The sequence below is a fragment of the Mauremys mutica genome, chromosome 1 (assembly GCF_020497125.1).
Source record: "Mauremys mutica isolate MM-2020 ecotype Southern chromosome 1, ASM2049712v1, whole genome shotgun sequence".
NCBI classification, from domain to species: Eukaryota; Metazoa; Chordata; order Testudines; family Geoemydidae; genus Mauremys; species Mauremys mutica.
Window position 1 is genome coordinate 151255004 of NC_059072.1, and position 115977 is coordinate 151370980.

The 115977-nt window shown below is 49.6% G+C and overlaps 4 protein-coding genes across 9 annotated transcripts; 2 read left to right on the forward strand and 2 right to left on the reverse strand.

Annotated features, from left to right (window-relative positions):
• Positions 1–36186: 36186 nt before the first annotated feature.
• PEX5 (peroxisomal biogenesis factor 5) lies at positions 36187–58451 on the reverse strand. 4 transcript variants are annotated; one of them, XM_045000151.1, is made up of 16 exons: positions 58183–58451; positions 57327–57509; positions 56794–56829; positions 56480–56612; positions 56140–56274; positions 54615–54720; positions 50073–50163; positions 49647–49769; positions 49144–49236; positions 47909–48028; positions 47007–47150; positions 39356–39426; positions 38751–38954; positions 38424–38589; positions 38004–38161; positions 36187–37426 (listed from the first exon to the last, which is right to left on the reverse strand). In XM_045000151.1, the coding sequence occupies exons 2-16, from the start codon at positions 57474–57476 to the stop codon at positions 37348–37350; spliced, it is 1809 nt and encodes a 602-aa protein (XP_044856086.1). In that variant the 5' UTR covers positions 57477–57509; positions 58183–58451; the 3' UTR covers positions 36187–37347. The 4 variants fall into 4 exon arrangements, with proteins under 4 accessions (XP_044856086.1, XP_044856073.1, XP_044856074.1 ...); XM_045000138.1 differs by having other exon boundaries at positions 36187–37431; positions 58183–58446; XM_045000139.1 differs by lacking the exon at positions 58183–58451 and adding an exon at positions 57989–58107 and having other exon boundaries at positions 36187–37431.
• A 5374-nt stretch (positions 58452–63825) lies between these two features.
• Positions 63826–84752, forward strand: LOC123357013 (solute carrier family 25 member 33-like). The gene is made up of 7 exons (XM_045000273.1): positions 63826–63942; positions 77926–78102; positions 80561–80638; positions 80979–81079; positions 82692–82758; positions 83008–83291; positions 83388–84752. Exons 1-7 carry the CDS (start codon positions 63902–63904, stop codon positions 83582–83584), a joined length of 945 nt encoding a protein of 314 aa, XP_044856208.1. The 5' UTR covers positions 63826–63901; the 3' UTR covers positions 83585–84752.
• A 142-nt stretch (positions 84753–84894) lies between these two features.
• Positions 84895–108118, reverse strand: CLSTN3 (calsyntenin 3). 2 transcript variants are annotated; one of them, XM_045000260.1, is made up of 18 exons: positions 107819–108117; positions 105097–105219; positions 103806–104001; positions 101633–101841; positions 101007–101156; positions 95755–95940; positions 94944–95213; positions 94413–94525; positions 94171–94333; positions 92582–92638; positions 91710–91867; positions 91396–91544; positions 90587–90813; positions 89133–89303; positions 88327–88472; positions 88110–88245; positions 86458–86675; positions 84897–85781 (listed from the first exon to the last, which is right to left on the reverse strand). In XM_045000260.1, exons 1-18 carry the CDS (start codon positions 107889–107891, stop codon positions 85608–85610), a joined length of 2919 nt encoding a protein of 972 aa, XP_044856195.1. In that variant the 5' UTR covers positions 107892–108117; the 3' UTR covers positions 84897–85607. The 2 variants fall into 2 exon arrangements, with proteins under 2 accessions (XP_044856200.1, XP_044856195.1); XM_045000265.1 differs by lacking the exons at positions 94171–94333; positions 94413–94525 and having other exon boundaries at positions 84895–85781; positions 107819–108118.
• Positions 108119–110125: 2007 nt separating this feature from the next.
• Positions 110126–114439, forward strand: RBP5 (retinol binding protein 5). Of its 2 annotated transcripts, none has more exons than XM_044979339.1 (4): positions 110126–110468; positions 111931–112068; positions 112668–112769; positions 114248–114439. In XM_044979339.1, exons 2-4 carry the CDS (start codon positions 111964–111966, stop codon positions 114299–114301), a joined length of 261 nt encoding a protein of 86 aa, XP_044835274.1. In that variant the 5' UTR covers positions 110126–110468; positions 111931–111963; the 3' UTR covers positions 114302–114439. The 2 variants fall into 2 exon arrangements, with proteins under 2 accessions (XP_044835274.1, XP_044835265.1); XM_044979330.1 differs by having other exon boundaries at positions 110226–110468; positions 111890–112068.
• The last annotated feature ends 1538 nt before the right edge of the window (positions 114440–115977 follow it).

A 115977-nucleotide genomic window follows, 5' to 3' on the forward strand; every position in this document is an offset into this window, starting at 1 on the left:
AATGATTATAAAAAGAGGGAGAGAACTGAAAGGTAGCCCAGGTGGGGTTTGGGAGGAGGATAGGAGGGAAGGAAAAGGCTACTAAAAAAGTTCAAAATAATGACAGCCTTTTGGTTGGGCTGTCCACTGGGGTGGAATGGGCGCGTGCATGGAGCCTCCCCCCACACGTTCTTACACGTCTGGGTGAGGAGGCTATGGAACTTGGGGAGGGGGGAGGGCAGTTATACAGGGGCTGCAGTGGCACTCTGTGATTCCCGACTGACCAGTAGCTGTCTGGCGTTGCAAGCTTCCAGAGGGCTATCACCACTCTGTGATCCTGCTGCCATTCCTGAAGCTCCACCAGACACCAGAGCATGTCAGTTTGATCACGCAGCGTTGCATCATGCCTCCTCTGATCTTCCTGCCGCCACCTCTCATCTCAAGCGTCTCTCCTCTCCTCACGTTCATCCCTCCTCTCCTCACAGTCACTGGCATCTTTCCTGTACTTTGATACCACATCCTTCCACTCATTCAGATGAGCTCTTTCATTGCGGGTCACTTCCATGATTTCCGAGAACATTTCGTCTCGTGTCTTTTTTTTCCGCTGCCTTATCTGAGATAGCCTTCGGGACGAAGTAGGGAGGCTTGAAAAATTTGCAGCTGCAGGAGGGAGGGAAAAAAGGGAGAGAAGTATTTAAAGAGATACATTTTACAGAACTCTTTCACGGTGAACAACACTATTCACATTACATTGCACATGTGATTTCAGTACAAGGTCGCATTTTGCCTCTTAATATTGAGTGCCTGTGGCTTTAGTGTTAAAGATCACAGACTCAGGTCCGGGCAACAGAATTCGGTTTGCATGCGGCTGTTGGGGACTCTGGTACCCCAAACAGCAAAGTTCGTTGTTTGACCGCGAGAGACAGGCAACACCAGCAAAGTTCAAACATAATGCTCTTTATTGAAGAGTGCACACGACAATAGAGAGCGAGCTCGTCTCCAAAGAGAACCAGCTAACTTTTTTGCAAAATTACCTAGGTTTATATAGACAGCTCCGTCGCATCATTATAATTGCAATTAACTAGTTAAGTAGCCACCCCCCTTCTTTTGAAACTAGAAACTGTTACCATACATTTTTTTTATGTTCTACAAGATTAAATGTTTTACATGATTTATGATACCTTAACAATTACTAATCAATCTAAAATGTAATTGTTAGGAATAGACATAGAACAGAAACAGGGAGTACTGCACAGGGAGTCTGGAAGTTTGGAATTTTGGCTTCTTATGAGTTCTTTAAACGAATTGTTTTTACCTCAGTACGTTTGGTACCATGCTAGGAATACAGTCCCTTTCTTATCTCATGGTTGCTTAACTTTGTGAGAGACAGACCTGCAACTTCCTGGGACTTTCCACTTATGAATTACCCATAAACCTCTGTTAGGTTGTTAGCTTGACTTTGTTCAGGTTGACACAACTGGCTTTGGGTTACATTTTATTTAGGCCTAACACGGCCATGGTAAGCCATTGTCTTTCGGTTTCTGCAGCCTTCATATATCCAGTGCCCTCCTTTCCCAAATACCAAGCAAAGCCCATTGAGTGCTGCGCCTTTCCTGTTAACGTGTAGCAGCAGAAACCAAACTCCCCTCCCCATCCAATTCTCTGGGATGATCGCTTTACCCCTTCCCCCACCGCGTGGCTGGTATCAGGGAAGATCCCTGCTAGCCAAATGCGAAAACGCTCAGCGCCAATCACCCCACCTCTCCTCTCCCTGCTTGGCTAACTGCAGGGAAGTATTTTTTTTCAGCCACAGGCAAACAGCCCAGTAGGAATGGCCACCTCTGTCCCCTTAATTAAATTCCCATATTTCAACCAGGTTACCATGAACGATATCACTCTCCTGAGGATAACACAGCGAGATAAAGAACGGATGTTGCTTGAATGCCAGCAAACTCCGGGACCATACGCTGCTAGGCTTTGTCATGCAATGATACCAGATTACTTGCTACTAGCATGGTGTGGTCAAGTGTCCTACCTTAGAGGATGGAATAAGGCTCTGCTGCCCAGAAACCTTCTGCAAAGGCTTTTGGAGTACCTCCAGGAGAGCTTCATGGAGATGTCCCTGGAGGATTTCTGCTTCATCCCCAGGCATGTTAACAGACTTTTCCAATAACTGTACTGGCCGCGAATGCATCCCAAGTCCTCAGGGCAAATTAATCATTAAAAAACCCTTGCCATGTTTTATATCTACACTTACCAGAGGTTCCTTCCATGGCTTCATTGTCTGGGATTGTGGCTTGGGAGGGCTGGGAGGGTAATTCCGTCAGGCTGAGAAAAAGGTCCTGGCTGTTGGGGAGAACAGTGTGCTGTGTGCTCTCTGCAAGCTCGTCCTCCTCTTCCTCCTCCTCATCTTCCCCGTCCGCAGAATCCACAGGCAAGGCTAATGGTGCACTGTGGGATAGCGCCCGGAGGCCAATACCGTTGATTTGCGGCCACACTAACCCTAATCCGACATGGCAATACTGATTTCAGCGCTAGTCCCCTTGTCAGGGAGGATTACAGATACCAGTATAAAGGGCTTCGTTGTGTGGACGGGTGCAGGGTTAATTCGGTTTAACGCTGCTAAATTCAGTATAAACGTGTAGTGTAGACCAGGCCATAGAAACTGATGATTTAGACAGTGTAGTAAAGGTGGGAGTGATGGACAGCTGACATGCTTATTGGAAATGATTTTTTCCATGTAGCCCAGGCTACACTGTTGAGGAGTTTGCCCACAGCAAGAAGGAGTATTATGCTGGGACCCCAGAAGGAAATGGTAAAATCCCAGTAACATGCTTCCAGGTGTGTTCGTGTGTGAATGTGTGTGGAGGGGCGTGGGTGAGTTTAGAACCGGCTTCTGCACTGCAGTTGAAGGCAGCACCTCCTCAGAAATGGAGGGAGGTGGAGTGCCTGTCACTGAGAAAACTGTCCAGGTTGTTAGCTGCTATCATGTTGAAACTGAACAGGGGATAGATCCCATTTTAAAGAGCATCTAGAGATGTGTCATAGAGGCTTGCCCAGGGAAGGAAGCTGAGGAAAGAATAGTGGGAGTACATGAATGTCTCCTCAATGGTCACTTGGGAGAGGATGCCCAGGACCGAGTGGCTGATTCACAATAGATGCCTGGGTCTATCAACTGGGTCTGCTCAAAATCATCATCAAGAGATGCCGTCTCAGCCACAGTTTTCAGTTTTGTCCCATAGGCACTATTTCACATCTTTACATGTATGTTACATGAAATGCTCCTGAAGCATCTAAAGCATCCTGAATTAGCATTTAATTTAATATATTCAGTGCTTTAAAAGTAAACTTTGCAACCAGGTTGTGTATTTTCTTGTTCTCAGGAATCTCATGAATTACAGAGAGCCTCTCAAAAGTAGTAAAATATTCTGTAACATAATATCTCTTTGTCTACAGGACATGGCTGTTCCCGTTTGTGGATTTTTGAAGAGGTAGAAATCAGTGATGTCAGAAGGTTCTGATTCTATTTTTCTAGCAAATCCAGTTGGTGCAACTGCTCTTTTTCTTTTTCCTCAGCCTCCTTGGCTTCAACTCCAGGGCCCACTGATGCTCTAACTCCTGACCTTGCTTCTGGGCCTCATTTTCCAGTTCCTTTAGTTCCAAGAGTTGCTGATGTTGTTACTCTCTTTCTGCCACCTGCAGTCTGAACAGCTTTAGCTTTGCAACTGTTTCGCTCTCCTTCATCTTTCTGCCTTTTCTGTTCCTACTTCCCTTTCCTGAAATAAGCGAACAGAAAATAGCAAAATTGTAACCTTCTCTGTGACTGGTCTCAGTCACCACACTTACAAATCCACCACACCTCATTTAAAATCGCTTCAAGAGTGTATGAAGTACAAATCTCACTCAGAACAATAACCTGTGCATTTCACCCTGCTTATTGTGCCACTGTGATGGAATCCCTGGGGTACAACCTGGCCCTATGGGACTGCTCTGCCGCCTTAATTCTACAGCCTGGCTACTTGCTCACAAAGCTATGCCAGTGACAAGCAAAAAACCCCTCCAGGTGCTGTGATCACTCATCCATCAGCATGTGGAGCCGCTCACCAAGCTAAATTGCATGAATGCTCTCAATGCCACTCATGAATCACACAAAGAGAGGCCCCAGCTAATCACCCCAGCCCTCATCCTTGCATCCCAAAAATATACCATCTCAAGGCTCCCTTGGCCAGTGCAAGCTTATTAATTAGTTCACCACTTCTTCAAAGGAAAGTGGATGTGGGAGTCAGGCAGTCCCCATTGCTTAGGCAGTTCCCATTGTGAACATGCTCTCGCTAAAAAGCCTCTGGGAGAGTGGATTGTTCTTGATAGGCCATCAACCCCTGTCTGGCCATTGATAGCTGCTCCTTTGTCCCCACTGAGAGGCCAACTGCGGGCATTTCCCAGCCTCACAACATCTTTCAGTGACACACATAGCAATAAGAACAGGAGTACTTGTGGCACCTTAAAGACTAACAAATTTATTTTAGCATGAGCTTTCGTGAGCTGCAGCTCACTTCTTCGGATGGCTGCAGCTCACGAAAGCTCATGCTAAAATAAATTTGTTAGTCTTTAAGGTGCCACAAGTACTCCTGTTCTTTTTGCGGATACAGACTAACACGGCTGCTACTCTGAAACACATAGCAATATTTCACAAGATCATAGAATCATAGAATCATAGAATTCAAGATCAGAAGGGACCATTATGATCATCTAGTCTGACCTCCTGCAAGATGCAGGCCACATAAGCCAATCCACCCACTCCTGAACTAATTCTCTCCCTTGACTCTGCTGTTGAATGCTCCAAATCATGATTTAAAGACTTCAAGTAGCAGATAATCCACCAGCAAGCGACTCCTGCCCCATGCTTCGGAGGAAGGCGAAAAACCTCCAGGGCCACTGCCAATCTACCCTGGAGGAAAATTCCTTCCCGACCCCAAATATGGCGATCAGCTGAACCCCGAGCATGTGGGCAAGACTCTCCAGCCAGACCCTCTGGAAAAGGCTAACAGTATCCCAACATTGACCCTTTGTACTAATTACCAGTGTGGCACGTTATTGACCTATTGACTAAACCCGTTATCCTATCATACCATCCCTTCCATAAACTTATCCAGCTTAATCTTAAAGTCATGGAGGTCCTTCGCCCCCACTGTTTCCCTCGGTAGGCTGTTCCAGAATTGCACTCCTCTGATGGTTAGAAACCTTCGTCTAATTTCAAGCCTAAATTTCCTGACTGACAATTTATATCCGTTTGTCCTTGTGTCCACATTAGCACTGAGCTGAAATAATTCCTCTCCTTCCCTGGTATTTATCCCTCTGATATATTTAAAGAGTGCAATCATATCTCCTCTTATCCTTCTTTTGGTTAAGGAAAACAAACCGAGCTCCTCAAGTCTCCTTTCATACGACAGGCTTTCCATTCCTTGGATCATTCTAGTGGCCCTTCGTTGTACCCGTTCCAGTTTGAAATCATCCTTCTTAAACATGGGAGACCAAAACTGCACACAATACTCCAAATGAGGTCTCACCAACGCCTTATGTAACGGGACTAGCACCTCCTTATCTCTACTAGAAATACCTCGCCTAATGCATCCCAAGACCGCATTAGCTTTTTTAACGGCCACATCACATATAGTGATAGTACATACGTTCAACAGGATATTAAGGTTCCTCAGCTCAAGATTTTTAAAATTGTACCTCACAGGGTGTACTGTGTACAAAACATATCATACTAATATCACATTGGTCAAGGGGGATTCCAGGCTGCTCCACTAATTCCTGCCTCCTGGAAAGAGGAGCAAACGCCATCTAGCATTTCAGACTGGCCTCAAATGGATAGCAGCCCTGTCTACCTCAGAGATCTTCCATAGAAGGTCTTCTCAGAAACACCTGACAGTTCTCGTATGCCTTGTACTTTTCTTCTGCTTTCTTGTTTGTGTTTAGTTGAGGAAAGTGATTTGACAAAAACTAACAGATCCATGAATAAGATGAGAATTTTATTGTCAACCACCTTATCATTTCCGTCATGTACACAAAGGCGTAAGAGAACAAAGCTGGTTGCGTAAATTACAACAAAGCATGAGGTTTGTATCATGGTGGGGTTATTAAGAAGTTAATCTTAAAACCGTGAGAACCTCAGATTGTACATTAACCATGGGATGAGTAAATTAACATCTAAATAACCCATACATCATGACAGGCCGCCAGTCGAGATTCAGGGCATCTACAGACCTGTGAGTGGGGAGCCCAGGCTTGGAACCAGGAGGGGCTAAAGTAGCTCAAACTGAGCAACACAGAACAAGGAATAATGTAATCAGCCTCACAGATCCTGATCACAGAGGAATCCTTTCCCCTAGGGAATGGGTGGGACAAAGAAAAAAATCTCAGAGAACAAATTATAGAGAACAATCCTACATTGGCCGCAAAATGAGAGTGGGAGATGGTGGGATGTGAGAATAAGTAAGTCGGGATTTATATTTATTTTTCACCCCTTATTGTTTGGCGCCTACAAGAATCAGCCCAGGGCTGGATGTACTGTCAGCGATGTGTGGTCTGAACTTGTGCTATGTGGGTGCTATAAACTACTCACATATAGAGCTGCTGCTTCTGAGAAACAGGGCAAAGTGGTAACCAGACACAGGTGACAGTTTTACACATTGTAGTGGGGGTGCTTCAAACGCCCAGCCAATAGATAAACAGCATCTTCAAACATTCAACAAGAAACTTTCTTTATGGTACTTTCCGGCCAGGATGGAGGGTGTCAGCAGAGATGGGGAAATGGGGCCCAGGTCAGAACAGTAGGGACATGATGCAGGGTAGAATTGAGTAGTACTGGCAGAGCTGTGTTGAGAGCTCTGGACTTGAATAGCAGGGGGCTGCAGGGCAGTATTGAGGAGCAGGGGGATTGTGGGTGAAAGATTCCCTACCTCCCCCGGGGCATTGTGAAGGTAAAATCTATTAACAGTTGTGAGGTGCTCAAATACCATTATGATTAGGCCCCTGTATCACTCTAAATAGACAGAAATGCATGAAACCAAGCTAAAGAAAATATTACCACCTATAGTTAGAAACAATTAAAACTGTTGCACAATACAGCCCATCTGCCCAAACCTGAAAAACAGGAAAATAAGAAGTTAAGGGGAAAGATGTGCATTCCTTGCCACCTTCCTGTTTCCTACGGCACTTTCAATAACACACTCCAACCATCCCTCAGATTTTCACTTCCGATACCCAAAAGCAGTAGTTACCCTAACAACTTTTATTGAACACAAAACTTGAATGATGCTTTCGTATGCTTTTATTGCAAAATATTACAGGGATTCTCGGGAAAAAAATTCCCTTATTGCGGACAGAGATGTCCCTTGGGACTCCGTACAGCACAGGGCCGGTAGCCCAGAGCTGCTGGATTTCCAAGAGCTAAGCAGATCAAAGCAAGCATATCTATCACACTGAGGAGATTTAAACTTCAAGACTCCTTATAAGAAATGGAAAGGGAGGTGGATATTTTTTGCTGTTTTTAAAATTAAATAGGCAGCTAGTATTGTTTTTAAAATTATTATGAAGAACAAGTTTAAGCTTTCTCGTAACATCCGTTGTTTGCCTGGACTGCTCAAGACCTGAATGCTTCTGTACGAGGAACTCTTTGAGATGGCTTCTTAAATACCTTCATGCTGTTTCACAGCTGATACTCCTTGATGAAACACTGGAGCCTTGTGTTATAACAGGCTTATTCAAAGTAATACAAGCTACGAAAGTCAGACCTTGGAAGAATGTTACCGTTTTAATAATGTAATACAAATACTATAATGTTAAATAATAAATCGTGTAATAAGCATGTCATAAAAACAAATTTTATATTTCCAAGATCGATGCTTTTATAATTTATGCTCAGGTAAAGGCTAAAAATCCCTGAAAATATTCATTTTTAGCAGCGGGTTCGCAAGACTTGACATTTTAGTGAAAGGGGTTCACAGGTTGTTAATGTTTGTTAGTGTCTGTCACACCTACCATGCATTTGGGAAGTTGGTCTGCCTTAACAAGGCAGAGGTAAGGTTTTGCATTCTGCATTTTCACTTGGAAAGGCTGCGTGGTGCAATCGCTACAACTGGTATTTGTCCTGTTAAAGACCTGGGTTCTGTGCAATTCCGTATGCAATTTTTTTTTTTTAATGGCAAGGGAAGCATTCAACAGCTCTTCCCCAGCTGCTTTCTAGGTTGGGTGTCATGGCTGTAGACAATAATAAGAGTATTGAATTTTATGGAAATGTAAACAGTACTTAGAGGAGGTAAGAGTCAAACTCCTAACCCCTCCCCCATATTCCTAGCTCAGGGAATCTACCCATAGATGAGAGAGGAATTTCTCTCTCCATACACATACAAAACATGAAGAAAAATTAACATCTGGACAGCATACTCTGAGTATAAGGGATATTTGATCAGCACGTAAGAAGCAACAACGTTTTCAAAGGCCATATCCCAGCGTTCTTTAGAGTTCATGCAAAAGGGAAAATCATTGTCCAAAAGGGGTGATTTTTAAAAATTCTTATTATTCTCTGAATCAATTCATTTTTTCATTAAAGCACCATGAATTTAGTATTGCGTTTGTAGTCTGTGGTTTGTCTTTTGCCCGTTCAATTTTTTTTTACAAACAAAGATTTAAAACCCCTGTTAAACTGAACTTTGTAATACAGCCTTAACTACAGTGCAGCCACCGCTACCCCCTTTGGCTTTAATGGTAAGAATTCAGTCTGGTCGCTAAGGGATTGGCTGAGATATTTAAATCTAGGGCTGGAGAAAACCCTGGAGAAATGAGAGTATGCCTTCTGTGGGCCCCAGGGCGTTGGGGGATGGCGTAAAGAAGTAAGGGGGCTTTTCCATTTCTCACCTTTAAAGGCTAAATTCTGCCAAGATTTACACCTTATTGCAGTCCGTAGGATTTCACAAGCCTTAAAATTTTATGACGACACCAAGATTGGCTCCAGTGTGGTCCACAAGGTGGGAATGGGATAGCGTTAGGCAGAATATTCTCCTTCTGTCAAACAGCTGAGACTAAGATTCCCCTGTTCTGAGTGTGCTGGAAAAGCAAACACACACAAACTGGCACTGAGCTCTAACAATCCTCATGACACGTTCCCCACAACAGCTTTCATAACCTCCCATGATGGGTGAAGAACAGATGTGAAAAGTCACTGTAGCCTCAGCCTTTGTTACATGGAAGCACTTGGTTTATTCTGTCTCTACTTTTTAACTTAGGCAGAATCAGAGACTCTCATGAGTCTGAGCTCAACAGACTTATTAATCCAGCTAGTCCATTTGCTCCGAGGCAGGCTTATTTCCCAGGCTTCTGTTTTTATATGTCCCAAGTGATGGGGCTTCCAAGCCTTCCTTTGGGGGCACAATCCCATAGCCTCTTATGTCTCAGTGTCAGTTTTTTGTTTGCTTGTTTTTCCTTTAATCACACATCCTATACACATATGCTCTACAACTCATTGTGTCATACTTTTGGGAGTCCTGCACCTTAACTGTATCAATCTCTAGAGTGGTCGGAACCCTTTGCAATATACCTTTTTAAAATTCATCCTATTTCTCCCAGGTCCATCTCATTAAGCACGTGCAGTGCGCTACCTGAGATTTTGGCAAGACCGGGGGGGACCCTCTTCTCTTCTGGAATTTTATGCAGGCTGTAAATTATTTCAGGTATGCTTAAGTAGGCCTCAATCCAATCCATCTCCATCTGCAGGGCACAATTTGTCCTAGTTATGTGGCATTTGGTTGGGAAGTTATCTGAGGTCTCCTTTTTTTGTTCCCAAATTGTGCTCTCATGAAGACCATTGCTCTAGTTCAGTGGTTCCCAAACTTTACAGCCTGTGAATACCTTTCACTAAAATGTCAAGTCTCGCAAACCCCCTCCTAAAAATGAATATTTCCAGGGATTTTTCTCCTTTACCGGAGCATAAATTATAAAAAAATCAATCTTGGAAATATAAAATTTGTTTTTATGACATGCTATTTATTATTAATTATTATTTAGCATTACAGTATTTTTATTACATTATGAAAATGGCAACACTCTTCCAAGATCTCAGTTTCATAGCTTGTATCTCCTTGAATAAGCCTGTTATAACACAAGGCTCCTATGTTTCATCCAGGAGTATCAGATGTGACACAGCATGAAGGTATTTAAGAAGCCAACTCAAAGAGTTCCTCTTACAAAATCCTTCAGGTCTCAAGCAGTCCAGGCAAACAACGCACAAGCTTAAGCTTGTTCTTCATAATAATTTTAAAAACAATACTAGCTGCCTCTTTAATTTTAGAAACAGCAAAAAATATCCACCTCCCTTTCCATTTCTTATAAGAAGTCTTGATGTTTAAATCTCCTCAGTGTGATAGATATGCTTTCTTTGATCTGCTTAGCTCTTGCAAGTCCAGGGGCTCCGGGCTGCTAGCCCCATGCTGCCTAGGGTCCCTAGGGACAGCTCTGTCCACCATTAGGGAATTTTTTCCCCCGAGAACCTCCTGTAACATTTCACGAACTCCCAGTGGTTCATGAAGCCCAGTTTGGGAACCACTGCTCTCGTTTGAGCCAAACAAAGGGTTTCCAGCTGCAGTTATTCTCTCTCCAGCTGTAACCACTCTAGGTTCAGTTGTAGGCTTGAATATCTGTTTCCTCCCAGCTCTGCAGCCTCTGAGTCCTCAAGCACATGCCAGGAACTTGGCTGCCCTGCCTAGTGCCTGTCATACTCCATGAGAATGGTTTTAAACTCTCCATCTTTTTTCCTGCAGCAAACAGGCAGCGATCTGCACATAGCTCTTCTAACTGCCTTCAGGTGTGCTTAGCATGTGTTTCTTTCTTCATCCTGCCTTTCCTGCTGTTCTATTTATCTTATATTTTCCTTTGTTCTGTTTCCTTTACCCAATATAAACAAACAGCCCATAAAAACTGTAAACTTTCTTTATCTGTTCCCAACTTTCTCCCTTGTGAATCTCGCAGAATCTAATTTACGAGTGTTTGAAGTGTGATTATTAGCCAGCCAGCAACGTTTGTATAGCTCCTGCACGGGATCCAGGGCTCTGAGTCAACATGTTCCCTCCCCGCCCCCCACTACCTCAGGAAGAGAGAGACTTGCTGGTGCTAAATTGTGTGTCAGATCCCTAACACTCCCAGTCCGCCAGCCACTCCACCCACATTTTGACTTGCAGATTAACAACTGGTGTACCTGAACTCCTCAGAAGCATCCCCTTGCAGAGTCTGTCACTAGTAAAACATCATAATTCCCAGGGTCAGTACTCTCAAGGGAACAGTACACACACCCACTTGCATGCTCCAATGTAACAACACAGCACCATAATCTATTTACAATTAAAACAAATATATGTATATTTACAAAAGTTGCCTTGTAAGAGAGAGTCAGTAAGGATAAGAAGAGTGGATTACCCAAAGAAATGAAACGTAAAATGCAATCCTAGGGGTACATTTATTAATCATTACTTTCCTATGGGTAAGCAGGGTCTGAATGAACTCTCCCCTCATAGCTAGCTGGGAAGGGGAGAGACTTCAGGTGCAAACTGTATTTACATGAACACACCTATTCTGCTTAGATATCCAGCAGATACAGTGGTGTCACTCAAAATGATCAACTTTGGCTGGTGCTGGGTTACAAATCACTTTAGTACTGAATGCAGGGGTAGTGAAATGCTGTTACCAATGTTATCACTGCGTGAATAAAGGGGCGCAGAACTGTGCTTAACTTGTCCCAAATGAGGGTCACCCTCAGCTCAAAGGGCCTCGTTAAGCCCTGTGAAAGTGGGAGGGAGAGGTGTCCTTGGATGCCTGAAATGGTCCCTAGTGTGATTTAAGTTGTTCCTTTCCACTATTCACTGGTAGAACTAAATGGGCTTTATTACTAAGCCTTTTTGTTATGCTAAGTCAGGGGTCAGCAACCTATAGCATGCATGCCAAAGATGGCACATGAGCCGATTTTTAATGGCACACTGCGGCCTGCCAGGACTCCAGTGTGCCATTAAAAATCCTGCCGCGCAGCAAGCTGCAGGGTCTGCGCTCCCAGGCCGGAGCGTCCAGCCGAGCGCAGCAAGCTGCCGGCCCCTCCCCTGCCTTCCCCCCCTTCCCCTGGAGCCCTGCTGCTGCGCGTGCAGCACTCTGGGGGCCAGGGCTGCGCACTCCCGTGGGGCAGTGTTTGGCTCCGTGGGCAGGGAAAGACACTCACCGCTCATCCAGAGCCATGCCACCATGTGCGCAGCGCTCTGAGGGGTGGGGCTGTCTGCTCCCGCGGGGCAGCGTATCTGGATCTGCTTGGAGCCTCATGGTAAGGGGGCCGGGGCCGGGGGGGTTGGATAAGGGGTGGGGGCAGTCAGGGGACAGGGAGAAAGGAGGGTCCTGGGGCGGCAGTTAGGGTGGGGGAGTCTCTGGAGGGGGTGGTCAGAGGACAAGGAGCAGGGGGGGTTGGATGAGTCGGGAGTTCGGGGGGGGCTGTCACGAGGCAGGAGTGTGGAGAAGCAGGGCCGGCTCTAGGTTTTTTGCTGCCCCAAGCAAAAAAAATGTTGGCTGCCCCCCGTCCCAGCCCTGGGCTCTCCCCCACCCACACCCCCTGCGCTGGGCTTCCCCCTTTCCCCCCCACCAGTGCCCTCCCCGCACCCTGCTGCCACCCCAGCCCTGGGCTCCCCCCTTCCCCCCCACCAGTCCCCCCCACACACACCTCCTGCTGCCCCAGCCCTGGGCTCTCCCTGCCCCCACCTGCACCCTCCTTCTGCCGCAGCCCTGGGTCACTGGTAACTCACTCCCAGGGTGGGTCATTCAGCAGGAATTTTGGATGTGCACAGAACACAGACAGGATTGGTTCCCATATGGTTACAGACCTGCAGTAAAGTGGAACAATTTTCAGCTTGTGTGATTGGAGGATCATAGAATCATAGAATCTCAGGGTTGGAAGGGACCTCAGGAGGTCATCTAGTCCAACCCCCTGCTCAAAGCAGGACCAAACCCAACTAAATCATCCCAGCCAGGGCTTTGTCAAGCCTGACCTTAAAAACCTCTAAGGAAGGAGATTCCACTACCTCCCTAGGTAACCCATTCCAGTTCTACACCACCCTACTAGTGAAAAAGTTTTTCCTAATGTCCAACCTAAACCTCCTCCTCTGCAACTTGAGACCATTACTCCTTGTTCTGTCATCTTCTACCACTGAGAACAGTCTAGATCCATCCTATTTGGAACCCCCTTTCAGGTAGTTGAAAGCAGCTATCAAATCCCCCCTCATTCTTCTCTTCTGCAGACTAAACAATCCCAGTTCCCTCAGCCTCTCCTCATAAGTCATGTGCTCCAGCCCCCTAATCATTTTTGTTGCCCTCCGCTGGACTCTCTCCAATTTATCCACATCCTTCTTGTAGTGTGGGGCCCAAAACTGGACACAGTACTCCAAATGAGGCCTCAGCAGTGCTGAGTAGAGGGGAATGATCACATCCCTCGATCTGCTGGAAATGCCCCTACTTATACAACCCAAAATGCCATTAGACTTCTTGGCAACAAGGGCACACTGTTGACTCATATTCAGCTTTTCGTCCACCGTAACCCCTAGGTCCTTTTCTGCAGAACTGCTGCCCAGCCATTCGGTCCCTAGTCTGTAGCAGTGCATGGGATTCTTCCATCCGATTCTTGTTGAACCTCATCATATTTCTTTTGGCCCAATCCTCTAATTTGTCTAGGTCCCTCTGTATCCTATCCCTACCCTCCAGCGTATCAACCACTCCTCCCAGTTTAGTGTCATCTGCAAACTTGCTAAGGGTGCAGTCCACACCATCCTCCAGATCGTTAATGAAGATATTGAACAAAACCGGCCCCAGCACCGACTCTTGGGGCACTCCACTTGATACCGGCTGCCAACTAGACATGGAACCATTGATCACTACCCGTTGAGCCCGACCATCTAGCCAATTTTCTATCCACCTTACCATCCATTCATCCAGCCCATACTTCTTTAACTTGCTGGCAAGAATACTGTGGGAGACTGTATCAAAAGCTTTGCTAAAGTCCAGAAATAGCACATCCACTGCTTTCCCCTCATCCACAGAGCCGGTTATCTCATCATAGAAGGCAATTAGGTTAGTCAACTTGCCCTTGGTGAATCCATGCTGACTGTTCCTGATCACTTTCCCCTCCTTTAAGTGGTTCAGGATTGATTCCTTGAGGACCTGTTCCATGATTTTTCCAGGGACTGAGGTGAGACTGACTGGCCTGTAGTTCCCTGGATCTTCCTTCTTCCCTTTTTTAAAGATGGGCACTACATTAGCTTTTTTCCAGTCATCCGGGACCTCCCCCGATCGCCATGATTTTTCAAAGATAATGGCCAATGGCTCTGCAATCTCATTGGCCAACTCCTTTAGCACCCGTGGATGCAGCGCATCCGGCCCCATGGACTTGTGCTCGTCCAGCTTTCCTAAATAGTCCCGAACTACTTCTTTCTCCACAGAGAGCTGGTCACCTCCTCCCCATACCGTGCTGCAGACTGCAGCTGTCTGGGAGCTGACCTTGTCTGTGAAGACAGAGGCAAAAAAAGCATTTAGTACACTAGCTTTCTCCACATCCTCTGTTACTAGGTTCCCTCCCTCATTCAGCAAGGGGCCCACACTTTCCTAGACTTTCTTCCTGTTGCTAACATACCTAAAGAAACCCTTCTTGTTACTCCTAACATCTCCGGCTAGCTGCAACTCCAAGTGTGATTTGGCCTTCCTAATTTCACACCTGCATGCTTGAGCAATACTTTATACTCCTCCCTGGTTATTTGTCCAATCTTCCACTTCTTGTAAGCTGTTTTTTTGTGTTTAAGACGAGCAAGGATTTCACTGTTAAGCCAAGCTGGTCGCCTGCCATATTTACTTTTCTTCCTACACATCGGGATGGTTTGTTCCTGCAACCTCAGTAAGGTTTCTTTAAAATACAGCCAGCTTTCCTCGACTCCTTTCCCCGTCATGTTATTCTCCCAGGGGACCTTGCCCATCAGTTCCCTGAGGGAGTCAAAGTCTGCTTTTCTGAAGTCCAGGATCTCTGTTCTACTGCTTTCCTTTTTTCCTTGTGTCAGGATCCTGAACTCAACCATCTCATGGTCACTGCCTCCCAGGTTCCCATCCACTATTGCTTCCTCTACTATTTCTTCCCTGTTTGTGAGCAGCAGGTCAAGAAGAGCTTTTCCCCTAGTTGGTTCCTCCAGCACTTGCACCAGGAAATTGTCCCCTACACTTTCCAGAAACTTCCTGGATATCTGGATGCATATAAGACTGTCCTCCATAAATGAGGAAAAGTTGAGGTGCCTTTATTATTCTTTTGTTCCACTCTTTGTTTCTATGGGGAATTTGCCAATGCAATATCACTGTCTTCCTTTTAAACAAACAAACAAACAAAAAAGGCAATGGCTGTTGAAAATAGCAATTCCAGTCCTAATAACCACTGGGAAGCATTTCTTGCTCAATTTTATCCTACTTTTTCTACAGCAAGTTACAGTGGATCAGTATATTTGATTTGGGAGAAAAGAAGTAACAGCTGCCCAAACTGAGCTTGAGCACTCCTGAATTTTGAGGTATTCAAATCTGGAAGGCAGGTGCTGGGTGGGGTGCGGGGGGTGTTGTACAGACAGACTCATACAGGATCCTTTTAGGGGTCAAGACAAAGATGCCACATTTATTATTGATCTGTAACTATTAGCAAATACCTCAATGCTTATACACATACACACCAAAATGTTCTGCAGCTGCTGGATAGTTACCGGTCCTGATTGTAGCAGCTTGGGATCCTAGCTCGTGGCAGCTAACTGGCCAGGAAAGCTGAGCACGAGGAGGAGCCGGGTCTCTGTCGGGCGCGCACCGATGCTCCTTGATGTTGATAGCAGAACGTTACCCAAAGTCTCTCATCTCACCCTTCCTTTTTTATAGGTTTTTAGTTCGGATTCAAAGTCTCTAGGTCTCGCTGTGTCACGCCGCCTCTGGGTTTGGTGCTTGATCACCTGTCAATTGCAGGCGTGACTGTCAGCCTGGGACCTGGCTTTGATCTTCCTTCTGTTGTTTTTTTTCTTTTTAGGAACAGCAAAGAGTCCTGTGGCACCTTATAGACTAACAGACGTTTTGCAGCATGAGCTTTCGTGGGTGAATACCCACTTCTTCGGATGCAAGTGGTGGAAATTTTCAGGGGCAGGTTAATATATGCAAGCAAGAAGCAAGCTAGAGATAACGAGGTTAGTTCAATCAGGGAGGATGAGGCCCTGTTCTAGCAGTTGAGTGAAAACCAAGAGAGGAGAAACTGGTTCTGTAGTTGGCAAGCCATTCACAGTCTTTGTTTAATCCTGAGCTGATGGTGTCAAATTTGCAGATGAACTGGAGCTCAGCAGTTTCTCTTTGAAGTCTGGTCCTGAAGTTTTTTGGCTGCAGGATGGCCACCTTAAGATCTGCTATTGTGTGGCCAGGGAGGTTGAAGTGTTCTCCTACAGGTTTTTGTATATTGCCATTCCTAATATCTGACCCTCATCAATAACCAAACTTCCATACAAACGGACTTCACTGAAATAAGACAAGAGATCTACATTACTCACTTCACCTCTCTACAAAGGAAAAAGGACTGTAAGCTGTCTAAACTCCTGCCTGCTACATGGGGCCACAACCGTGGTACCCCTAACCCACCCAGCAATATCGTCAATCTATCCAACCACACACTTAGCCCAGAAGAACAGTCTGTCCTATCTCGGGGACTCTCTTTCTGCCCTGCCACCCCCACCAACATGATACAGTTCTGCGGCGATCTGGAAGCCTACTTTCGCCGTCTCCGACTCAAAGAATACTTTCAGGACAACACTGAACAGTACACTGATACACAGTTACCCTCCCACCAACAGCACAAAAAGAAGAACTCCACATGGACTCCTCCTGAGGGTCGAAATGACAGTCTGGACCTATACATTGAATGCTTCCGCCGACGTGCACAGGCAGAAATTGTGGAAAAACAACATCGCTTGCCTCATAACCTAAGTCGTGCAGAACGCAATGCCATCCACAGCCTCAGAAACCATCCTGACATTATAATCAAAGAGGCTGATAAAGGAGGTGCTGTTGTCATCATGAACAGGTCTGACTACCAAAAGGAGGCCGCCAGACAACTCTCCAACACCAAATTCTACAGGCCACTTCCCTCAGATCCCACTGAGGAATACACTAAGAAACTGCACCATCTACTCAGGACACTCCCTACACTTACACTGGAACAAATAAACATACCCTTAGAGCCCCGACCAGGACTATTCTATCTACTGCCCAAAATCCACAAACCTGGAAATCCTGGACGCCCAATCATCTCGGGCATTGGAACTCTCACTGAAGGACTGTCTGGATATGTGGACTCTCTACTCAGACCCTATGCCACCAGCACTCCCAGCTATCTCCGTGACACCACTGATTTCCTGAGGAAACTACAATGCATTGGTGACCTTCCAGAAAACACCATCCTGGCCACCATGGATGTAGAGGCTCTCTACACCAACATCCCACACGCTGATGGAATACAAGCTGTCAGGAACAGTATCCCTGATGATGCTACAGCACAACTGGTTGCTGAGCTCTGTGCCTTTATCCTCAGACACAACTATTTCAAATGTGATGACAACATATATCTCCAGATCAGTGGCACCGCTATGGGCACCCGCATGGCCCCACAATATGCCAATATTTTTATGGCTGACCTGGAACAACGCTTCCTCAGCTCCCGTCCACTCACGACCCTTCTCTACCTACGCTACATTGATGACATCTTCATCATCTGGACCCATGGGAAGGAGACTCTAGAAAAATTCCACCACGATTTCAACAGCTTCCACCCCACCATCAACCTCAGCCTGGACCAATCTACACGGGAGGTCCACTTCCTAGACACTACGGTGCAAATAATTGATGGTCACATTAACACCACCCTATACCGAAAACCTACCGACCGCTATGCCTACCTTCATGCCTCCAGCTTCCATCCCGGGCACACCACAAGATCCATTGTCTACAGCCAAGCACTGAGGTACAACCGCATCTGCTCTAACCCCACAGACAGAGACCAACACTTACAAAATCTCCACCAAGCATTCTCAAAACTACAGTACCCGCACGAGGAAATAAGGAGACAAATCAACAGAGCCAGACGTGTACCCAGAAGCCTCCTACTGCAAGACAAACCCAAGAAAAAAAACCAACAGGACTCCACTGGCCATCACATACAGTCCCCAGCTAAAACCCCTCCAGCGCATCATCAGGGATCTACAACCCATCCTGGAGAATGATCCCACACTTTCACAGGCCTTGGGTGGCAGGCCAGTCCTCGCCCACAGACAACCTGCCAACCTGAAGCATATTCTCACCAGTAACTGCACACCGCACCATAGTAACTCTAGCTCAGGAACCAATCAATGCAACAAACCTCAATGCCAACTCTGCCCACATATCTACACCAGTGACACCATCACAGGACCTAACCAGATCAGCCACACCATCACCGGTTCATTCACCTGCACGTCCACCAATGTAATATATGCCATCATATGTCAGCAATGCCCCTCTGCTATGTACATCGGCCAAACTGGACAGTCTCTCAGGAAAAGGATAAATGGACACAAATCAGATATTAGGAATGGCAATATACAAAAACCTGTAGGAGAACACTTCAACCTCCCTGGCCACACAATATCAGATCTTAAGGTGGCCATCCTGCAGCCAAAAAACTTCAGGACCAGACTTCAAAGAGAAACTGCTGAGCTCCAGTTCATCTGCAAATTTGACACCATCAGCTCAGGATTAAACAAAGACTGTGAATGGCTTGCCAACTACAGAACCAGTTTCTCCTCTCTTGGTTTTCACTCAACTGCTAGAACAGGGCCTCATCCTCCCTGATTGAACTAACCTCGTTATCTCTAGCTTGCTTCTTGCTTGCATATATTAACCTGCCCCTGAAAATTTCCACCACTTGCATCCGAAGAAGTGGGTATTCACCCACGAAAGCTCATGCTGCAAAACGTCTGTTAGTCTATAAGGTGCCACAGGACTCTTTGCTGCTTCTACAGAACCAGACTAACACGGCTACCCCTCTGATACTTTCTTTTTAGGGTGGATGCTTCTTGCTTGAGTTAGGGCTGTTGTCTAGTTCTTCAGCCATTGGTATTTGAACTTTATCTCATCAGGACGGGCTGGTGCTGGAGGTTGATTCTGTCACCCATACATACCTCATTCACACATCTCAACTAGACTAATAAAATTACAGTATGGCTTGCAAAAATGGAGGCTGCAGCACAAGCCTTCTACAAAATGGAGTAAGCATTTTAAAATGGGTTTTGAATTACAATATTGCACAGAAGTTACAATGTAGGCAAAATGGCAAGTGTAATGAAATGGTGAACAGAAGTTGTATTGTAAGTAAAATGGCAAGTGTAATGAAATGGTGAACAGGAGTTACAATGATACAGTGAATAACTAAAAACAATTTCATTCACATCGTTTCTACAGGGGGCTGTGGGCTCTGTGAGGGAGCACGGCAGCATGTGAGCAGCAGTGTGTCTGGCGCTGCGCGCAGCCAGACACGCTGGTCTGAGTGGCACGGTAAGGGGGCTGGGGGGATTAGAGAAGGGGTAGGAGGTTCGGGGGGGGGCAGTCAAGGGACAGGGAGCAGGTGGGGTTGGATGGGGTGAAGGTTCGAGGGGGCAGTCAGGGGCAGGGAGAAGGGGGTTAGATGGGTCAGGGGTTCGGGGGGCAGTCAGGGGACAGGCAGTAGTTGGATAGGCATGGGAGACCCAGGGGTTTGTCATGGGACAGGTAGGGGGTGGGGTCCTGGGGGAAGTTGGGGGGGGTCTCAGGAGGGGGCAGTTGGGGACAAGGAGAAGGGAGGCTTAGATAGGGGGTGGGGTCCTGGGGGCAGTTAAGGGCAGGGGTCCCGGGAGGGGGTGATCAGGGAATGGGGGGGTTGGATGGGTTGGGGTTTCTGTGGGGGGCAGTCGGAGGGAGTGGATGGTGGCGGGGGGGGGCTTCCCTCCCCCTGGAGTGTCCTGGTTTTTTAATGTTAAAATATGGTCTCCCTACCATTCACAGTGCAACTCTCTACTCACAGCATGCTGCCGCATGAGGTCCCCCTCTTTCCCTTCCAGTTGGTAGTGGCCAAGGGAATGCTGGGAAATGTGGTTCTTTCCCTGCTCCAGGGCTGGCTCTATAGGCAGGAAGCTAACCAAGGAACTACAGCTCCCAGAGCCCCCTGTTGGTTCTCAGCTCCCATGCCGCCCCTGCAAATGGTCTGCCCCAAGCAGGTGCTTGCTTTGCTGGTGCCTAGAGCCGCCCCTGTGGAGAAGGGTTGGGGCAGGCAGGGAGAAGGGGGGGGTTGTATGGGTCTGGAGTTATGGGGGTCCTGTCAGGGGGCAGGGAGCGGTTGGATGGGGCGTGGGAGTCCAGGGGGTCTGTGGGTGTGGATAAGGGTTGGGACAGGTAGGGGGTACGGTCCTAGGGGGGCAGTCAGGGGACAAGGAGCAGGGAGACTATGATAGGGGATAGGGTCCTGGGGGGCAGTTAGGGGCATAGAGAGGAAGAGAATGGGCCAGAACCAGGGAGAAGGTAGGTACCCACTGTATGTGGGCAGGGCCAGGACTCCAGACCGGCAGTGGGGTGAGTGGGTCCGGCAAGAGCTGGCGGATGGAACCCCTGAGCAGCAGTGGGCTGAGCCACTCAGCCCACTGCTGGTCTGGGGTCCCGGCTGCAGGCCCCGCACAGCCCGCTGCCAGCCTAGGTGAACAGAACCCCAGACCAGCAGTGGGCTGACCGGGCCAGCGTCATAAGATCAACATTTTAATTTAATTTTAAATGAAGCTTCTTAAACATTTTGAAAACCTTGTTTATTTTACAATACAACATTAGTTTAGTTATATAATACTTGTAGAGAGAGACCTTCTAAAAAACATTAAAATGTATTATCGGCACACGAAACCTTAAATTAGAGTGAATAAATGAAGACTCAGCACACCACTTCTAAAAGGTTGCTGACCCCTGTGTTAAGTGTTTAAAAGGGCTGAAAATCACTTGCTCTTTTAGGGTCTTTTGCTAAAGGATCCTCCCTCAGCCTTTGGGGAGGATCCACAAGGTCCAGGAACTCAAAAAATTATGGGGAACAACCAAAAATGTAACAGAAGCAGGTGTGAAGGTCAAAGGGACAATTGCTTGTGGTGAGACAGCATCTCTGCCCAGCCTCAGAGCTGAAAAGCACTAAGAACTGGGTGGAAACTTAATGGACTGACCTGTAGAGATCACAGCAGAGAACCAGGTGGCAGAAGGTGACCAGCAAGTAGAATGGTGGCTTCTGAGACATTGAGCAGCACATTGGCTGTTGGAAAAGAACACGGATGGCAGGGTGACTGGCAGTGAGGGTGGGGCAGAGCAAGCAAGGTGTCTTCTTCCGCAGGTGGGAGGTGAACTCACACAGATGTACCGCTGAATCCTGGGTCTTCACTGACCAAGGACAACCACTGTCAGTGGGGGGTGTGGTGAGAGAGCAGAGAGGGGAACAGAAAAGGAAATGGTTGTAGACCACAAGAACATGAGGCAGAAGGTACTGCCCCACACACTCTGCAGAGTGGGTGTCCTACTCACAGTTTTATGATTATGAATCCTGCTTGTGGCATTTTTCCCTAATGTCAGGCAATTCCCACCTTTCATTAAAAGTTTCTTTTCTACATGCTGTGCTTGCGAGTGGGGAAGTATTGCCTCTCAGAGGTGCCCGAGGTAGTGTGTAATTTTCCCAGGTCACTGAGTGAGGGTGTGAGCCGGTTCTGTGTTGTACTGTTGAAGAGGAACCCCCAGATATAGTACCCGGCCCTGGTTGCTGCTGACTCCACCTGGCAGAAGGGTTATATTTTCAATAGAGTAGATTTTCTCCCAAGGATTCAGTCTTTGGAAAAGGTGCTGATTTTTAATCAGAACCAGTATCCAAGTTTTCATGAACACCCCATGCCCTTCAAGGAGTTTCCTGCCTAAATGGATGACAAAATGTCTTTTTGTTGCTCCTCATTTTTCCTAAACTCATTGATCCTCAAAGACAGGATCCTTGTGACTTCCTTCCTTCAGTGCTGGCTCCACAGTGTCTTCTCATTCTCCTGTTTCTTTCACATCCCCAATGACCTGTTTTTCCTCTTGACTTTCATATGAAAATAGGGCTTCCATTGTACTGGCTGTACAATTCTTAATTTACATATGAACCGAGGCGGAAAAGAAACATCCTACATCTGACAGAGAAATGGTTTGTCATCTCTGCCTTGAAAACATATTTTATGAACAGCTCTTTCAGCACACATACATACGTCCTTAAACATCACCTGAACATAGATCACACAGTAATGATGACACGAGCTTCCATTAGACACCTCAGACACAACCCTTGTTTGGATAAATACTATGAAAGCAGCATTTTAGGTGTAGTGAGTGTATCAGGCCTGATACAGAACAGTGAACCGTCTACCAGTTGGTATTGAGGCGTTTGTAAGGTCACAACTCTGTTTGTACTACAGCTTCCCCCAGTGAAGCGCCACCTCTTGAGAATATTGGGTAAGGAAACCTTGAGTATAGTTATAGCTCTGGGTGTCTAAAGCAGTCCTCTGCCCTCTTGTGGTTAGTAGCCTTCAGATTTTAAGGCCCGAAGAGCTCATTACAATCCTCTAGTTTGATTTCTTGCAAAACACAGGCCATAAGAATTCATCTGGTGATCCCTAGTGGAAGGAATTATTCTTCCCTATGAAAAGTTCTTTGGCAACAGGATCATGCCTATAAAGGGCTCAGTCCACTGCTGGGACTATTATCAGTAATAAGATAATAAATCATGTCCCATTGTAGGTGCTGTTTGGCTAAGTTATAACTCAAATAAGAGCACAGGACTGGGACTCAGGACCCCTGGACTCTTTTCCTAGTTCTGAAGGGGGAGTCTAATCTAAAAGAACAAAGGAGGCTTTTGAATATGAGTCAACAATGTGATGCCGTTGCAAAAAAAGCTAATATAATTTTGGGCTGAATTAACAGGCATATCATATGTAAGACACAGGAGGTTATTGTCCTGCTCTATTTGGCACTGGTGAGGCCTCAGCTGGAGTACTGTGTCCAATTCTAGGTGCCACACTTTAGGAAAGATGTGGACAAATTACAGAGCATCCAGAGAAGAGTAACAGAAATATAAAAGGTTTAGAAAACATGGCCTATCAGGGCCGGCTTTAGGCCTATTCCACCAACTTCAGTTTCAGGGCTTGGCTACACTGGAGAGTTGCAGCGCTGGTGGTGGCTTTACAGCGCTGCAACTCACTCACCGTCCACACTTGCAAGGCACATACAGCGCTGTATCTCCCTGGCTACAGCGCTGGTTGTACTCCACCTCGACCTGGGGAATAACGACTATAGCGCTGGTGATGCAGCGCTGCTCCTCCAGTGTGGCCACCAAAAGCGCTGTTATTGGCCTCCAGAGGTATTCGGAGGTATCCCAGAATGCCTGTTCAGCCACTTTGCTCATCAGTTTGAACTCTACTGCCCTGGCCTCAGGTGACCAAGCATCAGACCCGCCCTTTAAATGCCCCAGGAATTTTAAAAATCCCCTTCCTGTTTGCTCAGCCAGGTGTGGAGTGCAATCAGTGAATCTTTCCAGGTGACCATGGCTCCACGTGGCAAACGAGCCCCAGCATGGGAATTGCTGGACCTCATCAGTGTTTGGGGGGAGGAAGCTGTGCAGTCCCAGCTGCGCTCCAGCCATAGGAATTACGATACCTTTGGGCAGATATCAAGGGCCATGCTGGAAAGGGGCCATGACCATGACACGCTGCAGTGCAGCGTTAAAGTGAAGGAGCTGCGGAGTGCCTACTGCAAAGCCCGCGAGGGAAACCGCCGCTCCAGCGCTGCCCCCACGACCTGCCGTTTTTACAAAGAGCTGGACGCGATACTTAGGCGTGACCCCACCGCCAATCCGAGGACCACGATGGACACTTCAGAGTGGGGGGGGGAGGAGGAAGAGGAAAGCGAGAGTGAGGATACTGGGGTGGGAGGAGACACCCCAGAGTCCCAGGAGGCATGCAGCCAGGAGCTCTTCTCAAGCCAGGAGGAAGGTAGCCAGTCGCAGCAGCCGGTACTTGGTGGAGGACAAACAGAGGAGCGGGTTCCCGGTAAGTGGCTTTTATTTTCAGGACTGAAATTTTTCGGGAGAGGAGGGAGGGTTAGGGCTGCATGCAGGCATGCCTAGATGCAGAACAGCGCATTGATGTGGTCTATCACGTCGCGGTAATCGGCCTCTGTAATCTCTGCAAAAGTTTCAGCCAGAGCGTGGGCAATGCGCTTGCGCAGGTTTCTTGGGAGAGCCACTGTGGTCCTTGTCCCAGTCAGGCTAACGCGTCCGCGCCACTGTGCCGCGAGGGGTAGGGAGACTATTGCAAGACACAGGCAAGCTGCATAGGGGCCAGGGCGGAATCCGCATTGCAGTAGAAGACCCTCCCGTGCTTCCCAGGTGACCCGCAGCAGTGAGATATCTTCCAGGATAAACTCTTGTGGAAAATGTTGGGATAGTGTTCAGTGTAGGTGCCCCCTGCAGCTGTTTGCTTTCTCCAACGCACAGAAACCCGAGAACAGTACAGCCCTGAAATAATCAGTCCCCCTTACTCACCATTTCGGGGCTCCTGTGGGTTATGTGCGCTCTCTTTGGGATGGGAAAATTATGCTGTTGTGAAGACTGTTACCCTCCTTAACTGCGGGGGAATAACTGTCTGGTATAAACAATGCTGCCTCTGTTAAGTGTTGCATTTTTGCCTTTACAGATGCAAGCTTGAGATCTCGGCTGCCCGTGTTATCAACGGCTGAGAGACTACAAAACCTCCGGAAGAAGTCGCGAAAAAGCAAACAAGACATGCTGCAAGCAGTTATGCAGCACTCTGTCACAGAGAATCAAAAAGTGCAGGACTGGAGGGAAAGGGAAAGCAGGATCCGCCAGAGAAATGCAGCGGACAGGAAGAAAAGCACAAAGCAGTTGATAAGCATCCTGGAGCGCCAAGCAAACTCTATGCAGGCGCTCGTAGCCATGCAGGCGGAGCACTACTGCACCCCCCCCCCCCCCGCCGCCACCCTTGTCCCAAAGCTCTTTCCCTTGTGTCCCCATGTCAGCTCAAAACCCCCTTCCCCAGCATCCAGGTTCTTACCACCACCACCAGCTGCCTCCAACACCTGTATGTTCACCAACCAGCCCTGAGAACTACGACCCTTACCCTCTGCACTCAACCCCCATCACCATGCAGTATAGCCATCCTGAAGTGCAACAGTCATTGCACAGCACTCCAGACAGGACATATTCAAACCTGTGACTCTACAGTTCCCCACCCCACTCCCCTGCCCTTTTAGGTTCCCAAAAACATGTGTGTCTATCAATAAAGTTATTTTCTTTTCAATAAATGAATTCTTGGCTTTGAAAAGAGTCTTTATTATTGCAGAAAGTCAAAGATACCTTAGCCCAGGAAAGAAACAGGCACTGCAAATCAGCTTAGCAAACACAGATTCCTGCTAACATTGTAACCACTGCACTTCACTCCCGTGCAAGGCACCAAACATTACTGTTGGTTTTCAGCCTCAAATTCCTCCCTCAAGGCATCCCTAATCCTTGCAGCCCTATGCTGGGCCTCTCTAGTAGCCCTGCTCTCTGGCTGTGCAAATTCAGCATCCAGGCATTGAACCTCGGAGGTCCATGCCTGACTGAATCGTTCACCCTTCCCTTCACAAATATTATGGAAGGTACAGCATGCGATATAACCACAGGGATGCTGCTTTCCCCCAAGTCCAGCTTCCCATACAGAGATCGCCAGCGCCCCTTTAAACGGCCAAAAGCACACTCCACAGTCATTCAGCACCGGCTCAGCCTGTAGTTGAACCGTTCCTTGCTGCTGTCAAGGCTCCCTGTATACGGTTTCATGAGCCATGGCATTAATGGGTAAGCAGGGTCACCAAGGATCACAATTGACATTTCGACGTCCCCTACTGTGATCTTCCGGGCTGGGAAAAAAGTCCCGGCCTGCATCTTCCTGAACAGGCCAGTGTTCCGAAAGATGCGTGCATCATGCACCTTTCCGGGCCCTCCTGTGTTAATGTCAATGAAACGCCCACGGTGAGCCACAAGCGCCTGGAGAACCATGGAGAAATACCCCTTCCGATTAACGTACTCGGATGCTAGGTGGGGTGGTGCCAGAATAGGAATATGCATCCCATCTATCGCCCCTCCACAGTTAGGGAAACCCATTTGGGCAAAGCCAGCCACAATGTAGTGGACATTCTCGAGAGTCGCTGTTCTTCTTAGCAGGATGCGATTAATGGCCCTGCAAACTTGCATCAACACAATTCCAACGGTCGACTTTCCCACTCCAAACTGGTTCCCGACCGATTGGTAGCTGTCTGGAGTTGGCAGCTTCTCGATTGCAATAGCCACCCGCTTCTCCACCGGCAGGGCAGCTCTCAATCTTGTGTCCTTATGCCGCAGGGTTGGGGCGAGCTCAGCACACAGTCCCATGAAAGTGGCTTTTCTCATCCGAAAGTTCTGCAGCCACTGCTCATCATCTCAGACTTCCATGACGATGTGATCCCACCACTCAGTGCTTGTTTCCCAAGCCCAAAAGTGGCGTTCCACGGTGCTGAGCATGTCTGTGAATGCCACAAGCAATTTCATGTCGTACGCATTATGCGACTCGTTATCATCGTCGGACTCCTCACTGTCACTTTGGATCTTAAGGAATAGCTCAACTGCCAAACGTGATGTGCTGGCGAGACTCGTCAACATACTCCTCAGCAGTTCGGGCTCCATTTCCCACAGAAATCGCGCTGCACAGAAACCGTTGAAAGAGGCAAGATGGCGCCAAACGTGGACGGAAAAACAGGGATTGCTGGTATGTGAAGCGATGCATCACGGGGCGTTGGGACAGGAAGCAGAATGACCCGCACCCTCCGCCCCCTTCCCACAACCCACGGCGCCAGCATGGGAAGAGTTGCTCTGTGGGATAGCTGCCCATAATGCACCACTCCCAACATTGCTGCAAATGCTGCAAATGTGGCCACACTGTAGCGCTGGTAGCTGTCAGTGTGGCCACACTGCAGTGCTTTCCCTACACAGCTGTACGAAGACAGCTTTAACTCCCAGCGCTGCACACCTGCAACTGTAGCCAAACCCTCAGTTACAGCTACTGTGGCAGTTAGAACTGAGTGCCTGACCTTGTTCCCTTGATTGCCTTTGACTGGCCTTCCCCAGTGTGACTCACGAGGGGGTGGGACTGACCTAGGCAAGCAGGCTTTAAAAGCCAGAGGCAGAGCAAACAGGGGAGCAGAGCGGACAGGGAGCTGCAGACAGGGGAGTTTGAGAGGGAGTTGGACAGAGGGAGGCTTACGATGGTTAGGAAGACCCACAACACCTGTGCCAGCACTGCTTCTGTCTCCTCCACCTGCGCCTGTAGCCAGACAGAGCACCTGAGCATGGATGCTTCTACCCAGATCCTGGTGTGGTTTTGCAGGGACTGTAACTTGCAATTTCCACTTACTGATAACCAGGCTGGGGGGACCATCCAATGTGAAAGGTGCCTGCTGGTGGAATCTCTCAGGCAGCAGGTGGGGGAGCTACAGGAGGAGGTGGCTAGGTTGAGGAGCATCCGAATCCACGAGCAATTCCTGGACAGTGTCCATGTGGAGACAGCTGAGGTAGCTGTCCCAGTACACAGGACTGCTGACACACCACTGGTGGAGGAGGAGATGGCTCAGGGTGGACACTGGCAGCTGGTTACTTCTGGCAGCGGGCAGTGCTCCACCCCTGCTCCGAACCCTCCCGCCATGGTAATAGGTAACCATTATGCTCTTCTTGATACAGGAGAGAAGGAATCACCCACTACAGTAAAAGAGGAGAAGCCTCATACCCCTGAGGCTGGGAGGTCTGCTGCCACCACTGCAAATAGGAAACATAGGGTAGTGGTGGTCAGAGACTCTCTGCTGAGGGGGACGGAGGCGCCCATCTGTCGCCCTGATATTTCATCTCGGGGGGTATGCTGCCTGCCGGGGGCCCGTATCCGAAATGTTACAGAGGCATTGTCGAGGATTATCCAGCCCTCTGACTACTACCCCATGCTACTCATCCCTGTGGGCACAAATGATACTGCGAGGTGTGACACTGAGCGGATCAAGAGTGACTACAGGGATCTGGGAGTACGGGTGAAGGAGTCTGGAGCGCAGGTGGTATTCTCTTCGATTCTTCCTGTCAAAGGTAGGGGCCCGGGCAGAGACAGATGCATCATGGAGGTGAATGCCTGGCTGCGAAGATGGTGTTGCCAGGAGGGCTTTGGCTTCCTCGACCACGGGATGCTATTTGAGGAAGGACTGCTAGGCAGAGATGGCGTTCACCTTTCAAGGAGGGGAAAGACCCTATTTGCACACAGACTGGCTAACCTAGTGAGGAGGGCTTTAAACTAGGTTCGACAGGGACAGGTGAGCAAAGCCCACAGGTAAGTGGGGAACATGGAGACCTGGGAGATGGGTCAGAATAGGAGGGAGTGTGGGCTATAATGGCAGAGAGAAAGGAGAGTCAGGGCAAAACTGGGAGGCAAGATCAAACCAGAATCTTAGATGCCTATATACAATGCGAGAAGTATGGGTAATAAGCAGGAAGAACTGGAAGTGCTAATAAATAAATACAACTATGACATTGTTGGCATCACTGAAACTTGGTGGGATAATACACATCATTGGAATGTGGGTGTGGATGGGTACAACTTGCTCAGGAAGGATAGACAGGGGAATAAGGGAGGAGGTGTTGCCTTATATATTAAAAATGTACACACTTGGACTGAGATGGACATAGGAGACGAAAGTGCTGAGTCTCTGGGTTAGGCTAAAAGGGGTAAAAAAAACAAGGGTGATGTCATGCTAGGAGTCTACTACAGGCCACCTAACCAGGTGGAAGAGGTGGATGAGACTTTTTTTAAACAACTAACAAAATCATCCAAAGCCCAAGATTTGGTGGTGATGGGGGACTTCAACTATCCAGATATATGTTGGGAAAATAACACCGCGGGGCACAGACTATCCAATAAATTTTGGACTGCATTGCAGACAACTTTTTATTTCAGAAGGTTGAAAAAGCTACTGGGGGGAAGCTGTTCTAGACTTGATTTTAACAAATAGGGAGGAACGCATTGAGAATTTGAAAGTAGAAGGCAGCTTGGGTGAATGTGATCATGAAATCATAGAGTTTGCAATTCTAAGGAAGGGTAGAAGGGAGTACAGCAAAATAGAGACAATGGATTTCAGGAAGGCGGATTTTGGTAAACTCAGAGAGCTGATAGGTAAGGTCCCATGGGAATCAAGACTGAGGAGAAAAACAACTGAGGAGAGTTGGCAGTTTTTCAAAGGGACACTATTAAGGGCCCAAAAGCAAGCTATTCCACTGGGTAGGAAAGATAGAAAATGTGGCAAAAGACCACCTTGGCTTAACCACGAGATCTTTCATGATCTAAAAAATAAAAAGGAGTCATATAAAAATGGAAACTAGGACAGATTACAAAGGATGAATATAGTCAAACAACACAGGAATGCAGGGGCAAGATTAGACAGGCAAAGGCACAAAATGAGCTCAAACTAGCTATGGGAATAAAGGGAAACAAGAAGACTTTTTATCAATACATTAGAAGCAAGAGGAAGACCAAGGACAGGGTAGGCCCACTGCTCAGTGAGGAGGGAGAAACAGTAACAGGAAACTTGGACATGGCAGAGATGCTTAATGACTTTGTTTTGGTCTTCACCGAGAAGTCTGAAGGAATGCCTAACATAGTGAATGCTAATGGGAAGGGGGTAGGTTTAGAAGAGAATATAAAAAAAGAACAAGTTAAAAAACTCTTAGAAAAGTTAGATGCCTGCAAGTCACCAGGGCCTGATGAAATGCATCCTAGAATACTCAAGGAGCTAATAGAGGAGGTATTTGAACCTCTAGCTATTATCTTTGGAAAATCATGGGAGACGGGAGAGATTCCAGAAGACTGGAAAAGGGCAAATATAGTGCCCATCTATAAAAAGGGAAATAAAAACAACCCAGGAAACTACAGACCAGTTAGTTTAACTTCTGTGCCAGGGAAGATAATGGAGCAAGTAATTAAGGCCCGTGGAAACTGTTCGAATTGGGCCCCACACTTCCTAAAGCCGGCCCTGGCTGCAGGGAATACATCACATCTCTCTATGTGAGACAGATGCATGTATATCTATCATTCTCTATAGAGATAGACAGACAGTCATGTACCTTTATTTGCTATTTTTCTCACTCTCTCTGATACTATGGGATAGTATTAAAATGGAAAAAAGTAAATGATGGTTATGAAGATTAGAGAGATACAATGGCAGATAGTAAACAGCCAGTATGAAAGTTTTAGAGTTCACTTAAATAGCTGAAAGCTAAGAAATAAAAATGCTGACACAAGATGACAAAGCGCCAGGTTTAATTTTTAAAGCAATTTTTACTTAACATTTTCTACTGATGCCCAGGCAAATTTCCGTCTATGCAGAGCCCTTCCCTTCTATGGTGACACTGAATACGCACTGTCAAGTAACACAGAGACTGAAACAATGTTAATGTCAGCTTTTGGCCTTTGGCCCCACTCCCCCGGCCAGAGCCCTGCGGCCCCGCAGCAGCGCACTCCCAGCCGGATCCCCGCAACCCCATGGCCCTGCTCCCCAGGCCAGAGCCCCGCAACCCCGCGGTCCCGTTCCCCGTGTTTCACATAGAGAGATGTGATGTATTCCCTGCAGCGGGAGAGGGAGAAAGCTGATAGCTGAAGCTCTGTCAGGAGCACAGCTCCCAGCTCATCTGCTCCAGCTGGTGAACTCTCAGCTGTTCACTGGCTGAGTGTCCAGGGCTGGTTTGGTGGAGCTAGGTTCAAGTCTAAAGAAGGTGAAAGAGGCAGGAACGTCTTTTACTCTCTCTCCTGTCCTGTAACCTTGTGGAAAGGAAGCTCAGAGCAGAGCCTAAGGACTGATATAAACTGAGTTTGAATCAAATGCAGCATTAAGGGAGTTTTCAAATCTCCTAATATGGCTGCAGAATTAACACTGTTAACTGTTTAGCAACACATTCAAATGCTGTTAAAATGAGGGAAAGTGGCTGTACATGGACTGGTTTGATAGAAATCGTGTCCAACCCTTTTCAATATTACTTAATGGAGAGCACTGACAAACTCTGGAATGTGAGAGTTAAGATATCTGCCAGCTCCACAACCTGTGTCACAGTTCATCCCCATTCTAATCTCTCCCCTTTTTGGCTTCTTCTTGATTCCAGGCTGAAGCAGCACATCTCACAGTCTGTATTTTCCTTAAGCCCTTTTCTCCTGGAGCCACCTGACAGTGGGAGAATCTTGGCTTTCATTTTTAAAAAAAGTCACTAGCCCTCCTAGTGGCAGCCTGAAATGGGAACAGAATGTCCACCAAATGCTCAGAGACCAGCAGGCAAAGAAAAAGAACTCATGGTGCATTTTTTTAATCTCATGATTTTGGGGGTCTGATTTTTGAAGGCAAGGCATTGATCATCATAGATTATTAGGGACCTCAAGAGATCATCTAGTCCAACCCCCTGCTCAAAGCAAGACCAAACCCCAAATGGCCCCCTCAAGGATTGAACTCACAACCCTGGGTTTAGCAGGCCCATACTCAAACCACTGAGCTATCCCTCCCTCTTAATACTGTAAACTGCATAATGCCATCACCATAACTTGTCTGACAGGCTAAGACTGCATATGTAGCTTTACCCCAGCATGATGGAAGACAGCTAGTAGGAGGATGCCAGGCCATGACAAATAGGTATCATGCAAGACAAGGGAAGCGAGCACACCTGTTCATGACTGAGCTGTCCATCCTGCCTACAGCACACGAGTGGACATCAGCATCAGTGAGAGAGAAGTTTCCCTTTCTCCCCTTTATGTGCATAGGTCACATTTGTCTAAAGAGCAGGAATAGCCTTAACAACTGCTGAGCCAGAATCCAACACTAGATTGACTTTTCCCAAAGACAGTAATCTGATAGTGTCAAGCCAGCTCCACGACCTGTGTCACAGTTCATCCCCATTCTAATCTCTCCCCTTTTTGGCTTCTTCTTGATTCCAGGGGAGTCCGGCCCTGCACCCCTCTTCCTGGGACTCTCAGTGACTCTCAGCCAGCCAGTAAAACAGGTTTATTGGACAACAGGAATGCAGGCTAGAGCAGAGCTTGTAGGCACAACCAGGACCCCTCAATCAAGTCCTTCTGGGGGTTCAGGGAGCTTCGTTCCCAGTTTGGGATTCCCTGCACTGCACCCCCCCAGCCCAAAACCGAAACTGACCCAACCCTCTCCAGCCGGCTCTCTGCCTTTGTCTAGCTTCCCGGGCAAAAGTGTTGACCTCCCCTCCCGCTGCCTAGCTCAGGTTACAGGCCCAGGTACTGTCCATCACCTAAAGTTATCCCCTGCCCTCCCATTCACTGTGCAGACAGTTCCTACTCCATCACAGATAGCAACAAGCCACTTTTGTCTCATCTTATAGTTAGATTGTAAGCACTTTGGGGCAGGGCTGTCTTTCTGTCCTATGTACACCCAGTACACTGGAGTCCTGCTCCATAACTGGGGCTATACTATAACAACAAATAATTGTAACCATCATCTCCCCTCTGCAGGCCTTTACTGAGCATAAATACACAAAAGGGCACACACACCCCCATGAATGACCATTGCATCTTGGAATTCCAGGAATGCACCTGTTTCGTTTATCTAAGGGCATGCAGAATAAGTGTTTGAAATGGTTCCAGTGGGGTAGTTGCTAAGGTGAGAGCTGACTGCAGTCAGTATGCACAACAGCCCAGATCACAATTAACTCATTAATGCTGTGACAGTGAAATGAGGGCTCTAGTACTATCTTAGCACTTTGCCACCCAATCCCTGATCATCACAACACATGAATTGGTGAACTAGAACTGGAACAGGAAAGGGATCCAACAGGTGCAGTAGGAAGATGGTAAAGTGGACTGCAACCCAAGCCCAGTGTGTATCCTCACACTGAACAAAAGCAACCGTCAGACCGGATTTCAGAAAACATTTGCTCATGTCAAAAAGGTCTAGCAGCTGCTGGAGGCATCTCTTGCTGGAAGCCCCATCCCTTGGGCCATTTTAAAGAAGGCTGTAGAGAACAATCCATGCCTTGCCCACAGCGGATGGACGAGAGAGTCTTAGAGTTCTCTGCCCTCGCCCGCTGACTCTTTGCTAATCAGCCCAAGATAGGGCCTGCTATCACCAATTCCAGTGTGACCACAGGATAGGGTTAGGAGTCTCAGGTCAAATCACTTGAGTGTAATAAACAGCTGGAAAACTTCTCATTCCCAGCCACTTTTCTTTCCTAGTAATTGGGCCTGAGCCCTAGCACCGATAGTACAAACAGGTCTCCAACCTCAGCTTGCTGTGAGGGAAAGGGAAGGTGGCAAGTCTCAGGGCTACTTCAGTGCACAGCAAGTGGTTGTGGAAGCTTCTGCTTCACAGCTCATAGTATTGCAGTCAGAAAATATACCCAGTGCTCACACAGTACTGTTATGCCACCATGCTGACCAATCAGCAGAGCTATGTGGGGAGCCCAGGACTGGAATAGCAGGGGGCTGGAAGGCAGGACTGAGGGGCATTGGCAGAGCTGTGTGGGGAGCCCAGGGCTGGAATAGCAGGAGGACATTTGCAAATTCAAACTTGGACACTGAAGACTCTAGCCCCATTTGGCCTCAGCTACAAGTGCCAATAAAAATTCATCTTTAGGAATTTGGCTCAACGACAGCTTTGCTGCCATTGGAGACGGAATGAAATCCCTCTGGCTGGAGCTAGGGCCCTGAGTGTCACACGAAAAGGATGCAGCCATGACTCAAAGACAAGCAGGCCAGGCTCGTGGGCTCTTTTCACATGCTGCGAACTTTGAGAAAAGCAAGAAAACATGGAGTTAAAGGGTACACAGCTCTGGATTCAGCACTAGGTGTCACAGCAGCCAGGGCCGGCTTTAGGATTTTTGCCACCCCAAGCAAAAAAAAATTTTGTCCGCCCCCCTTTTTTTTCATGCCCCCCGTCCCCTCACTAACTCCACCCCTTCTGAACCCCTTCCCCAAATCCCCAGCCCCACCTCCTCCCCCCGGCATGCAGCATTTCCCTCCCCATTGCTTCCTGGGGCCCCCACGACCTCCCACCCTAGCTCACCTTTGCTCCGACTGCTCCCCTGGAGTGCCACCGCTCCGCTTCTCCCCACTCCCTCTCAGGCAAGGGAGGGCGGAGAAGCGGAGCAGCGGTGCATTCAGGGGAGCAGGCGGAGCAGAGGTGAGCTAGGGTGGGAGGGGCACAGGAAGTAACGGGGGATAGAGGAACCACTCCCCGCTCCAGCTCACCTCCGCTCCACCACTGGTGGCTCAGCTTCTCCTCCCTCCCTCCCAGCCTTGCTGCATGAAACAGCTGTTTCGCAGGCAGCAAGCCTGGGAGGGAGGGAGAAGAGAAGTGGCAGCTGGGCACTCAGGGGAGCCGGCGGAGGTGAGCTGGGGCAGCGAGTTGGGGCCACGGGGGCACTTTTTCCCCATCCCCCAGAGTTGGCACCTATGATGGCTGGCGCCAGAATGCCGCCCCTAGAAATGTGCCGCCCCAAGCACTTGCTTGTTTTGCTGGTGCCTGGAGCCGCCTTAGAACTGAATATGTAGGCCTTAGAGCTGAGCCAGGGTCTTTCCACAGGGAGACGTTACGCAGGCAGTCCTTTAGTGCAGCAGGGTAAGGAGGCTCGAGCCTGGTGCCAAAAGGGCTTGGGAAGCCCATGGGCCAGTGCTGCTCCCAGCAGAGAGCGCCAATTGCTGCATTTCCCATTGAGAGGGACCACGTATGAGAGTGGCGAGAGGCTATGCTGTGCTGGATGAATATTGCTGGCCCCAGACCCATATGTTACCTGGCGAGCCCAGAAGAGCTGCAGCTCAGTGCACCTGGCATTTTAAAGAGATTAACCCCTTCCTTCAGATGATCTGATCTGGGATTAGGGGGAGACCCTTGCTGCAGAAGCAGCTGTCAGACTTATTAGAAAATGAAGTGTGTGGGCCCCCCCCACGAAATATCAGAGCAAAGCCCCCTTGTAGGGGCAAAGGGGCACAGCTATGAGGGCTGTGTCCTGTGCAGGGATGCAGGTTGATAGCATATTTAAGATTTTCCCCATCACACCCCTCCCTTCCTCCCACAACAGCAAGAGCATGAAGACATGGCACCGAGATGCAGGAGGAGGGAAGAGACCTATGTGAGACAGGTCTGTGCACATGGCCGCTCTCCTGATCCAGCTCTGAGAAAGCTTCCCAGTCCAATTCTCCCTCATTCCACCCCCCACCAAAATGGGGAAGGGGCCCAGGGCAGCAAGAGTACATTTGGGTCCCAGGCAGGGACAGATTAGGTCATAGGTATAGGTCTGTGATGCCCAGGGTCCCAACTTCCACAGTTGTGACCACCACAAACGCTCAGCTTTCACCATTAAAAAAAGCCTTCATGGTTAGCAAGAAAAGCTGGAAAACACGGCCTGAGGATAACTGATGCAGGGACATCTGTGGAGCACCTCAATCAACAGCTCTGAGAGGTAGAAACTGCCCCATTCAGCTGAACATGGTGTTAATACCAAGACCACCGCTCTGATGAGCTCCACCAAGCCCACCCCAACAGTGGCTCTGCATGTAGCAGGAGAAGAGTGCAGCAGACCCAGCCAAAGAACCCATCCATCCACTCACCTGCCCCACGATAAAGTACTCAAGGGGGGTGCTGGGCTACCTCCCCTGACTCTCTGCGGGAGCCCAGCTAAGGCCACCTTTGCCACTGACTATTGTGCAGATTGGGGGCCTTTGTCTGGCACCAGAACTCCAAGTGGTGGAGGCCTAGACTGCCTTAATGTCCCACGAAGGTGCAGGGTAGGGGGAGACGCACAGACAGCAGCAGCAACCCTCTACAGTTACGCCCTACCCCAACATCCTTTCCTGGGGGTGTCGAAGCATCCCAGAGCAAGGGTAGCCTCCTCTCAAATTCCACAGGCGCTTCCGCACGCAAAGGCTTGTACACCCCTCCAATACACAGCCAGACACTACAATATTTTGACAAGTTTAATTTTTTCCCTTCTATTATACAAAATATTTTACAATTAAAAAAATTTTCCCTCCAAAATCATATACAGATATTTATAATTCACAAGATTCAATTACAGGTGGGGGGCGGGGGGAAGAGACCATCTGCACAGAGAAAATAATTCCCAGTTTATTGTACAATGATGGACAATCAAGTGAAAATTAAGACCTTACCCCCATCCCTGCTTTTGGCCAAGGTGCTTTTATAGTTAGCCAGCTTCCCCCCAGTTTCTGGGTGACCCCCCAAACTCAGCCCCAGGGCCTCTTCTCACTGCAGTCTCAGAGCCTCCTCACAAATCCCAAGTGAGAGCGAGCCCAGTGAGAGACACTCAGAACCAGGACACTGTTACTAGCACATGGAAGAGGGGAAAGAAAAACCAACAAGCCTCACAAAGTGACCCACCCACTGCACACACGTGGTGGGGGTAGGGCTGTATGCTCAGCTGGGAAAGACCCAGGGTTAGTAGCCCCAGCACTCACAGACCCCACAGCAAGCCGGGACGGGCAGCCCCAGCACTAGAAAGCACTCCTACACCTAGCCAGCACGCCCAGAGCCAGTCGTTTGAGTGGGCAGTCTCAGCTGCACAGCATAGTTATGGCAGGGTCTGACATGAGGGTATCACAAATGCAAACTTGTTATTTTATCTTCTAAGAAGTGATCTTGATATGTTCCTATGTCCCCATCCCTTCCACCCACCACTGATTTGCTTCCCCGTGCCAGCAGCACTTCCCCGTGGAGGGTCACAGTCCCTTGGGGAGATGGCGCCACATGAGCCGCTCACAGATGCTCAGGCCACAAGAGGCAGGTGAGAAGTTACACGCTACCGTGGGAGGTCCTACAGAAATGGCAGCCAATGACTTGCCCCCAGCAGCTGAAGGGCAGATTTGAAAAGATGATGTGTGTGAACCCCAGTAAACCTTTGTTTTTTCCCCTCCCTAGAAGGAGCTTGTGGGACATAACTACTGGCCTGGGCCCACCCTGCATTCACAGGGGAGCCCGTCCTCAAGTCACTGCTGCAAGCCAAAGGCCTGGAGCAGGGTGGGAAGGTCACGGGCATCGGCTGCCCCATACAGATCACTCTGGCCCAGCATGGAAAGGGCCATGCGGAGGGTGCTCCAGATGTTGTCAGACATGGCACCTTGCTGGCCCCGTGGGCCCCGGCTCTTCTGCTGCATGTGCAGGGCCTCCAGGAAGTGCTCCACTGCTTCACTGACCAGGGGAGGGAGGGAGACAGAGTTAACTGGGGAGGTTTGTACATCCTATGGGTGAGAAGGACCCACTAGATCCCCTCTTTGGATGGCTCAATAATCACCCTTCCACACTTCCTCCAGCCATTCTTCTTACCCCTGCTCCTCACACACCTCATCATTGGCCCACGGGACCAATGAAGCCAATGTCCAAGCTGCAATGGACGTGGCTTGACAGCCCCACCTCCAGGCACAAGCTTGAAGGCAACCACAACAGATCCTTTCTGTAGCTCCGAGATGCTCCCTCCCTTTGATACTGGGAATCAAGGGAGTGGGAAGCATGTGGGTTGGTACTTTGCTCCTGGGGCAGACAGACCTGCTCTGCTCCCTCCTTGCCAAGGTTAAGGAGCGCATCCTATGCCCAGAGGGACCAAGTGGAACTTCCCCACCAATAGCCCCTCACACGTAGCCACTAGCTTCCCTTCCCTTGACCCCCCTTCCCAACTAACTGATTGGCCCCCACTGATACTTCGTCATAGCAGACTTGGCCACCCCCAGTACCCAACCCCCATCTGGCCCCTCATTCCCACTCACCGATGGGCCCCCAGGTTGATGCAGCTGATGCCCAGGTTGTAGCGGGAGCGGATGTAGCCTGGCTGCAGCTCCAGTGCCCGGCGATAGGCGGCCACAGCCTCCTCACTGCGATTCCCGTTGGCCAGAGTGGCACCCAGCTTGTTCCACAGGAGGTGATCCTGGAGTCGGGGGGGGGGGAAGCAAGTGGAACTAAGTGACAGGGGCACCAGGCATCCCACCGAGCCTGTCCTTCACAACCCTCCCCACTTCCCCATCTCTTCCCCACTCCATCCAGTATTCAAACCTACCCACCCCCTCAGGTCAGCCTGCTGCTCACCCCACTGGCCTTTCCCCGCAGGGCAGAGCCCAGCCCCACCTCCCCATACACACCCACAATCCTTCATCAGCCCTGCCCCCCTAAACCCCACTCTGCCCCCTTACGTTGGGGCGCACGCTCAATGCGGCACTGAAGCAGTCCACGGCCTTCTCATACTCGCCGCTCAGGTTGAAGAGGACGCCCAGGCCGCACTGCACATCGGGGTCCACGGCCGAGGGGTCACTGCGCACGGCTGCCAGGAACAGGTCCTTCACCTCCATGAACAGGGAGCTGAGGAGGGAGAGAATGAGGGAACCCACCCATTGATGGGCGCAAGCTCCCCCCCCAACCCTTTCTGGGGTCACCCCCACCCCAATGGACCCAGCTACAAGACCACAAGCAGGTCTAGGATATTCTGCACCTCCCTCAGTTTCCCCATCCTCCAGACTCACTCAGACAGTAGGGAGCCCAAGATGCGCTTGGAGGACCCCAAGCTGCTTCCTTCTGGCTCCTTCCCCACCAGGTGGGCATAGGCTGGCTTGTGGCGCAACCAGTCACGCAGGGTTTCGCATGCCTGCTTCTGCAGAGACTCATTGGTGAAGCTGACGGCCAAAGCCATGAGCGCAGTTACATTCTCTGGCTGCAGCTCCAGGCACCTGCAGGGCAGAGGGGGAGAGAGTGCACAGCATTCACATTTTTGGAGATGTGGATAAGAAGCTTCAGTGGCCTTTTAAGAACACTTCTCCAGCCACCTTGGTGGGCTATGAACACGTTGAACAGCAAGCGCCAGTGTCCAGGCAAATTAAGGAGGGATCCATTACAGGGCAGGAGACCTTGATTGGGTCAGAACCCAACTCTCCACAGCAATCCACAGGGAACTTATCCTTCCAAGTTTGCATTTGGTGCAGGGAAAAAAAGCACTGGAACTTTGTTTAGCCTTTAAGCAGGACAACCAAGATAAAGGTGTGTCATTAGTGGCCAGCAAGCCAGTCCCTCTGGGAGCCACGAGCAGAACCCAGGAGTCCTGCTTTAGATCCCCTCTTCACTAGCTACTCACTGCCTGAGGGCACTGATTGCAGACAGCTCTTGTTCATTCTCTGCTTGGGTGGTTCCCAGGTACTGCCAGGCCTGATGCAGAAACAGAGACAAGCTTATTTATACTTCTTCAGATTGCAAATACAATTAAAGGCACCATCATGTGCCCTGGGCACCTTTTTTGGAGATTAAAAATAGCTGTACCCAAGTCAGCAGCCTCAGCCCACTTCTGTTAACCAACCCCTCACCTCTCCCACACTCCCCAGGAAAATAGGTGGGCTCTGCAATGCATCCTGGAAGTCAGCAGGTTTGGGCTATTTGGAAAGGTGGAGGGGGAGTGAGTTCCTCCCCGCCCCCCCCGTGCTGCCCCCTAGCCCCCCCACACACAACATGCTGCCAGCAGTCCCCCCGCTGCTAAACGCTGGGGGCTCCAGCTTTAGCACCTCCACCCATCACAACTGGGACTAGACTGCAGGGTAAGGAAGAAAGAGGCAGGTCTCAGGCCACTGAGGGCCTCAGAGAGGTGGCACAGCCCAGAAGACAGGATATTGGAGTGGGAATGCTAAGAGATAAGAGACTCAGTCAGCAGCAGCTTGCTGTGGTCCACAGGCTAATCATTATGTCATGATCGACAGTACTGAGGCAGCTGAGAGATCTAAATATAGCAGCATTGACACCTGACTTGATCTTCATCCATCACCAGATCACCTACGCATGTAGCCAGCACAGCCTCCTTGCTGCACCCACAACCATCCCGACTGACTAACGTTAAAGAGGTTTAAATCAGCTAGATATTATGAGTTGTCTCGCCCCCACACCCTAAGCGTGCTCATCGTCTCACCCAGAAACGGAAGGTTTGATCCAGGCTGACAGTTGGCTGAGCTGACATCATGAAGTAACAAGCATAAGCCATACAAAAGTCCCCTTAAGCAGGGAAGCCGGTACCCTGTTCTCTTTAAGAGAAGTGTTACTAGCCACCAGCAATGGACCCAGCCACTTGTCAATGGCCTTCATGAGCCAACACAGGTGATGACTATGTGCCCCCACCCTTCCAGAGCCTCAGTGTGAAACTACCTGAGACTCCAGCAGAGCTGACTGAACATGCGTGCCCTCGGAACACTGCCCTGTCCCCTGGAAAACAGAGTTTAGTCCGAATCTCAATTTTATCCTCACAGCAAGGACTCAGACTAGCCGCCTGATCAGGGCTCTGTGAATACTAGGACGACAGCAAAGCATCCCTTCTTTGTCTCCTGCACAGCCATAGCACACCATATAGAATGGGCCCAAGACTTCCACGATGGCCATTCCAACAATATTCCCTCTCACTCTGTCACTGGCCCTCTAGAGTCTAAACCATGGTGACTCATAAGGACAAAGCCAAGGAAGTAGGTGCCTAAGAGGCCACATGATCAATGGCAAAGACAAGAGCCCATAGTCCTATCAAAACACTGGGATAATGGTAGGATGACAAATGGGAATGAGGATATGGAGGTAGATATTACCACATCCGAGGTAGAAGCCAAACTCGAACAGCTTAATGGGACAAAATTGGGGGGCCCAAATAATCTTCATCCAAGAATATTAAAGGAACTGCCACATTAAATTGCAAGCCCATTAGCAAGAATTTTTAATGAATCAGTAAACTCAGGGGTTGTACCATACAACTGGAAAATTGCTAACATAGTTCCTATTTTTAAGAAAGGTGAAAAAAAAGTGATCCGAGTAACTATAGGCCTGTTAGTTTGACATCTGTAGTATGTAGGATCTTGGAAAAAATTTTGAAGGAGAAAGTAGTTAAGGACACTGAGGTCAATGGTAATTGGGACAAAATACAACATGGTTTTACAAAAGGTGGATCGTGCCAAACCAGCCTGATCTCCTTCTTTGAGAAGGTAACAGATTTTTTAGACAAAGGAAACACAGTGAATCTAATTTACCTCGTTTTTAGTAAGGCATTTGATACGGTTCCACATGGGGAATTATTAGTTAAATTGGAAAAGATGGGGATCAATATGAAAATTGAAAGGTGGATAAGGAACTGGTTAAAGGGGAGACTACAACAGGTCGTACTGAAAGGTGAACTGTCAGGCTGGAAGGAGGTTACTAGTAGAGTTCCTCAGGGATCGGTTTTGGGACCAATCGTATTTAATCTTTTTATTACTGATCTTGGCACAAAAAGTGGGAATGTGCTAATAAAGTTTGCAGATGACACAAAGCTGGGAGGTATTGCTAATACAGAGAAGGGATATCATACAGGAAGATCTGGATGACCTTGTAAACTGGAGTAATAGTAATAGGATGAAATTTAATAGTGAAAAGTGCAAGGTCATGCATTTAGGGATTAATAACAAGAATTTTGGTTATAAATTGGGGACACATCAGTTGGAAGTAACAGAGGAGGAGAAGGACCTCGGAGTATTGGTTGATCACAGGATGACTATGAGCCACCAATGTGATATGGCCGTTAAAAAAAAAACTTATGCGGTTTTAGGATGCATCAGGCGAGGTATTTCCAGTAAAGATAAGGAGGTGTTAGTACTGTTATACAAGGCACTGGTGAGACCTCATCTGGAATACTGTGTGCAGTTCTGGTCTCCCATGTTTAAGAAGGATGAATTCAAACCGGAACAGGTACAGAGAAGGGCTACTAGGATGATCCAAGGAATGGAAAGCCTGTCTTATGAAAGGAGACTGAAAGAGCTTGGCTTGTTTAGCCTAACCAAAAGAAGGCTGAGGGGAAATATGATTGCTCTTTATAAATATATCAGAGGGATAAATATCAAGGAGGGAGAGGAATTATTTAAGCTTAGTACCAATGTGGACACAAGAACAATAAGCGAATTAAGCGAATCCACAGGTTCCATAGAGTCTCTATGGATAGAAATTTCATGCTCTAGTAAAAATATAACAGTAGGGATCTATTATCGACCACCTGACCAGGACAGTAATAGTGATGATGAAATGCTAAGGGAAATTAGAGAGGCTATCAAAATTAAGAACCCAATAATAGTGGGGGATTTCAATTATCCCCATATTGACTGGGAACATTTCACTTCAGGACGAAATGCCGAGATAAAATTTCTCGATACTTTAAATGACTGCTTCATGGAGCAGCTGGTACGGGAACCCACATGGGGAGAGGCGACTCTAGATTTAATCTTGAGTGGAGCACAGGAGCTGGTCCAAGAGGTAAATATAGCAGGACCGCTTGGAAATAGTGACCATAATACAATAGCATTCAACATCCCTGTGAGGGGAAGAACATCTCAACTGCCCAACACTGTGGCCTTTAATTTCAAAAGGGGGAACTATACAAAAATGAGGGGGTTAGTTAGACAAAAGTTAAAAGGTACAGTGACTAAAGTGAAATCCCTGCAAGTTGCGTGGGCCCTTTTTAAAGACACCATAATAGAGGCCCAACTTCAATGTATACCCCAAATTAAGAAAAACAGTAAGAGAACTAAAAAAGAGCCACCGTGGCTTAACAACCATGTAAAAGAAGCAATGAGAGATAAAAAGACTTCCTTTAAAAAGTGGAAGTCAAATCCTAGTGAGGCAAATAGAAAGGAGCACAAACACTGCCAACTTAAGTGCAAGAGTGTAATAAGAAAAGCCAAAGAGGAGTTTGAAGAACGGCTAGCCAAAAACTCCAAAGGTAATAACAAAATGTTTTTTAAGTACATCAGAAGCAGGAAGCCTGCTAAACAACCAGTGGGGCCCCTTGATGATCAAAATTCAAAAGGAGCGCTTAAAGATGATAAAGTCATTGCGGAGAAACTAAATGGATTCTTTGCTTCAGTCTTCACGGCTGAGGATGTTAGGGAGATTCCCAAACCTGAGCTGGCTTTTGTAGGTGACAAATCTGAGGAACTGTCACAGATTGAAGTGTCACTAGAGGAGGTTTTGGAATTAATTGATAAACTCAACATTAACAAGTCACCGGGACCAGATGGCATTCACCCAAGAGTTCTGAAAGAACTCAAATGTGAAGTTGCGGAACTATTAACTAAGGTTTGTAACCTGTCCTTTAAATCGGCTTCGGTACCCAATGACTGGAAGTTAGCTAATGTAACGCCAATATTTAAAAAGGGCTCTAGGGGTGATCCCGGCAATTACAGACCGGTAAGTCTAACGTCGGTACCGGGCAAATTAGTTGAAACAATAGTAAAGAATAAAATTGTCAGACACATAGAAAAACATAAACTCTTGAGCAATAGTCAACATGGTTTCTGTAAAGGGAAATCGTGTCTTACTAATCTATTAGAGTTCTTTGAAGGGGTCAACAAACATGTGGACAAGGGGGATCCGGTGGACATAGTGTACTTAGATTTCCAGAAAGCCTTTGACAAGGTCCCTCACCAAAGGCTCTTACGTAAATTAAGCTGTCATGGGATAAAAGGAAAGGTCCTTTCATGGATTGAGAACTGGTTAATGGACAGGGAACAAAGGGTAGGAATTAATGGTAAATTCTCAGAATGGAGAGGGGTAACTAGTGGTGTTCCCCAAGGGTCAGTCCTAGGACCAATCCTATTCAATTTATTCATAAATGATCTGGAGAAAGGGGTAAACAGTGAGGTGGCAAAGTTTGCAGATGATACTAAACTACTCAAGATAGTTAAGACCAAAGCAGATTGTGAAGAACTTCAAAAAGATCTCACAAAACTAAGTGATTGGGCAACAAAATGGCAAATGAAATTTAATGTGGATAAATGTAAAGTAATGCACATTGGAAAAAATAACCCCAACTATACATACAACATGATGGGGGCTAATTTAGCTACAACGAGTCAGGAAAAAGATCTTGGAGTTATCGTGGATAGTTCTCTGAAGATGTCCACGCAGTGTGCAGAGGCGGTCAAAAAAGCAAACAGGATGTTAGGAATCATTAAAAAGGGGATAGAGAATAAGACTGAGAATATATTATTGCCCTTATATAAATCCATGGTACGCCCACATCTCGAATACTGTGTACAGATGTGGTCTCCTCACCTCAAAAAAGATATTCTAGCACTAGAAAAGGTTCAGAAAAGAGCAACTAAAATGATTAGGGGTTTAGAGAGGGTCCCATATGAGGAAAGATTAAAGAGGCTAGGACTCTTCAGTTTGGAAAAGAGAAGACTAAGGGGGGACATGATACAGGTATATAAAATCATGAGTGATGTTGAGAAAATGGATAAGGAAAAGTTATTTACTTATTCCCATAATACAAGAACTAGGGGTCACCAAATGAAATTAATAGGCAGCAGGTTTAAAACAAATAAAAGGAAGTTCTTCTTCACGCAGCGCACAGTCAACTTGTGGAACTCCTTACCTGAGGAGGTTGTGAAGGCTAGGACTATAACAATGTTTAAAAGGGAACTGGATAAATTCATGGTGGCTAAGTCCATAAATGGCTATTAGCCAGGATGGGTAAGAATGGTGTCCCTAGCCTCTGTTCGTCAGAGGATGGAGATGGATGGCAGGAGAGAGATCACTTGATCATTGCCTGTTAGGTTCACTCCCTCAGGGGCACCTGGCATTGGCCACTGTCGGTAGACAGATACTGGGCTAGATGGACCTTTGGTCTGACCCGGTACGGCCTTTCTTATGTTCTTATGTTCTTATGTTATGTAACAAATGGATATAAACTGGACACTAGGAAGTTTAGATTTGAAATTAGATGAAGGTTTCTAACCGTTAGAGGAGTGAAGTTCTGGAACAGCCTTCCAAGGGGAGTAGTGGGGGCAAAAGACATATCTGGCTTCAAGACTAAGCTTGATAAGTTTATGGAGGGGATGGTATGATGGGATAGCCTCATTTTGGCAATTAATTGATCTTTGATTATTAGCAGGTAAATATGCCCAATGGTCTGTGATGGGATGGATCTGAGTTACTACAGAGAATTCTTTCCTGGGTGCTGGCTGGTGAGTCTTGCCCACATGCTCAGGGTTTAACTGATCTCCATATCTGGGGCTGGGAAGGAATTTTCCTCCAGGGCAGATTGGCAGAGGCCCTGGAGGTTTTTCGCCTTCCTCTGCAGCATGGAGCACGGGTCACTTGCTGGAGGATTCCCTGCACCTTGAGGTCTTTAAACCTCGATTTGAAGACTTCAATAACTCGGACATAAGTTAGGGGTTTGTTACAGGAGTGGGTGGGTGAAATTCTGTGGCCTGCATTGTGCAGGAGATCAGACTAGATGACCATAATGGTCCCTTCTGACCTTAAGTCTATGAATCTATGTTCATCTCCCTCAAGTGTTTCAGTCCCATCACTGACAGCAGATTGTCAGAACTGGCCCTTCACCCAAATGGAGCAGCGTGCCCTGACCTCAAACAACAGGAGATAGTGATCTGGCCAGGGCAAGGGTAAGCTCTCCAGTTGTCCAACCTCCAATCCTAATCAGGACACCAAATCAGAAGTGAGACCAGCTGTCTGAGTTGAGCCAGACTCCTAGGATCAACCCACCCTAGCTGTCAAGTCCTCAGCTGACTCAAAAGACTCAGCATTTGCATGGCTGTTGAAGCCACTGAGCATCACCCACCTTGTGACTCCAATGCCACCATGGTAAGGACTTCAGCATCTCATGCAGGGAGTCTGGTGCTTCAGGAAGACAGATACCCTAGAACCTGACCCATCTCAGTTATAGCCCCAAGATTCTAACCAGCTTTAGTCTGGGAGACCTTCTGCACCATAGGTCAGGTGCACACAGCTTGACCATCTTCTCAGTGAGCCCCCTGGGGTTCACATACAAGTACACGGCCAGAGTTATACACCTGAGAACAGGAGTCACCCACACCACCCCCTGCAGCACAGATCCCCCAGGCCTGGAGTGGTGGGCCATATTGCAACCCCAGGCTGTATCTCTGGGGATCCTTGTATTACATTCATAAAAGTTCTCTGTATGATCATGTTCTACTCCATGGGGGCAGGTTACCTCAGCTCCTCCAGGAGCTAAAAACAGTGGGGGTGATTACCCTGGGGATTGTAAACATCCCCAGAGAAGCACCATACCCGAGGGAGGTTTGCATATACTGGTACGAGCTGGGTCTTCCAGAGACCAAGTGACAAAGAAAGGGCTTCTGGTATAAAAGGCTGAGTTTAAAGATATTCAGGATCTTATTTTGATTCAGCAAATGGGCAGGACCTTCTGTCCAAGGGGAGTCCCAAGCCTTGTGGAAGGATTGGAAGGGCGCTGGCTTACCAGATTCTGCATGTGGAAGGTGAGTGATTGCTGGCGTACTTAGCAAGCGGGTAAGAATTTTTATTGTTTTTAATATGGTTTTTCTGTGATGCTTTTGCCCTAGAATAAATGTACTTTGCTTTGGAAGAGCTGTATGGTGACAGGTAAAACACTGTTGTCTGTGGAGAGAAAGCAACACAGAGGCTCTGGCCATTAGGCAGACTTGCTTGCTGGTGATAGTGTATGGTAGGGAGCTGTACAGCTGTAAAACTCCCAGCCAGAAAGGAGTGGGACATGGGCCCCCTGCCCAGAGACATGAGGGCTAGAAACCTGAGACAAGGCTGAGCACCCCCGGAGTGGGCCACGAAGGTGAGGATACAAGTGCAGTTGCTTTGAAACTCTGACAAGTGGATCTCCCATCCCTAGACTAACCCAGTCTGACCTTGCTTAGGGAGCTGAGCCAGGCTCCAAATGGCAAGATACCTGGAGCAGACCTGCTCTCCTTGCTCCTCACCTCCACGTGGTCAGGTTTCTGCTGCACCGCAGCCTCAAAGAGCAGGACAGCATTGGGGAGGTCACCCTTCTCCAGGCACTTCAGACCCTCGTCAAATGGCTGTGGATGATCCCTCATGGGATTGTCCTTCTCAAAGAGATAACCCTACCAGAGACAGCAAGCAAGGGGTCAACACTATGGGCAGGAGACAGGTGCGTCAAGGGCATGACTCAGAAACAGCTGATGTGCACCCACATGCCAGATCAACACTCCCACCCATTTCAGCTCCAACAGCCAGAGACACTGCAATGGGTGATGAACGGGTGGTCCCTCAGCGCATGGAGCGGCTGGTATGTCCCTCCTGAGAGGGCTGGAGTGTGCCAGCTCGCAGCAGACGTGGGCAAAGCAGCTCCTGCCCCCTCTGCTTCCCACTCAGTCTGGGGTGAAAGGTCCCACGCCCCAGCCTGGGGAGAGATGTATCGGTTGTGCAGGGTTGTGTGTGTAAAGTTTACCAAATTTAGGGAGTCTCCATCAATACAGGGGACACAGAAAGAAATGGCTTGTGTTGTGGGGAGCACCAGAATTAACTGCTGGTGTGTTACAACTGATTTGCATCTTCAGCAGTGGGCAGGGCTTTGGCAAGAACCACCATGTATTTTTTCCAGTCTGACCCCGGTCAAAGGTATTGACAGAGACTCTGGCAGCAGCAAACTTCCTCACAGCAGTGCCCACCCATGCCCACAAGAGACCGGCTGTCAGGAACAGGGTCTGGCCTTTGACATTAAGAGGGGATCCCAGCAGCATGAGCTGCCTTGCAGCAGCACTCTCAGTAACCATTACTCTCAGCCTGGGAGAAGAGATTTTGGGAGCTCTCAGAACTGCCCAGCACAGCACCAGGACCCGCATTCGCTGCCCCCCATTACCTTGTCATAGGAGGAGGTACTGAGGTCCTCATAATCTGAGAGCCAGGGGTGAGCCTCTGCATCTCGCTTGGCCATCTCCTCCCACTCTGCCTGAAGCTTGTCCCAGAAATCCACATCTGACTGAAGAGAGGAGGAGGAGGTTAAAGGATAGCACCCTGCTGAGCTCCCCCTACATGTTCCCTGGAGATTCCTCTCTCTAGGCCTCTGAGCCCCACTCCTCATCTCTCCCCTCGCAAGAAAGGGGACTCAGACAGTTCTGGGGCCCTGAAGCACCCTTCATACCCCAACCTCTCTGTGACGCTCTGTACCTCATGGGAAAACCCTACACCCCCCATGTTCATCCTTATAAAAGGATTGTCTGGTATCCAATACACAGTTTGCCATGTTGGGTGTCTTCAGAAGACTCATGATGCACTGAGCATTGCTGTTACAGTGAAGTTATAGTAATTGTTTTTACAGTAATGTTATAGATTATAATTTCATGAGGTTATGAGGCTGAAAATGTGTCCTCATGGCTTAAAACAAGCCCAGGCAAAAACTCCAAGAGCAGAGGGGCAGTTCACACCCCCTCAGGGCATGTATGGGACAAATCCAGCCCAGCCTCACAGGAATAAGGGACACTGGCCTAGGCAACAACAAAGGATCTGTTGGACTCTCGAGTGAGTCACCCTCCTTCCTTTGGTCATTTTAGGTCTACGATGAGGTAACGTTCACCTGACTCTGAAGTTTGTAAGGGTATTGAAAGTGTTAAGACCAGCTTAGAATGCGTTTTGCTTTTATTTCATTTGACCAAATCTGACTTGTTGTGCTTTGACTTATAATCATTTATATCTTTATAGTTAATAAATCTGTTTGTTTATTTAACCTGAAGCAGTGTGTTTGGTTTGAAGCGTGTCAGAGACTCCCCTTGGGATAACAAGCCTGGTACATATCAATTTCTTTGTTAAACTGACAAACTCATCTGCCCACTGGATGCTGTAAGCGTATAACTGGACACTGCAAGATGGAGGTTCCTAGGGTCGTGTCTGGGACCAGAGATATTGGCTAGTGTCATTCGATTGCACAATCTGAGCAGCTCACATGCCAGAGGCTGTGCGTGAACAGTCCAGGAGTGGGGGTTCTCACAGCAGAGCAGGGTAAGGCTGGCTCCCAGTGTCAAGGATTGGAGTGACCTAGCACATCACTGGTCCAGATAACACCAGAGGGGAATGTCACACTCTCCCCTCCAGTTTTACCTCCACTGCAGTCTTGGCTTGCTGAAATTCTGTATCCAGAGTTGACACATTCCCAGTTCGGGAGAACTGATCCACCCAGGCATCTGATACCCCCTAGAGGGAAAGAAATAAGATGGAGCTCCTTGAGATTGCAAGATTAAAAAGCAATGCAATGCATCTCCCCCTCCAGCAAGGGGTGCTGGAAGGACCCCCCCCCCCTCCACCCACACAAGTGAACACTAATTGCACAGGGATACTGCAATGGAGCAACCACATTCTGGATTCTCCCACCTGCCAAGGCATCGCTGTGAAGAAGTTCACACTGCCAGAGCCCATCCCTGCTCCTGGGTAGGCACTGCTTTGGAGAAGCTCATGCTCTGGAAGCCCCACGCCACTGTTGGCTGAACGTTAACGGGACCCTGCTGAGAGAAAGTTCACCCTGCCATTGTCCCTCCCCTCCCCCAGGCTGGGCAGGGCTGCAAGGAAGTTTGCACACCTGTGAGCAGCTGGGGCTGGGGTCCTACCTGCTGCTGTATAAACTCAGCTGTCCACTGCTCTGCCTGATCCTGGTCTCTGGGGGTCAGGGTCACCTGATTAGCCTCAATCGACACCCTCCCGTCTCCAATCTGGCGGACAAACTTTAGGAACTGTGGCAAAGAAATGAAATGTGGGAAGAAACCTTCACCAACAACCCTCACCAAACTCTCCATATTTGCTAGGCAGATCTGGGCCCCCAGAATCAATAGAACCAGAAGGAAAAGGGGATAAAATGTGCCAGTTTCACCAGAGTTGTATGGTGGAAGGCATGATCCTGGGGGTTGTAGAGCTCAACCCCCAGAACTAGAGGGAGAAAGGAGGGGAGACACAGAATGGCAGGAGGTCTCACCCCCCCGCCCACCACCACACACACACACACACATACCTTCGTGGGGCTCCATGGCATTTCTCACCTCAGAATTGTTGAGTTTGGGGTCATCCACTTTAGAAAGGAAATCATTGGCAGTTTTCTTAAGCTCATCCTCAGGTTGATATTCCTCATACCTGTAATCAGAGAGAGAGAGAGACAGAAAGAGTCTGATCTGACACTAAGGGCTTGGCTACACTTGCAACTGTAGAGCAATTTAAGTTAAACTAGCCTTTGGAGAGCACAGTAGGGAAAGCGCTCCTGTCTGTCCAGACAGAGCTGAAAGTGCACTGGCATGGCCACATTTGCAGCACTTGCAGCTGCATTGGGAGAGGTGCATTATGAGCAGCTATCCCGGCTTCAAGTGGTTGCAATGTGCTTTTCAAATGGGGGGAGGGGTGGAGCATGACAGGGAGTGTGGCGGGAGAGAGAGTGGGTTTTTGGGGTGTTGAGAGTGTGTCAGCACGCTGTCTTGTAAGTTCAGACCCCTCTCCTTCCCCCACCTCTCTCTCTCTCTCTCAGCAAACATTAGCTGTTCGTGTTTTTCTCAGACCAGATAAGCAGCCCGCACTCCAAAACTGAGCTTTGAAAGGGCACTTCCCTGTCCCGAGTTCACAAAGACAAGAGAGGCCACTTCAGTTAAGGGGATTATGGGACGTTTGTAATGTTACTTCTTGTTTACACCGGCACTGAAGCCTGTCACCCAATACGCAACAGCTGTTAATCCTCTCGGGGAGGTGGAGTACCAGCAGGGCCAGCTCCAGGGTTTTTGCCGCCCCAAGCGTCGGGGGGGGGGGGGAAGCCGCGACTGCGATTGGCGGCAGCTCCACTGCGCCACTTTCTTCTTTGGCGGCATGCCTTTCCCTCTGAGAGGGACCCACCGCCAAAGAGCCGAACGTGCCACCCCTTCCCCTTGGCCGCCCCAAGCACCTACTTGTTGCGCTGGAGCTGGCCCTGAGTACCAGGAGTGCTCCAGCCAGGGAGTCAGAGCGCTCTATGTGTCTTGCCAATGTGGATGGGGAGTAAAGTAGAGCGCTCTGAGAGGCTTTATTGCAGTATAACGTCCAAGTGTAGCCAAGGCCTTAGCAATAGGGGGCTCCATGTTTGTTCAGTCTACCCCTCTCTCTGCATCAGGCCACACAACAGTCCCTGAGGCTGGAGAGCCCACGTGATCTGTTCTTCGCCCAACACTATTCAGAATCTTTATTAACAACCTGGGAGCTGGGAGAGCTCAGTGGTTTGAGCATTGGCCTGCTAAATCCAGGGTTGAGAGTTCAATCCTTGAGGGGGCCATTTAGGGATCTGGGGCAAAATCAGTACTTGGTCCTGCTAGTGAAGGCAGGGGACTGGACTCAATGACCTTTCAAGGTGCCTTCCAGTTCTATGAGAGAGGTGTATCTCCATATATTACTGCTGAGATAACTGTGCCAGATGACACACCGATTGGTAGAGTGAAATAATAAGGATAAACCAATTATATAAAGCAATTTGGATCTCTTGCTAAGCATTTTAATACTGCCAAAACCAAGGTCAGATATCTAGGAATAAAGAACACAGGTCACACATACAGCATGGGGGCTGTATCCTGGAGAACAGTGACTCTGGAAAGGGTGTAAGGCAGGAGTTCTCAAACTGGAGGTCGGGACACCTCAGGGGCTCGTGAGGTTATTACATGGGAGGGTCACGAGCTGTCAGCCTCCACCCCAAACCCTGCTTTGCCTCCAGCATTTATATTTGTTAAATATACAAAAAAGTGTTTTTAATTTATAAGCGGGGGGGCGGGGTCGCACTCAGAGGCTTGCTGTGTGAAAGGGGTCACCAGTACAAAAGTCTGAGAAGCCCTGGTGTAGGGTCAGGGTGGATAATCAACTGAACAGGCTTTCCTAGTGCGAAGCTTGGCTAAGAGGGCAAATGCAATCCTTGGACATATAAACATGGGAATAGCAAACAGGTGTAGGAGGCATGGCTTTACTTCTGTAAACACATTGGTGAAGCCATTCCTGGAAGTGTCTAGTTCTGGTGTCTATATTTGAAAGAGGATATTGAAAATTGGGAAAGGGTTCAGTAAAGAGCAACAAGAAAGATTCAAGGTCTGGAAAACCAGCCTTCCAGTGACTTAAGAGTATTTAGCTTATTAAAGAGAAGATGAAGTCACAGTCTATAAATAGCTACAAAGGAAGAAGATATCTGATGGGAGAGAGCTCTTTAATCTAGCCAACGAAGACAAAAGAAGATCCAATGGCTGGAAAATTAAGCTAGATACATTTAGACTGAAGATGAAGTGCAACTTTTTTAAACAGCAAGGATAATTAGCCATTAGAATAAATTCCTAGGAATGCTGTGGATTCTCCATCACTTGAAATCTTTAAAGCAAGGCTCAATATCTTTCTAATGGATATGCTCTAGCTCAGGGGTAGGCAACCTATAGCATGGGTGCCGAAGGCGGCACGTGAGCTGATTTTCAATGGCACTCACACTGCCCAGGTCCTGGCCACCAGTCCGGGGGCTCTGCATTTTAATTTAATGTTTAAGAAGCTACATTTAAAATTTTAAAAACCTTATTTACTTTACATACAATAGTTTAGTTATATATTATAGACATATAGAAAGAGACCTAAAAACATTAAAATGTATTACCAGCACGCGAAACCTTAAATTAGAGTGAATAAATGAAGACTCGGCACAGCACTTCTGAAAGGTTGCCGACCCCTGCTCTAGCTCAAACAGAAGTTACTGGTCTTTGTGATGACATCTCTGGGCTAGATTCACAAAGGAATTTAGGCGGTGTGATGCAGAGCACTGCAATGCCTAACTTTTGGGCACCCAGAAAAAAAAAACAAACAGGAACAACACGCTGATCCATAAAGCCTGAGTTAGGTGCCCAAACTCCCTGTACAATGACTGAAGAGAGATGGGCACCTTAGAATGCGATTCACAAAAGCCAGTAGACTAGGTGAGCATCCACCTAAGCAGGGCACAGAGATAGGCACCTGCATCTGCTAGTGATCCACAGCCAGGAGCCCCTCTCCTGAAATCAGACTCTTCAGCTTAGGCACAAAAGGCGTTTCTTGTGAAAACAAGTTAGGCAGGTGTCTAACTCCACATAAAACAGCCAGAGGAGAAGGACGATGACGACGTGGTGGTGGTACCCAACTTTATATATATATAGCCCAGTAGTTTGAGCACTCACCTGGGATGTGGAAGACCAGATTCAATTCCCCCTCTCTGCCTGAGTGGGAGAAAGGTGGGAGACCCCTGTTCAAATCTTCTCAGGGATATTCTGATGTGGGCCTCCAGCAGACTCTCCTGTTGAAGCTGTTCCACTGTGGATAAATACTTTTTAAAAAGAGTAATTGGCCAGAGGGAGAGAGAACAACTCTGTAGCCTGGTGGTTAGAGCACTCACCTGGGAGGTGGGAGACCCTGAGTCCAGTTCCCTGGCTCCCATGAATTTTTAAAATTATGTATCCACAATAGAACAGCTTCAGCAGGAGAGACTGAGGGAGTCCCACACCAGAATATCCCATAGCCCAGTGGTTAGAGCACACACCTGAGAGGTGGAAGACTCTTATGCAAATCTGTTCTCCTGCTATGGTAGAGGAGGGAATTAAACTTACCTCTCCCACATCCCAGACAAGTGCTCTAACCACTGGGCTAAAAGTTATAAGGTGGCTGCTGCCACCATCCCCATCTCCAGATGGATTTTGAATGGGACCTGATGCAGTAGGCAGCCTCTGAGCACATCTACTGGATTGAGCACCCACAGGACTTAGGCAGGTGAACATCTATCTTCCCCGAGTCTGTGAATCGTTCTGGGGCTTAGGTGCCCAGACACCTACTGTGAGGCAACTATGCACATGCCCAGAGACTTAGGAACCTGGGGAACTTTTACCTTGCAAGTGTAGACACTGCGTAACTTTAGGCACCTACAGAGATTTGGCAGGAGTGTAAGTTGCAATGGAGCCTAAAACTAGAACTTGGGCACCTAAATCTGGAGTTTAGGCACTTAAGTACCTTTGTGAATCTAACTTTCTGATCTTGTGTTCTGCAGGAGGTCAGACTAAATGATCATAATGTCCCTTAGGGCCTTAAACTCTATGGCCTTGTTTACATTAAAGGGAAAAGTCGATCTAAGCTACGAAATTTGAATTACTTGAATAGTGTAATTCAAATCGACATAGCTTAGATCTACTTACCGCAGGGTCCACACTACACGACGTTGATGGGAGACACTCTCCTGTCAACTCCCCTTACTCTTCTCGATCAGGTGGAGTACAGGAGTCCACGAAAGAGCAATCAGTGGTCAATTTAGCGGGTTTTCACTAGACCCACTAAATCGACCACCGATGCATCGATTGCTGCAGCATAGACAAGCCCTATGGAACCAGAATCCCCATGTTTAGTTATGTTGTTGTTGAAACTGCCGTGTTGGGTGGACAAGGCTCTGCCTCTTCCGCTTTCTTGAAGCGAGGATCTGAGATCTTGGTTGAGACCCAAAGCTCTGAGATGAGAGTGGATTTCTGTCATCTCCCACACCTCACCCACCCTGGACATTAGTGGGTGCAGGAGCGAAGAACAGAGAAACTCACCACTTATCTGCCAGTGACTGGTCTTCTGTTTCCCCCAGCCACAGCTTCTCCTCTGACTGCTCCAGGTATTCTTCTGCCCACTTGGCAGGAGATACAGACAAAGGGTCTGTACAGGGTGGTGGGAGAAAAGTGAGGAACAAGAAGATAAAACAGAACACTGCTCAGAGAAACTTCAAATTTGGATCGCTCCAATTTACATTTAGATTTGTAGTCCGGATTGTTACATTAACAGAGGGTTCTTGCCATTCATTTCCTTAGTTTTGTTTGTTTACTTGAAAATAAAACAAGCCTCAGATTCAACTAGTCTATGCAGGCAGATTTCATTTAGGCAAAGTGCCAATTTTCTTACTTTTTTTATTAAAAAAACAAACAAAAAATTTTTGGCATCCCACATGGACAGCAACAAAGTGGGCTGCTGTATGCATCAGGAAAATGAATAACGCACTGCAAATTTCCAGCTTTTCATCAGAGCCTCTCAAAGACCATCATAAATATGAATTATGACGCCTGTCTCCAACGGGTGTACGAAAGGAATAAATATGGATAGTTTCACTGATCAATGAAAAGAAGCCACCTCTGGGGTGGGGCATAGCAGCTGTTTAACTGCTGCCCAACAGTTCAAGATAGCGATTCAGTTGGTTAGAGCGGAGGAGACTAGAGTCCATCTCAAATCTTCTACATGCTGTGAGACCTTGGGCAAGTCACTTCCCCAGCTAGTGCAAGAAGCAGATTATTCCCCTCCCAGCAGGAAACATTAATTGCATGTGTTTTCAGGCACAGAAAGGACCCCAACATTTATTTTGAAGTGGGAAACAGATTCCCTCTCCTCCCCCTCACGATCGCAGAAACTGATTAACAGATTTGGCTGAAACATTCAACAAAATATTCCCCTCTGGGCCAGGACCCAAGTTTCATCCCAACAGGGAGCATCAGAGATCTACATATGGCCAGGGAGAGACCAGCTTTAGCCTTGTCTATGTGGAAAAGCTGCATTAGTTTAAATTAAAGTTTTTTAAACCAAATTAGTTAAACTGATGCAAACCTCTCTCTGGGCACTTATTTCAGTGTAAGAGCATCTTAGTTTAGCTTAAACCTGTTCTCAAAAGATTTTCGCTAAACCAAAATAAGACATTCCTACACCACAATAGGAAGGCCTACATGGGTTGCTTGCATGGTTTAACTAATACACACAATACTCTAGTCTCCTGGGGGCTACTTTAAACCCAACAACTGAATTGAGACCAGACTGTGGGTGCAGGAGGTCAGACTAGATGATCTGCTGGTCCCTTCTGGCCCTAAACTCTATGATTCTAAATCAGGTTAATTTCACCCCTCATGTTGTACCAGTGTGACATTCCCATGGAGGCAAGCTGCTAGGGCGAACTGCCCTATTCTGAATACTATCTGCTGCGTCTACCAGATGCACTCTAATCTCATGCACAACAGACAACCCCTGCATGGGAAAACAGAGGGGGGCATGCTACCAGGCAACACCCCACCCAAACTTCACAATGGGAGCCTTCACCTGTCACCTCCGCAATGAACTCCTGCGACCAGTCAGCCTCATTGTAATCTGGGGAGACGTCAGTTGTAGTATCTGCAGCCCCCAGAAATTCCTGGGCCCAGTTCTCAGATAGAGCCAGAGCTGCCACACCTGGAGCTGGGAGAGGGCAAGAGATGGGGATGGTTCAGTGACAAGCCCCAAGTGCCCCACCCCCAAGAGGATTAGAGAAAGCCTAGCCTCTTAATCTTCAGACACCCCCTGCCCTAGCTAAACAGGCCTTCTCTTTCAGTTCCCCTTAAGACATACCACCAGGGCTGGCAGAAACCCCAATGCCCCTAGCCCTTTCTCCCCCATCCTTCACCTCGCTGTGGGGCTTGGCGGAAGCTTGACTGCTCAATCTCCTGCATCTCAGCCAGCAGATCATCCATTTTAAAGGTCTGTGGGGCACGGGAGAGCAGAGGGGCATTCTGCTCTTGTAGGAATTCTGCAGCCAGCTGCCAGGGAGAGAAAGAGAGAGTTTTCGATGAGAAATACCCAGCAGGCGCTCTGGAACCAAAAAACATGAGAGAAAGAAGGTAGGGCAAAAAGGGAATGAGAGACAGGAAGAGTGAAGACGGATCAGAGAGAATGTGGCAGTAAGAAGGATGATAAGGGGAGTGATACAATTGTTCTTACCTCATCTTCAGAGGCCACTCCCAAAGGTTTGGACACCTGTGGGAAAAGATGCCAAACAATCACCCCAGTGATGGGACCTGGCCTCCAGCATCACCTCCCCACTACCATGGGACTAACTTGTACCATACCACCACCTGTGACAGATCCACACCACACACACAGCGGGACCAACATCCCACCCAGTCAGATCTCCTGCAATGGGTGAGACAGGCACCACATCTCTCCTTTCTGGATAGACCCCTGCTGTGACTGGGAGACACCCCCACACCACCACCAATCTAGTGATCCTACAACCAGCCCCTACAGTGGGGTAGGCCCCATGATCCCTCACAGCCCTTCTCCCACTAACAAGACAGCCCCCTCACAACCTCCACACTCCCACCTGCCCTGACAGCCTCCCGTGTGCTCAGACAGACCCCCCCCACTCCCAAGCCCCAGTGCATCCCTGCCCCTCACTCACAACAGAACAGACATACCAACTCTCCTCCCATCAGCAGTCAGATGGACTCCCCAACCCATTCCCCAGTACTCACTGCCTCTGCTCCAAGACCTGCAGGGGGCCAGGCCGAGGGACCTCGGAGCCCCTCCTGCCGCAGGGCCTTGTCCTGGGTAAAGTGGCCAGCCAGCTTCATAAGGGGGTTAGAGCCCCCGCACTCAGGCTCCACCAGCTCCCTCATGGCCATGGTGAGGGCAGGGGGCACTGCACCTCACCCTGTCTGAGGGGGGAAAAAACCAGAAAGCACGAGTGACGGTAGAGCTCTAGGACCCCTGGCAGACAGCCCACCACGGGGGATGCAGAGCCTTGCCCAGCACTCATCTGCTCCATAAACAAGCTGGTGGGGTCTCATCTGAGCGGCATGATGGGTACACATGTTACAGACTCCACCCCCCACCCCCCGAGCCGCCTGAGCAAAGGCCAAGGGCCGAATGACCACGGGGGCCGAACGCGCCTTCCCCCCAGAAGGACCCGCCCAGGTCGTGGTGTGGCCACCCCTAGAATGGCTGGACGGGGGTGCAGAAGGAAAGCGCTGCGGACGCCATGACAAAGAGGGGGCCTTAACCCCCCGCCCCTTCCTCCCTGCATCTGCCCTTGGGAGGGATCCTCGCCCCCCCCCCCCAGCCCCTCCTCGCTGCCTCACTCTCAGCCACTCCACCTCGCCCCCGTCCCTCACCCCAGACACACACACACACACACCCTGAACACTGGGTGCTGCCCGTGCTGGGCCTCCCTTCCCCGGGGGCCTCAATCATTGTCCGTCCCCCTGCGCTTGGGCAGATGCAACCCACTCCGCAGGGCTGCAAGGCCTCGGCCAGCCAGGCACCACCCGGGCCCGGAGCTAAGGCGAGGGCAGGGAGGGGACCAGGGGCTCCCCGCTTTCCATACGCTACCTTGGCGCTGACTCTGCCGCAGCTTTTGCAACACTCACCAGGCAGCAGGGGGCGGGGCTAGCTCTTAAAGGGACAAGCGCCCCGCGAGGGCCGCGGCGGGAAGGGGAAGTGTTAAAGAGCCGGCGGCGGGCACCCTCTGCGAGGCAGCGCTCTCTGGCAGCGCCATTCGCACAGGGGCCCAGACCCCGTCTAAACTCAGGAGTGGCACTAAATAAACAGGATTTAATTCAGCTACTGTTTTAACTTGATTTGAGTTAAACCGGTGCAATTTCGGTGTGTAGACAAGTCCCAGGAGCGAGGAGAAGTTTCCAGGACTAGGCACCAAGAAGGAACAGCTATGGGAGTTCTTAAAGGGCCACGCACCCTGAGAAGCGCCCCCACGCCCTCTGCACCCTAACAGAGCAGCGCCACCAGAATGCTCTTAAAGGACCAGGCTGCCTAAAAGAGCAGCCTCCCCCCCCCCCCCCCGGGGGAGCTCTTAGAAGGCCAGCGACTATGGCAGAGCAGCACAAGGAGCTTTTCACTCTCCCCGAGAGAGAAACCCGGCCAGGACTTAGCACGTCAGGCAATGCAACAGCGCAGTGAAGGAAGCTCTTAAAGGGCTAGGCACCAGCACAGGGAACCTAGGAGCTCTTAAGGGGCCAAGCCCACTTAGGCCATGTCTCCACTAGGAAGAAAGGTGTGCTTGAGGCATATATCAGCCAAATTGTGTCAATGTATGTATGCTGACACCCTAATGTAGCCAAGGCTGTTGTCGTTCTAACACGTTAGCTGATCAAGGTAAGCGGGATGGAGGAGTCGTTCTTTCCTAGTGAAGACAAGGCTTAAGACAGCAGCACCAGAAGGGGGCTAGGGGCCAAATCAGAGCAGCACCAGGAAGTTAGTGAAGGTCTAGGTCTAGGTGTCCTGAGAGGCCACACCACAAGCTCTTAAAGGGCCAGCTACCATGTGTAATGATCAGTGTTGACAGCCCCTCCATGATCTTACCTTACTGCTAAATTCTTGTCTTGTTTTCATATTATGTTATTGTCTCTAATCTGCTCCTGGGTCTAGGAGGAAATCAAGTCTAGCTTGTGTGTGCTGGAGTTGTTACTTTCAGTGTCCTGATAACTCCTCTGATTTCTATGAGCCCGTATTACACATGTTAAAGTAACACAAGCTTTCCACTGATCAAAGGGCCAGAGCAGGCAGTACAGGGAGCTTTTAAAGTGACAGGTGATTTGAGAGGGCAAGACCAGAGAACTCTAAAGAGCAAAGAAGGCACCATATGAGAACAGCACCCTGAGAGAGCACTATGTGATACCCTTAATTCAGTGCACAGAATGCGCAGTGCACAAGGAATGAATCAGGGTTGTGCAGTGAATGATGCTGTTTGTAGGATCCCTGCCTCATTTTTGCAGAAGTTGGAAGGCATGTAAAGATTATGAGGAAGGAAGGGCGGCAAGAAGAGAAAAGATGGTCTTGTGGCTTAGGCAAGTTAATATTGTAGAAGAGAACTCAGTCCAATCCCTGCTTCTGCCACAAGTTTCCAATGTGATGTTGGACAAGTTACTTAAATCAGAATATTAGCAGATGGCCACTAACTGCGTTCCTTATTTTCTGAATGCCCAACTTGAGACAGACCGGCTTAGGACCTGATTCACAGAAGTGCTGAGTGCTCACAACTGCAACAGAGGTAAATGGGAGCTGTGGGTGCTCAGCACCTCTGGCAGTAATACTGTGTGGTCTGGAAGCATGTGCACAGACTGGGTAATTAAGAAATTTCTGAGTTCTAAGTCTTGTTTTGTGATTGATTCACTGTGTGGCCTCAGGCAAGTCTCAGTTTCCCCATCTATAAAATGGGAATAATAGTGCTCTCTTATTTCATAGTAGAGATGTGGAAAGCCTTTTATTAATATTTGGGAGGCTCAGATACTATGCTGATGAGCACCAAAAAAATCCCATGAAGAAATAAATAATAATAAATAATGCAGGACATGGGTGCTATGTAGTAAATAAGGCAAAGGGCCACACAGTAAAAGATGAGAGGAAAAAAGAAATATTGAACAGCTGCCTCATTCCCATTATTGCTAATCCCGAGTGTTCAAAAATCATGAGTCAGGTCCCAAAATCATGACATTTTAAAAATAATAAATGCTAGGTTCTTTTTGTTTGCTTTCTGGGTTTTGAGCCTTTTGAGATATTGCTGTCAATATTGTCTCCACAACCATGAGGGCTAGAAAAACACCAAATATCATGAAATATCATGAAACTTGTGATGTAATCACATTAGTTGGCAACACTTCATTCCTTGAGCACCCTCCATCCTGTCCACTGACACAGCAATCCTGCTGTAAAAACATGTCTTTAAAGATTGTAACATAAATCATATGCACAAGGGTGCTAGATTAAGGTTGCACAGAGAACCTTAATGATGGTATTCCTAACTTTTGAATGCTTGGTATTGTGACCTAAATAATGTTCTTTTAGCATAGTTTATTTGCATGTAATCTATGTAGACGTGTATATGTAGACAGTTAATTTAAACAGTGCCCTCGAAGTCTATAGATTCCATAAAGTTCTTGTTATGCACTATAATTTTTTTTAATCATGGCAATATGACAGACCAGCCCTCAAAAGGGCAGGGACCCAGAGCTCTAGTCTGGAGGGTAATCCCAGGAGTTTTTAAAGACACAGGTCACCTGAGAGGATAGGACTAAAGAGCTCTTAAAGGGTCAGACACCCTGAAAGACCACCAATGGGAGTTCCTAAAGGTGTGACAGGTTCCCCCTGGGGTGCCACCTGGAACTGGGGTACAACTGAGCCCTGTGATCCACCAGCCTGGGCTCCCTCTCACACCGTGCTGCTGTGACACGCTGCAAAGCCCTCCAAGCTTGCACTTTCACCAGCATTAACATAGGTAGGGACACACCCAGCTGCAGTTATAGGCAGGCTCTCTAACCACCAGTCTAGGACCACAGAGTAGTACCGTCCTGCCCTGGTCAAATCTGACAAGTATATGGGTTTAACATCCGGTCTGCCCCTCCCCCTCAATGTGAAGAGGACCATGCACACTTGTGGTAACCGAGCTCAAATGCACACTGGTTTGGATTAAAACATAAAATAAGTTTATTCACCACAAAAGATAAGATTTTACGTGATTATAAGTTATAGCAAACAGATCGAAGCAGATTACCTAGTAAATAAACAAAAACACAAACTGGGCTTAAATACTAGATAGGTAGGATATTAATTATAAATAAATTTTTATTTATTTATTTTATTAAATTAGCAAATTCTCATCTTGAGTGATAAACAGATTGGCAGATTCTTAAGGCACAAGCTGCATTTGCTTTGCAGCTTGGGTTTCCCAGGCTAGAAATCCCTTTAGTCAGGGCTCATCACTTCCCCCAGTTGTCTTTGTTCCCTAGGTGTTTCCAGGTGAGTTGTAGGGAGAGTGAGGTACCATCATGATTTAATTTCCTCCTTTTATATCTTCTTCCCACTTGCTGGAAAGCTCTTTTGATGTGATCCGGGTCAAACAGTTCCCATTGTGTAGTGCTAGCTCTGAGAGATTTCTATTGTACACAGTTCCTGGGGTAATCCTTTTGCCTGTGTGCATTTCCTCAATAAGACTTTGACATTGTTTGGCCTTTTTATTGTTGTACCTGAAAGGCTGCTTGTGGGTGTTTTCAACCTCAAATGTTTCAGTAACACATACATAGCCAAACTTCATAACTTCACATACAATCCAACAAGATATTAATGTGTAGAAGACCAAGAATTTTAGAAAGATGCCTCACAAGGCATACTTTGTGCAAAACATATCCTAATTATATGACAGTGGTGAATAGAGACACGCAGGACTGAATTACCATCTCTCCTGTACAGGTGTCCCCCAGAGCTCTGTGCATATGTCTACACTGCAATCCAAAGTGTGACTGCAGCACTGGTAGACATACATATATTAGCTTTACCAGCAATAGCACGGCTAAAAATAGTGTAGACATGGTGCCACAGGCTTCAGCACAGCCTAGCAATGCGAATATATACCCAGCATTTCCAAGATGCTTGTACACCTCACACTGAAGCCTGAGCCACTGTATGACTGCTATTCTTAGACGTTCTAGGGCAGGTATGTCTACTCATGCTGCGATTACATCTCGTATTGCTGCGTAGACACCCTTGAGGCACATTACTGAGGGATGGGGAGCTATACTTACTGTACAGAAGATTCAGCCTCCAAACGCTGCTAAGCTGGCACCTGCACCAGCCACTATTAAAATACAATGAAGAGAAACATGACATTAGAATAACTAAGAGTATCCCGAAATCCCACAGGTGACCTGAAACCTGCAGTATAAGAAGGCAGTGTTGTGGTGAATATGATTTGTGTGCAGATTCTGAATCAATTCAAACCCATAAAACAAAGAGGAGTCTGTGGAAGCACACAATTTCTTGGGCTAAAGAGCTCTCATCTCCTATGTACACTAATGTTCAAACTGCAGTTATCAGGTCTAGGCAACCTTTTACATACAAAGCCAGAGACTTAATTCTTTCAGGAAACTTTTCTGCCTTTAGTGTGTATTAGCCTTATTTCATATAAAATTATATATTAGCAGAGAGAGACTGTGGCTTTGGTTGATTGAGCATGGGGAATAGAACATAGGACATCTGGGTTCTGTTCCCTGGCTCTATCACTTCCCTGCTATACAATCTTGGACAAGGCACTTTAACCTTTATGTGCCTCAGTTTCCCCATCTTGACGTTAAGGATAATGAGATTTTTTTTGTTGACACTGAGTTGCTTTTTGCAAAGACTTCTGAGTTCCTGGGATGGAAGGTGCTACAGAGAGAGTGAGAATTTTATTATCAATCGTTGCTGGTACCCAGCTATACAGGGAAAGCAAGGGAGAGTCCCGAAGCTTGCAGTTAATCTATCTTTCCGCAGGAGCTATGGCTAGATTGAAACACAGTCTGTGTGTTCCATTCTATGCATCCGAAGAAGTGAGCTTTAGCTCACGAAAGCTCATGCTAAAATAAATTTGTTAGTCTTTAAGGTGCCACAAGTACTCCTGTTTTTTTTGCGGATACAGACTAACACGGCTGCTACTCAGAAACAGGCACGTTTCACTCGGAGGCAGAGTTTAGAAAATGGAAAGGAAGCTGGGTAACCATACAGGGGCATTTCAGACACGTTGGCTCCTTAACCGTTAAAATATGAGCTCCGCAGGCAACCCACCTGTTTTACTGCCCTTCCTAATCCCCCCCCCCCGCCTGCGCCCCTCTCTCCACCTGCTGGAGACCCTCCCCCCCAGCTTCTACTCGTCTCGGCCCCTGCGCCCCACGCCACCCCCAAGAATCCGCTGCAGCAGCGGCGCCCCCCCGTTCCCGACCTGTACTGCCCGTGCGAGGGCTGGAAACACCCGCCCGGCCCGGCCGCCCGCGAGGTGCGCCCCGCGCGCGCCCCCTCCGCCTCCCGCGCGGGAGAGCCGCGCTCGGGGCCGGCAGGGCCGCGCGGCTGCCAGCGGAACAGTCACCTGGCCCGGCACGGGACACCCTGTTCCCGCCGGGCGGGGCGCGGCGCGGCGCGGCGCGTTGCGTCACGGCGGAGCGGGAGCGGGGCCTGGCGGGGACCAATGGGAGGCGGGGGCTGCGCCGCGGGGCGGGAGCGAGGAGCGCAGCGCTGCGCCGCGCCCGCCGCTCGGAGACAGACGCCGCAGAGGCCCCGCGCGCCGGCGATGCACTATCGGAGCACGGCGCTGCACCTGCTCGCGGGAGGGTGAGCGAGCGCGCGCGCGCGGCTTGCGGGCCGGTCCCCCTTGCAGTGCGGGGAGCCCCCCCGTTCCTGGCCCGCAGGCCCCGCTGCGGCGCGGCACGAGGGAGGGGAACGCAGGAGTTTTGTTTCCGCGCACGTGGCCCTGGCTCCTGGCCTGAGCAGACCGGCCCGGAGGAAGCCCAGGCGGGACGCAGAGGGGACTGGAGAGCCCAACACCAGTGACAGGGGAGGTAGCAGGGCCCCTCCTGGGGACGGGGCTAGCGGGCGGGATGGGGCTCAAGAGCTCTTTGCCCCGAGCCCTTAGTCACAGTTCTCGCCCCTCCCCTAATCAGCAGAACCTACTGGGGCAGCTGCAGGCAGGCACAGGCTGCAGACATCGTTGTGCTTTGGGTGCCTGATTCTGCACAGAGTTGGGGATACCCCTTCTCTGGGTTGTGTCATGGTCCCATCAACTGGAGTTGAGGGGGTACCCATTGCTATATCTGTCACCCCATTACCTGGATCCTCTTCTTTTCTCAGCTGGGCAGGTTCAACTGTGTATCTCTTATTGTGCCTTCTCCTGAGTGTCCCCCATATGTGCTTTCCCATCTCTAAGGCAGAAACCTTGTATCTGTGCTGGCCCCCACATGCCTCACCCGAACCCTGCTTCTGGGGGTACACACTTGCCTCACCTATTCCTCTCCCAAATGCCTTGTCATCTGTTTCTGGGGTACATTCTTGTGTATTTCTCTGCTGCCCCTCCTGAGTGCCAGATTCCTCCCATGCCCTGGGCTGCAAAACCTTGTTATCCCTGCAAATCCCTGATTTGCCCATTCTCAAGACCAGATGGGGACATGAGTTTCCAGTCTCCCCAACTTTCACATTACACCCTCATCCTGTGTTTTTCCCCTTCAGTGATTGCTTCTGTATACCTCATCTCTCTCTATCCTCTCCTGAGGGGAGCACAGGGTGGGATTAGGGACACATCAGCCCCAGATTATCTGCATGAATCTCCCTCACTCTCATGGTGGCTGGAACATGAGAAAAGAGATGGCGCTGCCTCCTCTACAGATTCCAGTTCCATACATTTTGGCTCCCAAGAGCAGCTGCTAAAGCAGGAGTTCTCAGACTTTTGCGCTGGTGAGCCCTTTCACACAGCAAGCCTCTGAGTGCAACCCTCCCCACCTAATACATTAAAAACTTTTTTATATATTTAACACCATTATAAATGCTGGAGGCAAAACGACATTTGGGGTGGAGGCTGACAGCTCGCAACCCCCCATATAATAACCCCATCACCCCCTGAGGGGTCCCAACCCCCAGTTTGAGAACCCCTATGCTGAAGGGTTCAGTGCAGAGAATCCTATTCTTCCCCACACCCTGGTTAGTAGCAATGCCCTTCAGGCCTGACCCACACTCTCCTATTCCAGTCTCAAGTGCAGGCTTAACCTTGTGCAAGTTGCTAGGACTGTACTTGTGTAGAACAGAACCTTAGAGAGTGAGGTTGCTTGGTTGCTAGGCCAGTTTTTCCACCTAGATTGCCCACCTGAATTCAGCAGGAAATGTTGAGGGGAGTCGGGGATTGAGAACTGGATCATCTCATCTCAGCATAGTCAGTCCAGGGAAATCTTGGCTGCTCCCCAAGAATAAACCCTCTGATTAGCAAAATAAAGGACAAATTCCTGCATAGCTTCTGCTTTACATTTTGTTGCAGCTTTTGCACTTGGCTAATATTAGAAGAGAATGAGGTCTGGTCACTGGTGGCTAGAGGAGGCCTGGGAGTCAAGAATCAAGGTTTTGTTCCCAGCTGTGGAAATAGGTGGATTGGGGTGGGGGGAGGGTGATCTAATCCCAGTTCTGTCAATGACCTTAAACAATGTGTGACCTTAAACAAGTCCCTTCCCACCTCTTTGTCTCATTTTCCCTTTTTATACAAGAGGGGAAAATAGTAGCTATTTGTCTGATGTGGTGAGGGTGAGACCTAAATTATTAATGTTTTAAAGTGTTTTGTAATGCTCCAATTACAGGTGCCAGCAAAGAGCAAAATATTATTATATATTCAGCTATCCTGTTGCTGTTTGCCCTTATATTTCACTGAGCTCAGCAACTATATCTCATGGGAACTGCCAGATTGAGTCCAACCAATGGTTTGTTTAGTCCAGTGACCTGTGTCTGATAGTGGCTAGTACCAGCAGTTTTAGAGGAAGGGGCAGGAAACCCGGCAGGGGGCAGTGATGGAATAACCTATCTTCCCCTCCTCTCCCCCCAGGAAAGTTTCCTCCTGACCCCCAATAGCTAGAGGTCAGCTTTTTCCCCTGAACGGGAGAGGTTATATCCCTTCCAAACATCTGGAAGTTTTAATCCTTACTAATGTAACTGGAGTTCTCATTATCCATATAAATGTCAGCTCCTTTTTTTTTAATCCCATTAAGCTCTTGAACTCTGATTATCTTGTAACCATGAATTCCTCAGGCTAATTATGCATGTATGAGTGTTTTATTGGTTTTCAATTTGCTACCTTTCATTGTGAGAGTAAAGAGTACCCTATCTACCCTCTCAGTTCCCATTGTTATTTTGTATACCTTTATCATATCCCCTCTTAGGGTATGTCTACACTACGGGATTATTCCGATTTTACATAAACCGGTTTTGTAAAACAGATTGTATAAAGTCGAGTGCACACGGCCACACTAAGCACATTAATTCGGTGGTGTGCGTCCATGGTCCGAGGCTAGCGTTGATTTCTGGAGCGTTGCACTGTGGGTAGCTATCCCATAGTTCCCGCAGTCTCCCCCGCCCATTGGAATTCTGGGTGGAGACCCCAATGCATGATGGTGCAAAAACAGTGTCGTGGGTGTTTCTGGGTAAATGTCGTCACTCATTCCTTCCTCCGTGAAAGCAACAGCAGACAATCATTTTGTGCCCTTTTTCCCTGGATTGCCCTGGCAGACACCATAGCATGGCAACCATGGAGCCTGTTTTGCCTTTTGTCACTGTCACCGTATGTGTACTGGATGCCGCTGACAGAGGCAGTACTGCAGTGCTACAGAGCAGCATTCATTTGCCTTTGCAAGATAGCAGAGACGGTTATCAGTTGTTCTGTACTGTCTGCCATGTCATTGTAAATTGGCAATGAGATGACGGTTATCAGTCGTTCTGTACTGTCTGCTGCTGTCATGGGTGCTCCTGGCTGAGGTCGGCTGGGGGCACAAAGACAAAAATGGGAATGACTCCCCGGGTCATTCCCTCCTTTATGTTGTATCTAAAAATAGAGTCAGTCCTGCCTAGAATATGGGGCAAGTGTGCTAGAGAACCAGTGTGCCAGAGAGCACAGCTGCTCCGTGTCAGATCCCGCAGAAATTATGAGCTGCATGCCATTCTAGGGGGTGCCCCTGCAACAACCCCACCCGTTGCTTCCCTGCTCCCCCAACCCTCCTGAGCTACCATTGCAGTGTCCCCCCATTTGTGTGATGAAGTAATAAAGAATGCAGGAATAAGAAACACTGACTTGTTAGTGAGATAAAATGAGGGGGAGGCAGTACAGAATCTTTTCTTTAGACATGAAGGGGGGAGGGGCTGATGGAGCTCAGCCCCCAGTTGCTATGATGAAGATGGTTACCAGCCGTTCTGTACCATCTACTGGGAATGACCGGGAATCATTCCTATTTTTACCCAAGCGCCCCCGGCCGACCTCACCTGAGGCCAGCCGGGAGCACTCACGGGCTGATGATGACGATGGATAGCAGTCATATTGTACCATCTGCCACCGGGGAGGGGAGGGGAGAGGAGAGGATGCTGCTGTTCTCTGCTGCAGCATCGCGTCTACCAGCAGCATTCAGTAGACATAGGGTGACATTGAAAAAAGTCAATAAACGATTTTTTTCCCTTTTCTTTCATGGGGGGAGGAGGGTAAATTGACGAGCTATACCCTGAACCACCCCGGACAATGTGTTTGATCCTACAGGCATTGGGAGCTCAGCCAAGAATGCAAATGCTTTTCGGAGACTGCGGGGACTGTGGGATAGCTAGAGTCCTCAGTACCCCCTCCCTCCCTCCATGAGCGTCCATTTGATTCTTTGGCTTTCCGTTACGCTTGTCACGCAGCACTGTGCTGAGTCCCTTCTGTGGCCTCTGTCTGGAGATTTTTTCAAATGCTTTGGCATTTCGTCTTCTGTAACGGAGTTCTGATAGAACAGATTTGTCTCCCCATACAGCGATCAGATCCAGTATCTCCCGTACGGTCCATGCTGGAGCTCTTTTTGGATTTGGGACTGCATCGCCACCCGTGCTGATCAGAGCTCCACGCTGGGCAAACAGGAAATGAAATTCAGAAGTTCGCGGGGCTTTTCCTGTCTACCTGGCCAGTGCATCCGAGTTCAGATTGCTGTCCAGAGCGGTCACAATGGTGCACTGTGGGATACCGCCCGGAGGCCAATACCATCGATTTGCGGCCACACTAACCCTAATCCGATATGGTAATACCGATTTCAGCGCTACTCCTCTCGTCAGGGAGCAGTACAGAAACCGGTTTAAAGAGCCCTTTATATCAATATAAAGGGCCTCGTTGTGTGGACGGGTGCAGCGTTAAATCGGTTTAACGCTGCTAAAATCGGTTTAAACGCATAGTGTAGACCAGGCCTTAGTCTCTCTAAACTAGTCTTTGCAGTCTTACCTCCTAATCCTCTCCAGGCCTCACACCATTTTTGCTCCCCATCTCCATACCCTGTCTCTGTTCCATCTATGTCATCTTCCAGAGAGGGGGACCAGAGATGAACACAGTGTTATTCTATGTGAGAGCATTCCATTGCTTTTATAAAGGTGATGCAATAGCTCCAGTATTATTCTCCATCCCATTCCTCTGCATCGTAACATTTTGTTGGAATTTTTGATTGCCACTGCCCATGGAAAAGAGGTTTTTATTGACCACAGGGACATCCAGGTTACAGTTAATTGAGAACCCAATAAGGTGTAGGAGGAATCCAGATAATTCCTTGCAGTGTGCATTGCCCTGGATTTGTCATGCCTGAATCTAATCTACTTTTGTTTTGCCTATTCACCTCACTTGGTTAGGTCCTTCCGAAGTTCCTCACAGTCTTCTCCAGTCTTGACTAATCTAAATAATTGTCATTTACAAATTTTACCACCTCACTGTTCACCCCTCCCTGCTTTCCAAATCATTAACTAAACAATATCAATCCTAGTATAGAACAAGGAAGCCCATTCCTAACTTTTTGCCATGATGGAAATTGGCTTTCTCTTAGTTTCCATTCTATGACAGAAGTTCACCTCTCACCCCATGCTGCTTGCTTTCCTTTACAGCAGGCCAGCACAACACGCGGCCCGTGGGCCGCATGCGGCCCGCAGAGCCTCACTGTGTGGCCCGCAAGGGGATTCTAAATCCCCCGCACACGGCGCTCTGCGGGCAGCTCAGAGCCCTTTGAATCCCGGCTGCAACCAGGAAGCAAAGAGCTCTGGGCTGCCGGCAACCGCAGGGAGTCCAGAGCCCTTTGAATCTCAGCCGCGGCCGGGAGTCAGAGGGCTCTGGGCTGTCCGCCGCTGCGGATAGCCCAGAGCCCTTTAAATCCCAGCCGCGGCTGGGAATCAAAAGGCTCTGGGCTGCCTGCAGCGGTGGGAGCCCAGAGCCCTTTAAATCTCAGCCGCGGCCAGGAGTCAGAGGGCTCTGGGCTGTCTGCAGCGGCGGGGAGCCCAGAGCCCTTTAAATCTCAGCCGCGGCTGGGAATCAAAAGGCTCTGGGTTGCCCACAGCGGCGGGGAGCCCAGAGCCCTTTAAATCCCAGCCGCGGCCGGGAATCAGAGGGCTCTGGGCTGCCCGCAGTGGCGGATAGCCCAGAGCCCTCTGACTCCCAGCCGCAGCTGAGATTTAAAGGGTTCTGGGTTGCCCGCAGCGGCGGGGAGCCCAGAGCCCTTTAAATCCCAGCCGCGGCTGGGAATCAAAAGACTCTGGGTTGTCCGCAGCGGCGGGGAGCCCAGAGCGGTTTAAATCCCAGCCGCGGCCGGGAATCAGAGGGCTCTGGGCTGCCCGCTGCGGCGGGGAGCCCAGAGCCTTTTAAATCCCAGCCGCGGCCGGGAATCAGAGGGCTCTGGGCTGCCCGCTGCGGCGGGGAGCCCAGAGCCTTTTAAATCCCAGCTGCGGCCGGGAATCAGAGGGCTCTGGGCTGCCTGCTGCGGCGGGGAGCCCAGAGCCCTTTGAAGCTCAGCCACGGCCGGGAATCAAAAGGCTCTGGGCTGTCCGCAGCGGCGGGGAGCCCAGAGCCCTTTAAATCCCAGCCGTGGCTGGGAATCAAAAGGCTCTGGGCTGCCTGTAGCGGCGGGGAGCCCAGAGCCCTTTCAATCTCAGCCGCGGCCGGGAATCAGAGGGCTCTGGGCTGCCTGCTGCGGCGGATAGCCCAGAGCCCTCTGACTCCTGGCCGCGGCTGAGATTCAAAGGGCTCAGGGCTCCCCGCAGCTGCGGGCAGCCCAGAGCCGGTTGAATCCCAGCATGCGGCCGCTGTTTGCCCCCTCCCCAGACCTCTGCCCCAGCTGCTCTCCAGGACCCCCACCCCCCTATCTAACACCGCTGGTCCTTGTCCCCTGATACCCCTCTCCTGGGACTCTTGCCCCTAACTGCCACCCAGAACCTCACCCCCATCTAAATGCTGCTGCTCCTTGTCCCCTGATTGCTCCCTCCCAAGACCCCTGCTCCAACTACCCCTTGGGTCCCCACCCCCTATCTAAGCCTCCCTTCTCCTTGTCCCCAACTGCCCCCTCCTGAGACCCCCCCAACTTTCCCCCAGGTCCCCACCCCCTACCTGTCCCCTGATAAACCCCTGGGACTCCCATGCCTATCCAATTGCTGCCTGTCCCCTGACTGCCCCCCGGAACCCCCTACCCCTTCTCCAACCCCCAGCCCCCTTACCGTGCCACTCAGGCCAGCGTGTCTGGCTCCATGCAGCTCCAGATACATTGCTGCCATGCTCCCCCGTGGAGCCCACAGCCCCCCCCCCTCCCCCGCACCTGCCTTCCAGATTTGAACACCTCAAAATTCAGGAGTGCTCAAGCTCAGTTTGGGCAGCTGTTACTTCATTTCTCCCAAACCAAATATACTGATCCACTCTAACTTGCTTTAGAAAAAGCAGGATAAAATTGAGCAAGAAATGCTTATTAGCACTGGAATTGCTATTTTCAACAGCCATTGCCTTTTTGTTTGTTTCAGGAAGACAGTGATATTGCATTGGCAAATTCCCCATAGAATGAAAGAGTGGAACAAAAGAATAATAAAGGCACCTCAACTTTTCCTCATTTATGGAGGACAGTCTTATAATATGCATCCAGATATCCTCCAATCACACAAGCTGAAAATTGTTCCACTTTACTGCACCTCTGTAACCACATGGGAACCAATCCTGTCTGTGTTTTGTGCACATCCAAAATTCCTGCTGAATGACCTGCCCTGGGAGCGTTACCAGTGACCCAGGGCTGGGGAGGCAGGAGGCGTGTGTGGGGGGGAGGCACTGGTGGAGGGGAGCCCAGGGCTGGTGGAGGGCACTGGTGGGGAGGAAAGGGGGAAGCCCAGCGCTGGGGCGGCAGGGGGTATGGGTCAGTGGGGGGAGAGCCCAGGACTGGGGCAGCAGGGGGGTACATGGGGGAGCCCAGGGCTGGGATGGGGGGCAGACAAGTTTTTTTTTGCTTGGGGCAGCAAAACACCTAGAACCGGCCCTGCCGGGTTCCCCCAGCCGCCGGAGCCCCGAGCCCTTTAATTTGACCCTGAGGGCTCCCAGCCACCTCTTCAGCTGGGAGCCCCCGGTTGATTTAAAATAAAGTATCACCTCCCCACCCCCAACCTTCCTTTTTGGCCCACAGCTGTTTTGGTGGGGCGGCACTGGGGAAGGAGGGTTTATTTCTGCAGGGCTGGACGGCCCTGGGGCGGGGTGTTTCTGCGGGGCCGGGAGGTTTCGGCCCTCGGCTGTTTTCTTTGGAGGAATGTGGCCCTCGCCGCTTTACGAGTTGTGCAGGCCTGCTTTACAGCCTCTTATGAGGGCCTTTGATAAACGCTTTTTGAAAGCTATGTCAGCCAGTTCTCCTTAATTTGCTATTTTACTGATAAATTCAAAGAATAACAGATTTTTCTTTGCAGAAAAGGTGATGGTTTGTCCCTGTTTATGTTCACACAGAGCATAATGTGAACATATAATTATTTTTTATAATTATTATTTCGTCAGTTTTCCTGGTACAGAGTACAACAGTACAATAGCTGATTTCAATTAGGTTGCATATTCCTATTAACAACTCAGCCTCTTCATTCTTAAATTCCTCAGAATCCATGGATGCACCATCTATTCCTGGTGACTTGTTCTTTAATTTATCAGTTTATTCCAGCATCTCTTCTGAGATGTCAGTTTCTGGCAGTGCCTCAGCTTTGTTACCACAAAAGAGCAGGTTCTGTGGTAGATATCGCCCCAACATCCTCAGTGGTAAAGAAACTGCTTTGCTGCTTTACAATATCCTTAACCTCCTTACCCGATTCATTGATTGTAAGGCCAAAATCTAATTTGACCTCTTGTGAACACAGGCCATACCATTACACGTACGTGCCCCTGTATTGAGCCCAAACTGGCTAAGGCATCCAGTCTTGATTTGAAGACACCAAGAAATGGGAAATCCACTACTTCCGTTGGTAGTTGGTTCCAGTGGTTAATCACAATTTGTGCCTCGGCTCTAATTTGCATTTTTCTCCAGCTTTAAATTCCAGCCCCTGGTTCTTGTTAGGCATTTTTCTACTAGATTAAATAGACCTTTAGTACCTGGTATTTTCTCCCCATGAAGGTACAGACACTGTAATCAAATCACATCATAATCTTCTTTTTGATTGATCTCTTTAAGTCTCTCACTATAAGGCATTGTCTCTAGCCCTTGAGTCATTTTTGTGGCTCTTCTCTGCACCCTCTCCAGATTTTTCAACATCCTTTTTAAAATGTGGACACCAGAATTGGATAAACTATTCCTGTATTAGTCTCACTAATGCCATATACAGAGGTAAAATCACTCCCTGTTCCTACTGACTACTTCCTTGTTTACATATTCTAGGATTGTATTAGACCTTTTTGCTACAACATCTCTCTGGGAGTGCATGTTAAGTTGTTGGTTCACAGTGACCTCTAAATCCTTTTCATAGTTATGGCATTTCCAGGATACAGTCCCCCATTCTGTAGGTATGGCCTGCATTCTTTTTTCTAGATACAGCTTTTGGCTGTGTTAAAATTCATTTTGTTTGAATGGGCCCAGGTTACCAAAAAATCTAGATCATTTTCTGTGACTGGCCTGTCCTCATTATTCATCACTGCCAGTCTTAGTGTTATCTGCAAATTTTATCAGCAGTGATTTTATATTTACTTCCACATCATTGATGAAAATATTGAACAGCATCAAGCCAATAGGTATCAATCCCTGCAGAACCCCACTAGACACCCCCCCCCTCCATTTGATAATTTACCCATAGATAACTTCTTTTTGAGATCTGTTGGTTCGTCAGTTCTTAATCCATTTAACACGTGCTTTGGTACTATACAGTGCTAATTTTTTAGTCAGAATTTCAGATACTAAGTCAAATGCCTTACAGAAGTCTGACTATTAGTTACCTTTGTCAACCAAACTTGATTTCATCCTTTGAGATTGCAAGTTAGTTTGACAAATGATTTTTCATAAAACCATGTTGATTGACATTAAATTCCCATCCTTTAATTCTTTATTGATTGAATCCCATATCCTCTTTTCCCTTATTTTGCCCAGGTTTGATGTCAGGCTAACCAGCTTATAGTATCCCAGGCTATCCCCTTGCCCTTCTTACATTTTGGCACGTTAGCACTCTTCCAGTCCTTTGGAATTTCCCTGATGTTCAAAAATTTATTAAAAGATAACCTCTGAGAGTGAGAGATGTCCTCAACCTGCACCCAAGTATCCTAAAGGAATTGGCTATCTGGGCCTGTTGATTTTAAAATTTTTTGTCTCTAGTGGATGGTATTTAACATCCTCTTTAGTTACTAAAGGACTAGAAGGTATTTGCCATTCTCGTGATAGGAGTACCTAATCCTGCTTCTTTCCAAACACAGAACAGAAATATTTATTCAACACTTCTGCCTTTTCTGCATAATTACGAATCATTTTACCATCCCCCTTTAGTACTGGAGCTATGCTATTGTTAGAGTATCTTTTGTTCCTGATATACTTTTAGTCCTTAGCGCCCTGAGAGAACTTCTTGAGCCTTGCCATTTAGCTATACCGGTATACAGATCTGCATTTTATTTGGGGCTCCCTTATGGTTGTGTACGCAGCTTCTATCATTCACCTAAGGAATTTAAGTTCTTTGCTTTTGACCTTGTGGCCTTTTTGACTAGCTTCCTCACTTTTTTGTTTTTAAATCCTCCTTTCTAAAGTACAGCATCACTATGCAAGTTCCTAGTATCTTTGCTCCCCTTAGGATGGTATTGCGGTCATTAGTATTAAGGGACTCAACTACATGTATTACTTGAATAAATTGTGTGTTACATAGAGCTAAGTTATGAATAGCCTCTCCTCCTGTGTGCTGTAGCACTAGCTATTCCAAGAAGTAATCCTTTAAAGTACCAAGAAATTGCTTCTCTACACCGTGTCCTATTGTGACATTTCACCAGTTGAAATCACCCATTTAGTAGCATTTTATTGGACTTTGTTGTCTCTGTGATCTCACTCACCACTGCACTCAAAAACCTTTCCCTGATCTGCAGGCAGGGAGTGAACCCTGCTTATATATTTGTATTCCTATGTCTTGGGATTTGCATCCATACAGATTAGTTTATCATAGTGGAATTTATTGGGTCTAGCACTGCTCCCTCCTCTCTACCACCTAATCTGTCCTCTGCATATAGGTCATAGCCAGGTACTACGGTTAAGGCTAAAATTTTGTCATGGTTATTTTTAGTGAAGGTCATGGACAATAAACAAAAATTAACAGAAGCCCATGACCTGCCCCTCACTCTTACTAAAAATAACTGTGACAAAATGAGGAGGGAGGGAGTGGGGGGTCCAGAACCCACCCCTGTTGCGGCTCTGGGGTCCCTCCCACAGTGGCTGGGAGCTGCAAAGGCTGCCCATGGCAGGGCTGAAGCAGAAAATGCACAGAGATCTCTGGAACTCGCAGATTCTGTGACATAATCTTAGCCTTAACTGTGGTATCTCATTGATTTGTAAGTCATCTGTGTTTTAGTAATGCTTCTGACAATAAGCTCCTCTTCTGTGGTCATTCATTCTAATTCACCTAACTTTTGCCTTCAGGCTTCTTAACTTGGTATAGACCAGGGGTCAGAACCTACGGCATAGGTGCCAAAGGCGGCACGCGAACCAATTTATACTGGCACGCTGCTTCCAGCCGGGGTCCTGGCCCTGCTCAGCCTGCTGCCTGCCGAGGTGAACAGAATCCTAGGCTGGCAATGGGCTGAACGGGGCCGATGGCCAGGACCCCGGCTCGCAAGAGCTGGCGGCTGGAACTCCAGACCATCAGCTGGCTGAGCCGCTCAGCTCACTGCCGGTCTGGGGTTTCATCTGCCAGCCCCGCTCAGCCAACTGCCAGTGTAGGGTTCTGGCCGCCAGCCCCTTGCAAGCCGGGGTTCCGGCCCCGCTCAGCCCACTGCCGGCCTGAATGGATGGAACCCCTGGCCGGCAGCGGGATGAGTGGGGCTGGCAGCCGCGGGGCCGGTGGACGGAACCCCAGACTGGTAGCGCGCTGAGCCGCTCAGCCCACCGCTGGTCTGTGGTTCCGTCTGCCACCTGCGCTGCCTGTCTGGGGTCCTGGCCGCCAGCCCCACTCATCCTGCTGCCGGCCTGGGTGAACAGAACCCCAGATGGGCTGAGCAGGGCCGGCGGGCGGGACCCCGGCTGGCAGGGGCCGGCAGATAGAACCCAAGACTGGCAGCGCGGGTGGCAGACGGAACCCCAGACTGGCAGTGGGCTCAGACCGCTTCTGGTCTGGGGTCCCAGCCACCGGCCCCGCTCAGCCTGCTGCCAGTCTGGGGTTCTGTCGGGGGGGAGAGGCCCTGTAAATGTAAAATTTATTACTGGCACACAAAACCTTAAATTCCTGAAGACTTGGCACGCCACTTCTCAAAGGTTGCCGACCCCTGGTATAGACGCATTGATAGGTTTTATTTTTGCCCATGTGCCTTTTGCTATTTAACTCTTGTGCTGATACCCTAAGATTTACTTCCGAGACCTCCAGCCTGTACAGCGCTCAATGATCTGACATTGGACCCAGGTGGGGCTGTCTTTTGGGTCCCATATGTTGTCAGGCTATTCAGCTGAGTTCTCCACACCACCATGAACTGGGATCCTCAGTATTTGTCACAGAGTTGCCTTTTGAACCTGATACTGGCTCTCCAGCTAAATTGTGTCCGATCCCCGGGCTCCTGCCAGCTGTAACTGCTACTGATGACAATTGCAGATATTTACTGATGACACTGAAAGACATCAGGTGCCCAGACTCTCTGACGAGGGACCTTTCTTATCAAGCCAAATATAATATAGGAAGTCAGGGCTAGAGTGTAGTACTGATGCAGTGGGGCATTTGATGTCATTACAGTTTTTAACCATTTCAACTGCAGGAGTTCACTGCAATAGATTTCGAGAGTCTCTTCCTGCCCCTGTGATAATAGCAAACTATAAGAGTCCAGAAGTGAAGGACATAAGTGGTTTTACCTACACAAGATTGGAGAGGGGGCATCTCTGAGCTGCACCGATTGTGTCAGACCATTATTCAGAACTCCAGTCATAGAGATCTGACCCCCTGCTATTGCATTCCTCTGCCCCCACACAGCTGTATTGATGCCCATCAGCTGTTCTCTGCTTCCCGCTCTGAGGCTCTGACCTTGCTGGGTAACTTTTTCCTCTATAATTATCAGTTTGAAGCTCTCTTAGGCTGTTACCTCAAATACCCGTCATGCTGCCTCTCTCCCTGGGACCTCTGCTTTGAATTTTGTCCTCCATGTCCCTTTGGACACAAAGTGGAAGGCAAAATGTTCAGGTACTTGGAGAAAGACTTAAAAATCCCAATCCCAAGAAAAATCTGTCAGCTTCTCAACCTCCCTTGTCCCACCCACCACTACTAAGGGCCAGGGTCACCAGCTAGAATTCATCTCTGTAAACAAATTTTTTGGGCTGCAAACCAGCCAGGCTGGTTATGTTAGACCAGAGCCCTCGGCCAAAGACCCTGAATGGACAAAAGATGGGCATGGACTATGGGGCCTTCCGATTTTTCTGAGTCTAGTCTGGCCTTATGTTGTGGGGTCTGTCTGCCTCAAAGGGACTGGAGAAAGGCCCTGTCCTCATTCACCTCTAGGCACCAGATCCAGTCTGGCCCCGGGGGGTCAATAGTGAGATAAGTCTTCCCATTTGATGGCCATTAGTGGCTTTTATGTTATTGACGAGTTTGGTGGGTGTCAGCCCAGACCCTGGTGAGACAAGCGCAATTGTTACTAACTGGCTCCTTCAGTGGCAGCTTCAGCAATTGCCCAGGAGTGAATGGGTTCCAGACTGGAAGAGGGTTCCTCGATGGCAAGCTGAGGCATGTGGACAAAGTGCAGAGTGGGGGGGGGGCACTTTCTGTGCTAATACAGGGACTGAATCCGCTCCGGGGACCTGCAGAGCATACCCTCTTCAGGGCTGTTAAGTCAGCTGCTGACATCATCAGCAAAGTCCTGCGGTGGGACTGGGCAGCTGAGCTATTTGCTGTGGGGAGCTCTGGTGCAAAGGTCATGAGTTTGAGTCCTCCCCGTGGACTTGGGACGCAGCTTGTCTCAAATGCTGATCCCTGAACAGGGCTGACCAGGAGCTGTTGGAGCTAACATGTTAATCAGTGCTGGAGTCAGAGGCCACACGTGACAAAGGCCAGAGGGCCTGGGCAACAGGGGATATCAGAGCTGCTGCTCCCAGTTCCTGAGGAGTAACCCTTGTTCACGCCAGTCTGTCCTCACTGTCTCCCCAGATGTGGCGGTACAGCTGGAGCCATCCTGACCTGCCCCCTGGAAGTGGTGAAGACACGTCTGCAGTCATCCTCGTTGGCCCTGCGCCCGCTTTGCCTCCCTGAGGTGCAGCTGCAGGGGCTGAATGGAGGGTTTGTGCGTCCAGCCTTACCCTCCCCTGGTGTGCTCCAGCTAATGAGGTGAGCTGGTGAGGGGGTTGTGACGGGTTCGATCACAGAGACCCCTTTGGGACTGACACCTGATGTGCTGAGACTACCTCTGAGCCCATTTCCCCTGCCAGTCTTGTTGAGCCAGATACGCCAATCTGTTGCAACACAGACCCTGGGTCTGAACCACATGCCCCAAAGCTGCAGACTTAACTGAAGAGAACTTAAGAAGTGCTCCTGTTTCCAGCACCCAGACACCCAACTTCCAATGGGATCCAGCCCCCAACTAAATCTGGTTTACTCTGCATAAAGCTTATAGAGGGTAAACTCATAAATTTTCCGCCCTCTATAACGCTGATAGAGAGAGATACACAGCTGTTTGCTCCCCCAGGTATCATTTATTTATTCTGGGTTAATTAATAAGCAAAAGTGATTTTATTCAATATAAAAAGTAGGGTTTAAGTGGTTCCAAATAATAACAGACAGAACAAAATAAGTTACCAAGCAAAATAAAACAAAACACACAAGTCTAAGCCTAATACATTAAGAAACTGATTACAGATGAAATCTCACCCCCAGAGATGTTCCAATATGCTTCTGTCACAGACTGGACTCCTTCCTAGTCTGGGTCCAGCAATCACTCTCACGCCCATAGTTACTGTCCTTTGTTCCAGTTTTTTTCAGGCATCTCTTTGGGGTGGAGAGGCCATCCCTTGAGCCAGCTGAAGACAAAATGGAGGGGTTTCCAGGGCCTTTTATATTCTTCCTCTTGTGTGCAGAAACCCCTTTGTTCTCCTGTGCAAAATCACAGCAACAAGATGGAGTTTATAGGCACCTGGGCAAGTCACATGTCCATGAATGATTCAGTTTTTTGCAGGCCAAAGTCATTGTTTACATGTTAGTTTGAATGTTCCCAGGAAAGCTCAGATGTGGATTGGTGTCTCCCAAAGTCCATTGTCAGTTAAGTGTTCCTTGATGGCAGAGGTGAAAGTAAGCAAGAGCCAGTACGCCGTGCTGGACCACATCTGCTTTAAATTCCGGCCCCAGCCCGCTGTGGCTGCCAGGCCAGGAGGCAGGGAACTCGGAGGAGCCCTTTAAATCCCGGCCCCGGCCCCGGCCCGCAGCCCCAGCGGCCGGGCTGGGGCCGGGATTTAAAGGGCTCCTCCAAGCTCCCCACTGCGGCGGGAAGCCCAGAGGAGCCCTTTAAATTCCGGCCCCGACCCGCTGTGGCGGCCGGGAACTTGGAGGAGCCCTTTAAATCCTGGGCCCGGGCCCACAGTCAGACACCCACAGCTGGTCCATACTGGCTGACTTGGGATCATGGAGCTGTTTAATTGCAGTGTAGATGTCCAGGTTTGGGCTGGAATCTCAGCTCTAGGACCCTGCGTGATGGAAAGGTCCCAGAGCTTGGGCTGCAGCCTGAGCTGGAGTGTTTAACCAGGGGTAGGCAACCTTTCAGACGTGCTGTGCCGAGTCTTCATTTATTCCCTCTAATTTAAGGTTTCGCGTGCCGGTCATACATTTTAACGCTTTTAGAAGGTCTCTTTCTATAAGTCTATAATATATAACTAAACTATGGTTGTATGTAAAGTAAATAAGATTTTTAAAATGTTTAAGAAGCTTCATTTAAAATTAAATTAAAATGCAGAGACCCCAGACCGGTGGCCAGGACCCGGGCAGTGTGAGTGCCACTGAAAATCAGCTCGCGTGCTGCCTTTGGCATGCATGCCATAGGTTGCCTACCCCTGGTTTACACCGTAGCCAGAGCCCCACAAGCCTGAGTCAGCTGGCAAGGGCCAGCTGTGGGTGTCTGACTGCAGTGTAGACATACCTTGTGAGTCTGAGGCCAGGTCTTTACTACAGTTATACCGACCTAACCCCAGGTGTAGACAGAACTGTGACAGTAGGACAGCTTCTCCCATCGACATAGCTACTGCCTCTCATGAAAGTGGATTAACTACGCTGACGGGAGAAGCTCTTGCAGTCGGCATAGTAGTGCTTTAGTGAAGATGCTACAGTGGCACGGCTGCACCCAGGGGCGGCTCTAGGCATTTTGCCGCCCCAAGCACGGCAGGCAGGCTGCCTTCGGCGGCTTGCCACCCCAAGCCCACGCTTGGCGTGGTGGGGCCTGGAGCCGCCCCTGGCTGCACCAGTGCAGCACTGACATGAAGGCAAGCCCTGAGGCAGCTGCTGGGGCTGGGACAAAGGTCACAGCTGGTGGTGAATAAACAGATTCTGGATTGTGCAGGTAAATTGAGGGAAATGAAGAAATACTGAGAGGAGAGTGAAGAAGTGGATGAACAGAAAATGAGGGGAGCAAGAGAAATGTGGAGGAACGGAGTGAGAGGAAGGAGGCCAGGGAGAGATGCAGAGAGAATGAGATGTAGAGAAAGGGGAAGGACTGGTAGGGACAAATGGAGGGGAAGGAGAACTAGGAGAGCAGACAGCCTGGTCCCACTCCTCTGATTTTATTTATTCCTTTCTTCCACAGGGCCATCCTGGAGAAGGAAGGAGTCCGCTCCCTCTTCCGAGGCCTGGGTCCCAACCTTGTTGGAGTTGCCCCCTCCAGGTAAGAATCCTCCCCCGCTCCCTTCCCCCAAAAAATAGGATCTCGCTAGGGTACACTCTCTCCTAGGGTCCTTACCAGTCACTGCCCCACCTCCCCACAGTGTCCAGGCCCTGGATACATTGCAGTCTCTGGCACCTCCATGGGGAGACTCGATGGAAGCCCCTCACCATGCCTTGTGAGGCTCGGGGTGACACCTGGTGTCCATGTATGACTGTTGTCTAAGGTATCCTCAGTGCAGGGTCTGTCTGGGGTAAGTTATGTGAAAACAAGGTCCCTTCATGCTTCAGTTGCTCCTTTTGGGTGGATTGCTACTGCACATGTATGTCTCTTCCCCAACCAGGGCCATCTATTTTGCTGCCTATGCTGGGGCTAAGGAGAAGCTCAATGTTGTCTTCGTGCCCGAGTCCAAGAAAGTTCATGTGCTCTCAGCAGTCTGTGCAGGTGAGCTTCTCCCATGCCAGATTAGACCAGAGGGCCCATTCAGCCTGGGATCCCTGTAAACATGAGGGGATTTGACCATCTGGTGTCACTGTTCAGGCCAGTCTCATTCACATAATCACCTCATTTCTTTGTTGTTCCTTCTGAAGCTCTTTCTCCCACCCCATCCTGCTGCAGCAGCTTCCAAGGTCAGTGAAACACAACAGAAACAATCTCTCTCTTAATTCACCTGAAGTCGCTGCTCGGTGTCAATGATCTAGGCCTTAGCGCAGTGATGCTCAGACCTCAATGCGGTTCAGGAGCCAAATTAGTGATCAACATTACCCAAAAAAGCCACTTCATCATTTAATTTACTATAGTGCTGTAGATTCATATTTAAACAGTATGATGGGAAATATTTAGTTTTTTTAAGATAGATATAATTCTCACAGCAAAATGAGTGACCCAGTATTATTATTTTATCGACCACAATTGGTTAATAACCTAGTAAAAGGATCTTGATTGGTTAATAATTAAATCAGTGTTTTAGTATCATGCGCTGCAGAGCTGCAGGAGACCCTACAGTGCCACTTGTGGCTCTCAAGCCTCAGTCTGAGTATCACTACATTAGCTCTTTGATTACCTTGGAAAACAGGGCTCCCTACAGGGGAGCCAGGTAACTTAATCCCCCCACACAACCTCAGCAGTCCCACTGCCTTTCCTGCTTCTGTTGTCTTCCCTTTCTCTAATGAGACCCTCCATTCTCAGCAAGTCTCATTGTTTCCTGCCTCTCATTCCAGGTTCAGCCTCCTTCTTTCTGGTTCCAGGCACCAGGGGTGGGGGAAATGAGGTTATAATGAAAGGCCTATGAGATTCATAGATTCCAAGGCCAGAAGGGACCATTGTGATCATCTCATCTGACCTCCTGCGTAACACAGGCCAGAATGTCCCCAAAATAATTCCTAGAATACATATTTTAGGAAAAAGTCCCATCTTGATTTAAAAATTGTTAGTGATGGAGAATTCACCAGGACCTTTGCTAAATTGTTCCAGTGGTTAATTACCCTCATGGTCATTGCACCTTATTTGCCATCTGAATTTGTCTAGCTTCAGTTTATAGCCATTGGACCTTTCTCTGCCAGACTGAGGAGCCCATTATTAAACGTTTGTTCCCTATGTAGCTACTTATAAATTGTGATCAAGTCACCCTCAACCTACTCTTTGTTGAGCTTATCAGATTGAGCTCCTTGGGTCACTCACTGTAAAACAAGTTTTCTAATCCTTTCATTGTTCTCCTGGCTCTTCTCTGAGCATACTCCAGTTTATCAACCTTCTTGAATTATGGACACCAGAGCAGGACACAGTATTCCAGCTGTGGTTGCACCAGTGCCAAATACAGAGGTGTGCATAGGAGGGGTGGCCCCCAGTAAGGGGAAGCAGAGCCAAACGCTTCACCTTAGATCTCTTCATTCCCAGCAGATCTCTTCATTCCCCCCAGGCTATGCCCAAATTGGTAAACAGCTGCAGATTAACTAGCATTCAAAGAGCTAACCCACCAGTAACTCCCCACAAACTGTCTGCACTGTTGTAGCCCCACTCTGGTACCTGTCATGACCTCTGACCTTCTACTTCCTAGGGGTCACCTCTGCCACACTTACCAATCCCATCTGGCTGGTGAAAACCAGGATGCAGCTGGAAGCCAGGTAAGGAAGGTAGCACATGCACACAGACTGCATGGGGCTGGGGGTGATCCACTGACAGAATGTGTGCTTTCAGGACACTGGAAAAGTAGCAGTTATTAGTGAGCTTCCAAACGCAGCTGCGAGGTACCCAGGCCAGGAATAACAAGGGGTATGTGTGTTTTGGCAGGGTGGGGGATGTGCTGTTGATCAGTATTCAGGGGCAGTGGCAGAGTTTGTGGGTGATTCTAATCCCCGCATTGGTCTCTGCAGGGCAAGGGAGGAGAAGCGCAGTAACGCTCTCCAGTGTGCCATACGAGTGTACCGCACTGAGGGCCTGTGGGGATTTTACCGTGGAATCAGTGCCTCCTATGCTGGAGTCTCCGAGACCGTCATCCATTTTGTCATCTATGAGGCGCTGAAACAACAGCTGAGGGAGCAGCAGCCATTCCTCCCAACAGCCTTTGCACTTGCACCAAACAGCCGTGATTTCTTTGGACTCATGGCAGCTGCTGCCATCTCCAAGACATGTGCCTCATGTATTGCGTACCCACATGGTGAGCAGCTCCATCCTCCCCTCCACCACCCTCCTGCTGGGAGAGGCCTGGCTTGGAGGGTGACTCTGCTAACATCCCATCCCTTTGTTTTCTCAGAGGTTGTCCGGACACGGTTGCGAGAAGAAGGGTCCCGCTATCGCTCCTTTGTGCAGACCCTGCGGCTGGTGGTCCAAGAAGAGGGACCCCTGGCTCTGTACCGAGGACTCCTGGCCCAGATGATGCGCCAGATCCCCAACACAGCTATCATGATGGCTACCTATGAACTGATCATCCACTTGGCCACCGAAGTGTGACCTTGCACAAATGCACCAGCCCCTTGTTGAGGCTGCTGGCTGTGCACAGGAGAGCTAAAGTCTTGTGACTTGACATGTTTTTCCTGTTCCACAAGGTAGTGCTGGTCACTCTGTAGCAGGAGGTCTGTGTGGTGATGACCTTGTGTGTGGCAGTCTGCTGACAGGTTGCAGTGTTCTCAGCCAGAGCGGTGGTTCTGCATGGGGCGTGACCTCTAGCATCAACCTCCAGAAAGTGTAACTGGTCTGATGCTCTGAGGTGGCAGTAAATCAGCTAGAATATGTGCAGTGGGGGCTCCCAGTGCAAAGCACAAGGGCATGGAGTTCAGTGGGGAAAGATAAAGGAGGATAAATAAATTATGACAAACAAAAAAAAGGAGGCAGGATGCTAATGAAGCAAGTGCATATTTCAGCCCTTCTAGTGTCCCCAGCTGGTCATCCCCATCACTAGAAAGTACATGTATAGTTAACAACCCCAGGAGCTCCACTCTTCTTGGGCCTGGCCTGTGGGCATAGCTGGATATGTAGTCAGTGGACAGGGGAAGTAAACAAATCTGAAGGAAATTATGCAGCAAGCAGAGGTCTTGTGATATGGCCTTCAGCCACTCTCTAGGATTCTGCACAGAGTCAAGGTCTCTACATAGAGTCCTAGCCCCTACACTGCCTTCTTTCAAAGGATTCTCCAAACCTGACTGATAGACATCCTAGTGCATGGTACTTGGCAGGCATCTTACATCATCTCCTTAGGGGAGCAGTCACCTGTGGAAAGAATCATACAGCTGAACAAATAACTCTGCCTTTCTGCCCTCCTTAAAAGAGAGGCCAGGGCAGGGTGTTAGAATGCAGCCCCATGTATCAAGAGAAGCAGGAAGCATCCTGGCAGGGGGCGCTCTGGCCTGGGCTGCTTGTGTTACTATAGGCCCTATCTATTCCTCTCTCAGGTCTGTTCTCTGCAGGGGCAGGGAAGGAGCCTGCAAGGGCCCAGCTCTGCCTTCCTCTACTGGAGGTACTGAGATATAAGAACCAAGCTGGATGCCTGGTGTGTGAAACATGCTGTTTTGTCCCCGTGAATGTCATTTAGAGGGTGGATGCCGGTGTTGAAGTTGAGGGATTTGTTAATACACTCAGTGTATGGAAAAAATAAGACTATAAATTAAAAACATCAAATCTGTCTGTATCTGAGGGACTAATCCCACAACCTCCTAGAACCCCCTGCAGGGGGACCAGACTGCCTAAAACTAAGGCCCTGCCTTGGACAAAATGCCTGTGGTTTTCAGGTACCTCAGTGGAGGTTTGGAAAATCATGCCATTTTGCCAGTCCAGAGGACTAAGTGCTGCCCTTCAAGCACCCACTCCAGCCCCTGCCTCTCAGAATGAAGAATCCTAGAGGCCTTGAGTCTGTTTTTTTTAAATCCTTTTATTTTAAAATCCACCTCGTTCCCTCCTTCCTTCACTCATTTAGGGTTATTGACAATTTTACAAAGCAACACAAGCTGCAGGGGTTTTTGTTTGTTTGTTTTTTGCATCAGACAAGAATAAACCTCAAATGACAACATTGAAAAAATATACAATATGTATATAATATGTGGGGGCCTGCAGCTGACCCCGCTTGCCCAACCCTTGCTGATGAGTGTTTCCTTCTTCCCTGCTGCTCCTAAGCGCGCCACTCCCTTCAGAGAGGTCCCTATGCTATCCCATCCTCAGGAGGGGGACCTAATGTCAGGGAATATGGGCAAGGAGCCCATGGCCCATCCTATGTTCCTGGAGCGCTATGGGGAAGAAGAGAGGGGTTAAGAGTAGAAAGTGCCCTCCCCCTAGGCACTACTCCCCTAGTGAAAATAGCAGAGAAAGAGGAAACAGGCAAGAGAAATTAAAGGGGGGGGGGGGAGTGTGTATGTGTATACACAAGGAGAGAGAGAGAGAGAGAGAGAGAGAGAGAGAAAGGGGAAGAGGGCAGTGACCCCCTCAGGCTGGGGAATCTATCCGTTAGCATCCCTCGCTTCCCTCCTCCCACAGCACAGGGCTCCTAGTAGCAGCAGGGGCCATCTCTTTTGCCCATGATGCGCTGGTCATCTCCATCATCGCTGCCTGGGGTGTCCGGTGTCTCTGAGTCACTGCTGTCATCATTCTCCTCCTCCACTTCCTCTACAGCTCTGGTCTCCCCACTCTCTGCTGCCCTCTCCTGGCAGCTTTGGTATGACTGGGGAGAAGGGACATGGGGGTAAGTGGAGGGCTTAGAGCCAGGGTGGGCAAACTATGGCTCGGGGGCTGCATCTGGCCCTCCAGACATTTTAATCTGGTCCTCAAGCTCCCACCAGGGATCAGGGTCCATGGCTTGCCCTGCTCCACATAGCTCCTGGAAGCAGCAGCATGTCCCCCTCTGGCTCCTACATGTAAGGGCAGCCAGGGGCCTCCATATACTGCCCCCACCCCCAAGTGTCTCCGGGAACCCCAGCCAATGGGAGCTGCAGGGGCAGCACGCAGAGCTGCCTGGCCAGGCCTCTGTGTAGGAGCTGGAGTAGGGACATGCTGCTGGTTCTGGGAACTTCTTGAGGTAAGTGTCACCTGGAGCCGGCACCCCTGCCCCCTCCCGTGACCCAACCCCCTGCCTCAGCCCTGATACCTCTCCTGCCATCAGAACCTCTTGTCCCACCCTCCTGCACCCCCAACCCCTCAGCTCCACCCCAGAGCCTGCACCCCCAGCTGGAGCCCTCACCCCCTCCTGCACTCCAACCCCCAATTTTGTCAGCATTCATGGCCCACCATACAATTTCCATACCCAGATGTAGCCCTTGGGCCAAAAAGTTTGCGCACCCCTGGCTTAGAGCATCAATTGCCACCCAGAAACCAACCCCACCTTCCTCCTCCCATCTCACCTCCATGGGGTTGACGATAATGGTGAGGGCTGAGTCATCCCAGAACATGTCGCTCTCCTTGCTGCTGGCTCCTGCATGGCCTCCCCCGGCAGCCCCTGGGGCCTTGGGCCCAGCCCCCCGGCGGTGCAGGGAGTGGATGCGCAGGATGCCCAGGATGACCATGAGTGCCAAGAAGCCCACACACACCACGATGATGGTGGTGGCTGCGCTGGGGACCACTGGATGGGGAGGGATAAGGAGGTTACAAACATCTGACCCGGACTGTCTCGCCTTTAACCTGTGAGGGGCCAGGGATGCTTGGGGTATTGCTCTGTGGCATCCCCAGCTGCAGGGATCTGCCTCTGTTCCTCACCTGGCCGCAGGCCCAGCTTCATGGGTGCTGCAGCCCCGCATGCCAAGCATGTCCCATCCTCACTGCCTTCATAAACTCAGTACTCCACCACCCCCATCCCTGCCCCAGACTTCCTGAGTGTTCCAGCCCCAGCTGCCTCCTTTGCTGAGACCCTGGCTGAACCCTCCATGGAGTAGCTCCAGTCAGTATCACATACTTAGGGGCAGCTTCTCTAGGCTGGCTGCACTGCTGTGAGTTTAGCAGAGGAAGGGAGGGGCAAAGGTGGCACTAAGCTGCCTCAGGTCATGCCTGTAGTGGTTTGCTTCCTGGTGCAAATTGGAGCAGCCTTGCATCAGCCACCCCCCATCCTGCAAGCAGCAGACCTCTAGAAGCCAGGAACCACACACTCACTGTCCTCCAGGGACCAGTTAAGTTGGCTCTATGGCTGCTTTGTGCTGGCAAAGTGGCACAAAGCAGCAGAGCGAACCAATGAATCTGGCCACTGCTCTGCTCCCTTCCCTGCTCTTCTCCATCACCTCTGGCAGCAAGAGCCACTACTTCCTTTGCAGCAGCCCCCTCTCTGTCTGGAGCTGCTTCCCTGGATCTCTCTTGTTCATTGCCTTCTAATCCCAGTTCTCCTCTTAGATCAGCTTCAGCCCGGACTCTGCTCTTTAAATTTATCTCCTGCTGCTGAGGCATCTCTGGAATTGCATTAATCAGCCCTGTGCAGAGTTTCTATGAGAAATGTAAAATGAAGCATTGCCAGCCCATGACTCCACTCTCCTTAGCCCTTTCTGAAGGAGGATCTCAAAGCACGTACATCAATCAACCTAATACTGACAGAGGGAACCACTGCCCCAAGCATTAAAATGCAGCCACCTCTGGGCTGAGTTCTGGTAGTTGATGAATTACAGTATATGACAGAAAGCCACGAAGAATCTTTTAGGTGATTAAAACTAAGAAGGGGGGAACATAGGGAGACAGAAATCACCCAGTATTGGGTTTTGCCAGGAGCCCAGGGTTTATTTCCCTGAGTCAGGTTATTGTGAGAGGAGATCTGCAGTGACCATGAGGAGCTGTTGCTTCAGATTTACATTTCCTCTGAATCACACCTCTTCCTAGCACCCACACCAGAGCCAGCCCTGACTCTAGGGGAGAGCACCCCCTGCTTAGTCAATCACACCACTCCTTGCAGCATACTGCTGCCTACTACTGGGGTCAGTCCTGAAATCCCAACAGGGAATCACTGTAGGTTTCTACACAAATATGCCCCCGGGATAATTCTGTGTGTAGGCTGTCACCAATCATCAGGATTGCATACTGGAGTTGCGATGGATGTTGGCCAGGCTGTGCCCAGATAGTTCTGGTGGTAGGTGGTGACCTCGGTGCATGAATTCCTGGGAGCTGAGGATGTGGTTAGGATGAGCAGCCCGGTTCATATTGTGGAGGACGTTCACCTGTGGAAGAGGAAGAGATTCAGTCTCTGCATTTAATGAGTCCTGGCCTTCACACATACACAGTCATTGATGGCCTTGTACCTCAACAGTAAACTCGTTGCTGGAGTAGCGTCCATTCATCTCGGTGCAAGAAAGACGGAATTTCCTCTCATAGAGGGCAGCACCATGGCGGATGCGGTATGAGACCTGGCGGAGGATCTCCTCATAAACCGCAATGCTCTCCACGCCTGGGGCCGGGGGAGGGAGAGAGAGAGAGACACACACATTCAGGTGTGGGATAAGGGAGCTCCCATTTTGAAATGATCAAAGGTCCACCTGACATATCACTGAGTCTAAAGAAAAGCTGTGCGGGAAGGACAAACCAGGCTCATACCTAAAAGGGAGCGGAACGAGGTGTGGCTCCCTTGAGGTGTCTGCAACCTCAAAGGGTCCAGAAAATCGCTAGTGGCTGTCAATGCCCAGGGAAGGTAAGGAAGGGTCCAGCAGCCAGTCATGTGTCAGGTTCCAACCCCACCCTAGGAATTGCACTTGCACACAACCAGTGGGATCCACAGCCATCCAGAGGCAGCAGGGAAAACATTTCTGGAATGGAGAAGTGCAGACCACAGGGGGCAGGAGGGGAACAGAGTGCAACTGAATCAAAGGAAAGGAACTCAGATCCCATACTCCAGCACTGTGACCCTGAGGTAATGCCTCCCTTTCCAGACCTAGACCCCATCACTCAGGACACTAAGAACCAAGAGTCCAGGGAATGGATGGACAGGACCAATCCTCCCCTGGTCTCAATCAGTGTGATGAGGCTTCTCCATCTCCAGTTCTCCTGGCTTTGACTGACAGGAAGTAGAGGAGACAGGAACCAGGAAGTCCTGTCCGGGGGAAGAGTCTACCTGTGATGGTGAAGTAGGCAGAGGTGTTGATGAGCTCCAGGCCCCGCTGCTGCAGGGATGCTCCATCCAGGATCAGGTATTCTCTCTCCAGGTCCAGGTCATCTCCCACCAGGGAGATCTCGCAGCCATCCAGGTTGTGGACAATCTCGTCTGACATTCGTGTGTCTGTCACTAAGAGGCGTAGAGATGGGTCAAGAGATCAAAAAAAAGCAAAACCTGTGCTCAAAATGGACACAGTTCATGATACCCAGTTAATAAGAGACCTTGTCCACAACACATCTGTGCTGCACTATGCCATCATGGCAATGATGTCACTTGCTGTTGGCAGTTCTCACTGTGAGTGATATCTTCCTGTCTGTCATGTTATTTGCTGGTGGGGTTGCCACTTCCTGCTTCTAACGACATTGCTTCTGCTTGCTAAAACATCACTTCATGTTCTAACAATGAGCCACTTCGGGATTTTTAGTGACAGCACGTCTTGCCTGGTTCTGTTGATACTGCAGTGTTACCAGCTCAGACACATGAGACTTTTAAAAAAAAAAGATTCCACACGATGATCTTACAAATGCTGGCATAACTCTTTTAAATATTCCCTTATTCAAAATGGCCACCACCTCTCATTACTTTCAACGGGGCTAAAGCCAACCTATCCTCAGTCAAGTCAGCCATAATTGCATTTGGAAATGAGGCTGCCTTAGTGAAGTGTCAACTAATCCTCATTCTTTTAAATGGAACTGAAGCCAGGCTGCCCTCAGGGAAGATGACTGTAGCTCTAGGGAGGTTGGACAGGAAGCTAAGAGCAATGTAGGAAATGTGGGCAGCAGGAGGGAGGCTGAAGGAGTGTGGTAGGAGACTGGGGGGTGCAGGAAGGGAACCTGAAGGGGATGCAGGAAGAGGCTGAGAAGCAAGATAACATGGTGTGGTGAAGGAAATGAGGGAGATTCAGGGGAATGTGTGGTGTTAGAGGAGATTAAGGGTGACACGGACATGTGAGGAGCAGGAGGGAGACTAAGGCGATCTCAGGGAAATAGGGGGTGGCAGAGTTAAAATGTAAGGTGATGGATTCTGGAAAGGGAAAGGGAGGTAAAGTGTGGAAACAGATGGGGACAGGAGACTGGGAGAGGAGCACCGAGTGAGTATGTAAGTAGGAAACTGGGTGGGGTAGAGGGGGAACACAGGGAAAGAAAAGAAAGAGACAGGGTTCTGGGAATACAGAGAACTGTTTCGAGTGACACCGCATCCTATTTCTAAGCATGTCACTTTCCATTTTAAGTCTTTCCAGTGACACTGTTTCCCATTTCTAAGCAAAATTATTTTCTGTTTCTGTGTTGGTAGAGACACCACTTCCTGTAACTAAGAGATGTCATTTTCTGTTCTAGTGACATCATTTCTAATTTCTACCTAACAACACTTCCTGTTTGTGAGTAAGCCCCTTTTCCATGTGTCCCACTCACCCGTGCCATGCCAGCTCTCATCCTTCTTGGCCTTCACCTGGTGAGAGATGGAGCAGGTGACCTGGAGGTCAGGGAACAGGGGGACCCCATCAGGGTTCTCAAAGTCTGATGCAGGACGAGCAAAGTGAGCATTACCACTCAGCAGAATCTGGGGAGCATCAGGTTGCAGCACCACCACGTAGCCTTCCACATCAGGGATGGAGACACATGATTCTTCACTGAAGCATCTGACAGAGGAAGGGGACAGAGCGTTAGTACCTATACACCGACTTCTGCCAGCCTCATCCTGGACGGGGTAACTCGCCTTTCCAGTACTGTTGGCGAGGGGTGGATCATCTTGTGACTGCCAGCTTCTAAGTGCTTCCCCACAACCTCCTGTGCTCTGCAGAGTGGTATTCTGGGAATTGCACCATTGTATTTAGAGATGGCACTGTGATGTTGTCATCACCACAAGCTCCAACCCAAGACGAGCGAATGGGGTGTCCGACCAGATGCCAGCGCACAAGAGCCATTGGTGATGGCTCTGTATCCATATTATATTTATATTCCCAAAATATACCGGGACAAGTGTTCACAAACATTGCTACTTTCTTTTAGGTTTATTCTTGTACATTTTGAAATTATCAACCCCAAATTAAAAGGCAACAAAGGGCAGAGAATTTTAACAATAGAGTCCTGTCTGATTGGTGAGCTTAGCGTGAGGTGCTACTTGCCATGAGCTACAAAGGGATACATTGTAGGATATCACTCCAACAGATTCCCTCCAATTTGCCTGGGGGAGAGGTTCCACCTGGAGTTCCTGCACTCACTTGACAGTGGTGGTGAGCTTGAGCGGCCGGATTCCAGGCGTGGCAAAGCGCAGTGAGTTCATGTAAACCACATGCTGGATTGCATGGTTGAAGGTTTCCACATCATCACCCTCCAGTGTGAGCAGAGACTGGGAGGGGTTAACATGAACCTGTGGGGGAAAAGGAAAGACTGGACTGAAGAATCCCTGGTGGATGCTTTGATTCTGGACTAAGAGATGCAGAAGAGGAGTACAGGGAGATTCCTGGGGTGTGGCAGGAGACAGGGATGAAGGGGAGAGTGGTGGAGGTTCATGCGAGCTGGGGAAGGGGCATACCTTCATCCCTTTGCCAAGGCTGTCAAAGTCACTGTAGTCAAGCCCCTCACGGCAGGCGTAGAGGCACTCAATCACCTCCCGGCTCTCCAGGCTGCCGGGGCGCACGGTGAAGCCAGCCAGGTAACCGTGGAAGTAGTGGTGAATCAGCACAGGGTCTCCTAAGGGGAACACAGGAGGAGGAGGAGGATGTGAGAGACAGAGACAGTGGAGGGGGGAGGAGCAAGAGAGAGAGGCAACAGAGATGAAGAGAAGGGAAGTGAGAGAGTGTGAGGGAGACAGGAATGGGAGAGGTAGAAAGAGACAAAGGTGAGTGTGGCATGGGGAAAGACAACGACAACAAGAAGGAGGGGTTAAGGAAAAGGGGAGAAAAAGTCTGGGAAACCCAGATAGAAGGAAAGAGACTACGGCAGATAAGGGTGGAGAGAGTGAGAGAAGTGCTGCCAAGACACAGCCCTTGACAGGGATGGTTTCCCCCACCCAGTCTTGTTTTGCTCACTGTGGTTCCCATGAGGGCATAAAGAAGGTCAAATTGCCACTAGATAATTTAGGGTGAGGTTGCATTTTCTGTGTCCCCTGCTCTTCATTTCCCCCACTGTCCTCAGTGACCAGCTTCAGTGATCGGGAGTGGGGATTATTTTACCTGTCTCCCACAGGATAAACATGTTTGAGTCTCCCCAAAATAGGCTCCACTGATCCCTGCACCAGTCCTCTCACGCTCCACAGAGATCAATATGCTGCCAAATAACAAGAGTTTTCCTCTCAGAAAAGATGGGGTGGGGGAGGGAGCTGTATGGAACAAACGCCATGCGAGAAGCAGATAAAAGTCATGCGTGGTGGAGAAGGGGGCAATCCTCCTCACCCCCAGTCCATACCTTGCGTAGGATCTGTGGAGTTCTCGTTCCCTCGGATTTTCTCTTTGTTTTTTTCCTCTGCAAGAGGAAAACATTCAGATCATTGACTAAGCATCAGCCTTTGGGAGCAGGTGAGTTATAAGGTCAGGAAAAGATGAGAAAGCTGTGTCAGCCAGGGAGGAGACACACACCTGGCTGGTGCACACTGCTCAGCACTGGGCCCTTCAGTTGCAAAGGCCTCACACTGCAGAGCAGCGAGGGGACAGTCGGATGGCTGACAGATGTGGAGGTGAATGTATGGGATTTTTTCTGCCTCCCAACAATATTGGCTTTATGAACTTAATGAATTGATGTTTCTTATTGATCTTAGCCAGTTCTCACAGACCACTTAGCTTTTCAGTTTGAAAGCTAGATAATTCCAGGGGGAACTCACAGGGCAGCTGAACACTTTTTGTGGCTTACACATGGCAAGAGGGTGCTGTGCTATAATAGGATCTCTGACCAAGAGAAGGCATGACTGCAAGAGGGGCTCAGTCCTACTGGGAGCTTCTGCTGTGGAGAAGATAGACAGCAGCTACATTTAGTTGGCTGTAATCCTGAGGGTTTTGAGCAGAGGGACTAGAATATACCTTGCAGGGAAACAGGGAACTGGGGAAAGGAGCCTTTCATCTCCAGGGCATTTGGCTCCAATCTGGCCCCAAGTCTGTAGTGGCCTAGAGTCTTTTCCTATCTGACACCATTCACAGCCCTCCCACCCTGCCTCCCATTTGGAATGAGCTGAGGTATCTCAGTTCAATTCCTAATGATATGGAACCCTCATCAGTGAAACCAGCATCACTCTTGGCACTGAGTGGCCTCCTTGCTGGAAGCCTTAGCAGAGGCCAAGAACTGAATGACTACAGAGACTGAACTCCTCTCTGACCCTAGAGGGGATCCATTTGCAGGTGCAGTTATCCACAGGGACATAGGCACCAATTTTCCCCAACTTGTGCCCCCACCCACCCCCGCTCCAACTCCACCCTGCCCCACCTCACCCCAATTCCAACCCCTTCCCCAAAGTCCCTGCCCCAACTCTGCCCTGTCCCTATTGGACCCTTTCCCCAAATCCCCACCCCAGCCCCACCTCTTCCCCAAGCACGCTTTGTTCCCCCTCCTCCCAGCACTTGCTGTGCGAAACAGCTGTTTCATGGCGCAAGCACTGGGAGCTAGGGGGAGAAGCGGAGCCTGGCGTGCTCAGGGGAGGCGGCAGAGGAAGAGTGGAGGCAGAGGTGAGCTGGGGTGGGGAGCTGCCGGTGGGTGCAGAGCACCCACCAATTTTTCCCTATGGGTGCTCCAGCCTCGGAGCACCCATGGAGTTGGTGCCTATGCACAGGGATGCGGCCCGTACTGCCATTGCCCACTGAGTTGCACCAAGACACTGTTGGGTTGGTACACTGAGGGGCACGACACTGGTTTTGGTGCTGAGAATGCCTCTTGAGCTGGCCATAGTGCTCTCATTCCATTGGCCACTGCTTGGCATTAGGTAAAACATCTTATGGACCCTTCTGCCTCCTCTCCAGTCCACCCCTTCATCAGGGCAGTATTGGAGGGGAGAGTGGGGGGGCACTCACCAGCCCAGCAGGCTCCGATCATGAGGGAAAGTTCCCGCCTTGGGGGATGGATGAGGCCATTGTCATGAATGAGCGCGGGGTCATAGGACACACCATCCACAAAGAGTGTGACGGTGGGGAACTCCAGGTTGAGGGCATAATGGTGCCATTCATCATCACAGACCTGTGACAGGCAGAAGGAGAGATCAGCAAGCAGAGGAAGGGACAAAGAGAGAGACAGAGAAAGCCAGATCCTTCCTCACCTGCTCCAGCTTCCACAGAAATTTGACAGGTCTCGCACTCTCCAGCAAAGGCCAATATAGAAAAGCAATTCGGCAGCCATGCACAGCCAGGGAGTAGTGAGAGTAGCCATCCTCTGCAGAGAGGGAGAGGGGGCATAGAAGGAGATGAAAGATCAAAGAAAGTTCCACAAAGCACTATCCTGGGACCCTTAGAGAGCTGGGTTAGCCTGAGCAACTGGGCTGAGATCCTACCCACTCATCACACAGGACATGAGCCTTACACTCAGAGTAGTGCAGAAGAAACCATTCCACCCCCCTCTCCCTTGCAGTATGGTCAGGGTATCTCTCCTGGGGGTGGTTGCTCCCAGAACTTACAATGGAGCCCCGCCCGGCTGGGGAAGGGGGCAGGGAGAGAATCCCACCAGGATGGAATGGTCCATTCTAGTCTGGAGCTAGGAAGAGATTCCTATTTGGAAGGAGGTCTATTCTGATGGGTTCATGGTGGAGAGTATCAGTCTCACAGGAAGAGGGTCTGTTTCCAGGGTGTCTCACCACTCTGCACCGTACTGCAGATCACGGTCTCCTCCTCCTTCTTGCCCTTTCCAGGCACCACAGCATGTTTCATCCACAGCGACAGGGTGAAGTGGTCACTGAGCCCCTCGTGAGCGCCCACCCCACTGCCCACAGGCACCTGGGCCACCTGGCTGCCATTGAACCAGTAGATGAGGCTGCTGTCCTGGCTGTAATGCACTGAGAGCCGTGCCGTCCAGTTGGCAAGGGGGCTGGGCACAGGCAGCAGGTCAACCTCACCTGAGGCAGCACCTACCGAAGGAAGGACGAAGATAGAGACAGACGTCAAGGCAGAGACCGACTCACAGGGACAGGGAACAGAAGGGGCTGGGTGGAGTGTGACATGGGGATGGGAAGGTGCAGCAGGTCTCTGAGGATGCAGAGAGGTTCCTGGCAGCTCCCCTCAGGACAGTGGGAGATATCAGGAGAGGGACCGGGGGAGCTGCCTATGGCTCCTTTGGTGGAAAGGATGCAGGAATTGTTCCAGTGGCTCCCCTCAGTGCTGAGGGACAGGTCCATGACTCCCTGCAAGGCAGGGGCTGCAGGAAGGTGTAAGGGGTCCCCTCCCCTCAGTGTGTGGGTAGTGTCCCATGACCCCTCTCAGTGCTGGGGGTGGGCCAGGTACCCCCCGGGCTCTACTTGGTGCAGGAGTTGGAAGGGCTGCATCCCTTTGGCTCCCCTTGGTGTGGGGGATGTCACTGTAGCTCCCCATGGAGTGGGGTGAGGGAGGGTAACCCTTCCCCCCCCGCCCCCACCACTCCCTGACTCCACTTGCAGAAGGCAGAATGCACACCGCAGAGTTTGCGCAGCGACTTCTCCGAGTAGTTGTCACGGTCACACCCCTTGGCCACGTGGTTTGTCTGCAGCTCCACTGTAGCTTGGATGTTCCACAGCGGCTCATCGCATGTCTCCAGGTGGATGCTGGGAAACAGTGCCAGACTACCTGCACCTGGTGTGTACTCAATCCGCTTATTCCAGCCTATTGGAGGAGAGGAGAGAGAGAGAGAGAGAGAGAAAGAAGAGTTAGGGCCCTGCCCTGATGCCTTCCCAGGTCAGGGCACATATCCTCCACCTCTACTGATTTTCCCTGAAATGACAGATTTTTGGCCCTTTCCACATTGAAAAATTAACCCATCCAATGGGGTCAGCACAGGGGGAGATTAGAGAGTGGGTTTTGCGTGTTTATAGCCCTGGTACTGACAGAGAGCCTTGGATTTTTGACATCTCTCAGCCCGATTTTCAGAAGTGCTGAATCCCCCAGCTCCTAATGACTTCAGTTGGACCTGTGTGTGCTCAGCACTTCTGAAAGGCCCAAATTGTCTCAAATTGAGGCACCCAAAATCAGTGGTCACTTAAATCCAGTATTCATAATAAACACACATAAAAACTACATTAAGGTTGCAAAGCCAAGCACTCACAAGTTAGGATATGCCAGATATTCTGCCTTCTTGTGCACATGCATTATGGCACAATCTTAAGTGACATGATCACATACTGCTCCACAGGACCCATTTCATTCAGTGCACAGGATGGAGGGGGCTCTTTAAATAAGCAGCTATTCAATGCTTTCTTTGTTCCCTGTAATTTAATATCTGCCCCCAGGTCTCATTTACTGCACACTATTCAAACCCTGCTCTGAAGGCAGAATTAATTTTCTCATGGACTTTACTATGACACTCATCACTACAGTATCTGAACACTTCACAAACATCAATGAATTTATTTTCACAACACCCCTGTGAAACAAGGGGGCAGTATTATCCCCCTTTTACAGGTGGGTCACTGAGGCACAGAGAGATAAAGGGCAAAAGTGAGCACTAATTTTGGGTGCCCAATTTGAAACACCCAGGATCTTATTTTTCAGAGTACTTAGCATTATATAGAAATGTATATGTTCGGAGCACAGTTCCCATTAACTTTAGTTGCAGCTGTGAGTACTCAGCACTTCTGCAAATCAGACCTAGGGTCTCAAGTCAGACCCCAGAAAACAAGGCACACAATTAGTGACCACCTGTGAAAAGTCTGTTTAGCAAACCTTTTGATACGGTCTCCCACCATATTATTGCCAGCAAGTTAAAAAAGTATGGATTGGATGAATGGACTATAAGATGGATAGAAAGCTGGCTAGATATCGGGCTCAACAGGTAGTGATCAACGGCTCAGTGTCTAGTTGGCAGCTAGTATCAAGCGTAGTGCCCCAGTTTTGTTCGACATCTTCATTAATGATCTGGATGATGAGATGGATTGCACCCTCAGCAAGTTCACAGATGACACTAAGCTGAGCGGAGAGGTAGATATGCTGGACTGTAGGGATAGGGTCCACAGTGACCTAGACAAATTGGAGGATTGGGCCAAAAGAAATCTGATGAGGTTCAACAAAGACAAGTGCAGAGACCTGCACTTAGGTCGGAAGAATCATATGCACTGCTATTGGCTAAGCAGCAGTTCTGCAGAAAAGGACCTGGGGATTACAATGGATGAGAAACTGGATATGAGTCAACAGTGTGCCCTTGTTGCCAAGAAGGCTAATGGCATATTGGGCTGCATTAGTAGGAGCATTGCCAGCAGATCGAGGGACGTGATTATTCCCCTCTATTCAGCACTGGTGAGGCCACATCTGGAGTACTGCGTCCAGTTTTGGGTCCCCCACTACAGAAAGGATGTAGACACATTGGAGAGAGTCCAGCAGAAGGCAATAAAAATTATTAGGGAGCTGAGGCACATGACTTATGAGAAGAGTCTGAGGAAACTGGGCTTATTAATCTGCAGAAGAGAAGAGTGAGGGGGGATTTGATAGCAGCCTTCAACTACCTGAAAGGGGGGTTCCAAAGAGGATGGAGCTCGGCTGTTCTCAGTGGTGGCAGATGACAGAACAAGAAGCAATGGCCTCAAGTTGCAGTGTGGGAGGTCTAGGTTGGATATTAGGAAACACTATTTCACTAGGAGGGTGGTGAAGCACTGGAATGGGTTACCTAGGGAGGTGGTGGAATCTCCTTCCTTAGAGGTTTTACGGGGTTTTTAAGGCTTGACAAAGCCCTGGCTGGGATGATTTAGTTGGTGTTGGCCCTGCTTTGAGCAGGGGGTTGAACTAGATGACCTCCTGAGGTCTCTTCCAACCCTAATCTATGATTCTATGAAGTGATTTGCCCAGTATCACACAGGCATTCTGTGGCAGAGGCAGGGATAGAATCCAATTCTCCAGGGCAGCCTTAACCATCCTTTCTCTTCCTGCAACTCCCTCCTTCCTTCAGTACATGCCTTCCAATTTCTGCAACAAATGAGGCAAGTGTCCTACAGACAACAGCCCCCTTCCCTATACAACCCTGATTTATCTCAGAGCATGGTCCATTCTGTGTTCTGAATGAGGCAGGGGTTCTGTAGGAAAAAAAATTTATGTGATCACACAATTACAGACTATTCTAATGCATATATACAAGGCAACTGAATTAATGTTGCAAAAGCACTTAATACTGTCAATGCCTAACTTTTGAATGAGACTTTTCAGACAATGTTCTTTTAACCTTTTTTTTTTTTTTTTTTGGTATGTAATTTTAAAAAAGAGAACTGAATAAACAAATTCCATCTTGTGGAATCATATTGACACCGTCATGGTTCCTCAGCAGGGTTGGAAACTTTAGATCCAACACAAAGACCCCTGCCACTTGGGCTAACGAAGTAACAGAGCAATAGTAGGTTGTTATCCTCTGTGTGGACCAGTGCTAGAGGAGGGTGGGACACTCTGCCAGTGGGTTTCACAGATATTTGCTGACAGCTGAGGAATGGTGAAACTGGGATCTTGGGTTCCATTCTAGGCTCTGGAGGAGCGTGTGCTCTAGTGGGCACAGACTCTTCAGTCTGTTCCCCCCAAAACTCGGCCTCTTCTGCCCCATCCCTTCCAGCTTGTCCCAATCCCAGTCCTGTCTCTACTGGCTCCTTGTCCCAGTCCCATTCTCCTCTCCTAATCAGTCCCAGTCTCCAATCCTCAGGCTTCGGATCCCAATCCCAGGCTTCTTGTCCAGTAAATTCTAATCTCATCCCTCCAGACTGCCCCTCCCAGTCCCAGCCTACCCCTGCTCCCAGTCTCCTTGCCCTGCCAATCCAAGTCTTCCCCCAGCTCCTCATCCAATCTCAGTTTTCTCTCCCCCCCACGGCTCCCAGACCTAGTCTCATTGCCCAGCCAGTCCCACTCTCTGCTTATCTCTACCCCCTGCTGGCCTCCAGTCCTAACCTCTGTGCCTCCCCACGCCCAGGCACCTTGTCCCAATCTACTCCCCCAGCAACACCCCAGGTCCAGTTTTTGTACCTTCCGCATTTGAATCAGATGGCTTCCTCCTCCATGCTGCTTAGTGCCAAGTACAGGATGGGAGTGACTGAGACCACAGGTGACACAGGCTTCCTGTTGTCAGTTCCAGCCCCACCCCACCCTGGAGTAGCAACTACAGGAAAAGTCTGGTGTGCCCCTGTAGCCCAGGGCTGGATGGAGCATGCTCAGTCACTCTGTGGGGATGGCACATGCACTCTAGTCAGCACTAAGGTGACCAGGTGTCCGGTTTTCGACTGGAACACCTGGTCGAAAAGGGACCCTGGCGGCTCCGGTCAGCACCGCCGATCAGGCCGTTAAAAGTCCAGCCGGTGGTGCTGCAGAGCCCAGGCAGGCAGCCTGCCTTAGCCCCGCTGTGCTGTTGACGGGGAGCCACCTGAGGTAAGCCCGTGCCCCAACCCCCTGCCCCAGCCCTGAGCCCCCCCAAACAAGCTCCCCCTCCTGCACCCTGAACCCCACCCCAGAGCCCTCACCTGCTCCTGCACCCCAACCCCTTGCCTCAACCTGCAGCCTCCCCCCGCACTCCAAATCCCTCAGCCCCACCCCCGAGCCTGGAGCTCCCTCCTGCACTCCAAACCCCCAAGCCACAGCCCCCCCATTTAGAGCCCTCACCCTCTCCCACACCCCAACCCCCTGCCCCAGCCCAGTGAAAGTGACTGAGGGTGGGGGAGAGCGAGTCGCCAAGGGGGCGGAGGGAATGTAGTGAGAGGGGGAAGAACCTTGGGGAAGGGGTGGGGCAAGGGTGTTTGGTTTTGTGCCAACAGGAAGTTGGCAACCCGAGTCAGCACTAGGAGCAGGGAGGGATGGCGCACGCTACAGGAGGAGTGCATGCACTCTAGTCAACTGTAGGGGTGGAGCATGCTCAGTGAGGATGGAGTCTTTGGAAATTTTAGCTGTTAAACTCTGGTAAGTCTGTGCTGAGCATGAGCAAACTGTGATTTTTCAAAGCCTTATAACTTGGCCAGATCTGGCTGGGTTTTCACAGGGACAGCAAAAGGCACATCCCTGACACAATGGCCACTCCCTGGCAAATTTCAATCCCTGCTCCAAAGGGGGCTCTAGAACTGTTCAACGTAAAGGTTCTATCTGGAAATGGCTGAAAGTAAAAAAAAAAAAAAAAAATTCAAACTGAGGCAGGCAATGAGCATGGGAAATTTCAGCCCAAACAGTTAAAGTTTAGCAAAGTTATAAGAAACTGAAAACAGGGTCATATAATGGGTAACGTCAGGCAACCTTAATAATAGACAGGTCTACCAGCCCAACCTATAATATGGCGCCTGGCAAACACTCAAGGCTTCCCACAGATGCAAGCAGTGATCTCCCCACACTGGTGTTAGCTACCCCATAGTTTTGTAATAGGATGACAGCAGATGGGTCTGATGAGTTGTGCCTGTACTTAAGCAAATATATGATACATATTTGCGATCAGCTTTGTGTTTGTCTGAAGATGTTGGCAGGTAAGGTGAAAGGTCAGAGGTTAGGATCTTTACACTACCATGGCAGATTAGGGTGGGGAGAGTGTCTTTATACTGCATGGGTTTGGGGAGACGAGGGAAGGGTGAAAGGGGAAGGTATAAAGGAAGCGTTAGGGTATGAGAAGGAAGGGGATAGGGTGACAGGGTAGGATTATGGTGGGATGGGTGGGGTAGCTGGACCATGCTGGGTGGGGCTAGCGGTGAGAAGGAGGTCATGGTGAGAGCTGAGTGGGAGAGGAGGCTTCATACCCTGCCAGCTGGGTTTGCAAGTGGGCTTCACTTGGATCTCCACTTCAGCATCATCAGATGCCCGTTTCTTGCCACAATCGTAGGCTGTGACTGTGAACTTGTACAGGTGCTTTCCACTGTATTGCAGCTTCTCTGTGTTCTCAATGTTCCCTGGTAGAGAGAGACATGGGGATTAGGGGAGCAGAGAGACTGAGACAGACAGAGAGAGAATGAAAGAAAGACAAGAGTCAAGAGACAGGAAAAGAGAAAAAGGGAGAGGAAGATAGAGTGAGAAGGAAAGAGAAATGCACATTAGCAGAACATTGCTCCATTTTCCCACTCACAGTGCATAAGGAGAGTCTCATTCTAAAATAAGGTTTATTGTTGATTCATCACAATAACAAACGAGGCAGAACCATAAAGTTAAGTCCTCATGCAATGTCATTTTGTGTTGCTCTGTAATATGCTGAAACACTTCTGAACACAAAAGGGCTGCTGTCTCTTCTCCAAGGCAGATGGCTGAGGAATGCAAGGAAAGCTAAAAGGATCACACAACACACATACATGGAGGAATGGACCAGGCAGAGGTGGCAGGGGGCACATGGAGTGAACTGTGGTCTCAGAGGGATATGGAGGCAGGTTCTCACCATCATTGTCAATCAGGAAAGGGATGTTGGGAGTGAGGATCTCATAGTAGCAAATCTGGCTGTACTGGGGGGAGCAGTCTCCGTCAATGGCCTCCACCCGCAGAATGCGGTCATAGAGTTTCCCCTCGGTCACCGCCACACGGTATAACTTCTCCACAAAGACCGGAGCAAACTCATTCACGTCATTCACCCGCACGTGCACGGTGGCCCTGATGGAGACAGAGATGAATAAGCAGCTGGTTGACGAGGCAGTGATAGAGAAAGCAAGAGACCAAGTCAGGGAATGAAACCTAGGTCTTCCTCAAGACAGACCAAGGCACTGATCCCTAGGGGGTGCCAGCCTCATCCCAGCCCTCAAAGAATTAAAGTCCAGGAGACAGAATGAGATTTGGGTCCCCACACAGCAGCACTGACCGCTAGGGGCTCTGGGCCAGCCTCTCTCATGAGAGAGAGAGAGAGAGAGAGAGAGAGAGAGAGAGAGAGAGAGAGAGAGAGAGAGAGACTGGGATGGAAATTGGCTGAAACTAATTTCAGAACAGAATTGTCAGACACATAGATGAACACAATTTGTTGGGGAAGAGTCAACACAGCTTTTGTAAAGGGAAAACATGCCTCACCAATCTATTAGAATTCTTTGAGGAGGTCAACAAACATGTGGACAAGGGTGATCCAGTGGATACAATGCACTTGGACTTTCAGAGAGCCTTTAACTAGGTCCCTCACCAAAGGCTCTTAAGCAAAGTAAGTTGTCATGGGATAAGAGGGAAGGTCCTTTCATGGATCAATAATTGGTTAAAAGACAGGAAACAAAGGGTAGGAATAAAGGGTCAGTTTTCATAGGGGAGAGAGGTAAGTAGCAGTATCCCCCAAGGATTTGTACTGGGACCAGTGCTGTTCAACATATTCATAAATGATCTGGAAAAGGGGTGAAGAGTGAGCTGGCAAAACGATGGGGTCTAAATTAACACTCAAGAAAGAGATCTTGGATGCATTGTGGATAGTTCTCTGAAAACATTTGCTCAATGTGCAGCAGCAGTCAAAAAAGCTAACAAAATGTTAGGAACCATTAGGAAAGGGATAGATAATAAGACAGAAAATATCATAATGCCTCTATATAAATCCATGGTACGCCCACATCTTGAGTAGTGTGTGCAGTTCTGGTCACCCCCATCTCAAGAGATTTATTAGAATTGGAAAAAGTGCAGAGAAGGGCAACAAAAATTATTAGGGGTATGGAACAGCTTCCATACGAGGAGCGATTAAAGTAACTGGGACTATTCAGCTTGGAAAAGAGATGACTAAAGGGGGATATAATAAAGATCTATAAAATCCTGAATGGTGTTTAGAAAGTGATTAAGGAAGTATTATTTGCTCCTTCACATAATGCAAGAATCAGGGGTCACCCAATGAAATTAATAGGCAGCAGGTTTAAAACTAACACAAGAAAGTACTTCTTCATACAATGTGCAGTCAACCTGTGGGACTCATTGCCAGGGGATGTTGTTAAGGCTGAAACTATAACAGGGTTCAAAAAAGAATTAGATAAGTTCATAGAGGATAGGTCCATCAATGGCTATTAGCCAAGATGGTCATGGATGCAACCCCATGCTCTGGGTATCCCTAAAGCTCTGACTGCCAGAAGCTGGGATTGGACGACAAGGGATGGATCACTTGATAAATTTGTCCTGTTTCGTTCATTCCCTCTGCAGCATCTAGCATTGGCCACTGTCGGAAGATAGGTCCTGGGCCTAGATGGACCATTCGTCTGACCCTGTATGGCCATTCTTATGTTCTTAGTAATGGACCCTGTGGCTCCTGCCTATGCAGCAGCACAAAGCACTGACCCCTAGGACACAGTTCTCAGACATCGCTCCTTTCAAAGGGGTCACTCATTTTAGTCCCATAGTTACTGACAGTCCACACACACTTGCTTTCCCCTCACTTTAATATTGGAAATGATTGACATCAAAAATGCAGCCTGGTGAACTGGAGGCTCTAGAAAGAGTTCTTCACACTGGAGGAAAGAATCCCACCAGTTTTAGTTTCCTGCATGAATCATGTGTGTCCCCGCCCCCCTCACACTGGGTCTCTGTGACACACTGAATGCTCCATTTGGGTTTTGGCAGGTTAAGAGGTAGACTCCAGCCACCACAGCCCCCCACTCCTGCCTCACTTGTGGGATTTCTTGGTGTTGGTCCCATCAGGTCCCTCTCCACAGTCATATGCTTGGATGGTGAAGGTGTGCTCCTTGTGCGCTTCGCAGTCCATCAGCTCCTTGGCCCGGATCAGTCCCTCACCCGTGGCCTTGTCCAGGATCACAGCTTCAAAGGGCACCCCTGCCCCATGAATCCGGAAGCCGCAGATCTCACCTGGTGTCCCCCAGAGCAGGGGAGAAGAGGAGGAGAGACAGAAAGGGGAAGAGGAACAGGCCAATGAGGACAGCAAGGAGTTGCCTTCCCCTGCCACCCAGTCCTTGCCCACCCACACAACACCTCACCATCTCTCTGCAACTTGTCCCTCTTCCAAACTTGTCAGCTTGGAAAAGAGACGACTAAGGGGGAATATGATAGAGGGCTATAAAATCTTGACTGGTGTAGAGAAGGTAAATAAGGAAATGTTATTTACTCCTTCTCATAACACAAGAACTAGGGGTTACCAGATGAAATTAACAGGCAGCAGGTTTAAAACAAACAAAAGGAAGGGTTTTTTCATACAGTGCACAATCAGTCTGTGGAACTCTTTGACAGAGAATGGTGTGAAGGCCAAGACTATACCAGGGTTCAAAAAGAACTAGATAAGTTCATGGAGCATAGGTCCATCAATGGCTATTAGCCAAGACGTGCTGGGATGGTGTCCCTAGCCTCTGTTTGCCAGAAGCTGGGAATGGCGACAGGTGATGGATCACTTGATGATTCCCTGTTCTGTTCATTCCCTCTGGGGCATCTGGCATTGGCCATTGTCAGAAGACAGAATACTGGGCTAGATGGACCTTTGGGCTGACCCAGTATGGCCATTCTTATGTTCCCTGTCCCCCACCCCACCACCTTCCCCTCCCACCATTTCAACTTATGAACACCCTCTTTACTTTCTTCCTCACCCATTCCCTTCTCATGTTCCCATCTTTATCTCCCTGGGTGTGGATTCATGCTTGCCTCATGGCTTCTTTATGCCCACTCTGGCACCTGTTACCAGGGTAGATCACCCTCTGCAGAAGCCCCCAGTGCAGGGCATTCCTAGAGGAAGCAGGAGCCTTGACCAGGGTGTTCCTGGCTTTAAGAAAGGCTCCCAGAACCCCTGGCAACTGGTGCATGTTAGGGCAGCCCATACACTGTTCTAACCTGTCCTGGGGCCCTTGCCAGAGGTGCTGTAAAGCAATTAGTCCCTGTGCTGAGCAACAATCCAATCCTCTCCCTCCTTCTGGTTCTGTCCTCCCCACCTCTCCTCCAAGCCTGTTACCCAAGTACCTGCATAGCGCAGTGGTGCATCCTTGTCCAGAGCAAATAGCGGTGGGTTGAGCAGGACTGTGTTATCATTCTCCATGACGATGCCCTGGTATTCAGCCTCAATCCAGGGTTTGTGCTTGTTTGCTGAGGGGGTTTGGGGGTACAGGAATGGGAGGACATGAACGAGTTAGCCACAATTATAGAGCTAATGGCTCCCCAGATGCAGGCTGGGGGCACCACGCTTAACCTTGAAATAAAGGAGGCCCCAAGTAGACTGATAAGGGGCAGGGAGGGATAGTCCCTCTCTATGTGGCTCTGGAGAACTTCCACTGGGAATACTGTGCTCTGTCCTGGGGCCCTCATTCCTAGGAGGGAGCTCAGACAAGAACCACAGCAACTCTCCAGAGGCTGGAGGAGTCAAGCTCTGAGGAGAGATTCAAAGAACTAAATCCCACCCTGCCCCCGTCTTAATAAAGTCACTATTAAAGGACAGAGCCACCCTTTGGGTCTCCATAGGGAATATTCCCGAGGAGCAACCTGACCACTTCTTCCCCACTTCTTTATGGGGCCAGGGTTTGAAGGGCTCCAGAATAGATATTCTGTGCTGCTCTCGCCATGCATATGTCCCACTCCCTGAGTCCCTTTCTCCTTCATCCCTGGCTCCATGGCATGTCCCATATTCCCTTGGCCCCTCCTTGTTGCCCGAAGTGCTAATCTCGTTGGCTGGAGCCTGGCCAGACTCAGCTCCGAGACAGCAGCCAGCAGGAGGCTCTGAAAAATGTCACAGGCCCAGAAATAGCAAATTAATCTTTATCACACAAGCTCCGGGGCAGGGAAAGAGAGAAAGGAGGAGGAAGGGAGTGAGAGGGAGAAGGAAAATCATTACAAATGAACACCGCCTCTCCACCATCCAATCCCTGCCGAATGGGTCTCGGGGATTATAGTGCAATGGCCTAGTTTCAACCCCCATCTCCCAGCTAATCCTATCCCATCCAGGGAGACAAGGATACAGTCACACCCAAGCAATGCTCTGACCACACAGCATGGGCTCAGAGGGGTTGAGGAAAAGGATACAGAGCCTTTTACCTCAAGGGCACCATTTCTAATTTAGGGGTCCTTTCCTGCAGCACAGCTCTGCCTTGCACCATGTTGGGGCATTGGGATCAGTACTGACTCAGAATGACCCCTATAAAAGTCAGCCACTGATTTCCACAGATCAGAATTGAGGTGCATTGTCAGAACTGTGAGCAGAGAGTCCAGGACTCAGGCAGCAAGCAGGGCTCCAGGTCAGGACTAAGATGCATCAGAAAGGGACATCCAGCCTGCGTAGCAGGAAAGGCTGTGGGTTAGGATTTATATCTCACCATATTGATTAATGCAGCATTGTGCTGAAATCCAGAGAAACATCCATTGTCCCTTTATTCTCATCAGTATGCAGCTGGGACCCCCTCCTGTGTGCAATTCCACACCTCCCCATACCCTCCCACAGAAAAGCCCCCATCCTGTTCCACTCCGAGCCAGGTTCTGGTTTATAAACAGGTACACCCTGTTGCTGGGGCAACAAGCTGATGGCGGAGGGATAAATCTTGACTGCATCCATCCGTCAATTGGAAGGCACCAGGATGATTTCTTGGGAGGGAAGTCTCCAGGGATCATGGGAAGGTTTAAAAGGAAGGCTCTTGCCACCTTCAAGAAGATCCCATGGGAGGTAAAGACACTTGTTAAAGTTGGATGCATCCTTTGGACGGTACAGTTCACAAGGAAAATGGAGGACACTTAGCCCAAGGGGGCTCTGATCCATGGTTGTGCCCCTAGGTGCTACCGCAGTACAAATAATAATAATAATAATAAGGGGGTTACCCCCTCCAAAACCAATACACACACAGCTCTGCATCCAGTAACCAGAACCAGCTCTGCATCTTCCAATGGGGAGCGATGGGGCCTAGAACTCCCCATTCCTAGGCATCCCTTCTGCCCCCTTGTATGCCACTCTGTCCTATTAAGTTATTCTTATTTTCTCTCTCTCCTCATTTGTGCCTACAGCCATAGATCTTGTAACCTCTCTCTCTGTATGTTTTTTTGGACAACATCCGTGCTCAGAATGTATGAGTTATAGGGTCGATTTCCCCATATTTAGCACAAAAATACTCTCGCTCTTATATGCAACTCCCATAGGTGACATATTTCCATGTAAGTTAATCATATAGACAGATGCTGGAGAAACAAATCGAGGATCAAAGGATGGAGATAGAGACATGTTGTGTGGTGCTGGATAGCTGAATTATTTTACATGTTATATTTCAACAGACAGAAACAAAAGGCAAGGTACATTCAGCCAGAGACCAGAAATAAAGGAAGGATATGTGGGGAGAGAAAGAATTGAAGAACTAAACTCGGAGGAAGAAAGAACTAGGCGACCTGAGCAGGTGAGAAAGAGCTGGAAAGGGCGAGGGAGACAGAGAGGGAAGGTAGGTAACAGAACCAGAGTGACAATGTGAGCAGGAACCGGAGGAATGAACAGAGAGAACCAGGGATCCTGCAGAGCGCCCAGCACCAGGCTGAGAGCTGGAGACACCGCCACGCCAGGAGATGGATCAGATGAGCTGATCGCAGCTGCGTGTCATCTCTTGACATGACTGGAAAGCAGATGGCTCCCGACCGCTGCCTTCCAGCCCACAATCCGGAGGGACCGCACCTCCCTGGGGGGCTCCCACCTGGCACCTCCCTGGGGGGCTCCCCTCACCTTTGTTGCAGAAACAGCCGAGCAGCAAGGCACCGAGGAAGACGAGGGAGGCGAGGGGCCGCGGGCAGCCCATGCTGGAAGCCGGCTCGCACCTGCTCCGGGGTGATGTGCAGCCGCCCCGCCGCGCTCTCCCTCCTCTCGGGCTTCCGCGGGGCGCAGGGCCGGAGGCCGAGCCGCAGAGCTCGGAGCAGGTGCCCGGCTGGATTCGCAGCCCCTCGGAGCGCGGAGGGACGGAGCTCGCTCGCTCGCTCGCACTTCTCCGCTCCCTGCCTCAGCCCAGCCCCTCTACTGCAGCATGATGTCAGCAGAGCCCGGCACTGATTGATGGGCGCCAGCAGCCAATGCGATGGGCGCGGGAGCCAGGTGCTGCAGGGGGGGAAGGGACCAATAGTGGGGAGGAGAGGCACAGGGGTGGGGGCCAACCTTTCCCTCCTCGCCGCAAGCCCGAGGAGGCTGGGGGCGCAGAGCCCGGGAGTGAGGGGCGGAGCTGCTGCCGCCCCCCCTGGCTTGAAGCGGTTTCCATCCTATAGAGAGTTTGCAGTTTGGGTCAATGGGTCTCAACACCCGCACTACACAAATTGTTCAGAGCCCCTGGGGGGCGGGGCTGGATTGAAATAGCAGGGGTGCTGCAGGGTCGTGCTGAGAGGCAGTGGGAGAGCTGCAGTGAGCTGTGTGTGAAGGGTGGGGGGCACCTGTGCTGGGAGGGGCCGCAATAGTGAGGCAGCAGTGAGTATGGGTGCCTGGCCCTCCACTTTCCCATGGTCCCCCAGACTCAGTCAGCAGCCCAGGCCACAGCAGTCATGAAGCTCAACCTGCTAGGGAGTAAGTGCCCGGGATGGGCAGTGACTGGGCACTGCTGTGAGGAAGGTCACATCTGCCGGGGTGTCTCCCGGGTTGGGCAGTGACTGGGCACTGCTGTGAGGAAGGTCACATCTGCCGGGGTGTCTCCCGGGATGGGCAGTGACTGGGCACTGCTGTGAGGAAGGTCACATCTGCCAGGGTGTCTCCCGGGATGGGCAGTGACTGGGCACTGCTGTGAGGAAGTTCACATCTGCCGGGGTGTCTCCCGGGATGGGCAGTGACTGGGCACTGCTGTGAGGAAGTTCACATCTGCCGGGGTGTCTCCCGGGATGGGCAGTGACTGGGCACTGCTGTGAGGAAGTTCACATCTGCCGGGGTGTCTCCCGGGATGGGCAGTGACTGGGCACTGCTGTGAGGAAGTTCACATCTGCCGGGGTGTCTCCTGGGTTGGTCAGTGACTGGGCACTTCTGTGTGGAAGGTCACATCTGTCGGGGTGTCTCCCAGGATGGGCAGTGACTGGGCACTGCTGTGAGGAAGTTCACATCTGCCGGGGTGTCTCCCGGGTTGGGCAGTGACTGGGCACTGCTGTGAGGAAGTTCACATCTGCCAGGGTGTCTCCCGGGATGGGCAGTGACTGGGCACTGCTGTGAGGAAGTTCACATCTGCCAGGGTGTCTCCCGGGATGGGCAGTGACTGGGCACTGCTGTGAGGAAGTTCACATCTGTCGGGGTGTCTCCCGGGATGGGCAGTGACTGGGCACTGCTGTGAGGAAGGTCACATCTGCCGGGGTGTCTCCCGGGATGGGCAGTGACTGGGCACTGCTGTGAGGAAGTTCACATCTGCCGGGGTGTCTCCCGGGTTGGGCAGTGACTGGGCACTGCTGTGAGGAAGTTCACATCTGCCAGGGTGTCTCCCGGGATGGGCAGTGACTGGGCACTGCTGTGAGGAAGTTCACATCTGTCGGGGTGTCTCCCGGGATGGGCAGTGACTGGGCACTGCTGTGAGGAAGTTCACATCTGTCGGGGTGTCTCCTGGGATGGGCAGTGACTGGGCACTGCTGTGAGGAAGTTCACATCTGCCGGAGTGTCTCCCGGGATGGGCAGTGACTGGGCACTGCTGTGAGGAAGTTCACATCTGCTGGGGTGTCTCCCGGGATGGGCAGTGACTGGGCACTGCTGTGAGGAAGTTCACATCTGCCGGGGTGTCTCCCGGGTTGGTCAGTGACTGGGCACTGCTGTGAGGAAGTTCACATCCACCAAGGTGTCTCCCGGGATGGGCAGTGACTAGGCACTGCTGTGAGGAAGTTCACATCTGCCGGGGTGTCTCCCGGGTTGGTCAGTGACTGGGCACTGCTGTGAGGAGGTTCACATCTGTCCGAATTATGGAGAGAGGACCCTGGCCAGACACTTCCTGGTTGGCACCACCAATGAGTTAGAAATTGCAGCGTGGAAGGCCGGGGAAGCTCAGCCTGGGGTCGGATCGATTGCTGCTCCCCCTGGTCCTTCCCACACTGAAGTGGAGGTGCCAGGATCACAGCCAGCCCCAGCCCTTTCTGTGTTCCCCGGTAAGGAACCATGGGACTCTTACGGCAGCAAGACGCCTGTCCATGGGGCTGCTATATAACCCCCACCCCCTCCAGACTAAAGGAGAGAAAGCAGCGAAGGGACCAACGAGGAGCAGGGAGTCCAAGGTCCCCAGTTTTGTCTCGGTCTCATTCCTCCTGTTCTCCTTCCCGTGTCTCATTCCAACCATCAATTCTGCCCATCTGCCCTGTGATGCCTCCCAATCTGACCGGCTATTACCGATTCGTCTCCCAAGACAACATGGACGGTTACCTTCGGGCTTTAGGTAACCACACCCTTCCCTGGTTGCTTCCCTCTCCTATCTTTTCCACCCTTCCCTCTCCAAAGATGTCACCTCCCAGGACACCCCAAAGGCGGGGGTGGGATTTTTCGACCCCCGCCTGTCCCTCTATCTTTGACTTTAAGCATCAGAGGAGTGAGGTTCTGGAACAGCTTCGCAGCAGGAGTTGGGGGTGGGGGAAACAAACAATTAGTTTTTAGAAAGAGCTGGAGAAATTTAAGGGGGATTGTATGATGGGTTGTTTGTGATGGTGGAGACCAGGGCTCGGCAGCCCTGGGTTCCCTTCTGGTTTATGTCTGATCTTCCTAAAATCTCATGCTTCCGGCTTTCAGCCAGTCATCTACAGGGGTCAGGAAGAGAAACCTCTCCCCCCACCCCACCCCCGCACATGTATTCTGGGATTTGGGGCTTTTTTGTCTCCTTCCTCTGAAGCATCAGAGATGGCCCCAGCTGGAGAAGGGAGGTTGCTTGTGGCGTGGGTGGGGACTCTGAGGTGGCATTGATTATTCTCTCTCACGTGCTTGGCTGGCTGGTTCTTGCTTATGCTCAGGGTCCAATTGATTGCCTTATGTGGGGGTCAGGAAGGAATCTTCCCCCAGGTCAGCTTGGCAGTGACTTTGGGGGGGGAGGGGGCTGCCTTCTTCTACAGCAGGGGTCCCCAACGCATCTAAATGCGCCCGTATCCTGGCTGGTGGTCGAGCATCCGCCGAAATGCCACCGAATTTCTGTGGCATTTCAGGGGCGACGCCTCTCGATGACGCCGCTTGCCACTGACAAGCAACGTCATCGAGAGGCATTGCTGCTGAAATTCGGTGGCATTTCAGTGGATGCTCGACCGCCGCCACGGTCCTTTGTCTGGCACCCGCCAGACGAAAAGTTTGGGGACCACTGATCTACAGCATGTGGCTGTGGGTCACTAGCCAGGATTATCCGGGTATTTCTCACATAATCACTTCCCTGCCATTGCTGGGCCTCAGACACAGGTGGTCCCTCCTATTCTCTGACTGTGGCACACACACAACAGTCTAGTCTCCTGACAGTTGTAATACTTTGGTCTAATTTTGGTTGTCCAGTTTAATGTGTGGGTGCTGAGTGGTGTTGGTGGCCTGTGATACATGGGAGGTCAGACTAAATGATCTGGTGGGACTTTCTGGCCCTAAACTCTCTGACTATGAACACAGTCTGTAGCCTTGCACACACACCAGTCTGAGCAGGAGGGGTGGACACTCTGAATGGAGGAGGTGGAGCATGCTTGCAGAAGGGAATGAAATGTATTGATGGGGCAGTGAGGGTCATTGAGGAGAATCTAGCAAGAGAACCAAGGAGGAGCAATGAATAGCACTGCTATGGGAAGCTCACTGCTGCCAACAGCCCATTATCTGTTCCCTCCACGTCATCCCACCTAGACATTAATGTGGCCCTGAGAAAACTGGTTTGCCTCCTGAAGCCAGACAAGGAGATAATCCATGCTGGAGATCACATGACCATCCGCACAATCACCTCACTGCGCAACTACATCATGGACTTTGACCTGGGAAAGGAGTTTGAAGAGGACCTGGGGCCAGTGGATGGACGCAAGTGCCAGGTGAGAGGGCTAAGAGGATAGGCCAGTGACTTAAAGGGTAGCTTGACTGTGGCCAGTGGCCAGGGCTTTGCCTAATAATCAGAAAAATCCTGTTTCTGATGCAGGAGCCAGAGTAGAATCCAGCTCAGAGTAATGCTGGGTCTGACGGGCTAATAGCTAATGTATTCAGGTCTAATGATGAATACGTGTGATGAGCAGGGAATTGAGAGTTAAGGTTAAATATACAATAGAGCCCAAAAGTCTAAAATTTCAGTATCCAGATACCCGTAAATCTGTCCCCCTGCAGCAATGCCCTGAAAAAAATCAGTAAGTCAGATGATTTATCCACTGGAACAAACAGATTCATCACATATCATGAAATGTCTGACCTTATAAGATACTGAGGTTGCTCAGCATACATGACAAACAGACCCAAGGGGTCTAAAGTTAGGAACATAACAAAAAAAAAAAAACCCTTCAAAACAGGAGCTGCATTTGAAAATGTCTTAGAGAGAGGGGCAGGTAGTGGGTCAGTGTAGAAAGATGACAGTACAAAGAAGCAGACAAGGCCTTTTCCCATGCCTGACAGTATTGTCTCTCTCTCCCCAAACCCCTTTCAGACAGTCGTCTCCTGGGAAGGGGATCAGCTGGTGTGTGAGCAGCAAGGAGAGAAGAGGAACCGGGGCTGGCGGCACTGGCTGGAGGGGGACCATCTGCATCTGGTGAGAAGGAGCTCTGAGCAGGGTGTGGCACACTAACACCCCATAAAGGGAAGTCTCTAGAGGGGATTCACTAGGGCAGTGGTTCCCAAACTGGGGTTCGCAAAATGTTACAGGAGTTCTCGGGGAAAAAATTCCCTAATGGCGGACAGAACTGTCCCTAGGGACTCTGGACAGCACAGGGCTAGAAGCCCCTGGACTTCCAAGAGCTAAGCAGATCAAAGCGAGCATATCTATCACACTGAGGAGATTTAAACTTCAAGACTCCTTATAAGAAATGGAAAGGGAGGTGGATATTTTTCACTGTTTTTAAAATTAAATAGGCAGCTAGTGTTGTTTTTAAAATTATTATGAAGAACAAGTTTAAGCTTTGTTGTAACATCTGTTGTTTGCCTGGACTCCTCGAGACCTGAATGCTTGTGTACGAGGAACTCTCTGAATTGGCTTCTTAAATACCTTCATGCTGGTTCACATCTGATACTCCTGAATGAAACATAGGAGCCTTGTGTTATAACAGGCTTATTCAAAGAGATACAAGCTACAAAAGTGAGATCTTGGAAGAGTGTTGCCATTTTCATAATGTAATAAAAATACTGTAATGCTAAATAATAATTAATAATAAATCATGTGTAATAAGCATGTCATAAAAACAAATTTTATATTTCCAAGATCGATGCTTTTATAATTTATGCTCCGGTAAAGGAGAAAATCCCTGGAAATATTCATTGACTTGACATTTTAGTGAAAGGGGTTCACAGGTTGTTAAAATTTGGGAACCACTGCACTAGGGGAATGCCAGAGGCTCAGAATGGGATGATCATTCCTCCCCCCCTTGGATCCCAAGCTAGGCCCCATATGTTATGCATGGTTTCTCCGGGGGCAACGGCCACTTCACACAAACATCCTCCAGTAGGGTTCAAAAGTTGACTAGGCTGAGCTCAGTGTGAATCGGCCAATGTCCCTGCCCTGCCCTGAAATTCCACCATAGCTCCTGGGGCTTTGTGAGAGGAAAAGGGAAGAGATGAATCAGACACAAGGTTTCCTATGTGTGACACTAAAACCTCAGCAAAACCTCTTAAGGCACAAAGAGAAAAATGGAAATATAGGGAGGCTGTGGATAAGGGATATTGAGCATTGGCGGAGCTGCGTGAGGTGAGGGGCAGGAATACAATACCAGAGAGGCTGTGGGTAATGACTATGGGGCACTGGCAGAGCTGCATGGGGGGCAGCAGTACAATAGCAGGGAGGCTGTGGGTAAGGACTCTGGGGCACTGGCAGAATTATGGCAGAGCTGCGTGCAGGTGGCAGCCAGGACTGGAATAACAGGGAGTTTGGGGTGGGTCAGGTTTGAGGGGCATTGGCAGTGCTTGGGTGGGAGGAGCGAGGACGGGAAAGCATGGGGTCTGTGGGTTGGCACAGAGAAGCCCTGACAGATCTGCCCAAAGTCTCTTCTTTTATCTCCCTCCCTTTCTTCTTCCCAGCGCATGACAGCAGAAGATGAGGTTTGTGTACAGATCTTCCAGAAAGTGAAGTAACTCCAACACCTTCCCAGTACTGAGTACTAACCCATTTGGACAGAACTAGTTTCATTGCAGAGTCAAGACCAAAACTATCAAATCTGCCCCCACCCCACCACCCCCCACCCACACATGCTTTGGAATAAAAAATACAAGTGGCCAAAACCTCTGTTGCATTGTGTTTCCTTATTGCCATCTACATTCATCAGACATCTAGGTGCCAAAGAATGTGACACCCAGCTTACATTCCCCAGCCCACTCTCTCACTCTGGGGACTCGGAGCAGGGCCGACTCCAGGCACCAGAGAAGGAAGCAGGTGCTTGGGGCAGCCAGTGGAAAGGGGCGGCACGCAGTAGCACGTCCAGGTCTTCGGCGGCAATTCGGCGGTGGGTCCCTCAGGAAGCAGCGCGATTGAGCTGCCGCCAAAGTGCTGCCGATCGGCTTTATCTTTTTTTTTTTTTTGCTTCGCCGCTTGGGGTGGCAAAAAAGCTGGAGCTGATCCTGACTGGGCGCCCTGCAGAGTTGGTTTTGGTGTCTCTTAAAGGTTAGTGCCCTGGCCCTGTGCTGCAATGTGGGAGACCCAGATTTGGTTCTCCGTTCTGGTCCCTACTCCTTCGTGTTGGGAGAGAAGCTGAGGCCAGGTACACCCCAAGGGTTAGTGCTTCATGGTGGTGTGCTGTGTGGACAAGCTGAGACCCATCCACAGGAGAATTCCACAGTGGGGGGAGCCCCCAGATCTGTCTTCAGTGAGGGGACAGTAAAAAGAGGGTGAATTTCTGATGGCTGGGGCAGTCTGTGGGGATGAGGGGGGTCCCAATCTGAGAAGGGAAAGAAAGAAGGAGGTCTGTCTGTGGAGCTGGAGGGAAATGTGGCTTCAGGTTTCAGTGAAATCATTTCAGAATAAGAGCTCTGGAATCCCAGCCAGAGGGGAGGGGAGGGGTGGAGAAAGGTGGAGTCACTGCTTGTCTGAACTTGAGATGGAAGGGGGAGCCTGGGCCCGAATGGGAAGTGAATCTCCCTCACCCCCAGGGGCAGGGCTGTGCAGCAGCTGGTGCAGAGAGAGGCCTAGGGCTTGCCTTGCCTGAGCGATCCCGGGGCTACTTTCACCTCTGGGCTCTCTTCAGATCTGGGGGGGAGGGGGGAGGAGAAAATAGGGCAGGGGCCAGACCTCTCATGGTCAGAAGGAAGTTAGGGTTCCATGGGCAGCACATCTCTGCCCCATTCATCAGAACGAGAGTAATCCTGCCCTGCAGACCTGAACTTCCAGCATTCTCAGGACACATGCTGATCCCTAGTGGCCACTGCTGATATGCAGCAGCTCCCTCCTCTCTTAACCCGTGAGTCCCTCTCTGGATTGGAACTGGACTGGAACCAAAGACCATCTTGGAAGCAACATTACCAGCCCAAGCAGTCAAAAATCATGAGCTAGACCCCCCAAAATCACAGGGATTCTAAGTCATGGGATTTTATACAATAATAAATGTTTTCTCTGTATTTGCTTTTTGGATTCTGTACCTTTAGGGGTCACATTTCCAAGCTTTTCTCTGCAACACCAAGGGTTAGAAATTAGAAATTCATTTATTTAAAATGAAAGGTGAGAGTCTCACATAGACACATGACCCCAGGAGCTGGGGCTTTAAAATAAATGTCAAATTCATGGGACTCATTCTATTACAACATTCCAAAAGTTGGCA

Excerpts from the sequence above, each read along its gene's own strand:
- RBP5 (XM_044979330.1), top strand. The coding sequence starts at position 110,396 with ATGCCTCCCAATCTGACCGGCTATTACCGATTCGTCTCCCAAGACAAC. Across the intron at positions 110,469-111,889 it reads CGGTTACCTTCGGGCTTTAG|ACATTAATGTGGCCCTGAGA; the intron begins GTAACCACACCC and ends CATCCCACCTAG. Across the intron at positions 112,069-112,667 it reads TGGATGGACGCAAGTGCCAG|ACAGTCGTCTCCTGGGAAGG; the intron begins GTGAGAGGGCTA and ends AACCCCTTTCAG.
- LOC123357013 (XM_045000273.1), top strand. The coding sequence starts at position 63,902 with ATGCACTATCGGAGCACGGCGCTGCACCTGCTCGCGGGAGG. Across the intron at positions 63,943-77,925 it reads CTGCACCTGCTCGCGGGAGG|ATGTGGCGGTACAGCTGGAG; the intron begins GTGAGCGAGCGC and ends CTGTCTCCCCAG. Across the intron at positions 78,103-80,560 it reads GGTGTGCTCCAGCTAATGAG|GGCCATCCTGGAGAAGGAAG; the intron begins GTGAGCTGGTGA and ends TTTCTTCCACAG.
- PEX5 (XM_045000138.1), bottom strand. The coding sequence starts at position 57,476 with ATGGCCATGAGGGAGCTGGTGGAGCCTGAGTGCGGGGGCTCTAACCCC. Across the intron at positions 47,151-47,908 it reads GTACCTCCTCCTATGACAAG|GGTTATCTCTTTGAGAAGGA; the intron begins GTAATGGGGGGC and ends TGTCTCTGGTAG. Across the intron at positions 38,162-38,423 it reads CATTGAGCGTGCGCCCCAAC|GATCACCTCCTGTGGAACAA; the intron begins GTAAGGGGGCAG and ends CCCCGACTCCAG.
- CLSTN3 (XM_045000260.1), bottom strand. The coding sequence starts at position 107,891 with ATGGGCTGCCCGCGGCCCCTCGCCTCCCTCGTCTTCCTCGGTGCCTTG. Across the intron at positions 91,545-91,709 it reads GCCTTGGCAAAGGGATGAAG|GTTCATGTTAACCCCTCCCA; the intron begins GTATGCCCCTTC and ends TTTCCCCCACAG. Across the intron at positions 89,304-90,586 it reads TGAGAGCTGGCATGGCACGG|TGACAGACACACGAATGTCA; the intron begins GTGAGTGGGACA and ends TACGCCTCTTAG.